The sequence below is a fragment of the Giraffa tippelskirchi genome, chromosome 3 (assembly GCF_054371585.1).
Source record: "Giraffa tippelskirchi isolate mGirTip1 chromosome 3, T2T-mGirTip1v1.2.pri, whole genome shotgun sequence".
Lineage (NCBI taxonomy): Eukaryota > Metazoa > Chordata > Mammalia > Artiodactyla > Giraffidae > Giraffa > Giraffa tippelskirchi.
In genome coordinates, this window is record NC_137277.1 from 10836714 (window position 1) to 10956912 (window position 120199).

General features: G+C 44.8%; 1 protein-coding gene and 1 long non-coding RNA gene across 2 annotated transcripts; one reads left to right on the plus strand and one right to left on the minus strand.

Moving 5' to 3' along the window:
- Positions 1-345: 345 nt before the first annotated feature.
- Positions 346-118920, plus strand: RNF213 (ring finger protein 213). The gene is made up of 69 exons (XM_081575766.1): positions 346-397; positions 2591-2782; positions 11486-11646; positions 16083-16232; positions 28134-28655; positions 28930-29064; positions 29661-29830; positions 30373-30531; positions 30864-31066; positions 37122-37405; positions 38323-38579; positions 39891-40088; positions 43438-43660; positions 44166-44221; positions 45337-45490; positions 48323-48499; positions 52204-52293; positions 53303-53425; positions 54238-54418; positions 55981-56154; positions 56540-56689; positions 59168-59757; positions 60090-60252; positions 61889-62106; positions 62940-63080; positions 63187-63354; positions 63916-65071; positions 65739-65932; positions 66378-66533; positions 67160-70771; positions 72860-72996; positions 73402-73497; positions 74370-74488; positions 76517-76636; positions 77143-77285; positions 77839-77974; positions 78244-78382; positions 80970-81161; positions 81905-82050; positions 83261-83415; positions 84606-84812; positions 85148-85329; positions 87479-87599; positions 90036-90136; positions 90248-90430; positions 91502-91671; positions 91771-91870; positions 95206-95317; positions 95910-96123; positions 96369-96559; positions 97379-97501; positions 98291-98401; positions 99215-99454; positions 99783-99864; positions 100685-100719; positions 102539-102633; positions 105638-105797; positions 107111-107279; positions 108723-108814; positions 109301-109552; positions 110711-110843; positions 111190-111273; positions 111682-111862; positions 112140-112341; positions 113391-113468; positions 114338-114532; positions 114961-115050; positions 115139-115317; positions 116944-118920. The coding sequence occupies exons 2-69, from the start codon at positions 2647-2649 to the stop codon at positions 117095-117097; spliced, it is 15720 nt and encodes a 5239-aa protein (XP_081431892.1). The 5' UTR covers positions 346-397; positions 2591-2646; the 3' UTR covers positions 117098-118920.
- On the minus strand, positions 40851-49265 carry LOC145540715 (uncharacterized). The gene is made up of 6 exons (XR_014078518.1): positions 49093-49265; positions 48144-48350; positions 47536-47687; positions 46468-46553; positions 43568-46225; positions 40851-40993 (listed from the first exon to the last, which is right to left on the minus strand). It is a non-coding gene; the product is annotated as an uncharacterized LOC145540715 (long non-coding RNA).
- Positions 118921-120199: the final 1279 nt, after the last annotated feature.

Below are 120199 nucleotides of genomic sequence, written 5' to 3' on the forward strand. Positions count from 1 at the left end.
CCACCTGATGCGAAGAACTGACTCATTTGAAAAGACCCTGATGCTGGGAAAGATAGAAGGCGGGAGGAGAAGGGGACGACAGAGGATGAGATGGTTGGATGGCATCACCGACTCAATGGACATGAGTTTGAGTAAACTCCAGGAGTTGGTGATGGACAGGCAGGCCTGGCGTGCTGCAGTCCATGGGGTCGCAAGAGTCGGACACGACTGAGCGATTGAACTGAACTGAACTGAACTGGGCCTGGCGCCGGGTCCACTGGAGGGCGCCACTCGACCGGGAATTCGGGCCACACCCACGTGAGCGCCGCAGAGCCTGCTGAAGCTGGAGGGGCGGGACCCAGGACTAGAGAAACGAAACCTTGCCTACAGGCGGCAAATGGGCTCGGGAGCCGCCTAGGTGAGAGCTGCCGGTCTGGGCTGGGGTGCACAGTTTCAGGGCCCGGGGGTGCGGGTACCTTGGACGCAGGTCTGGAGGGGCGGAATGCGGGTTTACAGGGAGGGATGCCGGGTCCCGTGAGTGCAGGGCGCAAGCTACCCTGGTTATGGGCTGTCCCACTGGTCGGAGTGCCATTCCCCTAGGTGCTAGAGGGTCCCACGGATCAGGGGTCCCGCCGAGTCTGGTCCTGGGTCGCGGCGGCCGGGCCCGAGGCGCTGCCGGGGAGCGGCGCTTGCGTCCCAATGCGTCGCGTCCGGCCGCCGTCCGGGCCGGCCCCCTCCTGATTCGGGCGCCAAGTTTCGGTTCCTCTGCGGGTTCCCGGTCCATCCCGGCCCCGCGGGGCAGTGCTGACCCTGCTCTCCCGCCGCTCGCAGCAGGTGGGCGCGGCGGGGCCCGAGCGCTTTCCCCGGGCCCCAGCGACGTTCCCGGGGGCCCAGCCTCGGGTTGGACTCCTCGCGGGGAAGCGCTGAACTCTGGCTTTGAACCCAAGAGCACCCAAGGAGGCCCGGCGGGGGCTGATAGCGGACGGGGACCGGCAGATCCTGGGGTCTCTGCCTCTACCCTGAACTGAATCCTGGGCTTTCACTAATTGCAACAACGGGAAAGTGATGTTGCGAAAAATGCCCGTTATCTTTTATTTCATAGTAACTTTTAAGAGACCGGGATCACTGCCCACATCACCGGGCCGTCCAGAGCGCAGGGTGCTCCTGACTTATCAGGGTTGTCTGACTCATCAGGGTTGTCTGTGGCCAGGGGCTGAAGGCCAAGTTGGCACCTCTCGGGTGATGGCCTTGACAGCTGGGAGTGGGACGTGGCCTTGGGGGAAGCCAGGGAGGGCTGAGAATGGGGGAGTGTGAGGTGAGGGCCACCACCTGGTTTTCTTAAGTGGTGGTTGGGAGGATGTGGCTGGAAAAAGGGGGAAGGAAAAGTCAGGAAACTGAGAGAATAGAGAAGTGTTGGTACCGGAAGTAACCCATAAGCCCCTGGTGCTGGAGAGAAACAATAGGACACTGGAGTGAGGAATTCTGATCCCTGCTGTGAGTTTTCTGGTCTGTGTGTGGAAGCAGAGCTTTGGAGAGAGGGAATGCACCTTAGGAGAGAGCACTGGGCCCTGGGGAGTCATCGAGAGTCTTTTAGTGAGTGGTTGTTTCAGGGGGCGTTTGGAGGGGGAGAAGGGAGGTGGGGATCAGGACCCTGAGGGTAACCGCACACTTTGGGTGCTTTTGGTCCTGCTCTCCCCCTACCTGGCCCACTATCAGGGGAGAACAAGTTGGTGGTGTCAGATGACGTGAGAAGGAGACACAGGGGCCGCAGGGGCCCGGCAGACAGGGAGTCTGATGGGGCCTTTTGCTTGCCCTCCCACCTGGGGAAGGAGCCAACTGGGCCACTGCTCCAGCAGAATTCTTGGGTGTGAAGCCAACAGAAAAGGGTGACAGGTGGATCTTTGTGCCCCAAGAACCAAGATACGTGTCTCCACTCTCACCATGGATGAACTCAGTGGTCTCTGGAGGTTGGAGATTCTCAGCCTGAGTCCTGACCTTGCACATGACCCTGACCATGGTTTGCTGCCACCCCCACGGAGGGTGTTCGGAGGGCCAGATGGTCCGTAAGAAGAATGTAGGCTTAGTAGATGGCAATTCCTGTTATTAGGAATCTTGACCACCGGCCCGTTATTAAAATGAATCCTGACTGCCATCCCTTGTAGCCCTGGGCTGCCCTGTGCAGGCTGGTTCCTTTGGCAGACTCTGACTCAGCCATTTGCTTCCAGCATTTCTGCAGTGAGCCAATTAGAGTCTGAGTCCCTTGCCTGGGGCATACAGCAGGTACCCCCAGTCTCTGCCTGCTCCCCTACTACCCCCAGTCTCCACTCACTTGGCTGAGCTGAACTGGCTCCCAGTCTCAGCTGGATGGGGACATTTTTAGACATGCTGAGTGATGTCAGGAGGCTGGGAGGGGCAAGCCTGGCCCTGGTGGGGGCAGCAGAAAAGGAAATGGGTGCTGCAGCCACATGGAAGGGGAGGTTGGGATGAGGCAGACTGGAGAACCTCGGGGGCGGTGATCAGACTAGGTTTCAATTGATCAGGGAGAACTGGGCCGCTGCAATTTCGCTTTCTCAGAAAATGAAACTGAAGCAAGGCTGTGGTCACGTGATAGGTGGCGGGGTATAAAGCTGGCAGTCTCAGGACTCTAGCTTCCAGACCGGCAGAAGCATGCCAGCCCCGGGAATTCCTCTCCCTGGAAGTATGGAATGTCCTTCCTGCCGGCATATCTCCAAAGAGGAAGCCCCAAAGTTCTGCAGCGAGTGTGGACAGAGGCTGCTTCCTGCAGCCCCCGAAGGAGTACCAGGTAAGGCCCTGATGGGGCTGGGAGCCTGGTGCAGGTGGTGGGGAGGGCAGTTAGCTCAGTCCCTCTTCCATCCCTAGAAGTGGAGACCTTGACCAGCAGGCAGCCCAGGCTAGCAGGTCTTCTGTGACTAGAGAACTGTTTCTAGAGGAAACACTTTCCTTAGAAATACAGTTTTATCTGGTCCTTGCTGAAAGCACCTGTCACTTTTTAAAGACTTTCAGTTTCATTTCTTGCAGAGAACTTGGAGTTTCCTTTCTTCTTAGGGAATGGGAAGTGTTGGGCTGAGCTGAGGGATCTTAGCGGATTTCAGAGGATGCTGTATAAATTGGCACCCCAGGCCCCCTTGGTGGGGGAGGGGTCCCCACAGCTTGCAGAGGCCCCTTCCTGATGAGGGGTGGCTCATAGGTGCAGGAAGGAGGAACCGTGTCAGGCGGTCCTCACCTGCTGACTCTGGTGGGTCCTTGATTCTCTTGATGCCTGGGACATTGGACTGTCTCCCTGCTCCTTCTAGTACACACTAGACATGCTCTGACCGCAGGCCCTTTGCACTGCCTGGTCCCTCTGCCTGGAACACACCTTTTCTTAGAGAGCAGCACAGTTTCCCCTATCCCTGCCTTCAAATCTTTGCTCAACTGTCTTCTCTTCTGGAGGCCAACTCTGACCACCCAGTTGCAAACTGTGCCTGCCCCACCCCTTCACTCCAAACTGCATTTCCCCAGGCTATTTATCTCAGTAGCACTTGGATGATACCATGGTGGGTCTTCAGAGACCTTTGCTCTCTTATTCAGCGCTTTATCCCAAGTCTCCCGTATGTTGCCTGGAACACAGAAGGTGCTCAATAAATAATTGCTGAGTGAACTGAAGAAGGTGCAGTTTGGATCAGGGACGAGATAGACGCCCCCCAGTTCTTTTAATTGGTTCTGTTTCGGCTGCATTCGTACAAAGTACTCCTGTTACAGATGCACTCTTTGGGCTGTAAGAGGTATGGAGAGGTGGCCACTTTTTGTTGTTGCTTTTTTTATTGATTTTTTCTTGTTGCTAATCCTTTGGGAGGAGCTTGGTGGGCAGCCAGGTGTTCACTCTGATCATCAATTCCTGGTCCAGATGTTGAATCATGGCGTGGCATGGCTGAAGTTTTGGTATCCAGTTGTAATTTCCCACCTTCCAGAGCTCCCCACCCCTGGTCACTAGAACATCTGCCTGACTAGGGGGTCTTGGGAGGAGGGGTCTTTGGGACCTCAGAGACTAAAAGTGCAAATAAAACCAATACCAATCAGCTAACCTGTGATTTTCCCAGTGCTATGCTAAATATTGAGGGAGGAGCTATCATCAATCCCCATTTTACAAATGCCAAGAATGAAGCAAGGAGAGGTTAAGTAACTGTTCACAGTCACTCAGCTAGCAACTGGTAGAGAAAAGATTTTGAACTCAGGAGCCAGATCCAGTTCCCTAGAAGGGAGCTGTGGTTGAGGTCTTGTTGGCCTTAGCATCGTCGGGGAAGAAGTTTTCCTCTTCCCTTCTAGGTCCTTTTGGCTTGTCTAAGAATTAAATTGACATCAGGTGGATTAACAGGAGAAAATCAGGGCTTCATCTGAGTCTCAAGTCCTGTGCCTGTTGCCTCCTGAGACTCACCCCTTTGGGAGAGTCAACAGGAAAGCTCACTCCTCCTGGCCTCCCTTTAATTTTGTGCAAGGAGCTTTCACAGGGCTGCTAAGAGCAACTGATGTGTTTTCCAACATAACAGGGGGAAAAAAGCCTTGTCTGAGAACACCAGGTCATCTTCTAGGGTCTTGCATGTCCAGGCAGGTAGGGAGAGCAGGCAAGACAGCCGTCCACCTTGGCCCTGTCAGAGGTCATTCTGGAGCCCCTACCCTTAGCAGGGCTCGGTCACTACCTAAGTGGACAGCCCGTACTTCTGAGATGCTTGGCATCTCTGCCAGCTCCAGGGGCAAAGGCTTTGAGAGCTTTTGGGAGCTGGTTGGCTTCTAGGCTGCCTGCTTATCCTCTGTGAGCACAGTGAGTGCTAAACAGGGCCATTGTCCTTAGGGCTGGGTCACTGGGGGTGGGAGGGGAGGAGCTGGGCCCTGGTCACTCAGTGTGGGGCACACAGTAGGGCTGAGGTCCTGAGTGTTGAATGAGACCTCCAGTTCCAGTTTCCTTCTTCTGTCCCCCACCCACTTCCTGCCGGCTTCTCTGCTTCTCTCACCCAGCCAAGCCTCTACTTAGAGGAATGGAAACTGAAACCAAACTGTTAGGAGGCTTGGCTGCTGAGGGGGTTATCTCCACCTTTTAGCCATTTGTAGGTCTGCCAGGCTGGGAGCTCTGGGCATCCTGGACACTGGCCTCCCTCTGGTGCTGCGGGCGCAAGTTCCTCGCGAACTTGAGCAGGGCTTGGAGCCAGAAGAGGCTGTGGTGCAGCTTCCTGGAGGTACCCAGGACGACTGAATCTGAGGGGGAGTGAGAGGGCACCCAGAGAAGGACGTGAAAGTGAAACGTGAAACCCAAATTCTGTTCATGGAGCCGAAGAATGAATTCTGCAAACTAGCAAAATCATACAGGCAAAGTTTATTTTTAGAAGACAGAGATACAAAGCCCTCAGCGTAGACATTGAGAGGGGGTGAAGAGCCTCCCAAAAGGCGAGGATTGCAGCAGTTTCATATCTTTATTAGCATTTTTGGTTGGCTCATGACTTTAATATACGTCCTTTTTGACCAATTAGTTTAAACGTCGCAGTGCCCAGTTTGTCATTTTTATAGCTTTCTTGGATCCCTCAGTTTCTCAGTTTTTCCAGACATTTCAGCAACACCCCTCAACCCTTTCTCAAGCCCCAGACCATTATTTAGGGGCTAGATGTATGTTTAGCAGCTAATTGTCTACCTGGAGTTTTTCTCCTTGATAAACTGGACAGCAGTTAATGATTGTCTTGTCCTGGATTTGAAGGTTTTATGACCCTCCAGACCAGGGAGGCATTCCTCTGAATGCCTGGAAATTGGAACAAAGAGTGAGATGCTTACTTGAGAAGAGAAAAATTGAAATTAAAAAAAAAAAGAAAGAAATTGAGGTCTCAAAGTCTTATACTGTCTAACAATTTCTGCCTCAAAAGGAGAGTGTGTGGAGAGTTCCAAGCCACCCTGGGCATAGGTGGAGGGTGGCTGGCTTTGCCAAGGGTGATGTGCATCTGGTCTGCAGTGGAGGGCTTCCAATGTCATTAGGTCCAGCAGGGCAGAGGGTAGTGGGTGGTCAAGAGGCCCTCCCCCACCCCAATTCCTCACTGTTCTGACAGGTACCCCAGGGTATCCAAGTGGGACTTCCTCCTTGAGTGCTAAAAGATTATATTTTGGAAGGGAGGTGGTTTCTGGGAAATGTATTTTTCCTTCTATTTTCTGCATTTCCAAGTTTTTCTTGTTGATGTTTTTATAATAGAAAACAAAAAGATAAGCAGCCTGAGACCCCATAGGGGTCTGGGAAGGATTGAGAGCCACTGGGGAAGCTCCAGAGGCAGCCGCCCTGGGAGAGGGTTAGCCCCTGGGGTTCAGGTGTGACTGTGGAGGGCTCACTGGTTAGAGAAAGAGCCACCTGCCTGCCACCACTTGTGGGTCCAAAGATGTGGCCACACTTGGTTTCTGTGGCTGCCTGCACTGGCCGTCGAATTTGTGCTACAAGGGAGCAAAACATTTCCCTCTTCCCTCCTAAATTCTTTGCCTGTTCAACAACTAAATTGCTAAGAGACAGATTCACGTTTCATATGTATAGGAGCCCCATAAAAATTTGAGACCCAAAAGGCAGCCAGGTAATTAAAGCTTCTATAACATCCTGACTTAAGGAGCCTGCTAGGATCTGGAGCTACAAAGAAGAGGGCTTTTCACAGGGAGGCAGAGGAGACTTTTGGAAAACAGAGGTTGCTCTATTATGTAGAAAAGTTTCTTGGTTAAAACCTGTCCATAGTAATGGCTCTCTTCCTGTTACATACCCCCTTTCTGATGTAAATTTAAAACACTGAGGGGGAGTTCAAGAGCTTTTCTTAAATCCACCGAGTTTTCATTGCCTTAAGCAGGAAATAACCCTGGGTGCTAAAGTAGCTTGTTTTGAGGTGGGAAATTCTGTTCCCCTTCAAAGCCCACCACACCTGACCCAGGGGCTGTCAGGTGGTGGGAGGAGTGAGTGGGCTGGGAGAATTGCATTGTTCTATGTAGTGGTTTTAATTTTTTTTAATTGTGATAAAGTATTTAAAAACAAGTGATGGGAGAGATGATCACATACTGAGATATGGGGAAGTCACTGCAGCTTATACAAGATTCAGCCTGAACTCCGTGTGAACTGGAACAGCCTGACTCATGGCCTGTCAAACATGCCTCACACATGTGCTTTAACTGTTAGCAACAATGTTTTGAAGATAGGGATCAATGCCTCCTGTGCTGTGGTGTCCACGTCAACAACCCCCCCAAACTTCGGGTTCCCTTTCCAGACACCAGGGTCATGCTGACTTGCAGTGTACATGATAATCTACTTCATGGATGTACCCCTCTCACGTTTGGTATATGTTCTTTGTTCTGACAAGGTGTAAAACTGAAGACCAGGCTTCAACGGAGCAGTTCCTCAGAACTATTGAGAGGCTGCCACCTGGGCTGTAGTCCTCAGTTTTGCTTGAATAAAACTCTCTTCTAGAGGGCTTCCCTGATGGCTCAGTGGTAAAGGATTCACCTGCCATTGCAGGAGACATGGGTTTGATCCCTGGGTTGGGAAGAGAAGGTCCCCTGGGGAAGGAAATGGTAACTCACTCCAGTATCCTTGTCTGGGAGATCCCATGGACAGAGGAGCCTGGCAGGCTACAGTCCATGGGTTCACAGAAGAGTTGCACACAACTTAGTGACTGAACAACAATTCCTTATTATAGATTGATTATTGATTATTTGCATTGATGCACAAAACTTACCAATTTAAACACATTTAAGTGGACAATTGAGAAATATGACAGGAATATTGTCATATCAGTAAAGATGTCACAATCATCAGCAGTTGCTGCCACTGTGAATGGTGAGCAGGTGAGCCCTGAGGGAACCCAGGAAGGAAAGAATACCTGCTACCTAGCAGCCATCAGATTGTAGCCACTCCCTGTGGTGAACCCTGAGGAGCTCTGGGTGTGAAAACAAGATACTGGCCCCAGATAGCTGAGTCACCTATCAAAACAATGATTTCAGTGAGCCCAAACATTTGCATCTTCCCATACATAGAAAAGTGCTTTCTTAACTTGGGTTACCAGGTTTTCTTTAATTAACAATAATCTTTTGATGTTCAGGCTCCCTGCCCTTTGTTGCAAAGCTTCTGTGTCACCTGGCTCCTCCCCTTGCCTCCTCGGAGCAGTTCTCCTGGAGTAACTTGAGATCCTGTCTCGAGGGCTTGAAGTCCTAAGAATTCCCACTGAATAAAACACATAACTCTCAATGTTTAGGTTATGAGTATTTTTTTTTTTTTAGATTATTTATTTATTTGGCTGTGTCAGGCTCAATAGTTACAGTGTGGGCTTAGTTACTCCGTGGCATGTGGGATCTTCCTTCCCCAACCAGGAATAGAACCTGCGTCCCCTGCATTGCAAGACGGATTCTTAACCACTGAACCACAAGGGAACTCTCAAGGTTATGAATTTTTTTTCAGTTGACACAGTTCAGTGGCATTAGGCACATTCACATTGTTGTGCAACCAGTCACCACCATCCATCTCCAGAACTTCTTCCTGTTTTCACACAGAATCTCGGTCCCCATTTGACACTAACCTCCCTCCCCCAACCCCAACCCCTGGCATCTACTTTCTGTCCCGGTGACTTTGACTGCTCTAGGGAACCTCATATGAAAGCTTGAGGTATGTGGAATTTTCTTTAGCCTTCAGGACAAGGCAGCTGCAGGGAGGAGTGGGGCTTGCTGTGGGAGGGCAGGGGAAGCAGACCCAGAGCTGCTGCTGGGGTTCATTTGGGAGCCCAGAAGTGGAGTCTGTGCAGTTGACTGATTTAGGTTGAACTAATTCTGTAGCAGTGATTTCAGGCTGCCTGTGAGGTCCCTGCCCTCCTCCCGCATTCCTGTGTTGGTCAGCCATTAACCAGATTTGGGGATCTGTCTGAAGGGGAGCTTGTCAGACTCCCTTAGCACTTTCTGGATGCCTGTGTGTTTGTTCCCATCTGTTTGCAGAGATGCTCTAGGGTAGGTCATGCTGCCTAATGTGCACGCACCTGGTGAGCCCATACTTCGTGAGGCAGGGACAGGAATTTTCTCTGATTCAGCCGCAGTCCTGGGGAAAGGACTGTGGCCGTGGCGCTGTCCCCAGGGCCCGTCCTGGCCTCTGAGCCTGGATTCAAATCCTGCTCCCCACCTTGCCAACTGGGGGCCTAAGAAGGTCACAGGGTGGCTGTGAGTACTTGATGGGTTAACATGCAGAGTGCCCAATAGAGATTCTTAAGTTTTGTTCTTACTAAATCCAGCTAGTTTCCTTTCTATATTGATAACCGTAGAAGCGATACATGCTGGTATGAATAACCCATATGTTATGACGGGAGGATATAAAAAATGGTAAACCCCCTCAGCTTACCCCCAGCCCAGACCCTTCACACGCTTATGAACACAACACTTAACTGTTTGGTGTGTCACCTTCCAGATGTTTCCTCCATGTGGTCGAAAACTAGTGCACCCTGCTTCCATCGTGTGGCGCTGCGCCATGGCCTCTAGTTGGGACTGGCTTCACTTCTGCCATGTAGCAGCCGGTCCTATCCTGGACTCTTGTTCTGCCATAAATGCACATGACTGGGCCGGATGCTGGCAAGGGATCTGCCCCTGGTGCCAGTGTGTCTCAAGGACAAGCTCCAAGGAGCAGCCTTGTGCATTTATAATGGAAACCTTCAAACCCACAAGGCTTCCCCCAACCTCTCTCCTCTGCAGGCTCTTCGAGGTTTCATCCCCCGCTACACCAGTGTGTCTAGCTTTGGGCCAGTCAGACTGGTAGAATGGGGTACCTCTTGGGTTCTATTGTACTTCCTTGATTGGTAGGGAAAGTAGGTGTCTTCTCAAAGGTTAAGAGCTCACTTATAATTCCTTTTCTTTGAACTGCCTGTTTTCTTTGGGGAATTCCCTTTTTTGAAAGTTATTCTTATTGATTTTCAGTCATTGGGGCTGTTTGTATTGGAGATGACCAGACACCCAGCTCCCTGCTTCCTCGGTGGGATGTGTGCAGTGGGCCTCATTCACTCATTTCCAGACTGAGGGAGTCAGGTCTCTGCACAGCTCTGCGTCTTTCTCAGGTCCTGACGGCCCTGCTTTGTCCTCAGGCTGCTGCCTTCATGCAGGCAAACTAGTTGATTCCAAGAATAGGGTCGGTTTGTCTTACCGGAAGGAAGGAGTTGATGGGTCAGAAACCCCAGTAACCAGCCCTGGACCCCTGCTGTACTTCTGTCAATCACTGGAACTGGAGAAATGCCAGGCTCTGATTGGATCAGGCTAATGGGGGCCCCACCCCCTGCAGTGGAGGCTGATGGAAGAAAGAGGAGGTCAGCATGCACACAGTTTATCAAAGGACAGTGGCCCCGGGCTGTTGTGTGTTACGAATATCCTCCCAGTTTTATTTAGTTCTTTGGCCTTAAGATTCATTTGTAGATGAACCTTAGATGTTTGTAGATGTTTAATATATTTGTTCAGTTCAGTTAAATCTCTCAGTCGTGTCCGACTCTGCGACCCTTTGGACTGCAGCACGCCAGGCCTCCCTGTCCATCACCAACTCCGAAGCTTGCTCAGAGTCATGTCCATTGAGTTGGTGATGCCATTCAACCATCTCATCCTTTGTCATCCCCTTCTCCTCCTGCCTTCAATCTTTGCCAGCATCAGGGTCTTTTCAAATGAGTCAGTTCACCTCAGGTAGCCAAACTACTGGAGTTTCAGCTTTAGCATCAGTGCTTCCAATGAATATTCAGGACTGATCTCCTTTAGGATGGACTGGCTTGATCTCCTTGCAGTCCAAGGGACTCTCAAGAATCTTCTCCAACACTACAATTTAAAAGCATCAATTCTTCAGCGCTCAGCTTTCTTTATAGTCCAACTGTCACATCCATATATAACTACTAGAAAAACCATAGCTCTGACTAGGCAGACCTTTGTTGACAAAGTAATGTCTCTGCTTTTTAATAATGCTGTCTAGGTTGGTCATAGCTTTTCTTCCAAGGAGCAATTGTCTTTTAATTTCATGGCTGCAGTCACCATCTGCGGTGATTTTGGAGCCCCCCAAAATAAAGTCTTTCACTGTTTCCATTGTTTCCCCATCTATTTGCCATGAAGTGACGGGACTAGATGCCCTGATCTTAGTTTTCTGAATGTTGAGTTTTATGCCAGCTTTTTCACTCTCCTCTTTCACCTTCATCAAGAGGCTCTTTAGTTCTTCTTCACTTTCTGCCATAAGGGTGGTGTCATCTGCGTATCTAAGGTTATTGATATTTCTCCCGGCAATCTTGTTTCCAGCTTGTACTTCGTCCAGCCCAGCATTTCGCATGATGTACACTTTCACCCACCAGACAGCAGCAATTGTACCAGGCTTGGCTCACTGTGGCCAAGACAGCACCTTGAGTGGGGAGAGGACTAATCTTGAACAGCACTCATGGGAGGAGTCCATGTTTTCCCTTGGGACATTCACTTGTTTTTCTGAGATGTGACCCGTGTGCATCTGACTTTGTAGATTCTCAGAGCAACCTCAAGGAGACATCAGCCCTGGAGGAAGAATTGGAGTGTGGACAGGAGCTGAGGGAGGAAAGCAGCTCCTCCTTGTCCCTGGGCTCAGGCGATTGGCAAGAAAACCCGGATGAGCCCCATTCGAATGCCTCGTGGCAAACCAAGCGAGTGAGTGTCTGGCCCCTGGGGAAGTGGGTCTGGGAGGTGTGGTTCTACCCATCTCCTAGCTTTGCAAGAATGCTGTTTCCTGCTGTGGTTTCATCAGTGGCTGAACAAGGTCTTGCGTGTCCCTATAGCGCCCTCTCCAGGACAGCTTCACTTCACTGCTGCCCAGCCTGTTGGCCCCTGCATGCTGGGCTGTGGCACAGCTGTCCCTCCTGTGCCTGATTCATGCGGGGTCTCTGCATCCCCCTCCCTTTTTCTCCCATCATACCCAGCATGTTGTGTCTCCCAGATGCTGTGGTGGGGCTGCATCTGGGTGTCTGAGCTTCTGCCACGTGGCTGTCTGTCTCTGCTCTGGGCATTTTGCATGGACCAGACAGTTCCTAAGGTGCCTCCAGGCTCTGGGGAAATGGGGGTTCTCTGGAAATGCCACCACTCCTCGATAGGGAAGCTGAGCCGTCTTGTCTCCCTATAAGTGTCAGACCCCAAGAGAGTGTCTCCTGAGTGAGTGACCAGGCGGGAGCCCAGGTGAGGCTTGCAGAGAGTTCTCTGACAGATTCAGGACAGATTCATCCTTCTGGATGAGCGAGAGCTCCCCACGCCAAAGTCCAGCCTGTCCAGACCTAAGCAGCTGAGTCTGTTCCCAGGTTTCTTGGAGGACTGAGAGGGACGTTGTCTCTCTGTCTGGTTGGGGCTGGTTTCCTATGTGGTCCTTTGTTGTTCCTTGTGGTTGGGTGGTGTGGGAGGTGCTGCAGCTGACAGTATTGTGGCCCCTTGTGAGTGTGTGTGCAGGCCTATATGAGTATGTGCACACGTTCGAGTGTATGTGTGCACATAGTATGTGTGTGGTATATGCATGTGTGTGTGTGTGAGTTGTAATGTGTGTGAGTGTTCCATTCTCCTTGGACACTAATCCTGTTCTGAGCAGGATGGCCAGCTTTGAGCCTGGGCCACTTGGGACACTGAAATTTTGGGTAAACTTTTTTTTGTAGTTCCTTTTTCAAATTTATTTTTTATTTATTAAAAAATTTTTTTTTACTGGAGTATAATTGCTTTGCAAAGTTGTATAAGTTTCTATTACACAATGAAAGGAATCACTTATATGTATACATATATCCCCTCCCACCCACCGCGATCCCACCCATCTAGGTCATCATAGAGCACCAAACTGAGCTCCCTGTTCTATACTGCAGGTTCCCACTAGATATCTATTTTACACATGGGTAGTGTATTTATTGTCAAATCTAGTCTCCCAATCCATCCCACCCTCCCCTTCCCTTCACCTGTGTCCACATGTCCATTCTCTATATCTGTGTCTCTATTCCTGCCCTGGAACTAGGTTCATCTGTACCATTTTCCTAGATTTTACATAGCATGCATTAATATAACAATATTTATTTTTCTCTTTCTGACTTAACTTCACTCTGTATAACAGATTCTAGGTCCATTCACATCTGTATTAAATGACCCAGTTTTGTTCCTTTTTATGTCTGAGTAATATTCCATTGTATATCTATACCACATCTTCTTTATCCATTCATCTGTCAGTGGACACTTAGGTTGTTTCCATATCCTGGCTATTGTAAATACTTTTAAAGTGAGTATCAAGGAATACACACCATTAGAAAGTAAGTGTTTGACACTATGATTGAAAACAGTATTGAGCCCAGCAGGATTAGAGCTTTTTTAAACCTTGACTGAGTAAGTTTAAGGTTCTCTTGGAAGAAAAAAATGGGCAAGAATAACCGAGAAAATTGTTGAAAAGAAATGCCTAAAGTGGGACTTGCTGTATTAGATGAACAAAAACATGTTTCAAAGCCAGTCATTAAAACAATGAATCTTGGGAGGAGTCAATGTACCAGAAATACAACCCAGAAACAGACTCTAATGTGTATAATGACAGTTGGAAAAAATTTAAGTAAAGATCTGACCCATGAATGGGGAAGATGTTCTAGTAATTAAAGCAAAGGGGAAAACAAACAAAAGATTGGTATATTTGACTATAGAAAAAGTCTTAAAGGAATTAAAAAGTTTGTATGATGAGCACAAATGAAGAGTAAACGGTTTAGGAAAATATGCATTTACCTATTTGTATGTACCTAAAAGGGCTTCCCAGGTAGCTCAGCAGTAAAGAATCCTGCAATGCAGGAGCTGCAGGAGACGGAGGCTCAATCCCTGGGTTGGGAAGATTCCCTGAAGGAGGGCATGGCAACCCACTCCAGTTTTCTTGCCTAGAGAATCCCATGGACAGAGGAACCTGGCGGGCTACACTCCATAGGGTCACAAAGAGTTGGATTCAACTGAAAAGACATGACTTAGCACGCACATGTACATAAAAAGATTTGTATTTACCTAGAAATATTTTAAAATTAAGAGTGAGTTGCCTCAATATGTCAAAAGCTCTTAGAAATCAAGTAGAAAACAGTAACCTACCCAATAGAAAGATGGCTAGCAATTGTTATAGTCCACAATAGAGAAGATAGAAATGGCCATTAAACATATAACTGTCCCACCTCTGAAATCAAACACTCAAAATTAAAAGAGCTGCAAGGTTTTATATTAAACCTATGAAATTAAAAAATGGATTAAAAGTCAACATTTGCAACAATGGGGCAGGTTTTTCGCTACAGGTCAGAGTAATGTGGTGGGACTCCTAGTAAAGCCGGTACCCTTTGACCTGTTCTGCTTCTCTGCTGTCATCATAAGAAAATAACCTTAGGCTCGTGAGGGTTCAGTAGAGGATTTTTATCACAGCCTTAGTGTGTGTGTGTGTGTGTGTGTGTGTGTGTGTGTGTTTAATATTTATATTTTTACTTTTGGCTGCTTTGGGTCTTTATTGCTACGCATGAGCTTTCTCTCATTGCAGAGAGTCAGGGCTATTCTCCAGTTGCGGTGCACAGGCTTCTTGTTGCAGTGGCTTCTCTTGTTGCAGAGCATGCACTCTAAGGCTTCAGTAGTTGCAGCACATGGGCTCAGTAATTGTGACTCATAGGCTTAGCTGTCCTGTGGTGTGGCATGTGGAATCCTCCTGGACTAGGGATCAAACCGGCATCCCCTGTATTGCAAGGCAGATTTTTTTTTTATTTTTTATTTTTTTGCAAGGCAGATTTTTAACCACTGGACCACCAGGGAAGTCCCAGCCTTAGTGTTTTATGGCCAAATGTTGGAGTCCAATTGAGTAATTCCACCCTGGAGAGTGTCATTTGTATCATCCTTGTAGCAGAAAGTACTGTGGCCTCCAGCTGTTATTTCCACCAAATATTTAAGATGTGAGGGAGGAACTTCCCTGGTGGTCCAGTGGTTAAGTTCCCCCTTCCAATGCAGGGGGCGAGGGTTTGATCCCTGGTCAGGGAATTAAGCTGTCACATGCCTTGCGGTGTCATAGCAACAAAATTAAAAAATATTTTATACCTACCGCGAGGAAGAGGAGCACAGGATGGAGCCAGGGAGTCAGGTTGAAGGTGCTGACTGATCCTGTGGTTCCTTCCAGTGTCACCTTGGTCCTGTCCTTGATTTCCTGCTGGGAGCCGGCCTGGGTACCTGGCGCTGACTGAGATGGGCTTTGCACCTGGGCTGCCAGTGTGCTCTGACCCATCTCATTCACTGAGCCTTTCCAAGTGCCCCTCAGAGAACTCCCCTTCCCTTTCCACATCGACTGCCTGCCCCCCTCAACAATCAGAGGCTCTCGACCTTTCCTGTCTTCCCTCCACCTGGGTACAGTGCTGGCCATGAGGCCCCCATGTGGGAGGCCCAGGTATGCCCCCTGACCTGTGCCCCAGGCCCTAATGGATCTCTCTGCTCATCTGCAGCAGCTGCAGTGCAGGAGCCAGGCCTTGGCTTTGGGCCCAACTTCCCTGTTCCCTGTCCTGCCCTGTTCCCCTTGGTGGCCTGGGGCACAGTGATGAGTCCCACTGGTCCTCACTGCTTCCTTTGATGGAGGAAGGGATGGTACAGGGCTGGCTCTGTGCTCCCTAGGGTATGCCATACAGAGAGATTGGTCACTACCCTGCATGCCCCCATCCCCAAAAGCCCCCCTGAGGCCTGGCCTCAGGTGCTGGGTTACCTGCTCCTCCAGGAATGTCCCCGCAGCTGCATTTGTGTGGAAGTACCTGCCTGGGCATTGGGATGGAGCTTAGAGAACGAAGCTCCAGGCCTGCTTGCATGGAAGGTCAGATGTACCAAGGCTTTTAGACACCAGCTGTAACATGGGGCAGCTTGCTTGCATGGATTTGCTCTGCTTGCCACCTGCAGAACCCTTTCTTTTGTTCCCTACACCAGGGACCCTGTGCCTACTCAGCCTGGATGCCAGGGGACCTGGGGAGCTGGCTCAATCCTCACTCGAGAGCGTCCCCACTTGGGTTTGAGTTAGGGGTCCCTTAGACCCTGATAGAGCAGTGTCTGTGGTCACCCTGCTCTGTCTGAAGGGGATCATGTTTCAACAGGGAGTTGTGTCCGAGGGTTTTGTAGATGCGGCAGATGGCACATCCACATCCGATGAGCTGGAAGCTGCTAGTTACTCTGCCTGCAAAAGAAGAAAAGAAGATGCAACCCTGTTTGAGGTCACTGACACGTGCTCTCCAGACTCTGAGCAGGTAGTTTGCATGAATAGTGGCCCACGATGTTCCCTGCCAAGGCTTGCATGGAACCGAGCCCCACACCCTCTCTGATGCTGAAGGTGGCTGTTGGGAGGCTCTTTCCACTCCTACCCAGGCTGGTCAACACAGTAACCATGCCTTTGGGTTTTAGCTCTTGTGACTCTGAGGATGTTCTGCTAATATTGAATTTCAGCTTTATTGTGTGTGGTCCCCTGTGCTGTGTGTGCTCAGTTACCTAGTTGTGTCCGACTCTGGGACCCCATGTGCTTCTCTGTCTGTGGGATTTTTCCAGCAAGAGCACTGAAGTGGGTTGTCATTTCCTCCTCCAGGGAATCTTCCCAACCCAGAGATTGAACCCGAATCTCCTGCATTGCAGGCAGATTCTTTACCACTGAGCCACCGGGGAAGCTCCTGTGGCCCCCTATCCCTACTTTTCTATCCATCTTTTAATTTCTTTTGTAGCTGTCTCCTTTGGCACATGGGAAACTTACCCTGAAAGCTCCGCAGGCTATGCAAGATTCTCTTCATGGAGAAGAGCAGGGGGGCCTGGGTCTTCCTTGGGGGGCTGGGGCCAGACTGGTGGGGATCCAGGCTAAACCTCTATTAGGGCTTGAAGAATGCACTCAGCCCCTGCAGTCGCCAGCATCTGAGATTATGGGCTCATGTTCTGAACCCTGGTTGTGCCGTGGAAGCCTGCTGAATTTAGTCCTGACTTCTTTCATTGTCCATAGCGTTTGTGAGTCTTGAGGGATTTACTAATAATATCAAAAGTGAGACTAGCTAATATATGTAGTGGAAGTAATTTTGCTTGTGAGGAAAAGCAGTGAGGCTTCAGACACCAAAGAGTGATGTGTTTAACTATCATCCTTTCACAGAATGGTGACTTTTTTCCTGAGTAAGATGGCCATTGAGTCATTTAACAAAGATTTATTGAGCAGCTGCTGCATGTGGGGGCACTGGGTGCAGGGTGAAAGGCTGTAAATGAGGTGTGGTCTTGCCTCTGGGCTTCGATCTATTGGTTAGTTCAAAGCAGAAGCACTTTGGGAATTCCCTGGCGGTCTAGTGGTTAGGACTTGGTGTTTTCATTGCTGGGGACTGAGTTCTGTCATGATTGGGGAACTAAGATCCCACCCGCCATGTGGTGGGAAAAACAGAAACCCAAAAGCACCTTGTAAATACAGAGGACAGCAGTGCATGAGCACTGATAGAAAACATTGAGCAGATGTGGAGAGCCCCTTCATGATCTAAAAACAGGAAGAGCAAACTGCAAATAGATTTTCCCAAAAGGAAGGTTTAATACTGTAAAGATGTCAGTTCTTTCCTCAGATGTATATATCCAGTGAGTCAACTAATGTGTAAAAGTAGTTTTGCTTCCAGTGGCTTTGTTTTGTTTTTGGAAATTGATAAAAGACACTAAAAGTCTATCTGGAGTATAAATTGGTGGGAGTTCCTATAAAGAATGTAGAAAAGTACAACAATAAATGGGAGATTTGACATCAAAATGTGTTGTAAGCTATAAGCATAGCAATATAAAGCAACAGAACATCGTAATGGAGTAACAGAGACCCATTAGGGAAAGTTGACATAGAACATCTAGATGCAGATGTGAGTATATATGACAGTTGAGCAGGTGATAAAGGTGGTATTATGTATCAGAGAGTAACATTTTGTTAAGTAAGGGGCGTTTGAACCGTGGCTCACCATTTGGAAAAAACGATTCTTTTCTCATTGTTGTTGGTTAGTCACTAAGTCCCGTCCAACTCATTTGTGACCCCATGGACTATAGCCCACCAGGCTCCTCTGTCCATGGGATTTCCCAGGCAAGAATACTGGAGTGGGTTGCTGCTACTGTTAAGTTGCTTCAGTCGTGTCCGACTCTGTGCGACTCCATAGACGGCAGCCCACCAGGCTCCCCCATCCCTGGGATTCTCCAGGCAAGAACACTGGAGTGGGTTGCCATTTCCTTTTCCAGGGGATCTTCCCAACCCAAGGATTGGACTCACATCTCCTGTATTGGCAGTTGGATTCTTTACCACTGAGCCACCAGGGAAGCCCTTCTTTACTCATAGTAAACACTAAGATATATACCAGTTTGGTTGACTAATGTAAAAGCCACCCTAAAAGTTCTAGAAAATATAGGTGACTATTTATAAAATTTTGTAGATATTCCAGAGCCTCACCGAAACAACCCCTTAAATGCAGATAGGGATGCATAAAATATTCCAGATTCTGGGTTGCTGCTACTGCTGCTGCTAAGTCGCTTCAGTCGTGTCTGACTCTGCGACCCCATAGACGGCAGCCCACCAGGCTCCCCCGTCTCTGGGATTCTCCAGGCAAGAACACTGGAGTGGGTTACCATTTCCTTCTCCAATGCATGAAAGTGAAAAGTGAAAGTGAAGTCGCTCAGTCATGTCCGACTCTTTGCGACCCCATGGACTGCAGCCTACGAGGCTCCTCCATCCATAGGATTGTCCAGGCAAGAGTACTGGAGTGGGGTGCCATTGCCTTCTCCGAGATTCTGGGTTAGAGGAGACCATTCAGCAATGCTGTGGAGAAGCAGATGGTTAGAAAACATTTGCAACATACGATGACAGAGGGTTCACAACTGGAATACCTAACTAATTCTTTCAAAGAAATAAGACATCCATGTACTAACAAGACAATGGGTGAAAGATGTAAAAGGCAGTTCCCATGAGAAAGGGATAAGTGGGCAGCAAATGTGGGAGAGTTCCCCTTGAGGGGTGACAAGAGCAGAGCACGTGATCAGCATCCAGAGGCTGCCCTGTTGCCACTCAGTTAAGGGGGATTTGGTTTTATTTACTTCTTTTATTATAATTTTTAAAATTGAAGTGTAGTTGATTTACAGTATTTCAGGTGTATAGTAAAGTGATACTATATACCTATACATGTGTTAAATATATATATATATATATTACATGTATATTCTTTTTCAGAATCTTTTCCATTATAGCTTATTACAAGATATTGAATATAATTCCCTGGGTTATTCAGTAAATTCTTGTTGATGATCTACTTTATATATAGTAGAGTATATCTGATAATCCCAAACTCCTAATTTACTCCTCCCCCCTTTCGCCTTTGATAACCATATTTGTTTTTATGTCTGTGGGTCTATTTCTGTTTTATAAATAAGTTCATTTCTATTATGTTTTTAGGTTCCCAGGTTTGGTTCCATTAAAAAGAGGGTTTGGCTGGTGGCTGCCACCTCAGGTGTGTGGTGATGTCTACCAGTCTGCCGTTGGGGGCTGGGATGTGATTTGGGGTCCACGTGTTGGGCTATTATCATCCTGTCATCCCTTCCCATAATCGTTGTCTTCCAGGAACTGGGTCATGTCCCTCCAGGGGTCCATCTTTCATTTACTGCCATCTTTACATAGCCACACCTCCCAGACCTTCCTGGTTCTGCAGAGTCACCTCCCTCGCTATGTCGTGTGCTTTCTTGATTTTTTCCCTGCTGACAGCACCCCTTCTTCTAGAATGCAAGCATGATCCAGGTTCCATGGGGAGGACAGCTGGCACCTCTTCATGGGATCCAAAGCTCCACTACCTTCTGTAGTGACCAGAAGGTTGGGCATGTGTCACAGAGGGGTCCTCCTGTAGTGTGCCACGGTGTGGAGGTCTGGAGCCCTGAGGATGTTGTGGCCTGGGTGTATCTACCAGAGCCTGACATCTTATGCCACCAAAGTTGTTAGAAGATTGATTGCCTTGACTTATTTGCGGCTTCTGTATAAAGGAAACAACCTACTTTGAAGTTCCGTAAAAAAGGAAACGACCTTCTTTGAGGTTTGTTTTAACCATTAGAAATCTTTTGCTTACAAACAGTTGAAACCCCAGTTTAAGTTAATTAATACAATAAAGGGAATTTGTCACTCATGTAACTGAGAAGACCTTGGGTAGACCTAGCTGCAGACAAGGTTTAATCCAGGCATCTACCTGCAGACAAGGTTTAATCCGGGCACCTAGATGATATTCCCGAAGTCCAGGTATCTCTCTCTGTTTTTGCACTGCCTTCCTCATGTCAGTTAGCTCCTTGGCCTCTCAACAGTCTCCAACACCTTGGACCCTTCCACAGGTTACCCACCTCCCACTGCGTTGTTCAGAGGGATAAGAGAATGCCTCTTTGGGGGGCTTCCAGAGAAGAAAGAGGAAGCATCTCTTTCCCAGGGGAAACTGTCCTCAAATCTCAGTGGCTCTGATTGGGACACATACCCATTCCTAACAAGCCAGGGTGCTGTGCTGACCCTGCAACTGGAGTAGAGTTAGTTTTGCTGGAACCACTCGACTGAGAATGGGAGGTTCAAGGGGTCATTTCCTGGAGTTGGGGAGTGGGAGCAGGGCGCCAGGCAGCTGGCGAGGCAAGGGATGGTCTGAGCATCTCTCCAAGACTCCAGGAGTCCCTTGAACCTCCCATTCTCAACAAATCCAGGAATCTCGTGGTGCCCTTAGTAGAGATTGTTGCCGCGTCTTTTTCCTGATGGCCCCTCGCTTCCTCCTCAGCAGTCCCTACTGTGGAGTCTTTGTTCCCTCTTGCAAGTGTATAATGTGTAATTGAGAGGCTGGCGCTGGTCCTGATGATGACACTGCTAGTTGGAATGTGTCAGGCTGGGGGTCAACTTGATATTTCTAGTTCTCATCCCAGATTTTTTTCTCTTGTTGCTTCTGCAAAGCCCGCCTTATGTTTATGGAAGGACCCCCCCATCCCCCTTCCCCCATCAAAGTACTGTCCATGTGTGTCATCCAAGTTCTACGAAAGAAGAAACTGAAGCTGAGGAAGGTTACTTGGGTCCAAAGATGGCGGGAAGGATGGCTGCAGAGAAGGAGCTTGGGCAGTGCCTGTTTGCTAGAGGGAAGTGCTTGATCAGATGCCAGTGGAAAGGTGACACTGTACTTCCTGAATTGGCACAGCACTTTCTATTGAAACCACGCTTTTTCTCGGATTGGACTTAAACCCAACCCAAACTCGGATTGGGACTTGTATCCACAGGCTGGGACTTGAACCCATGATCCCTGACTTAGGAGAGGACTTGAACCTACTCTCTCTCTTTTTTTGATTGGCTGCCCTGGGTCTTTGTTGCTGTGTGGCTTTTCTCTAGTTGTGGCGAGCAGTGGCTACTCTGTTGTGGTGCGTGGGCTTCTCATCACGGTGGCTTCTCCTGCTGCAGAGCACGGGCTCTAGGTGTGTGGGCTTCAGTAGTTGTGGCACACAGGCTTGGCATAGGGAATCTTCCTGGACCGGGGATGGAACCTGCATCTTCCACATCGGCAGGTGGATTCTTTACCACTGGACCACGAGAGAAGTCTGAACCCACTGTCTTTTAATTAAAACCCCTCACCTTGTATCAGGACCTACTGAAGCTTAGGTTCTTTTGTCTCATCACTGAAATTATTCAGTGTGAGGCAAAGTGATAGACAAAGAATGAGTTTATTAGCCTAGGACACTTATGACAGCTACAAGCAGGCAGGCAAGGGAGCGTCACCCTAAGAACAAAGAGGGCTTCATTTTTATAATCAAAGCAAAAGTGGGGAGGGGAGAAGACCATCTTCTTCCTCATTTTTGAGTAGATATCAAGGCTTACATCATTAGTTCCTCCTTTGACTCTATATGGTCTAACTGGGACTATCATAGCTTTATTTAAATCATATCTATGTTAGCAAAAGGGTGGTAACATATAATAAAATATGGGTAATTATCTCAGGTTTTGTAATAGCGGCCTTCCCAGCCCGAACGGGAACCCAAAGTGTGTTGGGCCCTTCTCTCCTCTCTCCCTGGTGCCCTTAAGGCAGGAACTGCTCTCCCACACCTTTCTAGGCAGCCACGCCTAGCCCACTGACCCACCAGAAGGGACTCTGCACCTGCCACCTATGCGTGCATGCTAAGTCACCTCAGTCATGTTTGACTCTTTGTGACCCACCTGGCTCCTCTGTCCAAGGGATTCTCCAAGCAAGAATACTGGAGTGGGTTGCCATACCCTCCTCCAAGGAATCTTCCAGACCCAGGGATGGAACCCATATCTCTCATGTCTCCTGCATTGACAGGCAGGTTCTTTACCACCAGTGCCATCTGGGAAGCCATCTACTGTGAAAGTGGACAGGTGGAAACTCTACTCTGGGGACACTAGCTCCCAGGTCATCTCATTGGTTACGATCTGACCACTGAAGTGAGCAGTGGGCTGAGCCCATGGCGCCTGCCACCTTAGACCGTGATCCCATCAACCACGGTCTCTGCCGCTTGGGCATCTCACTCCACCGAGAGCTGGACAACACTGTGAGGGCCACCAGGTACTTCTTCAGACCTGGCTGCTTTCTGGTGTCGCACCTTTCTACTCAAGGTGTAATAGTGGTGAGGCAGGCAGGAGTTCTAGCAGCCCCACTCAGTCATCGGTTGGTGCCTCAGAGGTTTCCCCCTCCCTCAAAATGAGCAACTGTCAATCAGGGATCAGTTAGTGGTCCTGCTCAGCCACTCTTCGGTGCCAAAGTGGGCCCCTCCCCCAAACAAGTGACTGTTAGTGAGCAACTGTCAACCAGTGACCATGGCGCTCATGGTAAAGAACCTGCCTATCAATGCAGGAGACAGAAGAGACATGGGTTCAATCCCTGGGTCGGGAAGATCCCCTGGAGGACGGCATGGCAAGTCACTCCAGTATTCTTGCCTGAAGAATCCTATGGACAGAGGAGCCTGGCGGGCTACAGTCCATAGGATTGCAAAGAGTTGGACAATGACTGAAGCAACTTAGCACGTGTCAAACCAGCGACCGTTAGTGGTCCTGCTCAGCCATTGGTCAGTGCCTAAGTGGGCTCTTCCCCCTCCCCCTCTTGTGTATAAAAGGAGTCCGAATGTGAACTGTGGTAAGATGGTTTTTTGAGACACTAGGCTGCCATCTTCTCAGTCTGCTAACCTTCCGATTAAAATCTTTGTTCCTTGTTCCAACAATTCATCTCCCGATTTACTGACCTGTCAGTGCAGCCAGCAGAATGAGCTTGGGCTCGGTTAAATTTCAGCATAATGTCCTCTTTCACTTAATTTCTTTCCCCCTTCATCTGTGTTCCTGTCTTGGCTACAAAATGCTACTCTTCAAGGACTGTTAACTCCCTGACTTCATATAACAAGATTCAGATACCATATCTACTGTCTTATGTTTTAATTATCAGAACTCATGGCCTGAATGTGCCTGATGCTTGGATGCTTGGTCTTCCTTCAAGACAGTGTAGATTGTTGCTAGGTTACTGGATTCTTTTCTTGAGTAGTCGTTAACCCAGAACAGTTTTCCAAACTCCTGTAAAATTCCATTTACATTCTTAATCCCCTGGGGTGATTCCTAAACTAACTATCCTACTCTATCCCAATCACTGTCGGTGCAGAATGAGGCAGAGGACCCCTGGGAGTTTGGGCAGAGCTGCAGGCCCACTTAGCCTCCAACCCTTGCTGCAGGCCCACTTAGCCTCCAACCCTTCAGCCTTTGTCAAAACCTTCATAGACTTTCTGTCCAACCAGTCACCTATCACCTCCACTTCCTGCCATATGTGCCTCTTCAGGGTCCACAGCACACACACCCCCACCTGCCCCGTGTGCTCCTGACCCAGTATTCAGGGGAGTGAACAAGGCCGCCTTGCCTTCCTCAAAACAGATCTCTTTGCTCTCTGAGGCTGCTCATTATAAAATATAAAATCAGACATGTATTCTGACTAACTCACCTTCCCTCCAAGAAGTAGCAAACGGTTACTTTTTTCTCACTAATTCTCTCTAGACAGAAAATAGGAGTAGCCTTTAGGTATTCATTTAGAACTGGTATGTAGCCTTTGAACTGATGTATAATTGGTATTGAACGAAATATATAGGCCTTCAGGGTAGAGCCCCCTGGATATTCTGCTGTGTGTACCGCTTTGTCACCCCTACCCGATCCAGTGACAGGACATTCAGTCCCCAGAAAGTTCTCTAGCATCCCTTCCAAGTCAATAAACTCTGCACTTAACAAATGTTTTAACTAAATATTACACCCACCCTACAGAGTATTTATAACACAGATGCAGGATTATCTTAGTGAATACTCATCCCCTACCATCCATCGTCAACAAAGACATCATTAGAAGTATTGGGGTCTCCTCTCAACCACCCCCATCCACTGCCCACACCCAGAGGTTGTGACCCAGGTCTGGATTCCTAATCAGTAGTGTTTAGTTTTAGTGTACATATTCCTGACTAATGAGTTCAGAGTGACAGACCATAGTAATGAGGAATACATAAATATGTAACGTGTGTATATAGACTTGATTTTTGTCAAGGAAAAGTTTAGAGTTTAGCCTCGTGCCTTGCCTGTGGACCTGTGAGGGGCCAGACACTCATGTGGCCCCATTGATGTGTATTGAGAGAACTAAGTTGCCTGTCTGGAATTTGAATCTTATTCTAAGGGTTTTGAAGCAGCTTATAAAAAGCACAGTCGAATAGGGATAAAAAAAAAAAAAGGAGAAAGTGAGATAAGGAGGAGAAAGGCAAATTGCAAATCAGAAGTCAAAACTCTCTTTTTTTTTTTCTTTTGAACTTTCTATTTTGTATTGTAGTAAGCCAGTTAACAATGTTGTGATCGTTTCAGGTGAATAATGAAGGGACTCAGCCATCCGTATACATGTGTCCCTTCTCCCCCAAACTCCTCTCCCATCCAGGCTGCCACATAACATTGAGCAGAGTTCCATGTGCTATACAATAGGTCTTTATTGGGTATCCATTTTAAACATAGCGGTGTGTACATAACCATGCCAAACTCCCTAACTCTCCCCTCCCCCTGGCAATCATAAGTTTGTTTTCTCCGTCTCTTCCTATTTTGTAAGTAAGTTCATTTGTATCATTTCTTTTTAGATTCAATATATAAGGGATACCACACAATATTTCTCCTTCTCTGTCTAACTTACTTCACTCAGTATGACACTCTTTAGATCCATCCATGTTCCTGCAAATGGCATTATTGCATTCTTTTTAATGGCTGAGTAATATTCCATTGTATATATGTACCACAGCTTTTTTTATCCATTCCTCTGTTAGCAGGCATTAGGTTGATTCCATGTCTTGTCTATTGTAAACAGTACCACAATGAACACTGGGGTGCATTTTTCCTTTCGGATCATGTTTTTCTCCAGATTTATGCCCAGGAGTGGGATTGCAGGGTCATATGGTAGCTCTAGTTTTAGCTTTTTAAGGAACCTCCATACTGTTCTCCATAGTGGCTGCACCAATTTATATTCCTTCCGACAGTGCAGGAGGGTCCCCTTTCTCCACCCATTTCTAGCATTTATTGTTTGTGGATTTTTTTTTTTTTTTATGACAGTCATTCTGGCTGGTGTGAGGTGATACTTCATTGTAGTTTTGATTTTCATTTCACTAATAGTTTGATACAAAACCCTTTGTTTCTGGATCTGATCACAGACCTGACTGAGGTGGGTGCATCCCAGGGGAAGAGGAAGCATGCTGGTGCTGCAGGGAGACACGGGACTTTCTGAGGAGTTTATATAATGAGATAGAAGCATTTAGACACCTACTGGGGCTCAGGGATTGTTCTAGACACAGTGGATGCAGCAGTGAAGAAAACAGAGACTTCCTTCCTGGAGGGAAGAGAAAATAAAAGGCTTGTTTAGTTGACGGTTTCTGAGGAACAAAATAAAGCAAGCGCAGGGCTGCATAGGTTTGCTTTCCTACTGGGGGTGTCCAGGTGGTCTGTCGAGGGGTATGGGGCAGAGGACAAAGTGAAAAGAAGGAGGTGTCTGGCAAAAGAGGAAACCAGAAGCCTGAGGCGCCCTGATTGTGTGACCGGTGATGACAAGGGGGGTCAGTGTTCCTCACAGCTCCCAGGAGGATGGCCCGCGTCTGAAAGGCTGCAGGGGAGATAGAAGGAGCGAGGGGAGAAAGTGGCCCCGAGCCTGCCTTGTGCGGCAGGGCAGGCAGGTTTGAGGAGGTTCAGAATTGGCTAGTGTGAATGCTCTTGGTGGACTCTGGGCTGTAGGGTGGTCTAGATGTCCTGTACTTGGCCCTGTGGTGATTTAGAGCTGGAAATGTTGGCTTGGAGGGAGAGTTTGATAAAGGAGGTGGGCGGTGGGTGGAGGGAGGAGCTCCGTGTTGGTTGATTTGCAGATGAAAGATGTGCTTGTGGAGAGTCACCACCTCTCTCTGGGTATTAGTAACCCTGGGAGAGGCAGTCTCTTCAGGATTAGCAAGGTCCCCCCAAATGCCAAAACATTTTAAAGTACAGAAAGTAAAAAACAGGATTGATGCTGGAGGCCAGGGCAGGACTAGGGTGGGATGAGGTTGACAGACAGTGAAGGCCAGTCATGTGGGGTCTTCTGGCCATGCATAAGCTTTGATTCTGGGTGGGCAGGTCAACCTAGAAGGCAGCCCGTGGCTTTGGCCACGTTCAGATGCGCAGATCCCAGTAATCTTTGCCGATTGACGAAACTGCCTTCTTGGCTCTCAGTGACTTTCAGACTCAACCTGCACCTCTTTGCTGGAAGCCTCCGAGTCCTACTAACAAGCTAAAACCATCTGTTTTTAGTCTTTCTCTCCCAGTAAACCATCAGTTTTATGGGGGAGGAACACATCTTACTTTCTTGTTGCTTGCGCTTAGGACAGAGTTCCAGGTTCCTTTTGGTAAATCAGCGACTTAATTTAAGCCAGCCTTTCCTTCAAAAAGGAGGAGAATCTGCAAATGGCTTGGGGCTGTGGGGTCTGCATACAGCTTCCTGCTGGTCTGATCTGTGGTTCCCAGTGAGGCTGCACGTCAGGACCACCAGGAAAGCTAATGGAGATGCTGGTGCCCGGAGTGGGGAGCTGCTAGGTGGTAGTGCTCACAGAACAAGCCTGGACTGGCAGCAGCCTCATGGAAATGCAGAACCTGAGGCCCCCCAGGTGTGCTGAGTCACCATCAGTATGTTGACAAGATCTTCAGAGATCTATATGCCCTGGAAGTTGGGGACATGATCACCTTGAATGCCCTTCCTTAAGCTTCTTTCTACCACAGTGTTAGCTGGTGTGGATGTCAGACTAGGAAATTGCCATTCAGGGCAGTCTGTGCGCTGTGCTGCTTGTTTCAAGCAGATGGGCTGGAAGTTTGGTCAGGTTTCTTGGAGAAAATCTGGAAGCTGACCCAGAACCAGGCTGCCCCACCCCATGTGCAGATAAGGTCTTTAGTCTCCCTCTCCCAAGGACTCAGCCCAGGCAAGGGGCAAGATGCCAAGCCCTGGGCCCACACTGGGCTTTGGTGGCAGGGAGGGTCACAGGTTACTGGCATTTAATGAACTAATCAATATTTTGCTGCAGACCAGGATCCCCGTGCTTTCAGGGCATTCAGCCCCTTGGGGTCCTCGCAGAGGCCTGCCACAACTGCTTCTCACAAGCTTGTCTCTGATTCCGAAGCTGAGGACTCTTGCCTTTGAGTGAGGATCTGCAGGCAGAGGCATAATGTGCCAGTACAAGTGCAGGAAGGAACAACTTAGACTTCCGTTCATTTTTGCCTCTCTATTTTGTACGTAATTCATACCATATAAGGGTGTAACATGTCAGGGCCTGTGCATACTTGCTAACATTTGAAAGCCATCTTTACAGGACTCTCGCATTGGAAGGTATTCCACATGAGGGTCTCAGCTTGGATTGGGCAAAACAAAGTGTGTGACCATAACTGCTCCCCACTCATCCCTCAACTCTGCTTACCATCCCCATTCACTTTGTGCTCAGTTTCATTCTTTCCAAGAGAAAGGAATGGCAGATTTAGCAGTTGTAAGGTGGTTGGGTTGATCTATGCTTGACATACTTCAGAAATTGAAAGGAAATTGGAGGAAAACCTTGGTGAGAGTATAGAAAACCTGAGAAACAAAATGAGTGTCTCTTTTTCTGTTTAGCGGCGTAGAAGGAGTAAAAGGAAGAAAAGGAATAGGAAGAATGCTTCCATATCTGCAGAACTGGATTCCTTGTCCCCATCCTCATTGGAGCCCTGTAGCCTGAGTTCGCTTGCAAACCCTGGGCTGCAGGACACAACTCCATGCCAAAGCCCAGCTCAGCAGGGTAGTCCCACTCATCAGCCAAGCCAGCCTCCAAGTGTGGGCAAAATACCACTGGAGGCTATGGATCACCCTCTGCAAGGCAAGGCTGCAGGAGAGGCAGAAGCAGCCACGGGCACCGAGTCTCTGAGCAGCCCGGCACCTCAGGACCAGACTCTGGGAGGAGCCCTCCTAGAAGGGAATGACCACCAGTCCCTGAGCCCCTCCAAGGGTGAAGATCTCCCCACTTCTGCCAGCGAAGGCTCTCCTAGGGAGAAGGATACTGCCCGGGAGCTCCTGCTGCCTGAACCAAAGGCGGACAACTCCAAGCCCAGGAAAGAGCTGCAGACCACCGGGCAGCTGGCCAGGGCTCCTGCCTCTGGGGTGAGTTAGGGGAGTGATGACCAGGGTTGGCCTGCCATGTCTCAACATCTTGCTGTGCAGTGTGGCTCTGACAACATTTCACTGTCTGGGAAGGGAGTCCACTGGGACTTGCTTCCTGGGAGGGGGGCCGTGGGAGGGGCTATCCCTGTACCCTGAGCCGCTGACGCCTGTTCCTGGACTGGTGGAAAAGGCTGACCCTCATGCCGCTGAGTCCAAGTTTCCCTGTGCACTTTGTCATTTTGGCCCTGACGTTTGGGGGCTTTATTTCTTCCAGGCAAGTGATGCTGCAGCTGAGCCAGCTGGTTCAGTGGAAGGAGCTGAGAAAGATGTTAAAAATAAGACTGAGGAAGTGAAAGAGCCGCCCACAAGCATCCCTGCTTCCCAAGACCACTGCCCGGTAAAGCGTCTCGTGCCTGCCTGGTCGCCTCTCTAGGACGCCCTCCCTATCCTTGCTGTCCATCCCATGGGCTGGTCCTTTCAGTCCCGTTCCTTCCACAGCTTAATCATTTGGTGAATATGTGTTAGGTGCTGGGGATATAGCCATGAATGAGACCAGTTCCTGCCTTTGGGAGTTCACATTCTAGTGGGGAGAAAGACATGCAAAGCCAGACTGTGCGAAGTGCCCTGGAGAGAAGTAGGGCAAGGGACTGAGGTGGGTGCCAGTCAGGGCCTCTCCAAGGAGAACTGAAAGAGTGACCGGCAAGCCATGTGCCTATCTGGGGACATGCAAAGGCCCCAAGGAAGAGTGTGGTGGGCCTGTTTAGGGGGCAGCAGGAAAGCTGCTTCTCTCAAGAGCAGGTGAAGGGAAGAGAGGCCGGGGTTGGGGCTGGGGTTGACGATGTTGGGGACAGGAGTCCTTGGAGCCTATGGTGGGTGGACCAGAAGCCGTTTGAACGTTCTGAGCAGGGAAGGGATGTGACCAGTCTAGCAACTGTGACAAGCGTCCCGTGTTGGGGGCGAGCATGGAGCCTGGTCTAAAGGTTGGGGTTTGGGTGCCTGTTCCAGGAAATTGCAACCAAGGACCAGACGGCTGTTCCTGGAGGGAAAACAGGTGAAAATGAGAAAGCCAAGCCAAAGGACCTGAAGAGGCCAGAGGGCAATAACGGAAATAATGCAGCCCCTGTGAAAACTGAGAAGGAGCAAAGGAACCAGAGCACACAGCGAGCTAAGGAGAGGTGGGTGCAACTGGCTCAGGGAGGCACAGGCCTGGCCCCACCCAGCACTGGGGCTGGAAAGGGCCACGCCACCTCAGGGGAGATTCCCAGGCTGCCTTTTTGTTGACTCTCAGGGCAAAGGGAAACGCTCAGGAGGTAGGCAGGGGAGGGGCACCTGTCCCAATTCCTTGCTTGGATGAAATGCACCATCACATGGTCTCTGGGGACCTGGAGCAGCATGGACCTTACAGAAGTCAGGAGAGAGGCAGTCATGCCCCAGAGTACTCAGTCACCCCCTCCCACCACCCCCAGCTCTTTGGAGCTGGGCAGAGATCACCCCACCCTGTGCCTCCTGTCCTCCTCTACTGTAGAGGGAGAGCCAAGGGGACCCACATGGTGGGCAGTCTATCTGAAGTGTGGGCTCTCTTGCACTTTCCTAGGGTGTGTGTTAGTGCAAGCCCAGAAACAAGATCGTGTGTGCACATGTATGCCTGTGTATGTGTGTGGGCAGGGAGTAGAAAGACCATATCTAATCAGTGTTTTCTTCTGTGACTTTCCCCCAGCTTGCTGAGCTCCATGGAAGGAATCATGGTGTACTTCCATGCAATCATTTCTAAACATTTTGGATTCAACCCCGATCAACACAAAGTATATGTTAGGGGCGGAAAAGAATTCGGGAAGCCTGCGTGGAGTCATAATGTTTGCGAAATGCACTATAGCAAGTGAGTATATCCCAGTTGGCCCATAAGGAAATGTACAGAATGTCCAGTCTTTGAAATATATTGAAATCATAATTCTGATCAAGTTGATTAATTCTTAGAACCTTTGGAAGATGAATATTTCAAAAAACTCTTCCCTATAATACAATTCTTTGTCATATTTCATCTTGGTCTTCTTTCTGTCTCTGTGTGGAAGCGAGCCTTGTTCTGGAAGCATCCTCTCTTTCAGCATAGATTTATAGCATTAGGTCTGTACTCCATGTTGTGTTTGAGAAGAATGAACATTTCTGGGAGAGGATTTTCACATAATCAGCTGCTGTCTTGTTTATTCACAGAGACTTGCATGAGAATGGGTCCCTCATTGAAGGCACCACCACCATTTCCAAGCAGCACGTGGATAAACCCATTCCTTACAAGTACGTTATCTGCCGAGGCAAGAACTCTGTGGAGTATGAGTTCATCTACAAAGAACAGCGGAAGAAAGGCGAGTACGTGAACCGCTGTCTGCGAGTGGAATCTTCTCTTCTGGGCTCTGGAGGTAAGCCGAAGTCTGGACTCTTGATCGATCAGCCTCTGAGGCTAAATGTTCCTCTGAAACAAAGGCTTTCCTTGTCTTCTGTGGGTCTTCTTTGCTTGGCATTGGCCCTGCCCTATCTCCTGGCTTTATGTTTTCTAAGCCTGAGCTTGGCAGCATGTTTCTGATCTGTTTAACTTAAGCACTCACAAGAGTAAACAAGGAAGTGGACATTTTCTAAGGGAAAGGAGAGAGGGTGAATCTGCTAAGTGAGGGGCCTGGGGCATGGAGAGGCAGCAGTGATTCTTTACCATCTGAGCTACTATTAGATAAAGCCTACTTAATATTAAAGTTCTTGTTTAAAAAGATTGATCTGTCAGCTTTTGAGAGAGATGGATCAGTCTGTCACCAAGACCAGGTGCTTTATTTTGTTTGTTTGTTTTTTGGGGGTGCATAAAACAGTTTTATTATATTCATTACTTCTGTAGGTTAGAAGTTTGGATGGAGCACAGCAGGGCTGGCTGGTTTCTGCTCTCTGATGTCTGGGCCTCAGCTAGGCAGGATTGAAAGCTGGGAGTGACTTGATGACTGGGTTTGAAATCATCTGGAGGGGTCTTTGCCATTGATACTGCCCATGGCGGGGATCTCTGTTGGGCTGACAGCAATAGAGCTCAATGGAGCAGGTGCTTGATTATTTTGAACTGGCCCAAAGAGAGAAGAAACTAGAGTCATGTTCTCTTCTTAAATGTGCCCCATTGTTGACTCGATTGCCTGCCTTTACAAGACTCTCTTCTATATGGGCTGATTGCAGAGTCCCATGATCCTTTCTGACTTTGCCCTGCACTTGCTGGATGATCCAAACTGGCTGTTTCCATGCTTGAGATGACCCCTCATCAGACAAGAGCTGGTGCTAAACTAGTCTTTGCAGAAGACATGGTAGTGATTTGGGATGGCAGGTCTCATTTGCTCTTACTTAAGAAGCACTGCCTTAGTCACTTCAGATTTCATCTGGCTGGTTCCTGGTACTTAAGCTGTCAAACCAGATAGAGATGCACTTTTTAATACAGAGCCATTTTAAAGTCCCTTAAAAAGATTTTCTTTTCTTCCTTCTTTCTCTCTTTCACTGAAGTATAGTTAGTTGTTGTGTTAGCTTCAGGTGTACAGCAAAATTATTCAGTTATTTATTTTTTTCAGATTTTTTCCTTTATTAGCTTATTACAAAATATTGAATATATTTCCCTGTGTTATTACAATATATCCTTGTTGCTTACCTATTTTATATATAGGTATGTATCTCTTAACCCTATACTCCTAATTTATCCTCTCCCCACCTACTTTTCCGATTGGTAACCATGTTTGTTTACTTTGTGTGTGAATCTGTTTCTGTTTTGTGATAAATTAATTTGTATTATTTTTTGATTCCACATATAAGTGATATCATATAATATTTGTCTTTCTCTGTCTGACTTAATATGATGTATGTCTAGGTCCAACCAGTTGCTGCATATGACAATATTTCATTCTTTTTTAATGACTGAGTAATATTCCAGTGTGTATACATGTGTATGTGTGTATATCATGTCTTCTCTATCCATTCATCTGTTGATGGACACCTAGGTTGCTTTCATGCTGGGCTATTGTAAATAACATTGGGGTGCATGTATCTTTTTAAAATAGAGTTTTCATGTTTTGTGGATATATGCCTAGGAATAGGATTGCTGGATTATATGGTAGCTCTATTTTTAGTATTTTGAGGAACCTCCATACTGTTTTCCATAGTGGCTGCACCAGTTTACATTCCCATCAACAGTGCAGGAGGGTTCCCTTTTCTTTACACCCTCTCTAGCATTTATTTGTTGACTTTTTGATAATGACCATTCTGACCAGTGTGAGGTGATACTTCATTGTAGTTTTGATTTGCATTCCTCTAATAATTAGTGATGTTGAGCATCTTTTCATGTGCCTGTTGACCCTCTGTATGTCTTAGTTGAATAAGTGTCTATTAGGTCTTCTGCCCATTTTTTGATTGGGTTGTTTGTTTTTTGATTGAGTTGTATGAACTATTCATTAAACAGATTTTTAAGTTGGAGAGTTAACTCAGAATTGCCAAACAACTTTATTTTTTAGATGCTTTCTTAATCATGGTATTGTACTAAATAGAGTTTTTCTTTTTTCTTTTTTTTTTTACTCTGGGTCTTCAATGCTGCATAGACTTTGTCTAGTTGTGGCAAGCAGAGGCTACTTTCTAGTTGCTGTGCTTGGGCTTCTCATTGCAGGGAGGGTTCATGGGCTTCAGTAGTTGTGGTGCATGGGCTTAGTTGCCCCATGGCATGTGGAATCTTCCCATAACAGTGATTGAATATGTGTCCTCTGTATAGGTATGAATTCTTTACCACTGGACCATCAGGGAAGTCCGAGTTTTTCAGTGATTACATTTTGCAAGCTTTTAAAAAGAAATAGGTGTTAGAACTTTTCCTTCCTTGTTGCAAAAGTCCACGTGCACTTTGGTTACTTCTTGGTGTGGGCTGTCCTATTTAGATGTTCTGTTGGTAGACTGACCTTAGAGCTCCCTGGAAGGTGGTACCTGGGTTGGTTGGGTTTAATCAGGCATTTTAAGCCGGAAGGAGGTGAGTCATAATAACCAAGGGAAGGGCTGATTGGAAGGCCAAGGAGGGCCTTCATTGGCTTCTGAGGGTTTGGAGGTCACTTCTTGGACCCAGGTGAGGAAGCACCCCAGCCCCTAACGTCATCCATGTAGGTGATTTGTGAGGAGTGTCTGGAAGGCATTGGAATTTTGTTGACTGAGGAAAGTTTTGTAATTTGCTCCATTTGGTGTGATGCTAGTTTATCTATGTTAAATACATTTATTTTTCATTAATCCCAATAAACAGAGATGTCTTCCCTCCGCTGTTCCTCCTTCTAAGCCTCCTGTGAGCACTCTCATTGGTAGAAGCCACTGTTGCAAGGCAGGCAGAATGGAGATTCTGGGCTCCAGCCCCATGATGCAGGGAGACCAGAGGGCAGATGTGTGTGCTGGTGGCAGAAACAGCCGTCACTGGCACTCTGTCTGTTCCAGTGTCTTTTGCGTTGTGCTGTGCTTTGCCTGAAACAGACTCTGCTGTGTCTGTGTTCCTCACCCACCCTCTCAGCCTCTTTGCTTTTGTCCCAACTCCTCAGTTTTCTCTCAGATTCAGCTGTTACAGCCACATCCCTGTTTTGCTGGACTTTAGTTGGTTTGTTTTTTTGGGGGGTGGGGGTGGGGGGATGGGGCTTTACTGTGCAACTTGGGGGAATCTTAGTTCCCAGACCAAGGATTGAACCTATGCCCTCTGCAGTGGAAGTATGGAGTCCTAACCACTGGACCACCAGGGAATTCCCAGTCTGATCATCTTTAATGGATGAATTTAGCCCACTGGCATGAACTGTGCCTGTCAATGGAAGACTCATTTTTTGACGAATTACCTTGTCTTTCTGTCTACCTTGTTTTCCTTGTTCTTTTTTGTGCTTTTTCTAGCTTTTGGATTTTTTCTCTTTTCTCTAGGAAGTTGGAACGTAAATATTTTATTTCTAATCTTCTAGTAGATTCTTTGAGACCAAGACCATTAATGTCCCTCCCTGCCCCACTGTCCTGGGGTTGAGGTTGTCCCATGCCCAGGACCCTGACTGGCGCTCCCTCCACCTCCATGGCACTAGCCGTCCCAGGCCAGCAGCTTTCACTCACCTTTTCTCTGGAAGAATGTTTGGAGCAGGGAAAGCTTCCACAGGAGCTGATGCTTGAGGTCAGATCCAAATAGTGATTCCGAGTTATCGTCAGGCAGGGCTGGGATGGGGCAGGCATGTGTGAGCAGGGGCTTCCAGCAAAGACAACAGGCTGGACATCAGGGAGCAGGAGGCTTGTTCAGAGGCTCGACTTTCTGATTTTCATGGCTATTTTTATGTACTTGTGTTGCCTCTGGTGTCTTACTGACCTCTTTGCCTTCTAATTATTTGACAATTGATTTTCCTGGGTTTTCTAGGTCTACACTCACATCATTTCAGCTGGTTATAAGAGCAGCCATGAGTTCCACCCTTGCCCCATGTTGAGTACTATTTTGTCTGCTATGTGACCTATACCATTCTTCATGAAGTGGTTACCATGGTTTCCCAGGACAGAGGAAATGAGCCCTTTCACCAAGTAACATACCAAAATGGTGCACAATTCCTAGTGAGTGATGCAGTTTCAGTATAAAATTTTTGACCTTCATGTGATAATTTTCTAAGGAACTCATGTACCAAGTATGCTGAGCCATCTTGTTCAACAAAGGCATGTTTCAAGTACTTTCAGGGTAGTTGCCAGAGAAGGCAATGGCAACCCACTCCAGTACTCTTGCCTGGAAAATCCCGTGGACGGAGGAGCCTGGTGGGCTGCAGTCCATGGGGTCGCTAAGAGGCGGACCCAACTGAGCGACTTCACTTTCGCTTTTCACTTTCATACTTTGGAGAAGTGCTGGAGTCTTGCTCCAGCTGGTCTAGGGGTTTTTTCAGGAAGGACAGCGTCGGCGATGCGAATGAGAAGACACAGCGAGTCTTAGCGTTTCTAAGTGTCTCTTGACTTAATTGTTTTTAAGACAGCTTTTATATTTTTAGTGGTACATAGAAACAAATGTAAAGTGTAAAGTCATGCCAAATCAGATCAATGGGTCAGCAGTTTTCGACCCTTATCGGAACCAGGACACTGTTTATATTTCTTAGTTACAAAAAGTTTAAAGTTGTTTACATCGTCTTCTGGCCTGGAGGCCTGCTAACATCTTGTGACTTCTTTATTGATAAGGGTTGATCAGCCAGAACACTTTTGTATCAGGCACAGAAAGTACCAGAGTTACATTTTTTAAAGAATACAGGCACAGCAGATTATGACAAAGAAAGAATTCATAAACTCAGAGTTTCAAAGTAAAACCTGTTTTTTTGTAATCTATCTTAATGCCTTGAGCCTAACAGAAAAGAATGTGGTCCCATAAAGTCATGGTACAGCAAGCTGAAACAATGTAGCACAAAGGTCAGTTTTTAGCAAAATCATCAGCTGAATTAACAATTGTCTTATTATTTGTATTAAAGCTAAACTTCTATTTATATAAATCTCTAACTATTATGTTTTCATTATATAGGCTAAATACGTTAAGAGCAAAAACATAGTGAGTAAATATAGACTAAGTAACAGTTTCATAAAGTAATATTTCTTATGTTTTTTAATAAGCCCTTTTTTCTATGAAGGGCTCTGTGCCCATTGGGGCTTTTTGTGTGGAGGCTCTTAATGTTGTTTATTGTTAAGGAGCAGTCAAGCACATTAGCTCCAAAGGCACAGGTACATTTATTAAGCAAACCAATATGATAGCAAGAGGAATTTAGATTAGTATACCCTATATCTTAGATAGTTTTATTAGGGTGTTACCGTTTCGGGGCCTTGTCGATTGAGGTTTCAGAAAGATCTATTTTAGAAGAGAATCAGGAAAGGCCTTTTGTCTAAGTCACAGAAAATAAGAAGAGGTTTACTATAACTAACGTCAGAAAGACAGACATCATCTTTAAGGTGAGCGCCGAGGCAGCCTCCCGAGAATCCCTGAGGCCTGAGAAGCCGTGCTTGATCAGTCCTTCTCCTCATGACTCTGTCATGGGTGGGATCTAGTGAGCTGGCTCCCGGCAGAGAAGGAAACGTCAGCCTACTCCAGTGTTCTTGCCTGGAGAATCCCAGGGACGGGGGAGCCTGGTGGGCTGCCGTCTGCAGGGTCACACAGTGTCGGACACGACTGAAGCGATTTAGCAGCAGCAGCAGCAGGATAGTTGTAGGGTGTCTAGGTTACTTGTCCTAAACATCTGTGCTACCTCTGGGGTCAGGCCCCACGTTGCTCATCTGTGGCTGGGTACCTGGATGGAGTGAGTGCTGGCTGCCTTCTATTTACCACATTCTGTAATTTTCCTGTCTTTCTTCCCTTCTTTGACTCCTTCATCCTGTTTCTTCTGGTCAAGATCAACCTTCCAGGGTGGAGTGTTCAGGTCTAGTGGGTTTTCATGCCCCTAAGTAAAATATTCTCTTTACTCTTAGACTGGCATCAGTACGATGATATAATTTGTATGAAGCCCCCTGGGACATTTCAGAAATTGATGAATCATCTAACAGATGGTACAAGGAAAGAGTTGGTGAAAGGGAAGCAGATCGCAGCTGCAGTCATGCTGGACCGCATCTTTAGCATCCTTGAAACCTGGAATGCCATCAATTTAAAGAACTTTTTTACCCAGTTCCAGCAGTTCTATTCTGTCATTCGTGTGCCCATGATCTATGAAGGAGAAGAACAGCCGTGGAGTGCTCTACAGTATGAAGAGAAGAAGGTACCAAATCTCAGGGGTGTCAGCAACATCTCCCTTTTCTGTCTCCTGGGCATTCAGCATCACCTCACCATTTAGTGGCCAGATGACTCCAAGACTCAGTGAACAGGTGTATGGGGGCAGGCTATTTCAGCCTCTTGTCTCCTAGCGCCACCTCTAGGGAATTCTTTGTCCTCCTCATTTTTTGACTCCTCCCACCTCCTCACCAGGGCTTCCCTGGCGCCTCAGATGGTAAAGAATCTGCCTGCAATGCAAGAGACCTGGGTTCAATCCTGGAGTTGGGAAGATCCCCTGGAGAAGGGAATGACAACCCACTCTAGTTTTCTTGCCAAGAAAATCCCATGGACAGAGGAGCTTGGCAGGCTACAGTCCATGGGGTCACAAAGAGTAGGACACAACTGAGGGACTAACACTTTCAGTTTCAACTCCTCTAGACCCACCTCCATTACTGGTCCCACCCTTCCCCTCCACTACCTGCTCCCACCTCCTCACCTGCCCCCTACTGGTGCCACCTCCTCACCTGGCTTCCCCTCCACCACAAGAAGACTGGCATCCTCCTCCACTGCATCTCCAGCTACTGTGTGGAATGGCTTAAGCATTTTTGAGACAGACCTGGAGCCACGTCTGAGATGACTAGTGAACTCTTATAAGGCTCAGGACCCCAACCTGAGATCCTCTCCAGCATGCTGAGGCCTCTGGATGTACCACTGGTGGCACCTCCCAAAGTCCCAGGGCAAGGGGGTGCTCAGGGTTTAGTGGGGAGGCAGGCGGAGGGTGACTCCTCCCCAGAGATTTCCTGCCCCTCATTCCTCAGGGCCCTACCCAGCTCACAGGAAACTAAGCTCAGTGACGGGCAGGTCCTGACACCTCTGATGGGTTCAATGCCATGGTTATGTGTTTTCCTTTTCTCCTGGGACCAGGTGAGGAACCACCTATGGGAGTGTTTGACAAAGAAAATGGCACCATTTCTGGAAACCAGTGGGGACCCTCTGCCTGAAGGCTGCCCAGTGAAGAGTAAATTGAGAATGGGCATGATTGTCCTTTTGTTAGCGGAAAAATGCAACTACCTCTTACTGGAAAAAGACCTGGCCTCACTTTGTCACCTCCTTCACTCAGACACCAGATCACCAGACGCCTTTTGCAGGGACCTGAAACACATCCTTGAAACATCTCAGAGGTAGGGGGTGTGTGTGTGTGTAAAGATTTCCTAGCTCTCTAATGGTTTTTTTCTGATTATAAAAATAAGAGCTTGTGGATAGAATGGATGAAAACATACAGGAAAAATACGACCCGTAATTATACCACTCACTATTGTCATTTCAGTGTTTTATCAGTCTAGCCTTTTTCTAGTCTATATACTATTTTTCATTTCATTACATATTCTATTGAATACTTGCTTTTGAGAGGCTTTGAGGTGTATCATGGGCTTCCCCTGTGGTGCAGTGGTAAAGAATCTGCCTGCTAATGCAGGCAACATGCGTTTGATCCCTGGGTCTGGAAGATCCCTTAGAGGAAGGCATGGCAGCCCACTCCAGTATTCTTGCCTAGAGAATCCCATGGACAGAGGAGCCTGGTGAGCTCCAGTTTATAGGGTCACAAAGAGTTGGACACAAACGAAGCACCTGAGCATGCATGCACGCAAGGTGTATCATGTCTTAGCCCCGTGGGCCTGTGTTTGGGGGGATGGGTCATAGTAAGACAATGAGGCTGGACTCGAGGATGTTTGTGGAAGCACCGTGGATGCCCTCACCATGGCCTCAGCCACTGTCGTTCCCAGTTTAGGAGCCACTGCTGTGCCCATTGCATTGGGCTGGGAGCACTGGTCGTGTGGAGGCTGCAGCCTGTCCCGAAGGCACTTATATTTCACTGGGTGGAGACGCCTCTCCAGAACCCTCAGATGATCCCCAGGTCTTTTTTCTGCAGCTGTTTGAATTGAACTCAAGAATAATATTGGGTAGCCTTCTCTGAGCAGCCAGTCTTAATGGACACTTCTCTCCTGGTTTTACAAATTTTAAACACCCAGTTAAATCCTGTTCATTTTGAAAAAGAGAAAAGAAAAGCTGGCAAACGTACATGTGTTTCCAGGTCTTGTGAAACATGCACGTTTTGTGATTGTAAGGATCATGGCATGTATTATTTATAGGCTCCCCACTTACATGTAAAAAGTTGCTTTATATTTAGATTTACTGTTGCCAGATGACCTGGGTTCAAGCCCCAGCTCTGATACTGGGGACCTTTTGTAGATCACAAGCCTCTGAACCTTTGTCTCTCCCACTGTCACGGAGAATGGAAGGATGCCCTTAGGAGTTTGCTCTGGGGCTGCACCTGACACTTTTGGGGGGTGCCTAGGGTGCCCCGAGGCTTCTCCCTGGTCAGACACCCAGAGTGCTCTCCTGCTCTGTGCGAGGAGCTGTCCCTTCCCTAATGGATGTCAGACTCCCAGGTGGGCCTCATCCTGGACTCACGTCCATTTCTGTTCCCTTTCTAGCTGGCGAGCATCCTTGGTAAACTTGTGCCAAAAGTGCATGGACAAAAAGCTTGACTTTTGGGTGTGTGCCCTGCCTGTGCTGCACCATTGCATGGACCTGTCCCCGCCGGCCCAGGGCTCAGTCATGCAGCCTGAGGACACCTGGGCGGCCCTTGAAGGCATCTCCTTCTCGGAGTTTCGGGAAACAAGACCAGATCAGTAAGTTTTGGACCTGCACTTGTGTATGTAAATTTTAGAATCATAACTGTGCTTCCAAGATCTCCAGTGGACTTTCAGTGTCCACTTACCTCTCCTTCTAGTGATGGAAGTAATATATTACACTTCCTTTAAAATTACTTCTTTAAAAAGTTTTAAACATGCAAGAAATGGAAAACTACAAAAATGGCCTGCAACCACAGAGATAATCATTGCTGTTAACACTTTGGCCTGTGTGTTTGCAGGGTTGTGTCCAAATGTGGATATGTGGGTGTTGTATATGTTTAAAAATAAGCCACAAAAGATAGATTATTTATTTTTCTTACAGTGTTATTGAGATATAATTGAGGTACAGCACTGTTTAAAAGTACAGCACAATGATTTGACTTACATCATGAAATGATGACCAATGATAAGTTTAGTAAACATCTATCGTCCATAGGTGCATAATTAAAGAAACAGAAAAAAATGTTTCCTTTTTGATGAGAACTCTTTGGTTTTACTCTCCTAACAACTTTTATGTATAACCCACTGCAGTGTTAATTATATTTATCATGTTATTCATTACATCACTAGCACTTATCTATGTCTGGAAATTTGTGCCTTTTGTTTGGTTTCATCCAATTATCCCCCATTCCCTGCCTCTATAATAGATCATTTATCTTGTTTTATTCTGTTTTCCAACTTTCTTTTTTCACTTAACAGTGTATTGTATGAATTGTATGAATGATTTTATTTTTGCCAGTAAATACACACCTATTGTAATGACTGCTTAGTGTTGCAAATTTTATTTAGCTAGTTCTCGGTTCCTGGACACTTGGGTTGTTTCTGCACATTGGCTTTGTAAGCATGTTTTGATGCACTTCTTTGTAATTTTCCGTGTCCAATTATTTCCTCGAGATAAATTCCTGAAAGTGGAATTGAAAAAGATCAGTGGCTTTGCACTCTGTAGGTACGCAGTGAAGTACCATTTTGAGGAAAGCAAAGATTTTTTAGAGAAGACACAGAAAGCACAGTCTGTAAAAGTAAAATTATAAATCAAATTTAAGTACAAAAATTAAATAAAAAATACAAATTCAGTCAAAAATTAATATTAGCAGTTATTACAAAGCACAGATAACATCCCGCATTTACTTTGTCTTTTGTCAAAGAAACTATTCCAAGTCTCATCTGCTCTCACCAATCCAATAGGATCTAGCCTATAGGATTTTAGGGATTGAAATAGTGAGCAAGCTAAATTAAATTATTGCTTCCTCACTATTATTGAAATCTTTTGAAATTAAAGCCAAATTAAGATTATTTACAAAATTATATATACTTTAAATTACTTTCAAGGGTCATTTATTCTGGAAACTGACTGTCTAGAAGAAATTTAGCTGGGGAATGACAAACATTAGCATTGGTCATAAAGATTGTATCTTTCAAGCAAAAGTGGCCTTTAGTATGTAGTGAAGCTTTATCTATGTGTTTCTCGTAACCTCTGTCAGTTCTGTGGCACTCTGATGTACAGTATTTTCTTTCACACTGTCATCTTTTTAGGTGTCTAGGACAGTATTACAGAACAGAATAATTTAAAGACCTTCCCTGAACTGGGTTCCTGTAGAATCCAAGGCATCATGCATCAACGTGCTTAGTTCTTAAATGGTTACACCAACAATGGAAAATGGCATCAAAAGTTAAACCAAGAACTTTTGCCATATGATCCAGCAATCCTACTTGTGGGTGTATTTCCCAAGGAAATGAAATAAGTATCTCAAAGAGATATCTGCACCCCTATGTTCATTGCAGCATCATTCACAATAGCCAAGATGTGGAAACAACCTAAGTGTCCGTCAGTAAATGAATGGATAAAGAAGAACTGGTGTGTATGTGTGTATACATATATACTGCTACTGCTACTGCTAAGTCACCTCAGTCGTGTCCGACTCTGTGCGACCCCATAGATGGCAGCCCAGCAGGCTCCGCCATCCCTGGGATTCTCCAGGCAAGAACACTGGAGTGGGTTGCCGTTTCCTTCTCCAATGCATGAAAGTGAAAAGTGAAAGTGAAGTCTCTCAGTCGTGTCCGACTCTTAGCGACCCCATGGACTGCAGCCTACCAGGCTCCTCCATCCATGGGATTTTCCAGGCAAGAGTACTGGAGTATATATGATATATATATATGTATATATATATATATACACACACACACACACCATATATGATGAAATATTATTCAGTCATGAAAACAAGGGAATCCTGCCACTTGCAAAACATGGATAGACCTTGAAGGCATTATGCTAAGTGGGATAAGGCAGATAAAGGCAAATACTATAGATATGATATCACATATGTGAAATCTGAAAAAGTGAAACTCACAAGATCAGAGAGTTGAATGGTGATTACCAGGGCTGGGAGGTGGGGAAAAGTGATGATGTTTGTCAAAGAGTACAAACTGCAGTATTCTGAGGACAAATTAATTCTGGAGAGCTAATGTACCACATGGTGATTCTAGTTGATAATACTATATTGTATACTTAAAAGTTGCTCAGAGAGTAGATCTTGAAGATTCTCATCACAGAAAAGAAGTGGTAACTAGATGACACAATGGATGCAGGTATCAAGTATTGTTACTGTGGCAATCATTTTTCAGTATGTAAGCGTATCAAATCAACCCTAAACTTACAGTGTCATTTGCCAATTATATTTCAATAAAGCTGGAAAATACTTAATTCCTTTTTTTTAAGCTTTTTATTTTGTATTGGGATATAGCAGATTAACAGTGTGGGGATGGTTTCAGGTGAACAGTGAAGGGACTTAACCATACCTATACATGTATTGAAAATGCTTAATTCTTGGTGAATTTTTTTATTGTTGTGGTAAAATATACATAACCTACAATTTACCATTTTAATCATTTTAAGTGTATGGTTCAGTGGCATGAAGTACATTCACTCTGTTAATGCGACCGACACCTCCATTCATCTCCAGAACCTTCCATCATGTAAAACTAAAACTGTGTTCTCGATAAACAGTTGTCTATTCTCCCACCAACACCAGACCCTGGTCCTCACTACTCTGCTGTCTATCTCTGTGAATCTGACTTCTCTAGGGACCTCACATAGGTGGAATCAGAGTATCTGTTCATTTGTGAGTATCCAATTTCACTGAGCATCATGTCCTCAGAGTTCATTCATGTTGCTGAATTCTTAATGTTATTGTTTACTTCTCATTTGATTGAGTTCTTGGCATTTCAATTATTTTTGAAATCAGAACTTTCTAGATCTCTTCTAAGATAAATTTTAATTAACTTCATCTGTTTTATGGACCTCACTGCTGATCTTTTTTTTCTGTTCCAATTTTCCCTTATATAGGAAAGAATTACTCAAGTTAATGAAAAAGAACAGACATTTGCTGAATGTGGATGAGTGTCTATTCCGATCCTGGTTCAGTTTGCTTCATCTGAATAACCTGGCTTCTTACATGGAAGACCACATCGATTACCTGACTCAGTCTCCCCCACGTGTCCTGGACTGTCTTCTAGGGACTTGGTATCATCTGGAAGGACTTCAGGAAATCTCTAAAGGAAACCTCGAGGTTTGTTGTCTGGAATTGGCTCTTGAGACCTTGCTTAACAAAAGCAAGTCAAGAACTAATCAGTCAGAGTTTGTGATTCTCCTTTTCTGAAAACCTGACCTGGTAAAACACTTAGATATAAGAGAACAGGGAAGGGTCAATATTTCTTAGGGTAAGGGGTTAATTACTTGAGTTTATTCTGATCAGTAAACAAAATTCAATAAAACAATAGCCTTTTGGTATGTGAGATTGTGCAAGTCAGGGTTAGAAGTTATCCTGCATGCTGGTCCACTTCCTAATTGCTATTGTCTTTTCCCATTTTGGGGAGGAAAAAAATGGTTTAATTTTAAACCCTAAGTTTTAATAGTAACAGGTATAAGATTAGTACTTGAGCCCCTTAAAGCTTGTTTATAGAAAGAAAATTATTATGCCTTATTATGTTGGATTTTTTCTTTTGGTTCTGTTTTAGCAAAGATAGTGGCATCATGATTAAATCTTCCCTTTTTTCTTTTCTTCCCCACTCTAGAGTATTGAGAATATTTTTAAAGTGCTGTTGCACCTTCTGGATATGTATCAGGAAAAGTAAGTAGAAAAGTAAAAGGTAATCTCTCTTGTACAAGGTTATCCCTTATGATTGGCTTTATGCCATATTTGCTGTCGTTGATGTAAGGCCATAAATTAATTTATATTCCACTTCTTTTTTCAAGGTATTGGTGTAATAATCCTACTTTTTTTAAAAGAGAAAAACATAGAAATCGGGTGCTAACATTTCAGTTTATTTTCATCTGATTTTTTTTCCTGTGCATTTTTGTCATTTATTTTTAAGTGATTATCATCATATTACATATTCATGCTTGTGTCCTGCATCTTATCAGCATTTAGTCTTCAGATTTTTTTGCAAATCGGAGAAGCTGAAAATAAATACAAAGGTAGCTTTTCCATAATGATCTGAAATCATTTGCTCCTGCAAATATGTGTGAACTCTGACACCCTGGAAGCACAGTGTACAAACTGAACAAATGTTGGAGAGAAGGTAATTTTTTAGATTCTCGGAGCACTGCCAGGATCGCCTCACCTGAATTCTTAGAGTGTTCAGGATGGAGGTGGGAGTGTCAGATCTTCATTAACACAAAGCACCTGGGACTTCATGGACCCCATCTAATTCTGTGTATTACAGAATCGCCCCAGTAATTCCTTTCTCTTGGCGCCTTCTAAACCCTCCTCTGATCAGCTCCCTAACTCTCAGCTCTGGTTATGTATCAGCCAATAAGCAGGTCCACTCGGAGCTGAAAGAAATTTCACGCACAGGACATACGCTTCTAGCATTTCTTTCTTTTTTTCCTTCCCTGTAGCTTACTGATTCTTTTTTGTAAAAAATTGTGTGGTATTTGAATCTTTGGTAATATCCATCCTTAAGATTTTTTTCAAACAAAGGAATACACTTGGAAATAGTTTAACTTGCTTTTGTTAAAATAGTTCAGACCATGCAGGCAATCCAAAAAGACTTTTTTTCCTTTTTATCTTAGTCACAAGTTCAAAATAAATTGAAATGTTCTGGATGTTATCCTATATGGGATCAACTATATGCCTTCCTTGTAGGCGTTTTAAAGGGAAGGAACTTGTCATGAATAATGGGTACTGTTTTCTAATTCCTCCTAAATTACTTCATTCATTTCTCTCAACTCTTTGTGGGTTAGGATTCTTGAGGAGCACTTGATACAGTCCTACTTGACTGTGTGCCTGAAACTTCACGAAACTACCTGCAGAATATCAAAAGCCCACACGTTTTATGAGATGCCTGCCTTATCTGCTGAGATTGTTTGCAGAATTATTATACTTAAACCTCTAGTGGTAAGTGGAACATGTACACATAATGCCGTACCCAGCAGAGCTATGGAACCTGAGGCATCCTCTATTCAAAAAGGAGATAGGCTGATTCTAGGATTGCTGGAATGACAGAGAGGCTGATTCCGCCATCAGGTGTGTCAATACATACCTGATGCTGGGTTTTCTTCTGTTCATGAAGCTATTTTGGTGAACTAGGGTCTGCGTGCTTGCCCTCCAGGGCTTACCTTAGAGGGAAGAATGGAGGAAGGAGGCAGTGCAGGAGTTCAAGTGTAGAGTATTAGCTGTGACTGGGTAAATTCAAGAGCCCAGCAAGTGGCCAGGACTTCAAGCAAGAATCTCCCCACCCAAATGCATGTTCATGCCTAATCTTTCCCACCTGAGCCTTTTTCCTGTTCACTGAAACTCAAATACAGTAGCAAGGTTCACATACCTCGGTGCACACCTCAGAGCCTTTCCACAGAAGCACCACCTCCCGCATCAAGCTGCAGGAACAATCCAGAGTTCTGTGCCCCCTCCCTCCACACCTCCCGGTGTGAGCACTCTCCTGATTACTACCATCACAGGGTAGTTTCACCTGTCTTGGAACTCTTTCCATTTGTGTGTCTGGCTTTCGTCGCTCAGCACATCTCTGAGATCCATCTGTGATGTTGCATGTATCCACAGCTCATTTTTTCCCATTGTTGTGTGGTCTTCACCTGGTTGAGTTTGAGCTTCCACATGAAGGTGATAGATGATTTCCTATTTAGACCGACCATTTGACAAGTCAGAACTGTGATGTTAGTGATGTACTTAAGTGTGTATTTTATCTTTGTTCCTTTTAGCTTTTCTTTTGTTAAAAAAATACCGAGGGAACATTTAAAAATAAACATTGGTAGGATGATTGCTTTTTCCTGAAGTAGATATTATTTAAACCATCCTAGGCAGGTGCCAACTTCTAGATAAACTGTGTTCAAGAAATGTGAAATTTGTTAGTCACTTACGGTATATGTCCCTGCAGAAATAACTATCTTGAACGTTGGTTGGGATCTCAGATTAGTGTAACCACAGTCTGGTCCAAATTCTCTACCTGTGCCATAAAAACAAAAAGCTTTGCAAAACTGAAATTAAATAAAACCAAAGTATATGAAGAGGTTTTGAAAAGCTTTTGGTTTTGTGCCGATATAAGGGTTGATAGGATTGACAGGATATCAGGTGGAGAAAAACAAGGAGCAAAGGCAAAAGTTTTAGAGAAGATTTTCAGGCTTGGGTTGTTCGCTTACAGCCCATCATCTGCTGGTTGCAGGGCACACCCAGATGGAGAAGAGAGGTGCCTGGCAGCAGGGATGCGTAGGAGGGGGCAGTCCAGTGAGCACATAATTGCAGCACAGTGGGTTAATGCTAAACTGGAATGTCCATAGGGTGCCCTGGGAACACGGGGCCTTTGGAGGGACTGGCGTTCCCACAGAGTGAGCGAGCAGCGTGTGCGTGTCAGCGAGGAGAGGAGCCTGCTGCTCTGCAGGAAGGGTAGCGTGGCTGGAGATGGAGCCCGGGTCTAGGCTGGGCCAGATTGCAGATGGAACGCACACCTTGCTAAAGTTTCTGGATCATTCGAGAATTTGCTGGCCCATTTGGTGACTTTCAGTTTGGGCCAGCATGTCCCATTTTCAGCTGAGAACTGTTGCTGGCCCACACCACCCATATCCTGTGTGCTCTTCTCCCAGCATAGCTGTACCCCTGCCCACACATAACCCAGCCTACCCCTCACACTTTGCCCAGAGTTCCCCGAATCTTTCAGGGGAGAACCCGCCCCCCGACACACCCTTTGTGTGTTAGTTGCTTAGTCATGTCCAACTCTTTGCGACCCCATGGACTATAGCCCGCTAGGCTACTCTGTCCATGAAATTCTCCAGGCAAGAATACTGGAATGGGTTGCCATTTCCTTCTCCAGGGGATCTTACTGACCCAAGGATCGAACCTGGGTCTTCTGCTTCGCAGGCAGATTCTTTACTATCTGAGCTATAGGGAAGTCCCCAGCACCCTTTATATGCCTTTCACATCTTGTTACTTGCCGTGTTTACTGATTGTACTGGTCTCCCACTTAGTGATCAGCTCCTTGGGCAGCCGCCTTGCTACCATGTCTCTAGTCCTTGGGCCAACCATCTCTGGAAGGAGGGAGTGACACCAGCAGATCCAGTTTGGGGGGACTTGACATTTACACTATCTGTGGGACTCGGTTGAAACAAAAGAGAATACACATCAGAACTGGGAGAGGCCTTTTTCTAAGTGGGGCTGATGGTTGTATCCACTTTGTGGTAAAGATGCTTCTGATGAGAAAGGGAAGGGGAGCAGGAGGGAGGCATCCCCATCCCAGAGCCCTTGACCCCGGGGAAAGGGGGCTTTTCAGGGGGTGGGAATGAAGGGAGAACCTCAAGGAAAGAGTGCCAGGGTAGGGATGTGGGTTTCCTCCTGGCCCTAGCACGTCACTCGGGGACAGGGTTTATAGGAGCTTGGCTCTCTGAGCTGCTGGAAGCTCTGACCCCGTGGTGCACCCTTCTCCCTTGTCTGTCGGCTCTTCTCCACAGAAACCAGGAGGTCTACTGGTTGGCAAGGCAGCATCGCCTCTGTTATAGTTAGCTGGGGTCACTTGAGGGGGCATCCATGCCACTGCTTCTCCTACCTCGACCCCCATGTGTTTCCCCATGAAACGCCAGGGAAATGAAAGTGCTGTGAATATGCAGGCTCTGCCGTGTGCACAGGTGGCATCAGCCACAGAGATGGGTGGAGAAGTATCTGGATGATCCTTTGGGTCTGCCATGTGGGGTCGATTCAACCTCTCTCTCTCTCTTGCGGTGACAGGATTCAGCAGGAGGGCCCGGAAATGAAACTGGAAAGAAGAATTCAGTAAAAACGGTCTTCCAGGGGACTCTCGCTGCTACAAAATCTTGGCTTCGGAAAATTTTTGAAAAGAGCATGTTCCAGACTGGGTATTTTTATTTTTCACCTGTCACCTTCGCCTACAGCGAGGAGATTGAGGTAAGCCAGTCCAGTGCAGGGGACACAGGGGTCTCCTCTGCAAGAATGGGCAGCTGCTCCCCTAACAGGACTGAGGGCACGGGCTCCCTGGCGGGTGCACTGTGGTCCCCACACAAAGTGGTGAGGCAGCGGGACGGGGGGACAGAGCTTGTTGGGACATAGTGGCCAGTGGGGAAGGGCATTCATGTCTGATGCTGTGCTGAGGTTATGGGTCAGGTTATGATGTTGACAGTAGAAAATAAGATGAGAGCAAGGCTTCCATGAAAGGGAAACTGGGCCGAGCAACATCTGAACGTGAGGAAACTAGAAATCAGACCCAAAAGGTTGGGAGGCATGGAGGGCTTCCAGAAACCGAGATGTGGGCAGAATCTTATGCTGGGGAGGAGGAGGAGGAGGAAGGGCCTAAAGACTGTTGGCTCCAGGACAAAATTGTAGAAAGTGCCACACACAAACCAAGCAAGTGGCCCTCTGACTTAGGCTGTTGTGTTCCGGGGATACTTTAATGAGATCATCATAAAATCACATCACTGAAACTGTGCATGAACAAAAACAGATAGCTCTCACTACATCTCAGCCTTATTCAGACACATTACCTGTCCACCCCAAGGGGAGAAGATCTTTGATCTGAACACCCAAAGCCCAGAACATCAGTATTTTGGCTCAGATGGTAAAGAATCTGCCTGCAATGCAGGAGACGTGGGTTCGATCCCTGGGTGGGAAAGATCCCCTGGAGAAAGGAAAGGCAACCACTCCAGTATTCTTGCCTAGAGAATTCCATAGATAGAGGAGCCTGGTGGGCTACAGTCGGTGAGATCATAAAGAGTTGGACATGACTGAGCAACTAACACTTCACTTCAGAGCCCAGAACTCTGACCACTCACCTTCACAGGGGCAGAGTCTAAGGTCAAAACAGAGAAAACATACATAAATCTTGAACTTGATTTGGATGATTTGTGGTTGGCAGTGGAATGAATGTAGCAAGTGTGAAGCTATGTTGTGTGTACTGTAAGGCTGGACAGATGGACACAGGGGTTGCTGCTGTTGGAAGCTTGGGTTTTTTCTCATTGGAGAAGGGAACATATGGAGTAGGGGAGGGGAAAGGAGGTCTATGGTTTGAAAAGAGCTAGAGGTGTAGTGTGAACTCATGATTTAAAAAGCAACAACATTTCCTAGCTCCATCCACTGAAAGGGCCTAGAGATCGTGACACCCAGGTCTGTGAGCACACTCAGCCATGACTTCTAAATGCCATTCCCTCTAAAAAACAAAACAGAAAAACCCCTGTGCTTCTAGAAAGAACAGCGGATTCTAAAGGTGGGGCCGAAGAAGTGCAAGGCTAGCCTGAAACACCCTGCATTACCATAAAGTAAAAGTACTTGAAATCAAGTGGTGACATGTCATAAGCAGACAGGACCCAGGTGATATCCTAGGTTATACCCTGGAGGGCAAAAGAATGATTGTGGGAAAAAGTGGTGAAATCCAAAGTCAGTAGTTTTGGTGATGGTAATCTATCAATGCTAATTTCTTAGTTTTCACAACTGTACTATGGCTTCATAAAGTGTTAGCACTCGGGTTAATTGGAACTCTCTGTACTATCTTTGCAATATTTCTGTTCATCTAAAATTATTACATTAAAAAAAAAAAAAGGAAACAGAAGCTAGCCTGCAGGGGCTCTCACTAGCCAACTCTGAGGTAATTTGAGTATCAAAATAAGTAATGGCCAGAAGAGTATTATCATACTAGAGATTATCATATTAAGTGAAGTAAGTCAGATGGAAAAAGGCAGATACCAAAAACTATCACTTATATGCAGAATCTAAAATACAACATAAATACCATAACCTCAGATATGCAGAGGAGAAGGCAATGGCAACCCACTGCAGTGTTCTTGCCTGGAGAATCCCAGGGACAGAGGAGCCTGGTAGGCTGCCGTCTATGGGGTCGCACAGAGTCAGACACGACTGAAGCGACTTAGCAGCAGCAGCAGCAGCAGATATGCAGATAACACCACCCTTATAGCAGAAAGCAAAGAAGAACTAAGGAGCCTCTTGATGAAGGTGAAAGAGGAGAGTGAAAAAGCTGGCTTAAAACTCAACATTCAAAAGACTAAGATCATGGCATCCAGTCCCATCACTTCATGGCAAATAGATGGGCAAACAATGGAAACAGTGCAGACTTTCTTTTCTTGGGCTCCAAAATCACTGCAGATGGTGACTGCAGCCATGAAATTAAAAGAAGCTTGCTCCTTGGAAGAAAAGCTATGACCAACCTAGACAGCATATTAGAAAGCAGAGACATTACTTTACCGACAAAGGTCCATATAGTTAAAGCTATGGTTTTTCTAGTAGTCATATATGGATGTGAGAGTTGGACCATAAAGAAAGCTGAATGCCAAAGAATTGATGCTTCTGAACTATGGTGTTGAAGAAGACTGTTGAGAGTCCCTTGGACAACAAGAAGATCAAGCCAGTCAGTCCTAAAGGAAATCAGACCTGAATATTCATTGGAAGCACTGATGCTGAAGCTCCAATACTTTGGCTACCTGATGCGATGACTTATTGGAAAAAACCCTGATGCTGGAAACGATTGACAGCAGGAGGGGAAGGGGACGACAGAGGATGAGATGGTTGGGTGGCATCACTGACTCGATGGACAAGAGTTTGAGCAAGCTCCAGCAGTTGGTGATGGACAGGGAAGCCTGGTGTACTGTAGTCCATGGGGTCACAAAGAGTCGGACACAACTGAGCGACTGAACTGAACTGAAAATAAAACACAAATGAACTTATTTATTAAAACGAGATAAGCTCACCGGCATAGAGAATAGATCTGTTGGTTACCAAAAGGGAAAGCAGGTGGGGGAAGGATAAATTAAAGAGTTTGGTATTAACAGATACAAACCATTATGTATAAAACAGATAAACAACAAGATCCTACTATATAACGCAAGGAACTATCTTCAGTATCCTGTAATAAATCATAATGAGAAAGAAAAAAAAATGTTTTCACTGTCATAAAAGATGAAAGAAAAGGCCAGAGAACTCCTCTAGAAAGGAGACATGGTAATGCCGTGTGTCCCTCAGTTGGACCCTGGACCCAGTCAGTTGACTAGTGAACAATGGCAAAATGTGGGCAGGGATCCTTCCTAAAGAAAGGTGTCACCCCGAGTGAATGGGCCTCAGAGTGACACCTGTACTACTGTGTGTGGCAGAAGGGCCATGGGGCTGGGAATGCCTGTGCAGGACTTAGGGGCCAAGGGGCATGGCATCTGCAACTCTGGTTCAGCAGAGGCAGTGCCTGTTTCTAGACAGACTAAAGGGATCACAAAAGAGAAAGAGATAAAGCAGCCACTTTAAATGTTGGGGAGTCTAGCTGAAGGTACATGGGTGTCCTTAGGCTGTTATTGCAACTTTCTCTTAAGTTTGAAACTTTTTGAAATTAAAACAATGGAGGGAAATCCTTTCTGGATGAAAAGCAGTAGTGGACTGTAGTTGTGACCTGGCCCAGTCAGGATCCTTTGCTTTATAAGGCTAAAGTGGGTTGCCCTGACTTACCAGTGACACAGCGGACAATTGGACAAAAATGAATCAGAACCCACGTGTCCTCGAAGCACTGTGCTCTTTTTCTTACCATAATCGTCTTATTTCATAGAATTCCACGGTGGCATCTAGGTGTCTTAGTGGCTGTCCCTTACTTGTGGATTTTGCAGGTCTGGAGGCGACTGGTGGAAATAAACTTCCCCATGGAGTATGACTGGAAGAAATCCTTGCTGGGAGACATGGAAGGGAGGCTCAAACAGGTACTGAAAGGCAGGGGATGTTCTTTTTGGAACCAGACCACGTGGAATAGCCAGAACATGTGATGACTGCATTTGAATGGACAGGGCATGGGGTTCAGGTGACTCTGTTTCTGATTCAGCCTTAATAGTTTGACCACAGATGGTATCCCAGAAAAGAATAAGGGCACAGTTTCTGGCCACCAGGGGAACCCTTGGTTTGTGTGAAGTTCTAGATAGGCACTAACTAAGCCTATGTGCTTTTCGCTCTAAGTGGCCTGTTGGTGACAAGAGCCTTGTTAAACTCAGTGACAAGTGGGGGAAAACACAAAAGTGCTCCCCATTCTTAATTAAGGCCTGTGACCCTAGAAGATTCAGCTTTTTAAAAACACGTGAGAGTCTTATATGTAATTGTTAAGTGGGTCTTTTTAGGAAAAGAGAAGCAAGGAAGAAATCTTTTTAAAAAATTTACCTGTTTTTTGTGGGGTTCCCTGATAGCTCAGTTGGTAAAGAATCCACCTACAATGCAGAAGACCCCGGTTTGATTCCTGGGTCAGGATGATCCGCTGGAGAAGGGATAGGCTACCCACTCTAGTATTCTTGGGCTTCCCTTGTGGCTCAGCTGGTAAAGAATCTGACTCCAGTGCAGGAGACCTGAGTTCAATTCCTGGGTTGGGAAGACCCCTTGGGAAAGGCTACCCACTGCAGTATTCTGGCCTGGAGAATTCCACGGACTGTATAGTCCATGGGATCACAGAGTTGGACACAACTGAGTGACTTTCACTTTCAGTTTCACCTGTTTTTTGCAAGCTGCTCTGCTGGATGCTTTTTCTGCTAAGTGGATATTTTGGCCTTTTTGGTCTAATGGTTAGAGGCAGGGAGGACATGCTTCTCGTGGGGTCAGAAGAAGGCCACAGTAATGGGGAGCTCATGCAACACTAGGAAAGTGAAAATTACTAGGGTGTTTTCATTGCACAGGGTCTGAGAGTGTAGCACCCCTAACCTCTCACACCCTCGTCTTCCCGTCTTGCAGGAGAAGCCTTTCCTCCAGATTACTGCCTTCTGCAACTCTAACTGGGTTGCTACAGGTGCAGAAGACAGTGTGGCGAAATGCTTTGAGATGTGTGCCATTGAAGCCGTGGGCTCAGTCTGCCAGGTGAACAAACTTTCCCATTCAGGAACCGCATTTGGATGCATACTTGCTTTCTGACATCACCAGCCAAAGGCTATTAAGCACTGCTGGTTCCGAGACTCTGCACCCAAGCAAAGAATGGGGTCTGGGCATCCCCCCCACCCTGAAATCCAGAACTCTCTACCCATTCTATGAAATGCTGCTCGGCTTCCTGCTATTGTTTTGCATTGTAGCAGCTCACACATAACCTCCAGCAATCTTGCAGGCTTTTCCTAAATGCCTCATTGTTATCATTGCCAACTCACCCACCCTTGGATTTATTGCTTGCTTAGCATGCAGTAAAAGACCCCAAAGGTTAACAAAGCATTATGGAAGAAAAATGTTTAGAGTTGAGAATATTTTATCAATTCACTTAGGAAGAGAATTAAAATGTGTGTGTTGTTGTAATTAAAATAATTACAGTTAAAAATACCAAAGTACCAATATTAATGGTTACTTGTATTATGTTTGATGTTTTTAATAATGTGAAAGTTCCAAGAAAAATGACACTGAGCGAGAGAAAAGAGGGGTAACTTGTGAGTTGTGTCAGTATCTGTCTGTGGGTACCTGTTTCCACATCCCCAGTGTTCAATCTTAAGGAGACAGTGGACGGGAAAATGGAAATGACCTCAGAAAAGTTAAGTATTTTATTTACTCTTTTGGTTTTTTGAGGCATTGTAAAACTAGTTATGAGAGACTTCTGAAATGCTGTTGCGTAGGTAATTTGCTTCTTTATTAAAAAGTAAATCAACCATATAACCTTCTAAATAGCCTTCTCTTTATTCATGTTTTTATAGTCTCAAACCAGTATCCTTGGGAAAATCTCTTATAATGACTTGCAAAAATGTGGCAACCTTGTGTCTGCTGTGATCACCAAGTCCTGGCCAACAAGTAGAGGGGAGTTTGTAGTCGACGTGGGTGGGGTTTTGAAACACCTCCTCACATGGCCAGACATCAGGCACCTCTTCGATTTGTGTGGTACGTGCATGGAGGGTGCTGGGGACGTCTGTTCAGTGGTACCTCCCGACTCAAGAGTGGTGGCAGAGTATTTGACCTGTTAGTCAGTTAGATTGGGTTGATGTTTGCCAAAAGAAGCAGCTTGGATGGACGGACCCAGGAAGGCTCAGAGTATCTTGTATTATAATTGAGAACTAACACTGAAAGCCACCATTCTTGGAATACCTGCTATACTCCAGCTACTGGGCTGACGTAGTAACCTTGACCTAGTAACCTCAGACCAAGAGCTGAGATGGAGAGTGTAATGTGACTTACCTAAGGTCTCATCGATAATAAGTGTTAAGAACTGAAATCCAAACCCAGTGTGTCTGTATCTAAAGCCCTGTCTCTCTTATTCTGAGATCCATGTAAATGTCCAGTCCAGTACTGGTGACCTTAGCAAAAACTAAGTACTGCCTGATTCTTCCACCCTCTACCCGCCGTGACCCCAGAGTTTGTGACCAAAGAGGGGAAACGTGTATTGCCCTAAAAATGTTATATTCAGGTTTATGTACGAGTCATAGGTTCAGATCTAATGCAAAAGCACCACACATTATTTTGAGTGTCAATTTCATCAAATTACTGAGACGGTCTTAGAAAAAAAACAACCCAAATTCCTCTCATACCAGAGTTGTTGTTATCAAATAAGAAGATTGACTTGGCCTTCTTGTTTTGTTGTCTATTAAAAGCTACTCACTTGAAAATATTCCATTTGTGTCTTTTAAATTAACAGATCTCATATTTTAGAGCAGTTTTAAGTTGACAGAAAAATTAAGCAGAAAGTACATAGTATTCCTGTATCTACCCACTCAACACACACACAATTTCCTCTATTATTAACATCTTGCTTCAGTACCATTGTTATAACTGATGAGCCAATATTGATATGTTATTAATAAGTAAAGTCCAGTGTTTTCATTAGGGTTTACTCCTGTACTTTCTGTGGATTTTGACAAATGTTTAACGTTGTGCATCCACTATTACCATATCCTACAGAATAGTTTCACTGCCCTCAAACTTCCTTGTTTTCCAGCAGTTCATCCCTTCCCTCTCCTCTCCTATACAGTTGTGCCTTTTTCCAGAAAGGGATATGGTTGGAATCATTTTCTCTGTTGCCTTTTCAGATTGGCTTCTTTTACTTAACAAATATGCATCAAAGGTTCCTTTTGGTAGCTCACTTCTTAAACCACTGAATAATATTCAGTTGTGTGGGTAGACTACGGTTTGTCCAGTCACCTACTGAAAACCATCTTGGGTACTTCCAAAATTTTGCAATTGTGAATAAAGCTTCTATATTTGCTTTTAATGACATGACCCAAATGTATGATCCTAATATTACTGGGAAAGGAAATTTCTGCGGGTTAAACTAAGTATGTTTGAAAATCCTGCCCTCTAAAGAATGTGAGAAATATACCTTGGAATACAGAATGACTTTGCTTTTTATATGAAAGTTGGGACAGAGCAATAGGAGGTTACTGGAAATCCATTAATGTGGGAAGGAAGTAGGGTACTTACCATTTTAACTCTCTTCTTGGCTTGGTCAGGAACCAACGAGAAGATATTAGCAAATATTACCGAGGAAGGCAAGAAGTTGATGGCCACTGCAGACTCTGTGTTCACAAAAGTTACAATTGACCTCATGAATGGAACAATTTTAGTTGGGCACCTGGAGCTGATCCTAGAACACATGGATCGGTTCCTCGACATCTGGCAGTTAAGTAAGTATCACGTTGAGATGTGGACTTCAGGCTCCTGAGGAGTTAGGAACTCAGAAGCGTCTCTCTTTGCTTGTGTGTCTTATAGAGAGGTGATGTTTGTCATCTTTATGATGGCGTCTCTCTCCAGGAAGTTGTCGGGGGACGGCTTCTAATCCTCAGGAAAATTAGGGCAAGTGATAAAATACTGACCACGTGAGAGTACTGGTTGTTTTTTTTCCTACTGACTGACACGGGGGCGCCTTGGAGTAGCCATGCATACAGCCTCCGGCATCACCCTCCACACAGCCCAGCATGTGGAGCATATTCATGGGAGGTTCGAGAAATGGCTTGCCACAAAATGGATATTTGTTCTACTGACTTCCTTTCCTTTCTTTTATTTTTCCAGGGAGTAAAAGTTCTTTAGCCCAAGACAAAAAACACACTATGAAGGAAGTGCTGAGTCTGAGGAAGAATGAACTATTTACTCTAAAGAAAGAGAAGTCAAATGTTGACTCTCTCCTGAAGTTGTGTGGCAGGGTAAAAGACCTGATAAAAGGTGATATTCTTAAAGTATTAAAATAAACAAAATTGAAAGGTCCGCAGGGGAGAAGGGTCAAAGGAGAATACGATTAAAAACATGTCACAGTAGCAGCCCTTTATCTTGGAGGGGGGAGGCTTTTTCTAATGTGTTAATTTTTAATAAAGTTAAAAATTTTTTGGTAATTACTGACATAGCTCTAAATAGCCTGCTTCTTGATTTTTCAGGTTTAAACATTATCATTTATGGAAAATTAGGATTTAGATATCCTTATTTTTCCAATTTCTGTCTAATACACATGGCCTTTCCAATCTCCCTTCCCTCCAATTTTATCATAATTTCATCAGCCCTCAGGGTTTAAATGTCATGACTATGTAAATGCACTCTTTACACCCAAGCCATGATTTTCTCCCATTTCTTGTGCAAACTGTCTTCTCTAGATTTAAAATTCTTATCTTGTCCTATGCTTTGTTTTCAATGTATTTATTTTTTTAATTCAATGCCAGACTCTTTACCAACTGTTTGAATGTCCTCAAAAGGAGATCCATTTGCTTTTTCAGATAGAATCTCGCCAAACCAGAGATAAGCAATCCTAGGGGTATCTTGCCTCTCTTCTTGGCTGGATCTGTATCCTGGATCTCATGGCTCCGTGCTCTCACTCCTGTGTTTTAGTGAAATACACACTCTGTTTCTTCTGAGAAGGGGGCCCAGGAGTTCTTGCTTGTCTGAAAACGTCTGCCCTCACAGGAGGTCTGTTGTTTGGTGCAGATCTTTCCTTCAGGATTTGGGGTTCGTGGCTCCATTGTCTTTGCAGGGTCACTATTTAGAGTCGGTTGGGATTCTAATCCTTTGTGGATGACATATTTTCTCCCTGGAAGGTCTTGAGATTTTTTTTTTTTGGTCCCTCTTATTCTAAAATGTCATAATGATGTTCATTGGAATGGGTCTCTTTCCCATCTGCTGTACTGGGCATACTTAAGTGAGTCTTGGTGATCTAGAAATCCAAGTCCTTGAGTTCTGGGGAAACTTCTTGTGTTAGTTAAGTGATTACTTTTTCTCTTGCTGGAATCCACAGTTGAATATTGGAGCTCCTGTAATAGTCATCTAACTTCCATACATTTTCTCTCCTATTTTCCATGTCTTTGTGTTTTGTTCTGTTTTCTGAGCAATTTCTTAAGTTTTCTTTCTAAGCTTTCCATTAAATTTTTAACTTTCTCTTCTTACTTGTATTTAATTTACAAGAACTCTTTTTGCTTTGAGTGATCCTTTTTCCATACTATCCTGTTCTGGTTCATGGTTATAGTATCATATCTTTCTGAGATTTTTTATATTTTTGATATAGAGGTTTTCTTTCTCTTAGTTTCCTCTTTCCTCCAAGTTGCTTTTATTTCTTGGTATGTTTTAATGTCTATTTTTCATATTTAAGACTTTGCCCCTCTGTCTAGAATTCTTTTTTATCTGTTTATATTAAGAGAGGGGACTAACACCCTGGTGGAGGATTCTGAGGGTGGGGTGGTTAGGCTTTGAAATAGCCTGTATCTTTAGCTCCTCTCTCTTGGGCTGCTCAGATCACCAGTCTCTTGCCTGGAAGATATAGGGCTGGCTGCCAGGTCTCTAGGAGTCAAGACAGAAATGAGGGCTGGAGGGTTCTCAGCATCCAAGATGCATATCTAGCCCCAGTTCTTCCTTCTACTTCCTGTGTCCTCTCTTCTCCTTTCTAGCTTCTCAAATTTAGTGGCACATACCAACCGTTAGCTTCCTGTCGAAGGGTAGGTGTCTGGAAATGCCTTTATTCTGCTGTGTACCTGAGGGCCCCAACCCAGAGAGCCCTCTGTGTTATCCTCTCTAGAATATAAAGCACCTGTTGCATGCCAGGGTGGAGGAAGTGCCACCAGCCTGCTGATGGAATGGGTGGGGATGAAAATGAGCCTGTTTGATGACTTTTCATGTAGACTTTCAGCCCAGTCCTCCTTATTTCATCAACACCTCCCAGATTCCAGCATCTGTGCAGCCAGGGTCTGTGCATGTGGGAAATTCTGTGATGATAGACACCTGGCAGAATCTCAGGCTTCCCCACTATGGGCTAAGACCTCAAGTTCTCAGGCTTGAAACATTGTTTACCCTCACACATCTGCTTTTCAAGTTCCAAAGTTTTGTTGCTGTGGTCTCCTTTTCTATACTTCCCAGCCCTGTTGCTTTATGGCTTTTGAAAAACAATCTCAGTTCTATCATTGCAGCAGGATTTGGGGAGGGAGTGGAAACATGTGCAGATTTCAAACTGTCATCTTCACCCAGAAGTTGCAAAGCCTTCTTTGTCATGAAAACTGATGAGCAAGGCGAGGGTCAAGATTTAGGGACACTCACTGAGAACAAATGCCACCACGTGTGTTCACTTGCATTTCCTTAAGAGCAGTGAGGGGAGTAAAAACTAGGAAAGTAAAATAAAATGATATTGTGAATAGAGTTTGACTTGACATTCTCTTATGATTTCAAAAGTGGATTTTGGAGAGATTGCTGAAAGACATTTGGAAGACCTCAGTGGGAAAAAATTAAACCAAGTTGTGACAGTGACTTTGTCAGCCACCTCCCTCAACTCGACAGGGACAACACATTATAACCTGAGCCCCGAAGTCCAAGAAATGGCCAGAAACGCATATTTGCTAAAGGACAGTCACATCTTCCGGATCATCTGGACAGAAGCTGCACAGGAGCTGATTGAGCCAGAAGACAATTTGGAAACGGAGATATTTCAGCCTGAAGAGGTGTATAAATATTTATATTGTCCTTGTTTCAAAAGGTTTATAAAACTGTATCAGGATCTGAAGTCAGGGGAGGTCACCTTTGGGGAAATTGATGACATCTTCAAGGTCTTTGTGAATAAATACAGTGACCTAACTGAAGACCTCCAGATCATGTGTGCTCTGTATCCCAGAGACCAGCAGGATTGGATCAAGGAGCGAGTCCAGCAGATCAAGGAATACCATCACCTGCATCAGGCTGTCGACTCAGCCAAGGTCATCTTGAAGGTCCAAGAGAATTTGGGCCTGACTGGTGACTTCAGTGTTCTCCACACCTTACTAAGCTTTGTAAGTTATTTACTGGGGATTCCTGGGGTTGGGGGCGGGTTGGGGGAGGGGGAAGATCCCAGATCTCTGGCTTTTAAAAACTGGGCAAGATGATTTCACAGCTTCCTTCAGGGTTATTTGTATTTTATTCAATGCCTGAATATGCCAAGGGCTATGTTTTTACCTTTGTTTACCAGTAGTGTGACTGCTAGTATCAGTTTTAGAAGTTTGGTGGGAGGGACTATTGGGATGGTCAGCACAGTTCTTCTTGGGGGTTCAGGAGCCAGTTTCAGCCCACATACTGCCTTGTTTTGGAGACTGTCTTTGACACCTTTCTTTGATGACTTTCTTAGACTGTCTTGAACAACTTTCGCCACGAAAAACTGGACCGTATCAACCAGCAAATTATGCGTGCCAAAAAGCTTCTGCAGGATGTCAATGAGACTCGGTGTCAGTGTCTGAAGGAGCTGTCCCAGAGAAAGGAGTTCATTAGTTGGGTCCAGGAGGCTCTCAGAGGTACAGTCCATCACTGTGGTGGCCAGAAGGCTGGAGAGTATTTAAATGGTTCACAGGATGGTCTTCTTGAGCTTCTGGGCAGTCGCTCCCTTGATCATGTTCTGCATTTTTTACATTCAAACTTTTTAAATTGAAATGTATTTTATATATAGGGGCTTCCCTCATAGCTCAGTTGGTAAATAATTGCCTGCAATTGCAGGAGACCCCGGTTCAATTCCTGGGTTGGGAATATCTGCTGGAGAAGGGATAGGCCACCCACTCCAGTATTCTTGGGCTTCCCTTGTGGCTCAGGTGGTAAAAAATCCACCTGCAATGTGGGAGACCAGGGTTTGATCCCTGGGTTGGGAAGATCCCCTGGAAAAGGAACAGACTACCCACTCCAGTATGCTGGCCTGGAGAATTCCATGGACTGTATAGTCCATGGGGTCACAAAGAGTTGGACACGATTGAGCGACTTTCACTTCATTATTTTCCTTATAGCATTGCGTAAACTTAGGGTACATGACACATTGCTTTAATACATTTATATCTTATAATATGATTGCCATTGTAACTATAATTAGCCCTCCATCACCTCCCATAATTCTCCTTTTATTTTAGTGATTGGAATAATTAAAATCTAGTCTCTTAGCAAGTTTTCATCTGTATTCATTAGGTAAATGTGCAAGGTGTGCCTAGGTTTGTAGGTAGAATTTATATCAATATAGTATCACTCATTTGCTGGTGTAAAAGCCATTTCCTTGGCTACTTTTTTTTCCTCTCACTTTGGATGCGTGCTGTGAACAGCAGGCAATCATTTTTTAAAAATTATGTTCCTTTAGCTTTTTCCTTTGGTAGGTGTTTTTTTTTTACTAAAAGCCAAGGCAACCTTGTCTTCTAGATGTAATCGCATCTACTTATCATTGCACACAGGTTTGGCAGTCTTTTTAGCTCTGTGGCTTGGGTGATTTTGGCAGAATTAATGCATGGAGGGAAGAAGGAGGCAGGAAAGAAGGAAGGTGGGTGGCCCTGCTATCCAGGGACAGGGAATGGGCTGCATGTTCATCTCATCCCAGCTTCACTGCTTTGTTCGATTAGTAAGCAGCCGTTGATTGTAGATGACTGTCAACATGTTATTTACCAGCTAATCTTACTTTTAATAATGAAATGGCAATATTGCATGGATTACATGAAATAAGACACAAAAAAACCCCATGCAATGCCCTGACATTGGTGTTGTTCAGTAAGGTCAGGTCTTGTTCAGTAGTATCAACATAAATGACTTGGCTTACTTGATGGCTCAGTGGTAAAGAATCTGCCTGCCAAGCAGGAGAGTTGGGTTCGATCCCTGGGTCGGGAAAAGCCCCTGGAGAAGGAAATGGCGACACATTCCAGTATTCTTGCCTAGGAAATCCCATGGACAGAGGAGCCTGGCAGGCTAGTCCATGGGATTGCAAAAGAGTTGGATACGACTTAGCCACTAAACAACAACATAAATGGCAAAAGAAAAAGTGCCCCAGGTTCTTATTGAAGCAAAGAGAGGGAAAACCCTAAAAATCCACTATCCAGGTATAGCATAAATAAGGAGCACTGTTCCAGATTTGGGGCTCCTGTCGTCACAGGGTAGCTCTGCATCCATCTACCCCTCCTGTCCCAGGCATCACCGAGCTGAAGGTGTTCGTAGACCTGGCCTCCATCTCTGCTGGGGAGAATGACATCGATGTGGACCGGGTAGCTTGCTTCCACGATGCTGTGCAGGGCTATGCGCCCCTGCTCTATGAGCTGGACACAAGTGCGGGTTTTGATGAGTTCATGCAACACCTGAAAGAGCTGTGGAAGGCTCTGGATAATGACCACAACCTGCCTGCAAAACTGGTGAGTCTTATTTCTGGCTCCAGAGCAGGTTAAGTTTAATAAAGTGTCACTTAGAAACACTAGCGGCACGACCGCACACTCACATGGCAGATTTTTAATGCAGCCTTTTAAAAGGATGTTTAAAAACAGTTTTTTTTCCCATATGGAAGTGCTTTCTCTGTCCTATTGTTAGAAAACTGGATATAAAACTGCATGTAAATAAGAGTGATCTCTCTGGTGGAAATATATGGGAAAAAAGATTGAAAGGAAATGTGCTAAAATGTTACCAGTGGTTTTCTCTGAATGGAGGTAATAGTTAGTTAATATGCTATACATTTTGGTATTTTTCCATACTTTCCACAATTGGTACAGATTCATTTTTAATCAGAAGAGTAAACATTTCCGTGTACATAAATCAGCTGCACCAGGGTTCAAGCAAGCCTATAGTTCATAACTTGCCTAACAGGGTGGCTGAAGCCCCACTAGGGGTGAAGGAGGGGAAGAGGAACGGCAGGAGCACACAGCTCACATGCCTGTTTCAGCCAGCATTATCCCCGGTTAGGGGCCCGGCTGAGAGCTGAGTTCATGCTTGTCGCTCCCCATCCACGTATCCAGGGCACTGGGTGGGAACAGAGGAACAGTCCATTGCAGCAACAGTGCATGACCCAGGAGGGAGAGCCAAAGCCCGTGGCAGTGGTGGGCAGCAGATGAGGGAGGCCTCCCCTGTGGGTGACGGTGCACTGGGTCAGAGAAGGGGAGGAGGAGTTTGCCCCTGGAAGGTAGAGGTGGAGAGAGTGGCAGGAAGAAGATCACGCCTAAGCTTTGGCCTGTTTTCTCTCCTTCTGTCCTGACAGCGTGACTCTGCCCGGAACCTCGAGTGGCTGAAGACAGTGAAGGAGAGTCATGGGTCTGTGGAGCTCTCGTCCCTGTCCCTGGCGACAGCGATCAACAGCAGAGGCATCTATGTGATCAAGGCTCCCACGGATGGCCAAAAGGTAAACCTCACATTGCAGGCACAGCTGCAGGAGGCTCTTACGGGCTGCTGTCGTCGGGGGGTTTCCGTTTCCAAAAAGCGACCTCTGACTGTGCCCTGTTCCACAGATTTCCCCAGACACAGTTCTTCGTTTAATCCTTCCCGAGGGCCAAGGAGGCCACGAGGAGAAGCGAGACTACTCTTTAGAAGAGCTGAAAGAGCTTTTGAACAAATTGATGCTGATGTCTGGCAAGAAAGAGCACAGCAATGCTGAAGTTGTAGAGGTATTTTCCGAGGTAAGGATTTGTATCTATGTTGGAGCAAGTGTCCTAATCCCATCTGTTTGGGCTAAGCACTCTCACTGCTGAGGTGCCTGGGAAGTCAGAAGAGATTGAGTTTGTCTTTAATTCATAGGAATCATTCTGCTCTTAAAACTGTGGAGAGTAGAGCCAGTGGGTCTTACAGAGTGCATGTATTCTGAATTCATGACCCAAAGAGATGTCCACTTACTCTGTATATCAGCAAGCATCCCAAAATACTTAAAGATGTAGTTGGACATCGTTCATCAAAATCCACAATAACCGCAATGATAAAGGCATATTGGTTTATGTAACAGTCTCTCCTTTTGATTATGAGTTTTTAATCTGTAAAGTTAACTTGTACTTTATAAATGATATCCTTTATCTTCACAACATATTGCTTCCTAAGAAAGAGACTATGGAGATAAGAAAGGAAGACCTTCCATGATCAATCTCATGCTTGAGATCCCACGGTGAACCATGGAGCGCCATGAACCCCAGCCCCTGAAATTATAAATCTGTTTGTGTTATTCTAGACTACATGTCCTCTCTCTGCAGGTGTTCTGCAATGTGCAGAGGCTTGTCCAGTCTTTCATAAACCTTTACTCTGCTGGAAACATGCTGTTCAGGGCCTGGTCAGCCGAGGTGTACTGCACCCCCCTAAAGGATGCCTCCATCCAGCTGGACTTCTGTCTGGGGCTAGTGAGCCCCCTGGTGGAGGGCGGGCCAGTTGTCCAGCTGCTGGAAGCCCTCTGCCGGCAGATGGAGGACTTCCTGGGCCACTGGGAGAGATTCGTGGCAGAGAAGCGAGCTGAGCACTTTTACCTCAACTACTACACTGCTGAGCAGCTGGTTTACCTGGGGTTGGAGCTCGGGAGGCAGACGCCTAGTGACGCTGCCCTCACCATGCTCTCCTTCATCAAAGGCAACTGCACCTCAACGGATGTCTCAGAGGCCTGCAGGGGGCCCAATGGAAGGGCCAACACCCACCAGGAGAGTACAGTGGTTGAAGAATTGTCACTGTTGCTCTTCTCTGAGTCCAGACTGGTGGACAAGCTGAGTGTTATCATGGAATGCTCGATGACGTGCATGAGTGCCTTCCTGCCTCACTGCCTGGACCTGGAGGCCCTTGGCTGCTGTCTGGCTCACCTGGCGAGGATGGCTGGACCCCCTGTGCAGCGGGAGCTCCCCCACGGCCTACAGGAGGGCCAGCCCAACCTCGTCGTCTGTGGGCACTCTGAGGTGCTGCCAGCCGCCCTGGCCATCTACATGCAGACCCCACACCAGCCCCTGCCCACCTACGATGAAGTGCTGCTCTGCACCCCACAAACCACATTTGAGGAGGTGGCATTGCTCCTGCGTCGCTGCCTGACCCCAGGCTCCCAGGGACTTGGGGTCTATAGCCTGCTGTACGTGGACCAGCTGAGCTACGAGGTGGCCTGCCAGGCAGAGGAGCTCTTCCGGAGGCTGTGCACACAGCCCCACCAGAAGCACTACCGTCTCGTGATGATCTGTGACTGTGAGCGGGAGCACTGCTACCTCCCCTCGGCCTTCAGCCAGCACAAGGTCCTCGTCACCCCCCAGGCGCCCCTCAAGGACATCCAGGCCTACCTGGCTCACCACTTCCGAGTCCCGGAAGAGACCCCGTCAGCCGCTGCCGTGTTCCAGGACAACATGTGTGTTGGGATTGTAGCCTCGGAGAGAGCGGGTGTAGGTAATAATGGCTGCTGAGTCCCTGGTCCCAGAGACCATCTGATGGCCCTTCCTTGTCCAGTGGGGAGCGAGGTGAGCTCAGATAAGCCCTTCTGCAGGTGGGGAACTGAGTCCCTGGAGGATTGACTCACCTGAAGTTATAAATCAGGCCCCGTACTGGAGCGGGACACTTTTCTCACCTTGTCCCAGCTTGGCTGAGCCATCTTCCTCCTTTAAACTGGCTTCTCTGCTGTTTTTTCTCTTTCTCTCTTTTTTAAGTCCATTGACTACTTTGGGGTTGATGTGGGTCCTGAGCAGGACAAGGTGTATTTCCTCTGTCTTGAGAAGAAACAGATGCCTCCACCTTCAGTCGCCGCCATGATTTCCATTCTGTTGACTGCATCCCTTTAATGGTACTCCCTTCTGTCCAGTGACACTCGCTCCCCTCCCCCATGAAGCGAGCTCTGCTGTCCTGACCTCATTCTCAGACTTCCATCCTTAGTCCCAGGAAGCAGCAGGGCTGTTGGGTGGAGAACAGCAAGGGAATTTGAGGGCTCAAGTATGTATTCTTTAAGCTGATGTTAGGTTGCATCAGTTTTGAATTTTGTACAAAGAGAAGTGATTTTCTGGACATTCTCACTCTTGATCTGCAGCCCTGGCATCTAATTTTCATATGTTCACGTCAACAGGAAGATCTCTCTTTGTGAAGAGGTTGCATGGCCAGCTGAAAAAGCAGTTTAATAAAGCAAAAGTGCCTCGAAAAGTTATTCGATTGATTGACCCTCAGGTGGATGAGAATGAAGTCCTGGGGTCCCTTCTGCCTTTCCTGGATGCCCAGTATCAGAGGATACCCATAATATTCCACTTTGACGTGACTTCTTCAGTAAGTCGAGCTTCCCTGATAGTTCAGATGGTAAAGAAACTGCCTGCAATGCAGGAGACCTGGGTTTAATCCCTGGTCGGGAAGATCCCCTGGAGAAAGGAATGGCTACCCACTCTAGTATTCTTATCTGGAGAATTCCATGGACAGAGAAGCCTGACAGGCTATAGAACATGGGGTCGCAAAGAGTCAGACACAACTGAGCGACTAACATTTTCACTTTCACTTCAGTAAGTTGCCCCCAGGTTCTAGCTGAGTGGCTGGGTAGGGAAAGACACAGCTTCCACATCCTGCCCTACCCTATCCCCAGTATAAAGAATTTCTTCTTTCTACATGTATTGATACTCAGTATCATTGTAAAATAGAGCAGAATAAGAAGGTTCTTAAGGTTGAGAGGACTGCTGTCTTTTGTGTAAGTATTTACAGACCCACGTGATTCTATCCTTAGGTGCAGACTGGTATTTGGGTGTTTCTTTTCAAACTCCTCGTTCTCCAATACTTAATGGATGTAAATGGGAAGATGTGGCTTCGGAACCCATGCCACTTATATATCATTGAAATCCTAGAAGGGAATTCAACATTGCCACGGAGGCCTTCAAAACTGGTGTGTATCAGGGCACTCGCATGCTGTTGTGGGGGCAGGGGCTTTTGTACATGTTTATGATTCCCCACTTTTGCCTTAGCAGAGTAGCTGAGTGCAGTGTTAGTAAAGAAGAATCTTTAAACTTATTTTTTAAATAATGCATGGAATACAAAGATTCTTTTATTAATTAATAGTACCTTAGATTTGTTCTCTTTGGGATGAGTGCTGTGTGTCTGGGTTAAATGCCAGTGGTGATTGGAATGCAGAAAATTCATTTGCTAGGAGAAGCACTGTCTTTCTTAATGACAGCCAACATGGGAAAGAGACTTCCATTATATTAATTTCTTAACTGAAGGGAGTTTTATGCTCATACACACACACAAACACGCATGTATGTGCTTGATGGACAGAATTAGTTCCAAGAGGCTGAGTAGAAAAGGGCTTTGTTACTTACAGTGCAGCTCACACCATGCCTGAATGTGCAGAAGGTAACACCTCCTGCAAAGAGGTATCTACAGAAATCCTTTCATGAAAAGTGATTTTTCATAAAGGTCCATGCAGTCTAGACCATGTTGAGGGTTAAAACACAAAAGCACTTTTTGGGGAATTCAGCCATAACTCATTTCATTTGTGTCTCTCCTTTCCAGAATGCACTTGTCCCCCAGTTCAGTTTTCTAGACATCTTCCCCAAAGTGACCTGCAGACCTCCCAAAGAAGTGATCAACATGGAGCTGGATCCTCAGCAGAGCTACAAAGAACCAGGAATGGATCAGAGAGCATTCCGTAGTGAAATATTCCAGAGACCTTACCAATATTTAAGACGGTTCCATCAGAAAGAAAACCTAGACACATTCCAGTACCAAAAAGGTTCTGTTGAGGGCAGCCCTGGTGAATGCATCCAACACCTCCTGATTTACTGCGGGGTGATAAACCCATCCTGGTCAGAGCTTCGGAACTTTGCTCGGTTCCTGAACTACCAGCTCCGAGATTGTGAGGGCTCTCTCTTCTGTAATCCCGCCTTTGTTGGAGACACATTGATGGGCTTCAAGAACTTTGTGGTCACCTTCATGATCTTCATGGCCCGAGATTTCGCCACACCTACACTTCACACATCTGACCAAAGTCCGGGGAAGTACACGGTCACTATGGATGGTGTCAAAGAAGAAGACCTTGCCCCTTTCTCTCTCCGGAAGAGGTGGGAGTCAGAGCCCCACCCATACGTTTTTTTCAACAGTGACCACACATCCATGACGTTCATAGGTTTCCATTTCCAATCCAACCAGAACGGTGGTGTTGATGCCATAGACCGCTTGAGTGGGAAAGTAATCAAGAAGGATGTTATGACAGTGCAACTGTACCAGGGACTAGTGCTTCAGAGGGTGCCCTTCAACGTTGACTTTGACCAGCTGCCCAGACATGAGAAACTTGAAAAACTGTGCCTGGCATTGGGTATCCAGTGGGCCACTGACCCTGATGAAACATACGAGCTTACAACGGATAATATGCTTAAGATCCTTGCCATTGAGATGCGTTTCCGGTGCGGCATCCCCGTCATCATCATGGGAGAAACTGGCTGTGGGAAAACCAGACTCATTAAATTCCTTAGTGACCTGCGGCGTGGGGGTGCTGATGCTGAAACCATGAAGTTGGTCAAGGTCCATGGAGGAACAACTGCTGACATGATCTACTCCAAGGTCAGGGAGGCTGAAGAGCTGGCCCACATCAATAAGGCCCAATATCAGTTGGACACCATCTTGTTCTTCGATGAAGCCAATACCACGGAGGCCATAAGCTGCATCAAAGAGGTCCTGTGCGACCACACAGTGGGTGGCCAGCGCCTGGCTAAGAATTCTGGCTTGCATATCATTGCAGCCTGCAACCCTTACCGGAAGCACACCCAGGAGATGATCTGCCGTCTGGAGTCAGCCGGATTGGGGTACAGGGTTAGTGCAGAGGAGACAGCTGAGAGGCTTGGCTCCATCCCCCTGAGGCAGCTGGTGTACCGTGTCCATGCTCTGCCGCCAAGCCTGATCCCCCTGGTGTGGGACTTTGGACAGTTGAATGACTCTGCAGAAAAACTCTACATCCATCAGATTGTCCAGAGACTGGTGAAGTCCATCGTGATGGTGCAGAGCGAGACTCATGTAATCACGGAAGTACTTTCTGCCTCTCAGGGTTTCATGAGGAAAACACAAAATGAGTGCAGCTTTGTCAGCCTCAGGGATGTAGAACGCTGTGTGAAAGTTTTCAAATGGTTTTATGACCACAGTGAGATGCTCTTGTCTAAGTTGGATTCCTTTCTCTCTGAGACTGATGTCATCCAAAATGACTTTGAGAGAGATCCTGTCCTCTGGTCCCTGGTTCTGGCCGTCGGGGTATGTTACCATGCCTCTTTAGAGAAGAAGGAATCTTATCGGAAAGCTATTTGCAGGTTCTTTCCAGCACCGTATAATGACAGCAGGGTTATCCTGGATGAGATAACGCGAACCCAGGATCTTTTTCTGAATGGTGTATGTCTGAGGAAAACGATCGCCAGGAACTTGGCTTTGAAGGAGAATGTCTTCATGATGGTTATCTGCATTGAGCTCAAGATCCCTCTCTTCCTGGTAGGCAAGCCCGGCAGCTCCAAATCTCTCGCCAAGACCATCGTGGCAGATGCCATGCAAGGCCAGGCTGCACACTCGGACCTCTTCCGGCACCTGAAGCAGGTCCATCTGGTGTCATTCCAGTGTAGTCCACATTCTACCCCACAGGGCATCATAGGCACCTTCAAGCAGTGTGCCCGTTTCCAGCAGGGGAAGGACCTTGAGCAGTATGTCTCCGTGGTGGTGTTAGATGAGGTTGGACTAGCAGAAGACTCACCCAAAATGCCCCTGAAGGCGCTGCACCCATTGCTGGAAGATGGATGCATTGAAGATGATCCTGCCCCCCACAAAAAAGTGGGCTTCATAGGCATTTCCAACTGGGCCCTGGACCCCGCCAAGATGAACCGGGGTATATTTGTGTCACGTGGGAGCCCCAACGAAAGAGAGCTCATTGAGAGTGCCAGGGGAATTTGCGCTTCAGAGCCTCTCGTCCAAGAAAGAATCCGAGGATACTTCACATCCTTTGCCAAAGCCTATGAAACAGTGTGTAAGAGGCAGGACAAGGAATTCTTTGGGCTTCGTGACTACTACAGCCTCATCAAAATGGTCTTTGCTGCAGCAAAAGCTTCCAATAAAGAGCCTTCCCCTCAAGACATCGCACAAGCTGTCCTTCGGAACTTCAGTGGCAAAGACAACATTCGTGCCCTGGACATCTTTTCAGCCAATTTACCTGAGGCAAAGTATGCAGAGGAAGTCAGCACCATGCAGCTGATCCACCAGAACATATACGGCCATCTTCAGAAGATGCATGGCAGAGAGCTGGATGACTCCGAGTCCCGCTACCTGCTTGTGCTGACCAGAAATTATGTGGCCCTGCAGATCCTACAGCAGGCATTCTTCATTACAGACCAACCAGAGATTATTTTTGGATCCAGTTTTCCCAAAGATCAAGAGTACACCCAGATCTGCCGAAATATCAACCGAGTAAAGATCTGCATGGAAACCGGCAAGATGGTGGTGCTGCTCAACCTGCAGAACCTCTATGAGAGCCTCTACGATGCACTCAATCAATACTATGTCTACCTTGGCGGTCAGAAGTACGTGGACCTTGGTCTGGGGACCCATCGGGTCAAATGTCGGGTTCACCCAGACTTCCGCTTGATAGTCATTGAGGAGAAAGATGTCGTCTACAAACATTTTCCCATCCCCCTCATTAACCGGCTGGAGAAGCACTATCTGGACATCAACACCGTTTTGGAGAAATGGCAGAAGAATATCGTGGAAGAGCTCAAGGTCTGGGTGGAGAAGTTTATAGATGTGAAAGTAGAGCAGTTTCTAACCAGACCCAGACCCAAATACAGCCCTTCTGATGTCTTCATTGGGTACCACTCAGACACATGTGCCTCTGTGGTGCTCCAGGTCATAGAGCAGCTAGGGCATGAGGTCTTGACTGATGAACTTTACCAGAAAGTCACTGAGCAGGCCAAGTCAGTGCTGCTGGATTGTGCCACCCCTGATGCTGTGGTTCGGCTGAATGCTTCCTCACTAGGCCAGTTCACTGCACAGTCCCTGTCGGAAGAATACTATTACGGGCAGCAGCATAACTCCTTTGCAGACTACCTCCAGGCTCACCTTGGCACGATGGATTCAGAACGCCATGCCATCTTCACAGAGGTAATTATCTTTCTGTATTTTACCCTTTTCCTCTTTCACTTCTGGGTCCTTGACTTCCTAGCATCAAGAATTCAAGATTCTTTGCAAGTCAGTGTATAGGAACCATAAATGAACGTGTTGAGACTTTTGGTTCCTGTCCGGGGTAAGTGCAAGGAGACCTACATATTTTTACATGTTTAGTGTTGCCAAGTTTTGAGTGCCCATTTTTGTGCTGTGCTGTGCACAGTGCTCAGTTCAACAAGGGAAATACCACATTCGAGTACTGCACTAAGGACTCTGGATATAAAGATGCGTTGGCACAGGACTTGTCCGAACAGCATACAGTGTAAGGTTGAAAGACACTCATGAATGGGTACTGTTGATATCCTATGATAATGTTATCCACAGATCAGGATGAGGTCACAAACTCGTCTTTTAAGAGGTGACCATCAAGCTGATTGTCAAGTATTGTTTGGAAGGTATTGTAAGCAGAGGGTCCTACTTGAGCAAGAATGTCAAGATTTAAAAAACTCAGTCTTTGCAGGAAACCAGGAGTTCATTACTGATGAAGCCTAAATCTCAAGGCCCTAAGTTCTGAGAGATGGGAGTGGGATATAGCCAGAGAGACTTCATGGAGGGTCTTTTCAGTGGCGCCATGGAACTTTGCTTTCCTGTGTAAGGGGAGTGATGGAGAAATGTGTGTGGAAATGTGTCCCATTACCTGAGAGATGAAGGGGAAAAAAGTCTGATAAAAGACTCACAGATAAGATATACCAGTAGTGGGGCTGCAGTACCAGTTCAGTCAAAGGATGGATGGGTGGAATTGAGACATAGTAAGGATTCATATTGACAGAGATAAAGATTGATTCTTTATAGGGGCTCTGGGAGATGGAGGAGGCTAAGGATGACACCACGGTTTCTTCCTTGGTTGACCAGAAGTTTGGTTAATCACATCTTTGTTGTTGTTCAGTCAGCAAGTTGTGTCTGACTTTGTGACCCCATGGACTAAAGCATGCCAGGCTTCCCTGTCTCTCACCATCTCCTGGAGTTTGCCCAACTTTGTGTCCGTTGCATCGGGGATGCCATCCAACCATCTCATCCTCTGCTGTCCCCTTCTCCTGCCTTCAGTCTTTGCCAGCATATTTTCCAGTGAATCAGCTGTTCACATCAGGTGGCCAACATATTGCTGCTTCAGCTTCAGCATCAGTCCTTCCAATGAGTATTCAGGGTTGATTTCCTTTAAAATTGACTGATTTGATCTCCTTGCTGTCCAAGGGACTCTCAGAGTCTTCTCCAGCACCACAATTTGAAAACATCAATTCTTCAGCACTCTGCCTTCTTTATGGTCCAGCTCTCACAACCATACGTGACTACTGGAAAGACCATAGCTTTAACAATACAGACCTTTGTTGGCAAAGTGATGTCTTTGCTTTTTAATACACTGTCTAGGTTTGTCATAGCTTTCCTGCCAATCACAAACTAGTTATGAGCAACAAGTCTGGTGGAGGCAATGATGAATTCCATTTGGGATGGGCTTTGATGTTCCTGTAACATCTAGGTAGTCTGTCATCAATTGGATATAGGAATAGGAAGCTCAGTGGTAAGGTCAGCCTGGAGATAATGATTCAGAACCTAGCAGCATGCCCTTAAGGAGTATGCTGGTTGCACTGTGTGGTGTGATCCAGTAGCAGGGGAGATTTGATTAACAGCTCTGGGGAAGATGGACCTCAATGGCCGGCTCCATGGAAAGTTTGAAGTAAGATTGCAAAGGGCAAGTGGTATTTGTTCTGAGCACTAAGGTATCATCACAAGCAGGGTTCAAATCAGGGAAAGATGTTGGAATCTAGGAGGAAGATTCAAAGGCATCTTAGGGGCAGAAAGAGTCTTCTCTCGAATACTTTCGATCCTGTAGGTTCTGTTTGCCTCAGCACCACCTCATGTTAGAAAACTCCTCTGGGTTTGGATTCCCAGTTGGATCTGTGTACCAACTGCACAATGAGGAGCCCAGAGAAGATATTTTCTGAGCCTCCTTATGTTTCTTGGATCTAAATCTAGGAGACAACGCTTTCTTGCATTCCACTGAATGATTTTAACTTCCTTCCTTTGCAGATCACTACGTTCTCCAGGCTGCTAACCAGTCATGACTGTGAACTTTTAGAATCAGAAGTGAAGGACTGGGATGTGAAACTCACCATCCTGTCACTGCAACAGTTTGACACCGAGTACTCTTTCCTCAAGGAAATTCGGTGAAGATCCCTGCCCTCCCCTCCTGCTCCTCTCCCTCCTCAGGGTCAACCACTTTGTATTTCATATGTGTGACTATTAACCACTGGTGTTTTCTAACCAGCTTTGGTCAGTGAACCTTGAGAACATGTGACTCTGAAAAGGATGCATTTTACTTCTCCAAGTGTCCTGATCTCTGTTATCCTCTGTGAAAACATCCTTTCTGAATCCAGCATCCTTATGTCTCATTAAGAGGCATCTATTGGGGCTTTTTTCTCTCTCTACTGGAATGACTAGTCACCTTACAGAGGAAAATCCCACTTGAATAGTTTTCCTATATACCCCTTATGTTTCCTATCACTTTGGAGAATATTATCACCAACTTTTAGGACGGAAAACTCACTTGGATAATTTCCTTTTTCTTTCAGAAACTGCTTAGCTCACACAGCCAGTTGTAAAATCCTCGTTATTCAAACAGATTTTGAAGATGGAAGTCACAGTGCTCAGCTCATCGCCTCAGCAAAGTATGTTTTTTTCTTTTTCTCGGAAACTACCTAGGATACCCCAAATTTATTCAGGCGCTCCTAAAGAATTTCTTCCTTAAAAACTGTATAGTATCAGAATAAACACAGAAATAAAAATTATTCTCCATTTTTATTCCCCTAAATATGGACTAGAGAAACAAAGAGAGAAAAGGCTCTAAACAACAGAAAAATAGCCAAATGCAAGAAGTATAAATAACAGAATATTAGCAGGATATAAGAGAGTATCCTTGAAACATATTTTAGCTGACATGATTTAGTCATTATTCATTTTAAATTACGTGATGTGAATTTACTGCAAGTTCAGGGGCCTTAATGGTATTTAAATGCTTTCAGTTGTATTTATTTGACAGCTTTGAATTGTTTGTAGTGGAAATTTGATGCTTTTAGAATTAACTGCATCCCCTTATTACTTGATGTTAAAGTAATTTTTGGACCCGCTAAAGCATTGGAAGCCATATTTCATATCATGATTATCTTTGTCCTTTGGTTGTCTGTTCACAGGACTCTGTTTCTTGAAATGGACAAGAGCACTACCCTTACCCTTAGTAGCATCTGACCAAGCTTATTAAGTATTATAAAAGAGAGTTCCTGACCAATAAAAAATGCCGTTTCAAAGGAGAGGAACATAGGAATGGGGGAAAGAAATGAGACTATTTAGAGAAGTCTTGCCCCTGTTCTCTTGTAAGAGAGGATAACAAACATGAAGGTGTGAAATTTATTTAAAGTTAAAAAAAAAGTGAGATGAAACTTGACCTCTTTGAGGACACCCTTTAGCCATTTTGCAATGTTCATTTTGTTTTCCTAGTTTTTTTGTTTTGTTTTGTCTTTGCTTTTTTTTGTTTTTAAAATAGGTATTCTGCTATAAATGAAATCAACAAGATACAAGGAAATAAGAACTATATCTTAGTCTATTTTATCACAAAATTGTCCCGGATGGGAAGTGGAACGTCCTATGTAGGATTCCATGGAGGTAGGACCAAAATATTTGTGAATATGTTTGTATAATAATATTTAAGTTATTTCTAATTTGATCCTGTGGTGGTGGTGGTTTACTTACTAAGTGATGTCCAACTCTTGCGACCCTGCGGATTGTAGCCTGCCAGGCTCCTCTGTCCCTGAGATTTTCCAGGAGTGAGTTGCCATTTCCATCTCCAGGGTATCTTCCCGACCCCAGGATCAAACCTACGTTTGCTGCATTGCAGGCAGTCTCCTGCATTGCTGGTGGATTGTTTCCCCAAGCCACTGTTTGGTCCTATGATGTACAAAGTCTGATATTAGAAGATTAGTGTTAATCTCAGTGGTCCCAGGTGGCTCAGTGGTAAAAAAATCTGCCTGCTAATGCAGGAGACACAGGAGATACAGATTGGATCTCTGGGTCGGGAAGATTGCCTAGAGGAAGAAATGGCAACCCACTCCATTTCCTTGCCTGGAAAATTTCCAGAAAATTTCTGTCCATGGACAGAGGAGCCTGGCAGGCTACAGTGGAGTTGCAAAGAGTTAGATACAACTGAGTGATTGAACACACACACATAATCTCAACTGTATTTGTTTCAAATGCAATTAGATTTCTTAAAGCTGATTGATGCAAAAAAACAAAAACACTTCATCTTCAGACTGGCTGCTGCAACATGCAGAACTTCATTTCATTATTTGTTGATCAATGCTTGATTAATCTCTGGTTCCTCCCTGTTTACTATATGGATAATGCAGAGAGATATTTCCCACTAGCATCGTTATGAAGGTGTGGATACTTAATGCCTGCTTCTAGGGTCAGAAAATGCTATCTTAAATCTCTCTCTTTTTTTCCTGAGGAAGACTCACCAAATATTTACTACATAGGCACATCTTGTTTAATTGCACTTTGCTTTATTGCACTCCACAGATACTGCATTTCTTATAAATTGAAGGCTTGTGCCAAGTCTTTCAGTGCCATTTTTCTGAAGGCCTTTGCTCACATCGTGTCTCTGAATTATCTCATGTATTTGAGATAATTCTCAAAATACTTCAAGCATTTTCATTATTATATGTGCTATGGTGACCTGTGATCAGTGACCTTTTGTGTTACTGCTACGACTAGATGAAAGCTAGGATGATGGTTAGCATTTTTTAGCAATATAGTATTTTTTGGTTGTTTTATTTTGTGTGTGTGCAGTACAGTATTTTTATTTATTTACTTTTGGCTGCACTGGGTCTTCATTGCTATGCTTGGGCTTTCTCTAGTTGTGGTGCTCAGACTTACTGCGGTGGCTTCTCTTATTGCAGAGCACTGGTCCAGGGTGCATGGGCTCAGTCATTGTGATGCACAGGCATAGTTGCCCTGAGGCATGTGTAATCTTCCCAGACCAGGGACTGAACCTGTGTCTCCTGCTTTGGCAGGTGGGTTCTTTACAATTGGACCACCAGGAATGTCCCAAGTATTTTTAAATTAAGGCATGTACATCATGTTTTGAGACATAATGCTATTACACACTTAATCAAATACAGTGTAGTATAAACAAAATTTTTATAGACACTGCAAAACCAAAAAACTTGTGTGATTTGATTTATTGTAATATTTGTTTTGTTGGGACCTGATCCCAAAGAATCTCCAAGGAATCTCCTGTATGAGAAAATTGGTATTCTAGAAATGGGTGAATAATAGTTTAGTTTAATAATTTCGTAGTTAATGAAAGGCAAACCTTGCTGGTGTCTCACACCCCTCTACTGATTACGATACAGAAAGTTTAATAATACATTTATAAAAGAATAATGAGCCTTCTTTAAATACTTTTTTGTGTTAGTCATTTCAGTTCTTAAAACTGATTTTCATGCCAAAGTTGTTAACATCTGTAGCGTGACATCTGTATGTTTCCTGTATATATTCAAGGGATTAGACTTTAGGATACAAATCATTCATTCAACAGTATGTTAAAATGTCAGGACAGTGGTGTATCCCTGCTTACAACTGTCAGGAAGAGACCAGAGGACACAGAGAAGTTTCTGGGGTTTGTTTTCCCAGGGCTGTGGCATTCTGTGCACATCGACGACCTCCGGAGATCCACAGTCATGGATTCAGACATAACTAAACTGCAGGATGTGGCCATCAGCCAGCTGTTTAAACCAGAAGATCCCCCTAAGGGTGAGTCTGGAGAAAAGGTCCTCGGGGAGGTAGGATGGTGGAAGCGGAAGCCAGGAGGTGTGCACTCTGCTGCAAGGACAGGTGCTTAGGCTATTGTCCCCCAAGTCCAACACCTGCCCCTTGGCAAGAGCTCGGAACACATTTACTGAACTGAGTATTGATGAATCCAGGGCACCGTCTGCTGCTTCCAAGGCCAGGAGAAGACAGTATTTCCACAAGGTCTTTGCAGGTGCCTGTGGAACATGTCAGATTCTGTTTAGCCTGGTTTCTGGATCAGCCATCTGAGCCCAGTATGGAAGCTCGGGTTGCCACTGGTGGACCACGTCCAGTGGGCAAATGGAGGCTGATCTGTGTGACTGACTGTCTCTCCTTTGGGGCCCCTTCCTGGGGCTGGTGCCAGGGAAACCCGGATAGATCCCCAGCACACAACGCACACGATGTTGCCAGTGTTCCCCACCACCACTTTTGCCTCTGAACAGTAGCTCCATTGTTTTACTTCTTTGCAGTGGAGGTGGGACACCGAGCCCAAGAAGATGGTGAGGAAGTGATGGAAACTGAGGCGGTCACATCACAGCAAATGGCAGAGGTAAAAATGGAGACAGAAAGTCCTGAGACAAATGATAGCCCAGACTTCGGACCAGAACATGATGTAAGTTCTCACTCTTTCTAGCCCTCTAAGCCCTCAGGCTGTGGGCTCCACTTACTTAGACTTACACCCAGGGGTCTGAGGAGTGGACTCAGCTGGCCAGGGCTCAGCCCAGCCAGCACTCCTCTCCCTGCCTCTGTGAGTGCAGGTAAGATCAGCAGCAGCAGATCTGACCTTGGCTTTTCCTGGTGTCCCTTGGTCAGTTTTGCTCTGTTGCTTGACCACTGACAAGGTCCCCAGGCACATAGGATTGTCTTGTAGTGGATTTTTTTTTTTTGGCCACACGACGTGGCTTGCAGGGTCTTATTAATAGTTCCCTGACCAGGGATTGAACCCAGGCCCACGGCAGTGAAAGTGCAAAGCCCTTACCACTGGACTGCCAGGGAATTCCCTCACAGTGGTTCTAAGGGGAACTTGACAAGGGCATGTGGTGGGAGCTTGGGCAGGAGGAAAACTGTGCCCCCTGCACGCAGTGCCTGGACCTCATCTCTGGCATCACCTGGCTTTTCTTGATGTGTAAGTGGCAGAAATGGAAGGCTTGATTGTCTGTCGACAGACGCAGATCCTGGACACCACCAGGCTGCTGAGAAGCTGCATTCAGGGTGCTGTGGGCATGCTCAGAGACCAGAACAAGGACTGTCAGCGCAGTGTTCGGAGGGTGTCCATCCTCCTCAGCCTCCTAGACGAAGACGGTGAGTATAGAGGTGTGGGAGCCCCTCTTGTCCACACCCCAGCCTGGGCTTCTCCTTTGGTCCATGATTCATCCCCCCGCTGCAGCTCTCCATGGCTCCCAGAAGCAGCTGGCTCTCTGACAATCTATGCACACCTCTGGGATTTCTGTAGACTTGGCCTGGCCAAAGGAGACAGGCTTCCCTTCCTGCTGGGGCAGGTCAGGGATGCTGAGCCCACCACTTGGTGCCCAGGGATGTGCTGAATACATGTCTGCTCTGCTTTTCCACAGCCACTTTCTTGCTGGTCGCTAAGATGCGCCTCTACATCCTTTTAAGGAAGCAGGAAGAGAACTCTATCTGCAATGTGAAGGACTGGGTGGTGAGGGAGGCCTCCAATCAGGACGCTCTGCAGGAGGCCGGCACGTTCAGGTACCGTCAGGAAAGGAAACTCGGGGTGCGGGGGGCTGGGGGCTGGGCGCACAGCTCTCCAAGCTGAGGGGCCGCTTCCTTCCAAACCTCTGAGAAATTCAGAGCCATCAACTTTTTTTCCCCGAACAGCACAAGATAGTCTGGGTAGCAGTTGTATGGGGTTTGCTTGACTCTTTTCTGTACTTTTGTGTGTTTTAAATTTTTTCATAGCAAAAACTAAAACAAACAAAAACCAGAACATCTATTCTTGTCAGATGTAAACTTTTACCACCATGTTCATCACCATAGACATGGGTGCCGTTTTAGGTTGGTAAATTAAAGAGGTGATAGATATGTAGGGAAGGGAAGAAAGTTGTTTTCCTAGACCTCCTGCATGAAGTTATTTGATAACCAAGAAAATAAGACCCAAAGTATTCACTTATTGTCCATGGTCATTTTTCTACAAACCTTGGTGCTGTTCTCAAGACTAGCCCATGACAACCTGTGTGGTTGAGGGAGAGGGTATTGCTCTGCATCCCACATTGGGTGGTGGAAGATGCCACCCACCCCATCTGCAAGGTCGTCTAAGACCTGGGACTTCACCAATCTGGCCCTCAGTTTCTTTGACTCCAGGAGAACATTTAACTCATCCAGAGGCTTGGATTTGGCGGGGATGTATCTCTGCACTGTTGGCAGGAAGAACATGTGGGAGCATCTAGTTTGAGTGGACCATGTGGGCTTACTGATGCTGGTTTTGTAACTGTTGGGCTTTTCTGCTTCTATGTTTTTCTCTAGTTATTTTTCATTTCTTTCCCAGTTGTACCTTCTGAAGGATCAGATTTGGACCTGGAATTATTTTTGTTTCTCTTGGTTCCTCTGTATGGATTTTAGATAAATGCTTCTTAAAAATCTATATTTTCTGTGTACTCTTGACACCACCCCTTCACTTACTGAACTTCCTACATTTGCTGGTGTTCACAGGGCTTCCCAGGTGGCACTAGTGGTAAAGAACGTGCCTGCCAATGCAGGAGACTTAAGAGATACAGGTTCGATCCCTGTGTCAGGAAGATCCCCTGGAGGAGGGCATGGCAATCCACTCCAGTATTCTTGCCTGGAGAATCCCATGGACAGAGGAGCCTGGCGGACTACAGTCTATAGGGTCACAAAAAGTCATACACAACTGAAGTGACCTAGATAAAGACATGCTTTCTTGTTTAATGTAACGTGGAGTGAATTTACTTTGGTTTCTTTATTATATTCTATTCATAACTGATTTTTTTTTTCTTCAAATAACGTACTTTTCAAGTGAATTTGGTCATAGATGACTTATTCTGGAAAACAGGTATATAACAAAATAAAACAATACTACTTGGCCTTTTCAATGAACTAATTCCAGTTTATTAGAGGTGAAATTAAGGACCTTTCAAGTTCTGCTTCTAATCTTCAGTTCAGTTCAGTTCAGTCGCTCAGTCGTGTCCGACTCTGCGACCCCATGAACCGCAGCATCCCAGGCCTCCCTGTCCATCACCAACTCCCGGAGTCCACCCAAACCCATGTCCATTGAGTTGGCGATGCCATCCAACCATCTCATCCTCTGTTGTCCCCTTCTCCTCCTGCCCTCAATCTTTCCCAGCATCAGGGTCTTTTCAAAAGAGTTAGCTCTTTGTATCAGGTGGCCAAAGTATTGGAGTTTCAGCTTCAACATCAGTCCTTCCAATGAACACCCAAGACTGATCTCCTTTAGGATGGACTAGTTGGATCTCCTTGCAGTCCAAGGGACTCTAAAGAGTCTTCTCCAACACCACAGTTCAAAAGCATCAATTCTTCAGTGCTCAGCTTTCTTTGTAGTCCAGCTCTCACAACCATACATGACCACTGGAAAAACCATAGCCTTGACTAGACAGACCTTTGTTGACAAAGTAATGTCTCTGCTTTTTAATATGCTGTCTAGGTTGGTCATAACTTTCCTTCCAAGGTGTAAGCGTCTTTTAATTTCATGGCTGCAATCACCATCTGCAGTGATTTTGGAGCCAGAAAAATCAAGTCAGCCACTGTTTCCCCATCTATCTGCCATGAAGTGATGGGGCCGGATGCCATGATATTAGTTTTCTGAATGTTGAGCTTTAAGCCAACTTTTTCACTCTCCTCTTTCACTTTCCTCAAGAGACTCTTTAGTTCTTCACTTTCTGCCATAAGAGTGATGTCATCTGCATATCTGAGGTTATTGATATTTCTTCTGGCAATCTTGATTCCAGCTTGTGCTTCCTCCAGCCCAGCGTTTCTCATGATGTACTCTGCATATAAGTTAAATAAGCAGGGTGACAATATACAGCCTTGACGTACCCCTGTACCTATTTGGAACCAGTCTGTTGTTCCATGTCCAGTTCTAACTGTTGCTTCCTGACCTGCCTCTAATCTTAGTTTGATTTAATCTCTTCTAGTACTTAAAAATGATGTAAAAAACATGAAAAATATAGCTGTAGTGTGGGAATAGTAGAGCAGATTTTTTGTTACTGCCGTGAAGGCACAAAATGTGAAAAGGATGTGGGCATCCCAGTATGGTCTGTGGTCCTTCTAACCTGAGCGGACCTGTCTCTCCCACACACAGGCAGACCCTCTGGAAGCGGGTCCAGGGCGCTGTGACTCCCCTCCTGGCGAGTGTGATCTCCTTCGTGGACAGGGACGGCAACCTTGAGCTGCTGGTCAGCCCAAACTCTCCATCCTGGGCTAGAGATCTTTGGATGTTTATCTTCAGTGATGTTAAACTTCTGAACATTCCTCTTGTGACGATTGATACAAGGTAAATAGAAGACTTTCTTTTCTTGGGAAAGGAAATAAACCCATAACATAGCAGCAAACTTAATAGGCTCTCCCAGATGTTTGATGAAATATTAGTATGGATTTTAGAATCACATTGAAGTTGGCCCTTTTTGTAGCCTCAAAGGCATGACAATACAGTAACAAAGCGTTGACACAGTTCTGAAAAATTCTTGCTTTGTTCTTGACTTTCTTCATTTCCTTGTGCTCAGAGCACCTTTTGCAGTTAAAATGGCCTACTTCCACCTCATTTGCACTGGGGAAGCTGCCTGTAGGGGAGCATTTATGTTGATTTTCCTGTTCCTCCTGCCAATGTCAGGAACCACAGAGCCTATCCCTAGGCCCGATGTTGTGTAACTCAAGCTCAGCTGGCCTGCCAAAACCTTGCTTGGCTTTCAGGTGGCTCCGATTCTCTGCACAGGTATAGGGCAAGAGTGGATTCAGACATTACCAGACTGGTTCTGCCCAAGACTTTAAGCAGCTTTCCAACCATGGTTGCTTTTTGTTTTGTCTGTAAAACCCAGTGATGATATAAGATCATCCTTCAGTTCTTTTATAGTATAAAAATGAGCTGTTCAGTAGACCAGGGAGCTGTCTTTGCCACCCACTAAGCCTCCCAGTACTTGAAGATGGAGAGAAACTGGCATCAGAAGTAGATCTCATCTTGCATCTTGAGTGCCATCTCACTAACCACTTAATTCTTGGTCCTCGTTTGGCCTGTTGCAGGTCTAAAGGAGAGATGTCCTACATCGTGGTGCAGAACTACATGAACCTCTCAGAGAAGGCGTCCAATAGTGTCCCATTTAGCTGGAGAATCAAGGACTATCTGGAGGAGTTGTGGGTCCACACTCAGTATATCACAGGAGATGCGGGTGAGCCCAGCAATGGTGGGAGGGGATGTTTTCTACGGGAGGAGACCCTGATAGCCTGCCATAGGTCATCAGCTCCATTCTGAGTCAACTAGGACACCGGGACACCAGGGTGTCTCTGGCTGAGCCCCTCTCAGCAAGTGCCGGTGACAAAGTAGTACCTTTGCCCAGACTGAGCCGTCACTGTCCTCCCTTGCTCTGTTGCCATATGCCAGGTCATCTGGCCACAGGCATTCCAGGAAAACCCCAATGGTCACACACCACTTTTGGGAATGTCATCTTTCATACATGAAGTAGTCTTTTCAAAGTTTGTGTATAGCTTTTTTTTTTTTTTTTTTTAATTATGGTGATCATTTCATGAGGTAGACAGACATCAGATCACTGAAAGTAACATGGTACATCAACTACAGTTCAATCTTTAAATAAAGGCCAGGTGTCTTTTAGAAAATACATGTCAAAATACTTAAAGATGAACTTAGATTTCTAAACAAGCTTTCTGCCACTCTTTCTGAACAAACTCAAAACAATCTCTCTTGAGGAGAGCGTATTTCTCTTTTTCATACCCTATTAAAAACTGACCCTACTTTTCTATGATAGCACATGACTTGGGGGCCAGCACCCCGTCTGCTAGAAGGCAGGTCGTTTTGGTTTGAGCAGCATTTGACCCAGCTCCCAGCAGGCAGCCCACTTGTTCCTGGTTCACTTTGGTCCTGGGTTCCCAAAGCACTTTACGACTTGTGGAAATATTGGTCTATCCCAGATTGTATTTTCTTTAGGGCTAGCTAGGCTTTTATGGGGGCTTCCCAGTTGGCGCTAGTGGTAAAGATCCCACCTGTCAATGTAGGAGACGTAAGAGAAATTGATTCGATCCTTGGTTGGAAAGATCCCCTGGAGGAGGGCATGGCAACCTACTCCAGTATTCTTGCCCGGAGAATCCCATGGACAGAGGAGGCTTGCAGGCTACAGTCCATAGGGTCGCACAGGTCACACATGACTGAAGTGACTTCTTAGCACACACGCAGGCTTTTATGACCAGAATAGAGCATTCCTTCTGACTTTGTTTCTGTTATTTCACTGGGAAAATATCTGAAGTGTCCAGAAATGAAGATAAAAAGGCATTTGGTGGGTAAGAGGAGTCATGGTCAACATCTTCACCCCAGTGGATCTCTGTCTCCCCCCACCCCACCCCAACTCCCCATGCCCTGCCCCGCAGGACTGGCAGAGAAGTTACTAGAACTCTTTCAGAAGACCCCACTGGGCAGTTTTCTTGCTCAGCTCACAGTAGACCAGCGGCAGGAGCTTCTTCACTGTTACCTGAAAGATTTCCTTCTCTTGACCATGAGAGTGTCCACTTGGGAACAGTTAAATGTAAGTACTGACTTGGGGTGAGGGCAAGGCTGACGTAAGTGGACAAAATACCAACATGGAACTTCCTCCACTGCCGGCGCTGCAATGTTTGTGGAACAGAATGTGGCCCAAGAGGACAGTGGTGTGAGAAAATGCCACTCACAGCTTCGGAACCCTCGAGGTTGGACACTTACCCCACCTCTCAGCACCCCTAAAACATGGAGATTTTAGTAACAGGAAGAATACCTCCAATTTCCTGTGATGCTTTCTTTTTAAATGTTTAGTTTTTCTTGAAGAAAACTAGGTAAATGTTTAACTGACCACAGCAAGTTAATAATAAGAGTTAACTGAAATTTTAATGGAAATATTGAAGATTTCAAACTTCAGTACATAAAAAAGGAAACTGGCAGATTTGAGAACATACCACCAGCATGATTAAGGGTTAATAAAGTGTTCTTAGAAATCAATAAGAAAATCCTCTAAGTTTTAAAAACGAATGAAAGTTATAAGTTGACTATTAACAGAATAATTATACAGATGTCCAGAAAACAGAGGAAAATTCTCAACCTCACTAGTAAATCAACAAAGCATGAACAACTTTCAGCTACCATCATTTTTGTCCATGTGGCAAAACTGGTTTTTAAAAAATGGCCAGAAGTTCCTCCATTGCCAAAGGTGGTGTGAACAGTGTGGTGGTTTTATAAACCGTCAGGGTGAATGGAGAACTTCTGAATAAAATCTGAACTGGTGATTTGATCTTGAGAACATTATCAGAGATGTGGACAAATATTTTATTCACAAGAATGTTCTTTTCAGTTCTATTTCTAAAAATGGAAAATTAGAAACAATTTACTTGTCAAAACGTAAGCGTTGGACAAGTTAAAGTACAGCCATTTGATTGTTATTGTGCAGCCATTAAAAACAGTGTTCTTCAGGTGTGCTTGTGATAGAGCAATGCTTATAAAGTAAAGTGGAAAAAGATCAGGAATACATTGTGACACTAATTTCGGGACCATTGGGAGACGAGGTATGGATCTAGAAATGTCTAGAAGGGATAACACCGAAAAGTAAATGTGGGATACTAGTAGTGTGCATGGTTTTTAATTTTCTTTTTTGTCATTTTTGAATGGTTCTCATTTTCCACAAGCAAAACGTAGCTTTTTAAAAAATACTTTACAAATAATATAATAAAAGCTTTTTTTTCATCCCAGGTTCTGCAGATGGCTCTGTGGTCCTGCGTCAATCAGCTGAATGCAGGAAGGCCAGAGGAAGAGGTCTCCTTACCATCAGTGCACCTCGCCTACCACCGTTTCAGGAACCGGCTACAGAACTTCTCCAGAATCTTGACCATCCACCCCCCAATTCTACTAAGCCTTACGAAAGCCACACAGAACCACAGCTGGGCTTTACGTGAGATGGTATGGCCCCTTTTAGGGATCTTTCATGCCTGTAGCCCGGCTTGGCCTCCTCAAGGGAGTGTGGAGGGAGGGGTGCTCTCACCACCACCCTGGGAAGGGAAGGCCTATGGCCCTTGCTCCAACTGGGAGACATCTTTACCAGCACACACATCAGTGTGCCTTCTCAGTTAGAATACATCTAACTCATGCCTCCTAGATCCCAAGACAGTGAAAGAGGAAGCTCCAAGCCTGGAACACAAGAAAAATACCCAGGACCTCCAACTTAAGGTTTAGAGCAGCCCCATGGGGGTTGGGGGACAGACTACTCAGTCACGGGCCTGTTCTCTGCTCCCCAGAGTCTGGATGTGTTGGCAGCAGTGGCCTGTGCTGAAATGCTGACGGAAAACCTCCTGAAGCCCAGTCCCCAAGCTTGGTTACAGATTGTGAAGAATCTTTCCATGCCACTAGAGCTCCTCTGCTCAGAAGGGTACATGCAGGACTGTGGGCTGATGACCAGAACCCTCATCAGAGACATCAGGTGAGACCCAGGAGGCCCAGGTGCATCAGAGACAGAGGGCGGATGTTCCTATTGCTGGAAGTGGGCCTTTCCTCATTCATTCTTTAACATCTGTGGAACCCTACTTAAACGCCAAACATCTCAGTGATCCTAGAAAAACAGGCGAGAGAACTGAGCATTCGGGGTACACAGAGTGATGGGGGTGATACGAAAGTGAGCAGGTTATTATGATCCGGAGGGAGAAGGGGCAGCTGCAGAGGACCCCAGCAGGGTGACAGAGAAAGGGCAAGTCCTGGGCTGGCCTTTAAGGCTGAGGTGGGAGTCACCAGACATGGGCAGAGGCACAGAACTTGAGTTGTCTGAGCTGAGAGTCTGTGGGGAGGAGGAGAAAGACGGAAGTGGGTAGAAATCAGGGAGAACAACCCAAAGGGCTTCTACCTAATTCACTTACCTTCTCGCCTGCTCCTTTTTTTTCTCTTTCTTTTTTATTTTTTAAATTATGAAAGTATGATAACACATTTACAGGAGACTTGGAAGATACAGAACAAAGTTACATATAGTTCCACCATATATTACAATTATTTCTTAAGTAGATTAATTAAGATTTTTAGTTGTAGTTTCAATATCAAACTCTCAAACATTAATAGAATGAATATACAGAAAAGTAAAAAAAATACAGTAGATCTGAAAAGCACCATGAACCAATTCAACATAATTAAGTTTTTTATAATTTCACACAACAGTAGGATACAAATTCTATTCAAGTTCCCATAGACTGTAAACTAAGAGACATTAGAACATATCCAAGGTGTGAAAACTTCATGGTCTAAAGGTATTGAAACATGAAAGCTGTAAACACCTTTTACTACTGTGATTATATAACTATTATTTATTCATTTAATACCATTGTTATGATTGGTCAACAGAAAATAATAGAGATCTATATCAGTAAAACTACCATTTAATATAAAAACCTGTAATACTTTTTAAAATCCAGAGGCATATCAGAATTATCTTGGAATTTTTTGCAGAATACAAATGCCCATGTTTTGCTTTTTTTCTCCAGAGTTCCAGATGTGTTTCTAATGATTATCCATATTTAAAAATAATTGGACTATATGATGATTTTTTACTTTTGTCTAGTTTGTTTCACTTTTTCTATTTCATATTCAGTGCTTCCACTTCATTTAGTTTATGTTTTCCAATTTCTGTCTCTTCTTTATTGTTCTTTCTTAAGCCTTTATCTAGCATAGTAAAAAAGCTTTTGTACATACATAGATAGATATATGTATATATAAAAATAGTATATATAATTAAAATATGTACTTTAGAGACATGAATTTTTGCTTAGCAAAAAAATTTATGACATTTTGATTCCACTTGTTTGACTTAATATGAATAGAATGCTAGATTTCTAATTTATATTCACCATAACGGTGATATACTTCCATGTAGTTTGGCATCTAATATTCTTGCCTAAAGATTAGAATATAAAGAAATACCATGTTGTAAAAAAAAAAAAAGCAGGAAATTAACATGTGATAGAGTATTATTAACTTAAGTACAGATTTTGTTCAAATTTCACAAAATTTTATGTTAGTGTCCATTATTTGTTTTCATATCTTATTCAAGATTCCACATTGTATTCAGTTGCTTCAGCTGCATATAACAAATTCTGAGAAATTCTCTTTTCATTTTTATTATGTTATAGATATTTTCTTATTTTCCTTGTTATGGCTTCTTATATACACCTACCATTTAAAAGTGAACATTTAATTTCCAAATACATGGGGTTTTTTACGTATCTTTGATATTAATTTCTCACTTTAATATTTCTCGTTTAAATCTTTTCTTCTCTGCAATCACCCTCTGTGTTTTTTCAGTCTTCTAACTTTACTGAGGCTTTCAGTGGCTAAGTCAAAGATCTCTGTTGGTTAATGTCACATTACAATTGAAAATATGTGGGTTATTTTCAAATATCTTTTGATACTGATTTCTAACATAATTCCACAGTGATAAGAGAACAGTCTCTCTCTGATTTCAATACTTTAAGATCTGCTCCTTTTTTTAACTTTCAACTCCTGTGCCTTGAAACTACCTCCCTGCACCTCTGCCCTCTGTCTCAGGTGCTTTTTGTCAGAGCTGAGTGAGGGAACCCCTCTCTTGACAGAACCCACTGGAATCGCATTTTCTCCATCTCGCTCTTTGTGGAGCACGTGCTGCTAGAGACGGAGAGTCAAATTCCCGAGCTGCGCGAGCTGGTGACCAACTATGTCTCCTTGCTGAATAAGGTGAGTGCAAAAGTTCAGCTTAGCAGGCAGAGGTCTGCCTCTTTGTAAGACGAAGCACAGCTGAAGCATGACCTAACCTCTATCAGCGAGGTGGTATATTCCCTTTCTGCTCTGACAGCTTTGTCTGGATGTAGTAAGGAAAGGGATTTCATCACATAAGCTGCTCTATTTGCGGCATTTAATGGTTTAATTTTTACCCTCTCCTGATTGGTAAGTCAAGGTATATCATTTAGTGTTTCTTGCAGGAAAAGAAACTATCAATGCAGCAAATCTGCTTGGGAGGACTGAAGGGTGGGCTCCAACCAGGCCCTAGAAAGACCAGCAGCCTGGCCCACAGCGGGAGTAGCTTGCCACTGCCATGATCAGGAAGACGGGGGTATAAGAGAATGCCACTGGACTTGTGGACTTCCAAACACAGTGGTGGGACCAAGGGCACAGGAAGGCCCATGTCTCTGCCCCTTGACACCCTCTATAAAGTTGGTGCCACAGAGGATAATACCCTGCAGAAAAAGTGACCGTCCTTTCAGCATCAGTGGCCTCTCAGGGAAAACAGCCTCTGCCTGCTGGGAACCTCACACAAGCACTGCCAGCAGCTTTGCTGTGCAGCCTTTGAAATGTCCTTTTTTAACTAGCATATTTCATGTTCTCAAGGTTTGTCCACATTGTAGCAGGTGTCAGAATTGCCTTCCTCTTTAAAGCTGAGTAAGATTCCACTGTATGGATAGAGCACATTCTGTTTATCCAGCCATCTGTTGATGGACACTTGGGTTGTTTCCACCTTTTGGTGATTTTAAATAATGCCGCTATGAACCTGGGCGTAGAAGTATCTATTTGAGTCACTACTTTAATTCTTTTGGGTGTGTACTTAAGAGTGGAATTGCTGGATCACATGGTGATTCCATGTTTGGCATTTTGAGGAATCACCATACTGTTTCCCACAATTGCCGCACCATTTTACATTCCCACCAGCAATGACCCAGGGCTCCATGCAGTGGTATCTCATTGTGGTGTTGGGTTTTTTTTTATTGGAGTATAATTGCTTTACAATGTTGTTAGTTTCTGCGTACAACAACATGAATCAGCTATATGCATTCGTGTTTCCCTGTTGAGCCTCCCTTCCCCTCATCCCACCCCTCTAGGTCATCACAGAGCACCAGCTCAATGCGGCTTGATTTGTATTTCCCTAGTGACTAGTGATGTTGAGTGTTTTTTCATGTGCTTATTGACTGTTTGTATACCTTCTATGAAAAATGTCTATTCAAGTCCTTTGGCCATTTTTGAATATTTTATTTAACAGATCAAATTTAGCAGGGTATTAAAAACTCATAATTTCCAAGTAAGATTAGTCCTGGAATTCAAGGATAGCTCAAAGTAATAAAACCTATAAATGTCATCAGTTACATAACAAATCAAAAAATACACTGCAAATGATTATTTCAAAAGGTACAAAAAAAGCTTTTCATAAAATATGTAATTTGGTAAAAAGATACTCTTGCCGAATTAGGAATAGAAAGGAAATTTCCTTGAGCAAATAATGTCGTAGGTATACATAATATCTATATTATGTTTAAAAACACCTATAACAAGCATCATATCTAACCAGAAAATTCCCTAAGCATGCCAATTAAGCTCACTATCTTATGTCATTAAAGATATGTCTTTCCTAAGAAACAATGTTTCCACTTCTAAATATATACCCTAGGGAATTTTCCTGTTTCCTCTCAGACACATGGAAGAATGTTGGGTACAGAAATGTTTGTAATTGCAAGAAATTGGGGACATCCTAAATGTTCATTGACAGGAAAATAGATGACCAGTGTATTTGTCAACAAGTACCATGTAGTAGTAAACATGAATGATCTGAACCTACTTTTATCAATGAAAAATGGAAGTTGCCAAACTTAGGTATAGTGTGATGTCCCTAATATGATGTTGCATGCATGCATGCATGGGTGCAAATCTAGTAGAAGTGGGAATTTAGGAATGTGGTTCCCTGGCCCTGGGAGTAGAAAGGGATGCACTTGAAGTTGAAACTACACCTGTAACATTTGGTTATTCAGAAACTGGTAAAGCAAATACTCAGAAAATGCCAAGATTACTTAAAGCTTGTTGGATACGTAGATGGTCACTATATTATCATTTATAGTTTGAAATATAATGGAAAGACGGGGTAGACCTTAAAAAAAAAAAGGAAGAAGGGAAAAATCTAAAGCTGAGAATATCAGTCTTCTCCCCAAAACAGCATAGTCACAAAGGGCATTCAAAGTTAAAGAAATTGCTAAACAAAATTTTAAAAAGCCTTGCACTCCAGACAGCAGAGCCCTAGCTGCCTAGCTCCACCGGTGGCAGAGGGCATGCCATGTTTTGTTGCCTGGCTGACCTCTGCTCTTCTTCATTGCCCACACCCCCGCTCCTGCCAATGCCTTTCTCCTCCAGTGCCTACTAGAGGACTCTGACATGAAGACCCACAGACCTTTCAAGGCAGTGATGACTACTCTTCGTAAATGTAAGGACCAGGTCAGCGAGAGTTTCACCAGGTGAGATTTTGGGTTAGGGATCCGCAAGGTTGAGAATTTGGAAGCTTTTTTTTTATGCTTCTCATGTCCCACTTCCCTGCTTTAGAACTGACCACCCTTCTTGGCTTCTAGGTTTGGGGTTCATCCATGTCCCATCTGCCTGGGAGATGCACAGAATCCTGTCTGCCTGCCTTGTGACCATGTATTCTGCCTGTGTTGCATTGACGTTAACCTCACCAAAGGGCATATGGGATGCCCCTTGTGTTTAACCGACTTACCAGACAGATACTCTCCAACTGTTTCCCAGGAGCACAAGTAAAACAGCCTTTCTCTTGAGAAAGCTTCCTCCTTTTTCTTCCTTTTTTGCAAATACAGTATTCAAAAATATAACTATTGGGCTTCCCTGATGGCTCAGTGGTAAAGAACCCACCTTCCAATGCTAGAGACATGGGTTCGGTCCCTGACCCGAGAAGATCCCACATGTGGTGGAGCAAATAAGCCTGTGCACCACAGTTATTGAGCCTGTGCTCTAGAGCCTTTGAGCCCCGACTATTGAGCCCATGTACCGCAACTACTGAAGCCCAGGCACCCTAGAGTCTGTGCTCCGCAACTAGAGAAGCTACCGTAATGAGAAGCCTGAGCACTGCAACTAGAGAGTAGCCCTGCTTACCACAACTAGAGGAAACACCTGCACAGCAATGAAGACCCAGCACTGCCAAAAATAAATAAAATTATTTTAAAAATATACTATTGACCTTAGAAAGTCTCATAGCAGAGAAGTGTCCTAACAAAGACAACTAATTTTTTATGTACCTTTATAAACACCTAGTGTCTGAAAATTACCCTTTCCCCAAGACATGCATGTGTACAGAAGAGGGAGATTGAAAAATTAGATGAAAAAGCCCAGAAAGTTGTAAACTAATTAAAGCCATCACAAGTACCCAAAGAATTTAGATGCAACTGGCTTATCCTCTTGATGTGTAAATGCCATCCATGTTCTATGATTTGAGGATAAAGCTAGCTCTTGTCTGGCTAAGTGCCTTCAGGGCACTGACTAAAATAGCCCAAGTGGTTGGTTTTCTTCCCTTCTGATGCCTTCTAAAAGTGGGGCACAAAACAAGTCCGGTGGATGGGAGCTTTGAGAAACTCTTGGAATATAAAGGCTATTACTAGATGGTCCAAACGATCAAAGTCTTTCTCAAAAGAGCCAAGTGTATGTACTGTCTGTTGCAGTTTTGGAAACTGATTCTAATCAATGTAAGGAGATACTTGCATCTTTTAATTAAAAAAAAAAAAAGCTATTCAAATCCCAAAGCACTCTGTAGGGAGGGATTCTGGAACACAATTTATAAGACTTTTAACCATGGTTTTTTAACCATTCCCAAGGGAGGTCATTGAGAAACATGCCCGCTTCCGGCAGATGTGCAATAGTTTCTTCATGGACCTGGTTTCTACCATGTGCTTCAAAGACAATTCTCCACCTCAGAAGGAAGTGGTCAATGACCTGCTATCCTTACTCTTTGTAGAGAAGGAGCTCCCTCGAGAGGCTCCCCAACGTGAGTGGCTGTCTTCCAAAAGAGTTAAAAATTCAGTTCTTCATCTCACTTTTTATGTCTGATATGAACAATGATCTACCTTTCTGCTTCTGGTTTTAGGATGCCGTGAACACACAAAATCTCTTTCTCCTTTTGATGATGTCGTGGATAAGACCCCCGTGATCCGCTCAGTGGTACTGAAACTGCTTTTAAAATACAGGTAAGCACCACGAACATGGAGTTGCCTCTGAAACACCTTGACTTCTTTTTTTTTCTCCTCAAGGCTTTTTCTTTGCCGCAAAGCATTCTTTGCAGAACTGGTAGCTAGCTCACTATCTGGGAAAGCTTCTTTAGCAAGAGACACCCTGGTTCCTTTATCTGTATGGGTTGTATCCTTGGCATATCACATGCTAGCCATGAGTTCAGTATGGCCACAAACACGTGTTTAGGAGGAAGAAGACAGATTTGGGGGAAGGGCACAGAGTGCTGCGAGACGTGTGGGTGCAGGAAGTCAGGAGTCAGGAATCTGCAGTTCTTATGTCAGTTCTACAGCTACAAAGTTTTGTGGTTTTTTGGCCTATAACTTAGAATCTGCACTCAACCTCCTTGCACTTGATGTTGTCTAAGTTTTGTTTCTGCTCTTAAGTTTCTCTGATTCTATAAATGAACAGGGAAGCCCATATGGCGCCTCAGCTCAATGGGCTTGTCGAATTATGCTACTTTTAAAAATTCTTAGAAAGCTGATCTGTATTCAGAAGATGTCTTTTGGAATATACTCTGTTTCTCAACCTGTGTCCTAATTTGAGAGAGTTCACCTTGAGGTGATGGCAAAATCAAGATGCTATAAGAAAAGTTCCAACAGACACAACTACTTCTAACTTAAATGTCCGAAATGTGACTTAAGATAGAGATTAGATTTATATTTAAAACAGGGACTCACTGCAGCCTTGTCTACAGACATTTTATTTTGGTGCCCCCCCCATTATTTATGAAATAGTCTTTTCAAACAGGATTTTCAAATAAAATACTCTTAAAAATACATTTCTTGCTATACCCAAATATGGCTCTTAAGGCATATATAGACACAGTTGCCTTGAGATATGAAAAGAGCCTCTTGCTATTCTGTGATTTTCATTAATTTTGGTAAATGTGTGAAATCTATATTCATGTGAATCTCCTTGGTTAGAGAAAGGGACAAGTGTCATTGACATGCATATCTCTTGACATAAAGTATAGGCACTTTAATACGAGTACAAACTACACTCAAAGGTAAATGCTTTGTTCTGGAATATTTCGAGTAAAATTTACAGAACTGATTTTGAAATAAAAATCTTGAGACATACACACAGTTTAAAAATATGAATGGTCGTTCCCTGGGTTGAAAAATACTTGCTTCTGTCTTTGCTTTTTGTGGTTCATGTACTTTTGTGTGTTAAGAATGAATCAGACTGGATTTACATACTTTATGGAAATGTAGGCACCTGCTGTCTGGGCAGACCCGTTCATGGGACGGTATTGACCAGACTGCAAATAACACGAAGACGGCATCTGACTTTTTCAACTTGTTGATGTTTGCACTGATGTTGCTAAAGTGATGAAAGGTGAAGCTGCTAGCATCTTAGCAGGAGAAAGACCCTGGTAGTGGCCATTATTTCTGTCACCACCATGCACATGTAATTTTTAAATTGCCAGTTTCACATAATGTCCTTGATGAAGCTATAAAAAGTATTAATTCTAAATCCCCACTCTTGAGGATATGACTGTTAATATTGTATTATAATGAGAGGTACAGCACATCAAGGTACAAGGTTGTCTCAAGGAAAACTACTCCTGCAGTTTTTGAGTTACATCCTGATCTGGCTGCTTTTTTTGTGAAATACCACTTGTACTTGAAAGAATGACTGACAAATGCACTCAAACCTGGGCAGTTAGTTGACAGGTGTTTTCTTGAAAAAAAGTGAGGTGAGCCTGTCACAAACTGAGGATTTTGTTGCTAATTATAAAATTCAAGCTTATAAGCAGATATTTAAAGGTTTGGAGAAATTCCCTGGAGATCCAGTGGTTTGGACTGCACATTTTATTGCTGAAGATCCAGGTTCAATCCCTGGTCAGGTAATTGAGATCCTTCAAGTCTCAGCATGGCTAAATTAAAAAACAGTAAAATAAAATGTTGGAAAACTTGTATCCTCCACTGTGAGCCTGTCAGCTTTCTAATATGTACAAACTTTTTGATAACATGGGTGGTGTTATTAATGAATGTGAGGTTTTGTAAAATATAGAATAACAATGTGTCAACATTTGCAAAATTTGCACAGCTCAGCGAACCAGTATTTATGAAGTAACTGGTTCTTGATGTCACAGAATTGTGCATTGATCAAAAAGAAATCTATCTGACGTGCAAGGCAGATCATTTGATTTTAATGTAATTAACTATGAAAAGTGCATGATAAGGTTTCAGATTGCACATTGAAACTAACCTTTAGAAATTATCATCTATCATTTTGGTGTAGCATCAAAAGAGAGTATCCATATTTACCTGAAAAGACTACTAAAATATTTCTCCCTTTTCCAACTACATAATGTATGAGACCAGATTTTCCTCATATTAATATAGTGCAACCAACTAGAAGCAGAAGCAGAGTTGAGAATCCAGTGAACTTCTGTTAAGCCAGGCATTAAAAAGATTTGTAGGATTGAAAAACAATGCCCTTCTTACTAATGAAATTTTGTTTTGGAAAAGATTTTTTTAAATATTATTTATGTTAATATGTGATGAGTTTAGTATGGTTATTTTAAATGATGAATATTGATACATATTTTCAATGTTTCTTAGTTTTAATTTCTATTATTGTAAACATCAAAAGATATAACCAATAGAACCAAAAGCTCTTTGTGGTTCTCCTTAATTTTTAAGTCTGTGAAGGAGTCCTGGAGCCAAAAGTTTGAGAACAGCTGATATAAAATTGTTATTGTATAGTCACTAAGTCATGTCTGACTCTTTTGCAACCCCATGGACTATAGCCTGCCAGGCTCCTCTGTTCATGGGATTCTCCAGGCAAAAATACTGGAGTGGGTTGCCATTTCTTCCTCCAGGGGATCTTCCTGACCCAGGGGTCAAATCCGAGTCTCTTGCATTAGCAGCCGGATTCTTTACCACTGAACCACCTGGGAAGCCCATCTAAAATATGGAATTTTATATTCCTCCAAGTGGGTGCTAAAATATTCTTCATAAAATCATGTTATAAACTATATAAACACATCTATGTACATGAGAAAGTGGAAGTATTAGTTGCTCAGTAGTGTCCGACACTGTGACCCCATGGACTGTAGTCTGCCAGGCTCCTCTGTCCATGGAATTCTCCAGGCAAGAATACTGGAGTGAGTTGCCATTCTCGTCTCCAGGGGATCTTCCCAGCTCTGTATGTATGTATATATATAATTATACAGGAAGCAGGGAATGAATAATAGGCAGATAGGTACTTCATACCTTTGTTTTGACAAAAGGGTTTCCAGACCTTAGCTAACCAGGTATATATAATATTTCTCCTTCCCTAGCTTCTGTGATGTGAAAGAGTATATTCAGACTTATTTGTCCGAGTTAGAAAAGAAACCATTCCTGGTTGAAGATAAAACCGAACTGTACATGCTCTTTAGCAACTGCCTGGAGGTAAGCTGACTATCACCTCACTAAATTTCTTTTGCAGGCTCTCAGAAGCACATGGTTTATGCAATGGAATAGTGTTTTTCTGAAACTTTACAGAATATAATTTATGTGGTGACATTAACAAATGCTGTACTCCATTTAGGGGGAAAATGTTTCAGAAACATCCCTTTTGTCCTCAGAAATTGCATATATTAGCATTATGTGATTGTGCATGAGGGGGAAGAGGCATTGAAAAATATGCCACCAACGTTGATGATGCCTCTCTGCAGGTGCTGAGGTTGTGAATAATTCTAATTTTTATTCTCTTCATATTTTTGTTTCTTCCAAAAATCTTACAATGCATATGAAAAGTTAGATTAGGTTAAAAACATTTTTTTCATTATAGCTTTTATTTTTTCCCCTCCTTCTGGTCCCTAAAATGAAAATAAAAAGAGGTGTTAGTTTTTCATGATTCAAAAAATATCCACTCAAACCCACAACACTGTTCTTTATCCTTATTGCACTGTCCAAGACCTCACTGGTGAAATTTCAGAGATGGAGGAATTGTAAATAAAAAAAGAATAATATCCTTTCTTTCTGGTCCTATGTTCCCTAGGATTCAATACATGAGAAGAATAATGCTTTCTTCACAAGGGATGAATTGAAATACCTGCGAGAGGAAGGCCAGTTCCTTAAGACATACCAGCCAGTGGGATGCAGCCGATGGCCTGCTGGTGAGGCCTCAGTGGAGCACCTGCAGGAGATGGCCCGCATCCGCCTCTGTCTTGACAAGGCATCTGAGATCCTCGCCGAGCTTCAGGACGGCTCAGGCAGGTCTTCTTCCCAGCCTTTCTTGACCACAGGCTGGGAGCCCCCATGATTGAGAAATTCAGAAAGTGTGGGAAGCTGGTTCGCAGAATAATACTGGTCTGTACCATGTCCCCTTTCTTCTAGATTAGTTCTCTCAGTGTGAATTCCCAAAGGGTAGGCGCAGAGCTTTTACTAGCCTCTGTTCCAGAGAGTTAACTAACAAGTACTCTCAGCCATCACTTGGCCTTTCTCATTGGCTCTGCAGAGATGGCGGAGGAGAAGCATCGCTACCTGCGGCAGGTGGAGCGCTTCTGTGCCCGGGTCCAGAATGACTGGTACCGAGTGTACCTGGTGAGGAAGCTCACCAGCCAGCAGGGGATGGAGTTTGTGCAGAGCCTCTCCAAAGAGGGCCATCCGGCCCACTGGGTGTTTCCTAAGGAAGTCATCACTCAGCAGGTGAGAAGGGCAGTCCGGCAGCCCCAGTGCTGTCTCAGCTCCCCTGTCCCATCCACCCCTGGAAGAGGGCTGCTGCTTCTCCATTCCTCCCTGACCTTCTCCCACATCCATCCCAGAAAATGATTCCATCTGTTCTGGTCTGGTCTTCTGTCTCCAGGTTTCAATTGACCCAGCTTGTGATCACGGTTATCTGCCTAGGGGAAAGGTGTGTCTGTGTGTGTTTCTGGTTTGTCATCTACCTGCAAAGCATACGTAGGCATCACTTCTGATTGAGTTCAACACAGGAAAAGCAAAAGAATGATTCTGTGGCTTTGGCCTTTAGCAGATTAAAAGTCATTCATCCTGTAAAATAAGCCCTTTTTATCCTCAGCAGACAAGACAGGAAAGGACTAAGGATGAAAGAGTTGCAGTCATTTTGGCTTCAGGACTGCTCAGTAGTCCTTTCCTAATACCCAGAAATGAATGAATTTTTACTGTCCTGGGGTTACAAAAATGGCACTAAAAATCCTGGCTTATTTTTCCTCCCAGCTGGAACTTAGGCCTGCCTTGTAAGTCCTTTAGTGCTCTACTCTGAGTTCATATGGAAAGTAGCTACAGTATCACCTCCCCTAGATTTCCACCCACTCTTCATCCAGTGAGGAGGAGGTGCTTCCCAAACAGTAGTGAGCTGTCATGCCTCAGTCTGCCCCGGAAACCTGGTTCAACTGCCCTTAAACTTTCAGTGATTGCCTGGTTCCTTTACTTATGAAGAAGGTTCTTTGCTCAATATTTCCCACACTGTCCCCACCGTGGTTAACCCCTGTGTTCTTGGGGTTGCAGAGGGATCATCCAGGCCAGATGGATCGGTATCTGGTGCATGGGAACAACTACAAGGCTGTCCGAGATGCAGTTGGCAAAGCCATTCTGGAATCCAATCCCCTGGCTGTTGAGACTGCTCTGGAGGTAGGCCAGGCTGGCGGCTGCTCTGTGTACACAGTGGCCCCTCATAGCCTAAGTCTTATCTTGTTAAGATCAAATGATGCAATGGAAGAAGCCCCACAGGATGACATGCTGCCTTGGAAGTCATACGTCCATGGCCTCGTGAGCTCGCCTGGCAAACAGGGGAGTGGCAGCGGTTGATTTGGGTTGCTGGGTTTATGAGAGGCCACCAGCAGCTCCTTTCTGATTCATTTAGGTCCATTATTTTCTTGGAGACCCTGCTGAAAAGCCATTTCCTCCAGGATTCCTCTGCTGAGATGTGATGGCACAGGAAGCAAAACCTCATAATTCCCGTAGGGACATATGCACATATGCATATTTATTTTAATAGATGCAGGCTTTTAAAAATACAATCTTTAAATTGTTACGTTCTTATTTCCTTTCTGAGTCCTTATTTACCTTGGCACTTTGCTGGAAAGAGTGGAAATAAATATCTTACTTCAGCAAAAGTTCCCAAAAGGGACCAGGGAAGTAGTCAGAAAGAGAACAGGTAGTGATCTCTGTTACTTCTGCTGTAAGCTATTTAATAAATATGCATTGCATTTAATATGAGAATGTTTTTGAAGAGCTGTTTTCTAGAAGATGGTCCTGAGGTGCAGGGTTCCAGCATGTATTGGGAAATGATCCCTCATCCTCTCCAAGGCTTTAGTACTGATCTCATTCTTTATTCACATACAGATCACATGAGATTCTGGCCTTGAGCTATATCTGTATAACTTTTAAAAGTCTCACTTGATGTCCTTGCTTTTTCAGGCCTGTAGGAGCTCTGCAACTCAGAAGGCTGTCTACCTACTGTTAGCACTTTTTAGAGAGGTCACCACTTTGTACAGATCCCGCAATGCAGACCTCCATCCTAAGCCACAGGTGAGTATCAGCCTTCAGGGCTGTGTTCATAGTCTCACAACTTGAAGGGAGTTTTTGAATAGAGGTAAAATTCACAAACACCGGGACTTCCCTGGCGGTCCACTGGCTAAGATTCTGTGCTCACGATGCAGGGGGCCCAGGTTTGATCTCTGGTCAGGGAAATAGATCCCACATATCACAACTAAGACTGGATGCAACCAAATAAATAAATAAATATTTATTTAAAAAGAAAGTCATGAACACCAGTTATGCCTATAATTTTTAAAAATCTTGGATGGAGGTTTTCAGCCTTCTTATGAAGAGGAACTACTTTCTGTTTCACCCAAAGCCTTTAGAGTAATAATTAAAACTAAAGTCAAAAAAATAATTTATGGACTTCCCTGGTGGTCCAGTGACTAAGACTCTGTACTCCCAATGCAAGGGGCCTGGGTTCAATCCCTGGTCAGGGAACTAGATCCACATGCCACAACTAAAACCCATTGAAGCCAAATAAATTTAAAATAAATAAATAAAAATAAAGTTGTCTTAAAAAAGAACATACAATGTTTTCCAAAACAGAATTACCAAAACTAGTGCTTGCATATGTGGTTTCTGTGTTTGTAGAGGAGATTTCTCTGGATAATTTCCCTTCAGGCAGTAATCATTTAGCCATTCTAACCTTGATTTAAAATTTTTTTAATGCAACTAACTTTATTTATTTATTTATGGCTGTGCCATCAAAAAGCATGACTAACATAAGAGAAAACCTTTGGTTTTTCTCCTGCTATTCATATAATATTTTTATTTGATGTATTTTAATTTCTTTCCTGTCAGCAATGTGAGGCTATGAAGAAATTCATTGAGAAAAGCAAGACCTTGTCTCCTGATATCAAACCTTTTGCAATATCCCTTGTGGATAATGAACTACCCCTGCTGAGGACAGATTCTGGGGTCAGCAACCTTGAAGGGACAGTAATAGAAATGGCTGTTCATGCTGCAACTGTCCTTCTCTGTGGACAAAGCCAAGTCTTAGGACCCCTGAAGAATTTGGCCTTCTCCCCAGACCTCATGGTGGTAAGACTGGGATATGATTTCTTCTGCATTCACAGGGAAAACTTTAGAGACCCAGCCGGTACCTCAGAAACTGTTGAACCTGTTTATCTTGTAGGTTTGCCATCTTCCTCTTTCTCACTTGATGCTTTAGTCCACAGTGATAGTGAAAAACTTGCCTTGCCCTTTGTTATTTCATAGAGAGCTGTTCTGTATTCTTCATAGAGAGCTTTTGGGGTCAAGAAGAAAGAAAATCAAGGTCACGTGCTTACTCAAGGCCTCTTGCTGAGCAACGACAGCCAATCGATGTGTTCACTAAGCTAAAGCCAGCTCTGCTTTTTTGACTTTTCAGAATGCCTTTCTTCCAACAATGCCTGAAGACTTGCTGGCTCAAGCTAGGAATTGGAAGGGTCTGGAACAAGTCACGTGGTACAGTAAGTGCTGGCCTGTGGTGGAATCCCACGCCTGAGCTTTGAATAGCAACCTAAAACTACAGGAAAGATTGGTATAGAATTGGGGTACATGGGTTTGTGCCTGAAGGGTCCAAGGCGCCTGCCTCCTCCTGCCATGGGTGCCTTTGCAGAACATGAACAGTTTGCGGGAATTGGTACCTGCTGACTGTGGATGAACCAGATCATTCTTTTTCTTAGTCACAGGGAAAGGGTCCTTTAGGATACGCTTCTGTTTCCTGGATTATGCCCTTTGGGGGAGAAGGGGGCACTGGTAACCACATCAGAAACTCAGTCTAGGGCCAGCTCACAATGCAACCAAGATTTTGACCCAAAGATAGTTCTTTTAGAAATATAGAACTGAGGGAGGAAATAATATAACCCATGATCTGATGTAAATTTTGTCATTGTCTTGAATAGATAATCTTTTAAAAGTAGTTTTAAAAGTTGTTATAAAACCTGCTCACAGCAAAAAAAAAAAATCAAAGAGAATAAATAGGAGGGTATAAAATACTATCCATTTTGCCTCCAAAAATAACCCCTGATATGAGCCTGTAATCTAGTTTCTCTTTGCTTTGTGAAATTAAACGCAGACATTATTTTTCACTGATACAAGTTGAGCTCCTGGTATGTGTCAAATATATATTAGTAAACTAGCAGAGTTTAAGATTTCTGGTAACATGCTTGGGACATCAACCATGTCATTATTTGGTTAGACCAGAAAGCAGGGAGTTAGGTTTGCCTTTTAATGGTGGGTCATTAGGCAAAGCCTCACCAGCTAACATGTGTCCTGTTCTTTCAACAGAATGTCCCAATGGTCACGCGTGCTCTGTAGGAGAGGTGAGTCTTGGTATTTGGGATAGGGTTTGGGGGGGTTCAAAATGTTTGTTCCTCCTCCAGGTCCGAGGACGGGACCCATGAGGGAGGAGGATAATGAGAGACTGGACCTTTGGGGAGAACACAGACTCGTTTTGACAGATATTCTATGGGGCTTCCCTCATACCTCAGTTGGTAAAGAATCCACCTGCAATGCAGGAGACCCCAGTTCAAGTCCTCAGTCTGCCCCGGAAACCTGGTTCCTACCCACTCCAGTATTCTTGGGCTTCCTTTGTGGCCCAGCTGGTAAAGAATCTGCCTGCAATGCAGGAGACCTGGGTTTGATCCCTGGGTTGGGAAGATCCCCTGGAGAAGGGAAGGGATACCCACTCCAGTACTCTGGCCTGGAGAATTCCATGGACTGCAGTCCATGGGATTGCAAAGAGTCAGACATGACTGAGTGACTTTCACTTTTACTAGGTATTCTGACTAAACCTCCAAATGGTATGAAGGTTTTCCAGCCTGGGTTTCTTGACCTCAGCCCTGTGGACATAAAGCCTTATTGTGGGGCTGGCCTGGGCATTCTTGCAGGCTTACAAGCATTCCTGGCCTCAACTCACCAGATGGCAGTAGTATCCTGTCTTGCACAGTGTGACAAATAAAACCGCCTCCAGATGTTGCTAAAGGTCCCCTGAAAGACAAAACTGCAGGGCCAGAACCATGCTGGCAGTCCTTCCTGGCCACTACAGTACAGAGTCAGTGACACAGGTCTTTATGTGATGACAAGGGGTTGACTAGACTGTAGGCTGGATTACTAGCCCATCAAGGAGATAGGGTCTAGACACCGAAGGCTAGGAAAAGGAGATGCGTGGCTTGTAAGCCTGTGAGGGGAAGATGCATGTATTGTTCATCCCTGAATCCCAAAGCACCTAGCCAGGGCCATTCACAGTGTCATCTAGACCTGCTCAGAACAGGCTATTGAATTGAAACAAACAAATGTTATTTAATACAGTAAATAAGCAGCATGGAGGATAAACCTGGTACATGCTTCGCACCTTATATTTCTGAGCTTCTCACTTCACTGTCCGTGAAATGGGATTAAAATAGATTCTTCCTAAGACTGCTCCCAGTACTGAAATGCTGTGGTCCAGGAATCTGAGACTGGTTTGGTTTGTTACAGACTATTAGTGTATTTATAGTAGCACAAAATCTGATTTTGAAAAATGAACCTTTGGAAGTAGTAAATCATATGGTGACATTGTTTAAAAATAAAAAACTCTAAATGGCATTAAGAAATGCCATTAAGGAAATGCTATTTAAGGAAGTCAATTTGGAAGCTACTATAGTATTCCTGGTGTTAGATAATGAAGCATTAAACTCATAGGAGAATGAATGGAAAACAGTGATGAATGTGAAAATAAAAGATTGAGTTTTGTATATTTGTCTATAAAGTGACTGGGAATAAAACTTAATAGCCTCTATTTTTAAAAAAGTCTAAACTTGCCCACACATAACATAGTTGGCTGAAGAAGGAAATGGCAACCCACTCCAGTATTCTTGCCTGGAGAGTAGCCTGGACAGAGGAACCTGGTGGGTATAGTCCATGGGGTTGCAAAGAGATGGACATGACTGAGCGACTACCACACACACACACACACACACACACACAACATAGTTGGCATGGAGTGCCTGCCCTCTCTCCTGGGGCTCCTGCAGCCCCACCTGACATCCATACAGTGAAGGAAGCAATCCTACTGGCATCTACTACCTTCTGTGGTAAGTATGTGCTCATACTTTGCGATTTGTCCAAACTGATCTGGGGTCACATTTGTGTTTCTCCTAGTGTGGCAGGCCGATGGAACAGAGCTTTTGTATTGACTGTCATGCTCCAATTGGAGGGACTGATCACAGACCGAAGGAGGGATTTCATGTTATCGAGTATGTAATTTTCTATTTCCTTTCTAAATAATCGAACCATGTGCTTTGCGGCTGTTTCTATTCCAGCTGATAAATCAATACTAAATATATTATCACTTATGATAGTACATTTGGATCTGGGTCATGTTGAATATCAATGCCAAGGTCTCTGTGGTCATTCAGTAATGAGGCATTTGATCTGTCACTGGCTAACTGGGCTTTTAATGCAAAAACAGACCATACCTTAATACTTATTAATATTAATATTTTTTAATTTAAATATCTTCCAGTTGAACCTTGGTTACAACCCCTGTAGAAATTGCTTGACATAAACAGAATGACCAAATTCAGAAGGAAGTTTAAGTCTGTCACTTACAAACTCTTAGCTTACTGGTTTTTTTTGGAGAAAAATAGAGGAGACCTAGTCAATCTTATCAAATACTTCAGAATCCAGCTAAAAATCTGAGCTCATAATCCCACACTTGGTCATTAGACAGTTCAGTTCAGTCGTGTCCGACTCTTTGCGACCCCATGAACCCGCAGCACGCCAGGCCTCCCTGTCCATCGCTAACTCCCTAAGTCCACCCGAACCCATGTCCATCGAGTCGGTGATGCCATCCAACCATCTCATCCTCTGTCGTCCCCTTCTCCTCCTGCCCTCAATCTTTCCCAGCATCAGGGTCTTTTCCAGTGAGTCAGCTCTTCACATCAGGTGGCCAAAGCATTGGAGTTTCAACTTCAACATCAGTCCTTCCAATGAACACCCAGGACTGATCTCCTTTAGGATGGACTGGTTGGATCTCCTTGCAGTCCAAGGGACTCTCAAGAGTCTTCTCCAACACCACAGTTCAAAAGTATCAATTCTTCAGCACTCAGCTTTCTTTATAGTCCAACTCTCACATCCATACATGACTACTGGAAAAACCATAGCCTTGACTAGACAGACCTTTGTTGACAAAGTAATGTCTCTGCTTTTTAATATGCTATCTAGGTTGGTCATAACTTTCCTTCCAAGGAGTAAGCGTCTTTTAATTTCATGGCTGCAGTCACCATCTGCAGTGATTTTGGAGCCCAGGAAAATAAAGTCTCTCACTGTTTCCACTGTTTCCCCATCTATCTGCCATGAAGTGATGGGGCCGGATGCCATGATCTTAGTTTTCTGAATGTTGAGCTTTAAGCCAACTTTTTCACTCTCCTCTTTCACTTTCATCAAGAGGCTCTAGTTCTTCTTCACTTTCTGCCATAAGGGTGGTGTCATCTGCATATCTGAGGTTATTGATATTTCTCCCGGCAATCTTGATTCCAGCTTGTGCTTCCTCCAGCCCAGGATTTCTCATGATGTACTCTGCATATAAGTTAAATAAGCAGGGTGACAATATACAGCCTTGACGTACTCCTTTTCCTATTTGGAAGCAGTCTGTTGTTCCATGTCCAGTTCTAACTGTTGCTTCCTGACCTGCATACAGGTTTCTCAAGAGGCAGGTCAGGTGGTCTGGTATTCCCATCTCTTTCAGAATTTTCCACAGTTTATTGTGATCCATAAGTGTGGTTGTAAATGTTCCCTTAATAGGAGATGTGACCTCTCTACATTGATCTTATAGTCTAGCTATTTTGGTGCTGTTACAGTTTAAAATATTTTAACCTGTTATCTCCATAAACTATTAGAATGTCCTAGAATCTCCAATATCATTTCAACTGAACATAGCCATCACACTGCACCTCCCATCTGGGTGTGATGCCAAATCCTTTGCAGAGATTGGATCCTAGTTTTTAATGTGGGAAAAGGAGACCAGTGTGTATATATTTCCATGTTAATGTCAGCGACTCCAGACCCTGTCCTTTGCCTGCCTGCCACTCCCCAACTGATTCAGGGCAAGAAGCAGGTCCAGACCACCATTCTGACATATGGCCCCAGGAATAGCACAAACAGTCAGTTTTGTTTTGTTTTCCTAATGATTTTATTTCATTATTATTATTTATTTGCATTTATTTTTTGCAGCATTTATTCCTGTACCTTAAGTTTTTATTTCTTCAGTTTCTTCTGGGATATCTTTTTCTTCTGTGCAACCTCCTCTTCTGGTTTAGGAACAGTCTGTTCTTTTTCAGAAAGGATCATCTCAGTGTGGCAGGGAGAGCTCATGGAGGGGCTGATCCAACCCTGAGCTCTGTAAGTCCTGCACCGCATTTTGGGGTTTTGTTCACCTGGCTTTGCTCAATAAGCAAGATAATCTACATCTAAGTCCTTCAGTTCAGCATCACTTTCTGCGTTTTTGAGCATGTGCAGTAAAAATTCAGCACTGTTTTTGGGCCACCGACCCTGCCTTCAACCCCAGTGTTTGTCCTGTGTACACCGACCAGCTCCACCACTGTAACAATGGAATGGGGCACACTGCTTCTGTAAAGTGACATCCTCCAGATACTTGGTGGCTTTTCAGATATGCATACCCTCAATGGCCGGGGTGGTTTCACCAATGTTCTTAAAGTGAATCTTGATTTGCATGATTTTGTGGGGTTTTCTGGGTCAAGTGAATGCTGAACCATTTTTAGAGGTCATCTCAGGGCTGCTTATCAGAAAAGCTTATTTTATTTTTTTTTTACTGAAGTTGATGTACAATACTATATAAGTTACAGTGTGCACTATTGTAATTCATGATTTTAAAGGCTATATTCCATTTATAGTTATAAACTATTGGCTATATTGCCTGCTTTGTACAATATATCCTTGTAGCTTATTTTATACATAATAGTTTGTACCTCAAACCCCCTACCATTATATTGCCCCCTCCTCACTAATCTCACAAACAGCCACTTTACACTGTTGTGGGCTTTTGGTCAGCCAGAAAGGCCTGTCTATAAAGAAAAAGACTCAGAAAAGTGGTCTAGGCTTATTACAATAAGTAACTTTCAACATCATTTTCTTCACAACTGTGAACCTGGTCTCTAGGTCCTAAGACTCTGAAGTGTGCCCCCAGAGCCAGAAGAAATGGTCTTCAGCCTTCACCCTGTCTTCTCTTGTCCTTTTCAGTAACACCATGGACAGAACTCAAACTGGCCATGTGCTGGGAAACCCACCACCCAGAGGTGTGGCCGTGGTATCTGACCGAGAGATGTCCCCAGTGGTCTTCCTTCTCATCCGGCTGCTCACTCATTTGGCTATGCTCCAGGGAGCCACCCAGAGTCCCCAGGTAGAGCATTGTACTGTCCAATCATGTACTAGTTTCTATGGTAGTTTTTTCATAGTGAATCCCTTCATCTAAAAAACCCTACCTGGTTCCTGGGAAGGCCCTGCAGGGTCCTGCTTAGTTTCATTGTGGCTAATCCTGTTCTGCTCCATTTCTCTGATTTTGCCCCTTGAAACACAAGACTGCTTCCTGTGTTTGCATGCTATGAGGTTTGTGTGTTATGCCCTTACTGACATCAGAAGCAGAAACTATTTAGGAAGTATGGGGAAGATCTGAATGCAGAAGTACTTGGATAAGGGGAAAGACAGATCAATGAATTTGTCCACTCCTTCCTTTCAGAGAGTATGAATGTATTGCTTCTCTGATAATTAAGTATCCTTTCCCAGTAGAAACAGGAACTATTTTCTTACTCCTCTTTGAAGTTCCAATTTGTGGTTCCCAGGATTCTTATGAATTAGTAATTGTATTGGCAATAGTAACAAATGAAGAAAGCTTTACAAGATAAAACAAATCTTATTAACCTACATTTGTGCATGTAAGTCTAGATGAAACATGTTGAAGCCTGATACCAATTCTTTGACAATTAGATGGATATTAAACATTAGAATTACAATTTTATATAAAAATATTTTAAAAGGTTTAATTAAAATAAAAATTGAAATTAAAAATTTAGTATTATTTAAACCATTTTAGTCTGAATTTTTGTCATTCTTGTAATTTGTACTTTGACTTTTAAATTTTAATAAATCATGAAAAAATTTTAATTAATCATTTTTAATAGCTGAAAAAAATAAAATTAAAAGACCCGGCCACCCCTGTGGATTTTAAGTCATTGTTACCTAATGCAGAACATGATGTAAAATTCACGTATCCTAATTTTTCCCACTGTGGCCTATGGTGGTAAGGGGAACTACTTGTCAGATTATGTAAAGTCAGTTTTTACTGAATAGCTCTGTGTCTCTGGTCCACATCTGGTAATGGAGAGGCTAAAATAACCGTGATTTTACCTGTGTCTTTGCTGTAACTCTGGGGAGGAAAGAAATAGCATGTTGTTAATTAACTATGAGAACAAAAAGTTTAGGTTTTTAAAGCTCTTTATTTCACATTGACAATATAGAAGGCTGTCGTTTTCAGACTGTAGTCATTTCTGCTCCTCAGCTTTCTGTCACCTGTACTGTTTGAATCATGCTGACATCCCTCCTAGAGACTGTCCTCTGGCTCGGAACTGGGTCTTCACCCCTCCTGACCTCTCCTAAACTTGCCATCCTTTCCACAAACAAGACCTTGCTTGACATTTTGTCCTCTTGCCTCCATAGGACTTGATGAACATCATCAAACCTCTGGTGTGGGATCCAAAAGGGTTTCTGCAGCAGCATATCCAGAGAGACCTGGAGCAGTTAATGAACACGCTGGGGAAGAGCACAGATGAGACTGCCAGTGTGGTGCACCTTGTCCTGTGCCGCCTGCTTCAAGAGCAGGGCCATGGTGAGGAGCTGGGCACAGGGCCAGGGGTGTGGGGCACAGCCAGCAGAGGAAGCAGAGCACTCCTCGACTCCAGAAGGCGATGAGGGGGAAGCAGGAAGACATGCACTTTCCAGAGAGTCGGGGAGGGGAGGACTTGCCTGGCCTTTCCATTGACCCCCTGCTGGTGCGAGTGTATTTGGGAGGCTTTAGTTTCAAAAGTCGGCCTTGGATGTAGTTCAGCTACTGCATGGGGAATATAGGGCATCCAAAAGAAGTGATGTGCATTAAAGAAACATCAAAGAGACTAATGTTTGATAAGTGCTTGGAACTTGGTCTCTTTCTATTGGAGATCTGTTTTGTTTTGTTTTTTTTTGCGGGGCGGGGGGAGCATCTTCTTTTCCTAAAACAATACTGCATTCGTGGACTGACTTAATATGTATATACATCCACAATTTGTTACATGTAAAAGTAGGCTAACAACTATTAAGCTCATTTTCTAGTTTAAACTTTATAAAGTCCACACAGAAAGAAAAGTTCTATAAGACAAGTTAGTAAGAGGGTTGTCTCCGAGTGGTGGAAGAACAGTTTTGTTTTGTTTTAGGTTATCTGCAAAAATCTTTTAAAATTACCACTCTAATGACAATGTTATTTAAAATAACAATAGCAATAAAAAGTTCTGCCACATGACAAGAAAATCCATTCCCACTTCAGGAGCTTTTTTTGCCAGAAACCAGCATCCATATGGGCTTCCCTGTGGCCCAGCTGGTAAAAAGAGTCCACCTGCAATGCAGGAGACCTAGGTTCAATCCCTGGATTGGGAAGATCCCCTGGAGAAGGGAAAGGCTGCCCACTCCAGCAGTCTGGCCTGGAGAATTCCATGGACTGTAGAATCCATGGGATTGCAAAGAGGCGGACACAACTGAGTGACTTTCACTCACTCAGCATCCGTATATATTTTCCATTTAGCAAAATCTGATTTTAAGTTTCTTATTCTGGAGTGGTTTCACACTAGGTAAGCTCAGCGAGTATCACACTGACAAAGTGACCAAATTCTAGAAGCACACTGACAGTTTCTATGGCATTCTGCGTCAAATGCACCCACAAGGCCCTGCCTCCGTCTTCAAGCCCAGGTGGCAGCAGTTGAGACCTGTGGTAGCACTAGTCACTGTTATTTTGCCCATGGGCTTCTGATTTAAAGTATTGTCCTTTCAGTAATTTTGTTCAGAATGGCGTTAAGATGATAATTACGTGGGTTAGAGATTTTAGAGTTTGAAGTATCTTCACAAAGATCATGAGTTTGGTGGTAGCAGCAGGAAACATTTGTAAATGCTCAGATTACTTTAGGAAAATATATCCACCCCTGCTCCCAAAAGGAGCATTATTTCAATTAAACATTTCTTTAGTGTTTTATGTAGAATGCTGTAGGTTTTGTTTCTTGGGTAACATACACATTTTTCTTTGTAGGGTCTTTAAATTTTGATGCAAAATTGTCAACTAGAGAAAAGAGGAACAGCTGGGAAAAGCTTGTTCAGACTCTTATTCTGCGTGAACTAGAGGTAAGTGATGAGTAGCTATGGGGCTACTTTCTCTGGGAAGGTGCAGGAAGGGGTTTCCACAGCCTCTGCTGAGCACTCGGTCTGTTGTCGCTTCTGGAAGTGTCCCTTAGAGAAAGAAACCCTAGGCTAAGTCACAGATTTAGGTGTTCTCTATTTGGTCACCCCACCCTCCTGTTGCCCTCTCCCCCATCCTGTCCCCTCCTGAGGCAGGCTGGTATATCAAGCTGAGGAATTACTGGGAATCCAGAAAGTGCAGGCAGTCATTTTCTCTCCACTACTTTTTATAGCAGAATGTGCAAACGAGGCAGAGAAATAAACCCTGTCAGATAAGAATGTTACTGAGAGTAACTAAGCCCATTGGGAAATATAAATCAGCAAGTATTTAAAATAATGGTAATAAAATATAGATGTCTGAGACTTACTCTGTTTGAGGAGACAAAAACCTAGCATCTCACTTCCAGATCCCATGTCACTTTCCTCACCTAGCATCTAGATAAAACCCTCCTAGCGGTGAATGCTCAGATCAGCCAAGATGAGCGCATCAGCTCCAACCCTGTGGCCAAAATTGTGTATGGTGACCCAGTGACCTTCCTGCCCCACCTGCCCAAGAATAGCATGGTTCACTGCTCTAAGATGTGGAGCTGCAGGAAAAGAATCACCATTGAGTACCTCCAGCACATCGTGGAGCAAAAGAACGGCAAAGAATCGGTGCCCATCCTCTGGAAGTTCCTGCAGAAGGTGAGGTTGCTTCACTGTGACTGCCACCTACATGTCCCCTGGAGATGTGAAGGCCCTGCTCTCATTTAATCTGATCAGTCCTAAGTGTGGGACAGCCATTAAATTACTTTGATTTTTGAATAAAATGTCTCTGGCAGAAGACTCGGGGATAGAGTAGAGATCTCCAAACACATCCATCTGTACGAGTCATTTGAAGCATAAAGTCACAGGTGAAATATATACATGCATTGGAATTAGTAGGAATCTGTAAAGTACTTGGCCAGGAGGGTTTCTCCCAATCACTCAGCAAGAAAGAATAGAATAAAATCTTTCATTTATCTGTTCAACATCATCGCCCCAGTGTCTGGAGCAGTCACCCACCAATGAGTGTCTGTTAAATGAAAAAACTTTAGTTGAGAATGCATAACTGAAATCAAACAAAAAATCTTCCCTGTTCCTAAACCATTCAGAGTGAGGGTGGTGGTAGGATTGGAGGGGAACAGAGCAGTAACGTGTGCGTTATATCTTTTAGAGCCAGAATTACACACTCTTCCTAACTTTAATCCATTTGAATTTTTATTTTCTAAAACACATCTTCTAATCATTCCCTCCATGCACCAGTATTTGCAGTCTAGGAAGAAGTAAGATGATGCAGAAATTTTGGTGGGTCAGTTAATGAAAATGGATTCCTGGTGGGAAGGCCATCGTGATAACACTGTGATCTGTCACTGGTGTGCTCAGGTCCATTACACTGAAGAAGCTAAGGTCCTAGGTCTTCAGAATGACACTGGAATATCACTAAGCATCATTGCCTAAATGCTTAGTCTTCTTGCTCTCAGCAGTGCCTCTCCACACCCAGCCCATCTCATGGGCCCAAGAGGCTGTTTTCTTTCATCAGCTTCTGGCAAACACATTTGCTGTGTTGGCCCTACAGTTTTGCTTCTCGACTCTTAGAGTGTAGAACACTGGCCAACACATTGTAAGCAGTCGCTAAGTACTTGCTGAAGGAAGTGAAAGGTACTTGCCTTTCACCATTCTCAAGTACTATGTGTTATGTAAAATGGCACATTGACTGTATTAAACTAAAAATACATGACCTGAGCCAGCCCCAAAGTCTGTTTCCCAGGAACATTATCTAGGTACATTAAAAAGTGTTCCTGGTGATCTTCCCTTCTCTAGGAGGCAGAGCTGAGACTGGTGAAATTCTTGCCCGAGATTTTGGCCCTGCAAAGGAATCTAGTGAAACGATTCCAGAATGTTTCAGAAGCTGAATACAGATCCATCCAAAGTTTCATTAGCAGTCACGATTCAGGTAAGGCTCTGCTCTCACAGAGCATCAGGACCACCCCTGTTGTGGTACAAAGAATTGGTCCAACTTGGGGGCTCCAGGTCAGGGCTAATGTGTGTTCTGTACCCTAAGTTTGTAGCATGCAGCATGGGTGCTGTGAATGCCTGGGACACATTAGAGGCTTTTGATGTAGCAGTCCAGCTTCTCCCTCTCTCTCTGGTTCCTCAAACTCAGCTTTAGTTTAAACAGCATTTAGAGTGTGTTGGTGATGACATGAAGGTGGGAGTCAAAGAGCAAGTAATTCTGTTGGTTTGACCTAGATGGGAGTAGGTGTTATCTTGGAGTTATTAAAAAATGTTTTGTTTGCTAGATGGGCTGAAGAAGTTAGCCCACAGTAGAATCACTATCTTTCTGTCAACATGGAACAAGCTGAGGCGATCGCTGGAGACCAATGGTGAGTCAAATCCCCTTTAATACTCAACATTACAGGAGCACCTCTCTGAAGGCCTGTTTTCTCCAGCCTAACTCTGCCTGTTCCGTGTGTGCACAGCACCATGCTATATGTCTCTAATGCTGGGTCTTTGGACTCTTGGTGAGGGTGTCTGAGATGAGTGCATAACATTTCAGAAAGAGCAACCCCTCAGTCCTCTTGAGTCTATAAATTGGGTATCAAAAAGGAGCTGAGACTATTTGAAACTTGTCAGCACATAAAAGAGAGGTGGGAGACAGAAGCATGCTTGGTTCCCAGCTCGGTTCTGTTGAGGTGGCTTCTGCGTTGCCCCCCTTCCCACCGTGGTGGGCTCCTAGTCCTGATGCTATGAAAGAAACAGCAGGGAGGTGACTGCCCCTCTGTCATTTAAAGGTGAGATCAAGCTACCTAAAGACTACTGCAGCTCCGACCTTGATCTGAACACTGACTTGGAAGTCATCCTGCCTCGCCGCCAGGGCCGGGGCCTCTGCTCCACCGCCTTAGTCAGCTACTTGATTAACTTGCACAATGAAATTGTCTATGCGGTAGAGAAGTTCTCCAAAGAAGACACCAGGTAAGCATGCAGGCCGACAGCAGGGGGCGCCCTTTCAGCGCAGGAAGTCGTTTCTGAGGGGAACAAACAGGGAAATAGGGTCACCAGACCTAGAGACAGCAAGCCAGGCTTCAGGTCCTTCTTGAACAGAAACCCCTTCAGCTACGCTCACAAGTGTCACAGATTTGCGTGTCCCTTCACCTGCACAGCCTGCAGCAACATCAGACAGGAGCTGGCTCTGCATGGACAGGCCATGTGCACTTCACTGGGACCCTGAGCTCTGTCTATCTGTCTCCAGCTACTCTGTCGATGCCTCTGAGATTGCCGACCTGCACGTCATCAGCTACGAAGTGGAGCGGGACCTGATTCCACTGATTCTCTCCAACTGCCAATACCACGTGGAGCAGGGCGGGGAGACCTTGCAGCAGTTTGACCTGGAGAAGATCCAGCGCCAGATCATCAGCCGCTTCCTGCAGGGCAAGCCTAGGTTGACCCTCAAGGCAAGGCTGACTTGCTGTATTGACATGGCCCACGCGTCCGTGGTCCACATGTCTATGGTCTGTGTGTCTGTTTTGCAAAAGTTGCCCCAAGTGTGGCTTTGATCAGTGATTTCAGAATGAGGAGGGATCCTCTGGACCCTTCATCCACACTCCCAGTATCTGTGACCATGCCTGCATTCAGGGCTGACAGCTCTGTGTCCAATCCATACCTCAGTACCCCAAGGGTGACTGCAGGTCTCAATGGACTTAGTCCAGATTTCTATGCTGTAGTTAATGGCACCACCAGCCACCCACACCGAACCTCATTGTTTTTCCCCTTTTCCTTTAGTCTGTAAACACAGTCTGTCATCTCTACCATCAGGCACCTCCATTTCACCAGCCAGCCCGCTGCTCTAGTTCAAAGCATCTGTCCTTAAGCTCCACTGCTGCAGTAGCTCCCAACCAGTCCCTGCCTTCAGACTCTTTAGCCCACATTTCTGACATCCAGATCTGCATCTCTCCATCCACTCCCCTGAATTGGATCCCATGACCGCACAGGCTGGATCACTCTCCCTTCCCTGAATGCAGCCTGCAGTTCTGTTCTTTACCTGCTCTGTGCTTGTTGCTTCCAGGTCCAGTCAAAGGTGTCGTACTTCATCCTATTTATGCTTCCTCCCTGCCTGCAGTTAGGCAGTGAACTGTTTGAGCTCAAGCCTTAATTCATTCTGTTCTGTCAGCTGAGTGCCCCCTCGCTCACGGTCTGTGCTCAGCTTGTCAGCACGATGTCCTCACGACCTGCTTCCACTGGTGGTTCAAAGGCCACAGAATACTATGTGACAGTATCTGCTTGGTCATGGGGGGCAGGCTGGGTTCCTCATTGTGTTACTGTTTCCATAGATTATGGGTTAAACACACCACACATCACGAGGCAACAAGGAGTTGCCTGCTTTGCCAGGTGATGCACTGAAATCTATGGGACTACAACTGAGTCTCAGCTCAGGCATATATTGTCATCTGATGGAAACCTCCACAGTGAACTCCATTTCCAGTCTTTTTCTTTCTCACTTTAGGGAATACCCACTTTGGTATACAGACGTGACTGGAACTATGAGCATCTCTTCATGGACATCAAGAACAAAATGCAACAGGTGACGATCAACCTTATTTGCGTGTGCCTCTGTCTTACCAGAGTGTTTCCATCCATGTTAGGACTCTTCCACCCTCACTCAAGGCATTTGCCGTGAGCACCAAAGAGTTTCAGGGCCACCCTCTGTTCTGAGCCCCATGATTTTTCTAGAGGGCTCACAGGATCAGCACAAGATTTTTATTTTTCATAAATCTTTTTAAAGTATTTATTTATTTTGGCTGCCTTGGGTCTTAGTTGCAGCATGCGGGACCATCACCGTATCATGAGGGAACTTTCACTGCAGTGCGCAGGCTCACTAGTTGTGGCACATGAGATCCTGAGTGTACACAGTCAGTAGTTGCAGCAGGCAGGCTTAGTTGCTCCGTGGCATGTGGGATCTTAGTTCCCTAACCAGGAATAGAACCCTCATCCCCTGCATTGCAAGGAGGATTCTTAACCACCAGACCACCAGGGAAGTTCCAGCAGAAGTTTTCTCATTGAGTATAAACAGATTGAAATCTTGTGCTTGTAGTTTTTTAGTAATGATGTCATGACTGTGTATGCTGAGGCAAAAAATCCAGAGAACTTACTTATTCCTGCTTTTCTGATTTATGTGTGTTGTGTGAGTTTGGGGGACTATGTATCTGTGTATGTGTGTGTCCATAATCATATCCTCACAAAGTTGATTTCAGCATTCAATGAGTGCATCTCTCTTTCTGTAACACACCTAAATATTGCTGACACTTAAGAAGCACCAAGTGCAGACTACTGCTGTTATTAGAGAGCCTGTCCCATTCTGTGGCCTTGGCAGTGATGAAGGTGAAACTCCTACCGGGTAGCGGTGCACAGCATGCCCCAACTGTGGACCCTATCCTGCTTTTGACTTTCTAGAGCCCCCTCCCCAATGCGGTCGTCACTGCCATCAGAGGACAACTGCAGTCCTACAGTGATGCCTGTGAAGCTCTGTCTGCCATAGAAGTCACATTGGGGTTTCTGAGCGCAGCTGGCGAGGATCCAAACATGCACTTAAATGTGTATATCCAAGACATGCTGAAGATGGGCGATCAGACCTCACTGGTTTCAAAGGTAGGTCTCATGTCTGGCCTCTTCCAAAGGAAATCAGCATTGTCCCCTCTATCGTCTCCCCACTTCCTACGGGGATACCACCCCCAGGGAGTACCAATCTAGGCAGCCCCTGAAAAGGAAGGGAGGTGAAAATACCTCCTCCCCCAGCCGGTCTACATTGTAAACAGAACACGTTGACAGGAGATGCAGAGATGTACTCGGAATGTACAAATGTTGGAAGCACAAGTCTGCTGAGGTGTGCATGCAGACTGTGCGCTGCTGGTGGACCCTAAGATGCTGCAGTGGGAGAGGGCTTTCAGAGACATTTCAGAGTTGAGGCAGGAAATTAGTGGACGAAGCAGAGGTGGCCTCCACAGTGAAGGAGGTGGAATCAGTGTAGGGCCAAATGAAAACAGGGCCTCATATTCAAGAGTTATATTCTCTTTCAGGCCTTAAACAGATGCCAGTTAAAACATACCATCGCCCTCTGGCAGCTCCTCTCTGCCCACAAGTCTGAACAGCTACTTCGCCTGGGAAAAGTGAGTCTGGCCTCTTCCTGTCCACCTGGACCCAGGGAGCCGCACATTCCCTTTCCAGGCTTCCATGATTGTTCTTATTTCATTCCAGGAGCCATTTGGGGAAATCATTTCAAGGTACAAAGCTGATCTCAGCCCTGAAAATGCTAAGCTGCTCAACACCTTCCTAAATCAGATTGGCCTGGATGCTTTCCTCCTGGAGCTTCATGAAATGATGATCTTGAAGCTAAAGAACCCCAAGACTGCAGAGAGTTTCAACCCTGAGTGGAGGTACGGGCTTGCAAGCCTGTCATGCGAGTCACACATAGAACATTCTGCCATGTCTCCCAGGATCTTCCATAGTCATGGAAATTGTTCTTGTCTTACTGTAGAATTTGGTTTCCTGCTGATTTACCATTGTTGTTTAGTCACTAAGTCGTGTCCGACTCTTTGGCAACCCCATGAATGGTAGCCTGCCAGGCTCCTCTGTCCATGGGATTCTCCAGGCAAGATAATTGGAGTGGGTTGTCATTTCCCACTTCCTGACCCAGGGGATCTTCCTGACCCAGGGATTGAACCCGCATCTCCTGCATTGCAGGCAGATTGTTTACCCCTGAGCCATCAGGAAAGTCCGATTAACCATTATCAATTGCAAAAGTCATATATTCTCATTATGAGTAGTGGTCTTCCTACGTCAGAGAGATGTGCATTTTAACTTTGATAGAAAAAGCTACACCAATGTATAAAGAATACCCAACACTGGATATTTTCCATCTTTCATATTTTTAACAATCTAATGGCCCAAAAATGGTATCTCATTTTTGCTTATATTTTCCCATTTACTGGTAAGGCTGAAAATATTTATCAGCCAGTTATGTATCTTCCTCCAAACTGCCTCTTGATTATTTTTCTTTTGGACTATTTGTATTTTTCTTAATACTTTACCTGGTATGTTACAAATGCTATATCTCAGTCTTTAATTTTATGAAGCCAAATCTGAGAGAATTTTCCTATGAGGACTCTAGGAAAATATACCTCTAAGGGTCCTGTCCAAAGGTTATAAAATATTCTCCCGTGTTTTTTCCTTGTGCTTTTTATAGTTTTATATATTACATTTGTTTTGTTAAGCAATTAGTTTTTATGTGTGGTCTGAGGAAGGGATTTTCACTTTATTGTTTTTCTAAATAGATAAACTCGTTTTCCTCATCGACTTAGGGTTTCATAATTGCCATTTTCCTCCATTATGCTATGTAGCAAATGCCTATTTACATTTGTATTCTCTGAACTTATTCAAGAAATCTTTACTATCCCAGACTTTTTAGTGTAGGGGAAGAACATCTCTTCCTAGAGAATTTATGATCTTTGTTAAACAAATCCTGAACTGGACTAGAAGCTTTATTTGAATGGTGAGGCTTTGTTTTTTGTACAGCAGATGTATTACTAGAGTTCTTAGAACCATCTGGCTGGGCCCTTATCAAGGGGAGCTCCTTCCTGTAGAGTATGTGCACTCCAGGATGGGGAGCAGCAGGGATGTACTAGAATCCTGAATCTAGTGCCAGGTCGGTATCTCAGCGGTTCAGCTGCACATGCTCAGTCCTGTCCGACTCTTTGCAACCCCATGGACTGTAGCCCACCAGACTCCTCTGTCCATGGAATTCTCCAGGCAAGAATACTGGAGTGGGTTGCCATTCTCTTTTCTAGGGGATCTTCCCAACCCAGGGATTGAACCCAGGTCTCCTGTATCGCAGGCAGATTCTTCACTGAGCCAGCGGTTGGTTGTCTTTAAACTGACTCTCAGTATTACCGGCCTTAATGAGCACTGTAGTCCTGTGATGACCTGAAAAACTGACCAGTGATCACATGACTCCTTATGTCACATGACTATTTAACGCTGTCTATTGTTCCTTGGTTTTTCAGTCTGAGAGATACGCTGGTGAGTTACATGGAGACTAAAGACAGTGAAATTCCTCCTGAGATGGAATCTCAGTTCCCAGAAGAGATACTGCTTTCCAATTGTGTCGCTGTGTGGAAAATGGCTGCTGAACTGAAACGGAATCGACAAATGAGATAGAGTTGTTTCCTGTCTCTACAGGAGACTTGGGCAGAGAAGGCTCTTCCCTCCTCGCGGGTGGGTGCTTAGAAGGAAAGCTGTGGGCACAGCACTAAATTTGAGACCAAGATGTGCTGTCCTGGCTGACAGCTTCTTGAGAGCCAAGCTGTTTCAGGAACATGTGTATATTCAGAAACTTATCTCCTCATATTCTGAATACCATTCATCGGGAGGTGAGAACTGAAGATTACATGGAACTAGAATAAAGCACCATCCTCTAGGAGAGACCAAAAAATAGCTTCTCAGCTTCACACATACAAACCCGTGCCCCAGGTGTCCTAGTCTCTTACCATGCACATACCCAGCACACCAGGCCCCTCTTCCTCAGACTACTGCATGTTGAGAGGGATGGAAAATAAGGTTATTACTTTTTGCTCTCTTTTCTAGTTTATTCTGCAGTCACAAAAGAGAAGCTGGCTTTCTTCCTTCTTCCATTCCTTTCAATTCAGAGAATTGTACAAATACTTCTAGGTTTCCAGGAATATACAAATACAAGTCAGGCCATTCAGCGAGTGCCTTGATGCCAAACTAGCCAGCCCTCACCATGCCCACAAATGATTCACTGCCAAATTTCAAGGGTCAGAGCCCCAAAGCTTTCATTATGAAGAGCGCTTGGCCACGAGTCAAGGACACTGTTGGTGACTTAGTTTCCACATCTACAAAATGAAGGGACTGGATTGAAGGCCAGATTTCCTGCCAGTTCTAGTATTCTAGTATTCTAGTAAATTCTAAGTGAAAGTTGATCAGTGGAAAGTTGGATCAAAGGCATGGTTCTGGCATTCTGGCATTTCTGGGGGAAGTTTTTGCTTCTGTAGGATTCTGCTAAATAAATATGAGTTCTTAGCGTGGTCTTGATTTTCCCAAGTGTATGACTACCTGGTCCTTTCTTTGGGTCTCAGTCAAAGCACAGAAACAGACTCAGAATATACAACCAGTCAAGTTTCTGATAAAGGAAAAAGAGAATAGTTAATGCACCTTGATCTTGTGCTGCTATTCTCACTGTAAGTGTTGTGTCGTTTTTTCAAAATCTACTTGGTGCTTCTGACCTCTCTAGACTAATTCCTGTTCCTGGGTAGCTCAGCACCTGTGAGCCCTGAGACAACAGCTGTTTACAAGTCAGAGGTAAATATCTTTCATACACATTCTGAATAAGATGATGACTCAATCAACTTGAAATTGGGCCCACAGAATGGTGAGAGCTACAAAAATAGAAAATGCTTGCCAAGGACAACGTAGGCCCTTCAGCACCACTGGAGGGAGCTGTAGAACAATATGTGCTCCATTTTCATTATTTTGGTTTCTCTTCACTCTGGTTGAGGAAGGGGAGCACAGGGACCTAGGATCTGATACCATATCCACTTGTATATAGTAACCTATGTTTATCTAATCATACTATGCAAAGGCACTCTGTGAGGACATCCATTTCCTAGATTGTGTGTTTAATGGATGTGGGAATGGGAGAGTTGCTTGTTCATCACTTCAGTTTGCACTTGGAACTCCTTTGATACCTCAGAATTGGGATGGAGCTGGCCAGCCTGTGAAGACCTCCTTTGGGGGGTAGGGGAGAATTTTTTCTCCACTGTTATGAAGGGTTTGGGGGGGGGTGCATGATGAAGATATGTTGTTTTGTCTGTTATGCTTTCAAAGTGTTAACTGTCATTAGCTAACACTGTCTTGCTGTTTGTACAGAAATATACTGGTCTAGCATAGGCAGATGTAAATTTTGTTATACTTGGCATACCTGTTTCAATAAACTTGCTAAAGAGTCCTCTCTGGGGAAGAGACTTTGGGGAATGGTTCATGTGTTTGTGGAAATGTCCTTGCAGGGGTGTCCAAAAAGTGGAAGGTTCTGGACAGAAAATGTGCACTCTGGTTTAGAATGTAACAGGGAACAGTTTTCCTCTGGACAAAATGACAGCAGAGCTGACATGGAGTTTCACACTGCTCCCTGGCCCCCAGGCTCAGGGGCCAAAGCTTCACCCTAGAAGGCTGCCCTCTCACTCCCTGCCTAACAGGATTTTCCAGGAGGATAGCAGAGCTCCAGCCAATGAGGAGTAAGAGCTGACTCTGGCAGGGAGCTGGATTGTGGTTTGGGGAAGCAGCTCCCTGGGAAAAGGAAGTAAAGACATATAAGAAACAATAAGGTTCCATCAGCCCACTTTCATTCAAGTGGCAAAACACTGCTTTAGGGGAAAACTGCATTTTCTCTTCTAAAAAGAAGGGGTTCCTCAAGGAGAGAATCCATGGTCTGGAACCATAGTAAGAGGAGGTGCTAGTTCACAGATGTACCCCCTGCTGCCCCGGGTCTGTCAAGTCCACCTACCTTCCCTTCCTCCATAGCTTCCCACTGACCCTACCTGACCTTCCCCTCCAGCCTACTCATTCTTGTTTCCATTCATATTCATTTTTCTGGACTTCACATACTGCACAGTTCCTTCTGCTTTCAGCCCAAATAGAAACTGTCACTAGGATGATGGTGACTTAACCTGAAAATCTTCACAACAGATCACTGTATTCTTACTACGTGTGTAAATTATTTACCTTTCACCAGTGTCAAGTAGGCCTTAGGAAGCATAACTATGAACAAAGCTAGTGGAGGTGAAGGAATTCCAGTTGAGCTATTTCAAATCCTAAAAGATGATGCTAATAAAGTGCTGCATTCAATGTCAGCAAATTTGGAAAACTCCACGGTGGCCACAGGACTGGAAAAAGTCAGTTTTCATTCCAATCCCAACAAAAGGCAATGCCAAAGAATGTTCAAACTACCATACAATTGCGCTCATTTCACATGCTAGCAAGGTAATGCTCAAAATCCTTCAAGCTAGCTTCAGCAGTACATGAACTGAGAACTTCCAGATGTATGAGCTGGATTTAGAAAAGGCAGAGGAATCAGAGATCAAATTGCCAACATTCACTGGATCACAGAAAATGCAAGGGAATTCCAGCTAAACATCTACTTCTGTTTCACTGTCTACGTTAAAGCCTTCGACTGTGTGGATTACAACAAACTGTAGAAAATTCTTAAAGAGATGGGAGTAACAGTCCACCTTACCTGTCTCCTGA

Excerpts from the sequence above, each read along its gene's own strand:
- RNF213 (XM_081575766.1), top strand. The coding sequence starts at position 2,647 with ATGCCAGCCCCGGGAATTCCTCTCCCTGGAAGTATGGAATGTCCTTCC. Across the intron at positions 81,162-81,904 it reads CTTGTGACGATTGATACAAG|GTCTAAAGGAGAGATGTCCT; the intron begins GTAAATAGAAGA and ends GGCCTGTTGCAG. Across the intron at positions 82,051-83,260 it reads GTATATCACAGGAGATGCGG|GACTGGCAGAGAAGTTACTA; the intron begins GTGAGCCCAGCA and ends CCTGCCCCGCAG.